General features: G+C 47.1%; 7 protein-coding genes across 8 annotated transcripts; 3 read left to right on the top strand and 4 right to left on the bottom strand.

The window, feature by feature from the left end:
• The first annotated feature begins 5,883 nt into the window (after positions 1-5,883).
• On the top strand, positions 5,884-11,999 carry EIF2B2 (eukaryotic translation initiation factor 2B subunit beta). Its single transcript, XM_054400349.1, has 8 exons — positions 5,884-6,046; positions 6,578-6,698; positions 7,244-7,392; positions 7,593-7,756; positions 8,272-8,367; positions 9,187-9,324; positions 9,992-10,058; positions 11,550-11,999. Exons 1-8 carry the CDS (start codon positions 5,884-5,886, stop codon positions 11,705-11,707), a joined length of 1,056 nt encoding a protein of 351 aa, XP_054256324.1. The 3' UTR covers positions 11,708-11,999.
• Positions 12,000-13,032: 1,033 nt separating this feature from the next.
• MLH3 (mutL homolog 3) lies at positions 13,033-32,644 on the bottom strand. Its single transcript, XM_054400211.1, has 12 exons — positions 30,949-32,644; positions 29,410-29,904; positions 24,817-24,887; positions 23,775-23,879; positions 21,733-21,805; positions 21,013-21,084; positions 19,882-19,990; positions 16,593-16,752; positions 15,570-15,593; positions 15,284-15,365; positions 14,046-14,197; positions 13,033-13,443 (listed from the first exon to the last, which is right to left on the bottom strand). The coding sequence occupies exons 1-12, from the start codon at positions 32,624-32,626 to the stop codon at positions 13,372-13,374; spliced, it is 3,093 nt and encodes a 1,030-aa protein (XP_054256186.1). The 5' UTR covers positions 32,627-32,644; the 3' UTR covers positions 13,033-13,371.
• A 1,320-nt stretch (positions 32,645-33,964) lies between these two features.
• On the bottom strand, positions 33,965-35,144 carry ACYP1 (acylphosphatase 1). Its single transcript, XM_054400335.1, has 2 exons — positions 35,038-35,144; positions 33,965-34,622 (listed from the first exon to the last, which is right to left on the bottom strand). The coding sequence occupies exons 1-2, from the start codon at positions 35,119-35,121 to the stop codon at positions 34,407-34,409; spliced, it is 300 nt and encodes a 99-aa protein (XP_054256310.1). The 5' UTR covers positions 35,122-35,144; the 3' UTR covers positions 33,965-34,406.
• Positions 35,145-36,106: 962 nt separating this feature from the next.
• On the top strand, positions 36,107-38,302 carry ZC2HC1C (zinc finger C2HC-type containing 1C). The gene is made up of 2 exons (XM_054400619.1): positions 36,107-37,378; positions 38,045-38,302. The coding sequence occupies exons 1-2, from the start codon at positions 36,164-36,166 to the stop codon at positions 38,300-38,302; spliced, it is 1,473 nt and encodes a 490-aa protein (XP_054256594.1). The 5' UTR covers positions 36,107-36,163.
• Positions 38,303-44,234: 5,932 nt separating this feature from the next.
• On the bottom strand, positions 44,235-66,415 carry NEK9 (NIMA related kinase 9). 2 transcript variants are annotated; one of them, XM_054380662.1, is made up of 23 exons: positions 66,227-66,415; positions 65,827-65,856; positions 64,394-64,571; positions 61,367-61,422; positions 60,767-60,837; positions 58,803-58,908; positions 56,609-56,740; positions 55,550-55,660; positions 54,940-55,004; positions 53,958-54,008; positions 52,688-52,880; positions 51,325-51,469; positions 50,894-51,094; positions 50,444-50,490; positions 48,737-48,892; positions 48,237-48,345; positions 47,533-47,694; positions 47,040-47,210; positions 46,758-46,817; positions 46,024-46,214; positions 45,616-45,780; positions 44,754-44,966; positions 44,235-44,358 (listed from the first exon to the last, which is right to left on the bottom strand). In XM_054380662.1, exons 1-23 carry the CDS (start codon positions 66,413-66,415, stop codon positions 44,236-44,238), a joined length of 2,925 nt encoding a protein of 974 aa, XP_054236637.1. In that variant the 3' UTR covers position 44,235. The 2 variants fall into 2 exon arrangements, with proteins under 2 accessions (XP_054236637.1, XP_054236638.1); XM_054380663.1 differs by lacking the exon at positions 65,827-65,856.
• A 5,234-nt stretch (positions 66,416-71,649) lies between these two features.
• TMED10 (transmembrane p24 trafficking protein 10) lies at positions 71,650-87,718 on the bottom strand. The gene is made up of 5 exons (XM_054400141.1): positions 87,497-87,718; positions 82,900-83,020; positions 78,338-78,411; positions 74,330-74,456; positions 71,650-73,850 (listed from the first exon to the last, which is right to left on the bottom strand). The coding sequence occupies exons 1-5, from the start codon at positions 87,716-87,718 to the stop codon at positions 73,729-73,731; spliced, it is 666 nt and encodes a 221-aa protein (XP_054256116.1). The 3' UTR covers positions 71,650-73,728.
• A 23,619-nt stretch (positions 87,719-111,337) lies between these two features.
• On the top strand, positions 111,338-114,031 carry FOS (Fos proto-oncogene, AP-1 transcription factor subunit). Its single transcript, XM_054400145.1, has 4 exons — positions 111,338-111,619; positions 112,070-112,315; positions 112,440-112,547; positions 112,671-114,031. The coding sequence occupies exons 1-4, from the start codon at positions 111,479-111,481 to the stop codon at positions 113,277-113,279; spliced, it is 1,104 nt and encodes a 367-aa protein (XP_054256120.1). The 5' UTR covers positions 111,338-111,478; the 3' UTR covers positions 113,280-114,031.
• The last annotated feature ends 58 nt before the right edge of the window (positions 114,032-114,089 follow it).

Below are 114,089 nucleotides of genomic sequence, written 5' to 3'. Positions count from 1 at the left end.
ACAATGAGCAAAGCAAGCCTGGGGCCAGCTGCAGCACTGGGAGTGCATCAGCAGAGGAACTGTGGGGAGCTGGCTGGTGACCAGGAAGCAGCCCAGACTGCTGGTGTCATGGACCCCTTGGTGACCACAAAGTGGCTTGTCTTGCTTTGTCTTGCCCCAAGGGCCTGTCTTCCTGCAGCTGTGCCAAGTTTGCTTAGGGGCTTCTCCAAAGCCAGCCTGAAGGGACAGGCCCCCATTATCACCTCTTCCCTGGCCCAGCCAGCCTGCCACACACCCTCTGAGTGGGGACAGAGCCAGAGCAACACCTGCGCAGTGTCACCAAGCTCTCTGAACTGCTTGTGCCTTTGGTGACACCATGCAGAGCCAGCACCTTTTCTGAACATGAAGGCTCAGCACACTCTTAGTGATGCTGGGGCCAGCACCTCCCACCCAGCCCCACACCAGGCTCTCCAGTCCCTTGCTGGGGCTTGTTTTTCTACACGACACACAGTAACTTCCGACACTTCCCTTGTCTCTTCCTGACCAGCCTGGCCTTTGAACTGGCTGCCTCCAGCTGCCTGCATCCCGACAGGAGACCTGGGGAACTGCCACAGATGAACGAGCTGACGAGTGAGGTTCCACATCCAGGAGAGGCATTTGGACAACAGCTTCCCATGCCTCTCCCAGGGGCCAGGAAGGGCGAGGGACAGCCCAGCCTGGGCTGCTTACATGAGCCCTAGAAAAAAAACCCTCACACTTCCCAGCCTCAGTCTCTATTTTTAAGGCTCCAGAAAGGAGCGAGGCAGAAATTATAAACTTGCTGGCAGGAGAGACGGACCCTGGGACGGATTCAGAACCGCCTACTCATTTCCCATAGGGACTACGGACTGCATCAGTACTGCAAGGGTCTGGCTACACGCTTGGCCTGCCCATGGGTGCTGTGCTGATGTGAGGATTAGCCAGCAAACGTTTTCCATGCAGAGGCAGGCACACATACATGTAGGCTGCTGACCAAGCTGCTGCATCAAAAACTTTGCTAACCCAAGGTGCTGAATCTGTTCTGTTGCTCCCCACAGCAAGCCCTGCGAGTTTCTGGTGAGGGGCTTTTTAGGATGTCAGGTAATGATAGGACTAGGGGGAATGGAACAGAACTAGAAATGGGTAGATTCAGATTGGATGTTAGGAAGAAATTCTTCACCAGGAGGGTGGTGAGACACTGGAACAGGTTGCCAGGGAGGTGGTTGAAGCCTCATCCCTGGAGGTTTTTAAGGCCAGACTGGATGTGGCTCTGAGCAACCTGAGGTGTCTCTACCCACGGCAGAGGGATTGGAACTAGATGATCCTTGAGGTCCCTTCCAAACCTAACAATTCTATGATTCTCCGTGGCTGCCCAGTGGTCACTGCAGCCATGGCTTCCCGAGGAAGATCAGCTGTTTTCAGGACATCTGTTTGCAGAGTCATCAGCACACACCAGCAGAACACGTGCTCTGCTACCTGCAACACCAGTTGTGAATTTCAAGCATGCTAAAACTGCCAATGACTCAGGCAGTGCCTGCGTGCGCCTCCACGCACATAGCTGAGATCTCCAGCTGTTCACATACCTGCTTTTGATCACAGACTTTGTTTGGCTCTTTTGGCTTCTCTCCCTGGAAGTTTTAAATGTGCATTCAGCACCCAGTTCAGCCCCTCATTTCCATCCCCTTCACTAACTAACTGACCTACTTCCTCCCCTGTAGCATGGAAAAAATACTGGTTTGGGGGTTCCTCAGCCCTTCAGTAGATTCACCCCTGCCTCCTTACTGCTCTGCCTCCACATCTAAGGCTGTGAGAGCTTTGGGCTTGAGCCACCCCCTTGGTTTTTATCTCAGGCCTTTGAGTGTGTACTTTCAAAGAGCAATGATGTGACACCAAGGATACCTTTGGTACAGCACAGAGCCACAAAAATGGCTCTTACGAGGAGAGACTGAGGGAGCTGGGGCTCTTTAGCTTGGAGGAGAGGAGACTGAGGGGTGACCTCATTTGTGTTTATAAATATGTAAAGAGTGAGTGCCAAGAGAATGGAGCCAGGCTCTGCTTGGTTATGCCCAATGACAGGACAAGGGGCAATGGGTGAAGCTGAGGCATAGGAAGTTCACAGAAACATGAGGAAAAATTATTCCATTGTGAGGGTGACAGAACATTGGAAGAGGCTGCCCAGGGGGGCTGTGGAGTCTCCCTCTCTAGAGATATTAATGACTTGCCTGGGTGTGCTCCTGTGTGATCTGGTACAGGTGATCCTGCTCTGGCAGGGGGGTTGGACTGGATGACCTTCCGAGGTCCCTTCCAGCCCCTAACATTCTGTGATCTTTCTCCTTAGACTGTGCTACTCCCACGCACCATGCCATGCTTAACTCCTCACTCATGCTCAGCTTAAGCACACAGTGATGATCCCGCACTGCTTCTTCCTGTGTCACCTATGCAGTCTTCACAGTCCATGCTGTGCTGATGGGTGTCCCTGTTGTTCCTTTGCTGGGCCATGGCTCTGCTGGTTGCTGCCTGCTGGCTCCTTCCCGTCGGCTGCGCTGAGAGCAGCTTTCTGCTTACCCGGCTGCTGCAGACGAGTCCAATTACTAGAGTTCAGCAAACTCCAATTCCCCTCCCTGGCATCTCACCCAGCCCACTTATCCGCCGAGAGTTTCTAATCCAAACAGCCTCCCAGTACACGATGTTCCGCTGATCCCAGGCTCTACCCAGCCTCTGTCCTGCCTTTTCCTCCCTCACACAAGCCCTGAAGGATCCCTAGGGGATGCAGAATTCACTGGGTGGAGGAGAAGCAGTGTCTCCAGCAGCCAGCCCTGATGGTACAGAACAGGACAGAGTCCTGGGCAGGCTGGTAGTTCTCCCAGGAGATGAGCCAGATTTCAGCTTCTCTGCAGGCCCAGAAAACGTGCTGCCTTGCTCGTCCAGCCAGTTCATCCCTAGCTCAGCTCTTCTACCTACAGCATCAACACTGTCTGCAGTCATGTCAGCCTCAGTGCTTGCTCACACAACAGCTAGAAAGCTATAGTGGCTAACTCTGCCCCAGGGGACCTGGATACACCCAGGAAGGGGAGTGTGCTTGTAGCAGGCAGCTGCCTGTGGCCATGGCAGGAGGGTGAAGTCCCACTCCGTAACACCTGGCAGCTGTGGACCACCAGGTCAAGCTCCTTCCAGCTGCCCAAAGACACACACGTGCTCCCCTCACCATGTTGTCTTGGTCACAATGGCTAGCACAGCCTGCAATGCAGTGAGGTTTTTACAGAATCAGCCAGGTTGGAAAAGACCTGAGAGATCATCAGGTCCAACCTATTACCTAATACCTAACACCATCTGACAACTAAACCATTGCTCCAAGTGCCACATCCAATCTTCTTTTGAACATCTCCAGGGATGGTGACTCCGCCACCTCCCTGGGCAGCCTATTCCACTGGCCAATTACTCTTTCTGTGAAGAACTTTCTCCCCACCTCGAGTCTAAATTTCCCCTGGTAAACCTTGAGATTGTGTCTTCTTGTTCTGTCACTGGTTTTAGCTGACTACCCCAGGACACCAATGTGACTTTCCAGCTGTTTTTCCCACTTGCCCCATGCTCCCTGTGCTGCCCTCACTGCCACTCCTCTTCCCCACTCTCTCCTTCTCAGTCTTCCTGGGAACTCTGCCTAATTCAATAGGTCCTGGCAGCAGCTGGAGGCTAATGACAGACATCTCATAACCATAGTGCTTCCAAGCAGCCAGAATGCAAGGTTTGCCTTTCAGCTCCCCAGAGAGGCAGGGTCTGGCTCAGCTCAGCTACACAGGGTTAACAGCTCCTGAAATCCCCATTCAGAGGCTTTCATTCATGAAATACAAGGCAGCAGACCAAGTGCAAGGACTCTGCCCCTCAAGGGACACCAGATTGCTGGCTGTCTTTGGCTGGCTGTGGCAGCAGTGCCCAACGGAAAGTGCTGTAGGGAACAGGGCAGGAACAGCACAAGCAGCAAAAACCTCTGCAGCCTGGCAAGGCAGTGAGAAGAAACCGTCGTGCAATAGTTAGTGGGACCAGAGCAGGGAATGTAAACAGTCCAGTATCCACAAGGAGGTCATAACCTCAGAGTCCAGTTTCCTTTCCTGTTCTCCCTCCTGCTTAATCTCCAAGAGCTGCTCTGTTTACTAGCGAGATAAGTAAATAAACAAAGGAAAGCTCCGAAGCAATGATAATTTTTTTTTGGCCAATTCACTGCATGCCCTGGTCCCAGGGTGCACACATGGGGAGCGATCTCTGCACGCCAAGGCAGCCAGCAGGCAGCCTGATGGGCATGGGTAGCCCTCCTCTTGCCTTGCCTGCAACACAGCTGTGGAGGGACAGAAGGGGGAACTGTGTTATCCTGCATGAATGCAGAGCTGAGCAGGCCTTGCTGCCAGGAACCTCCAATTACAAAGAATGAAAGAAAATAGACCCCTAAAGCTGATGAGGACAGAAGGCAGTGGGGAACAAGGACATCCCTGGTCAGCACAGCAGAGCCCAGCACACTGAAGCCAGCAGGGTAAAAACCCTGTTACCCTCCACTGACTTTCTGTAGGGACAAAAAGTGAGAGAAGTTCATCGGGGAGGGAAGCTCTGATTTCTAGCCAGGGCAACAGCATCCTGCAAAGCACATCCAGGAAAACCTAGACATGTGACCTTTTGCCAGGTGTTCAATGGATGCAGCGAGTTTCCTTCCCCAGGCTGGCAGGTGTTCTGATCTCCAGACACACAGAGCAGCAGGGAGAGAGAGGTGGAACAGCTCTCAGTCCAGCCCAGGCTTTGGGGAAGAAATCACCTGCAATACATCCTCAAGATGTGGCACACTAGCTGTTGGTATCTTGCTGGAAACCCAACAGCCCCTGGATAAAAGCTGGCTCTGTAGTGAGTCCTAAAAGAATGTGACAAGCACAACACACATTTGATGGAACAGTGAAGGTTGTACAGGCCCCTGCAGGAAGCACTAGCTAAAAGCTTCCAGTATAAACCAGTTTGCTTTTATTTCCTAATCTAAAACAACAGGACACAGAGCACAGATACAAAGTAAAGCAGTGCTGCAATGAGAATTACACCATGGCTCCTGCCTGCTCCCTGGACACAGAGCTCCAGGAACTAGACACAAAGGAGCTGCATTCCTGCCTTATCCAGGGCCGGTTCTGGCTCTGCCAGCAAGAACAATTGGACTGCCAGGAACTGTGCATTTCCCACCCCATTTGCTTTGGCTCTTTGCTCCTAGACCACCACACGGTCCAAAGTAAATCCCTGCATATGGGCTCTCCCTGCTGCTCGACACAGACCTGGCTCCCACCCTCCCGTCCAGCAGTACAGACGCTGTGTTCCCTCGCACAGGCCTTCCTGACACCGGCCCACGGCATTCCCTTCCACAGAGGCGTCAGCAGTGGTGTGCAGACCAGGTGCTTCCTCAGGCAAAGGTACTCTTAACTCTACATCCGCGCTAGCTCGACGGCCCCGGGCAGGTCACACCTCCCGAGCTGTGGCGGGGAGGGTTCACGCTAGGCCCGGTGCCACCTCAGGGCACATCCCCTGGGCAGGCCGCCTGCACGCCCGGTCTCCAGCACCCCCATCAGACTTCTTCGCCCGGCCCTGAGACGTGCAGCAACCCTTCCACCCCAGCCCCGCCCGCAGCCACGCCACAAGGCCCCGCGCGGCAGGCAGCGAGGTCAAGCGTCACCCCCCGCCCACACTCACGACAGAGACACCTCCCCTACACTCGCCAGCCCACGCCAGCCGCGCTTCTCATTTGCTATGCTCCTGCCGGGAGGCGGGAGCCCTTTGGCAGCCTCCGCCAATAGGTAAGCGGGTTGCGGCAGCGGAAGTGGCGCTTGCGGCCGTGTTGCCGATCCGGACCGGAGTGCTGCTGCTGTCATGCCGGGCGCCGCCGAGCGTGGCTCGGAGCTGTCGGAGCAGATCGAGGCCTTTGTGGCGCGGCTGCGGGGAGGCGGGGAACGGCAGCGCTCCGAGGACACGGCGCGGCAGACGCTGTCGCTGCTGCGGAAGATCATCGCACACGGGCGATGGAGCAAGGCCGGTGAGGGCCGGCTGCAGCAGGCAGAGCCCTTGTGGCGCCGGAAGCAAGGCGGCGGCGGGGCCTGGCGGCAGGGAGATCCGTTGGGAGGGCCATGAGGCGCAGAGGGAGCAGCAAGACTAGGGCAGAGTCGCGAAGCATTTGGGAACTCCGCCAGCAGCTGCCAGCGGATCTGAGTTTTCCGTACAGTTTACTGTACTCACCGCTGTCACAGTGTCAGGAGATGAACGGCTCGCTCCCGCTTCAGCCGTGCTCTTTCCTCAGTAGCATCGCTTGAAATGCTGATCGTTCCAGCAGAAAGCTGCTTACGGTCTTAAGTCTGTATTGCATCCAGGCCGTTCACCCTACAGAAACCCAGTGAAACACACTGCGAGTGACTTTCTTCTCACAGCTCCATCCTCTTGCTGGGTATTGCATTACTGGTGCTAGAGGCAGCTGCTGGCCATGGGGCTGCTGTGGAGTGGGTATGGTGATTTAATGCTTGAGTGGGTTCACGCTGGGCAGCAATAACTACAAGTCTCTCCCCTCTTTCAGGGGAGCTCATGGATCTGATCCGGACAGAGGGACAGAGGATGACAGCAGCCCAGCCGTCTGAGACAACTGTGGGCAACATGGTGCGGCGAGTGCTGAAGGTCATTCGGGAAGAGTATGGCAGGTGAAGCCATACTCTCTAGCTACCTGTACACCCTCTGGGAGCCCAGAACAGCCCTCCCATGCAGTGTGTTCTTCTGTGAGACCCCTTTAGTTTCCATCACTCTCTTTTCCCAGCTGTCTTATAGAGGGATTCAGCAAGTTTTAATATCAGAGGAAGAAACCTGTCATTTTCAACACAGATGATGGCATTCCCTCTAGTGAAACTCCATTTCATTTGTGTTGTGGTTGCATGAGGACAGGCAGTGCCCTGACTTTGGGCTGTTCTCTTGTTCCACCTCTTGGTCCCTCCCTCTGGAGAAGTAGCCTTGAGCCCACTTCTCAGCTGCAGTATTTACATGATTGATGAAGGCACATTCTGGCAGAGCTTTGAGTGTGTTTCTGCCAGAGGCAGCTAGGGAGGCTCTTCAGTATGGCATGGCATGCCTCTTGCATGGAGTTTTCCTTCCTCTCTGTTGATATCCAGGTGTGCTGTATGATAGGGATGGTGCTCAGGCTGGCCATGCCTCTGCACTCTCTCCCAAGATTAAGGGCTGCCTCTTTCTGCAGGCTTCATGGGCGCAGTGAGGAAAGCGACCAGCAAGAATCCCTGCACAAACTCCTGACTTCTGGAGGACTGAGTGAGGATTTCAACACCCCTTATCCTCTCCTCAGAGCTAATGTTATTGAAGCTATAAACGAGCTGCTAATAGAGCTAGGTATGGATTGGTCTGAACTACTGCCCTGTAAGTGGAGCTTCTTATGGGATGGGACTGATGCTTCCCTCTCCTCTTAGGTGGAAAGAATTTAGTCCTGCTCCTAGGACTTCTTTGGCTTAAGAGGGAGATGGGTGGAACAATGTGGGCTATTGGCCTGTGCTCTTGGCTGCTTTTCCACCCGTGGCTTCCTTCTGTTACAGAGGGTACCACTGATAACATTGCTATGCAGGCGCTGGAGCACATCCACTCCAACGAGGTGATCATGACCATTGGCTACTCGCGCACCGTTGAGGCCTTCCTAAAGGAAGCTGCCCGCAAGCGGAAGTTCCAGGTCATTGTGGCAGAGTGTGCACCTTTCTGCCAGGTGAGGCTTGGGCTGCCTGCCCTCTCCAGGCACTGTGTTGCCCAGGTGTTTTACTGAACTCCTCTCTGGAGGCAAGCTGAATGTTGCTTAAGTTTCTCTGCAGTGGCGAGATTGAATCATAGAATGGTCTGGGTTGGAAGGGACCTTCGAAGGTCATCTAGTCCAACTCCTTCTGCACTCAGCAGGGACATCCTCAAGTAGATCAGGCTGTCCAGAGCCCTGTCAAGCCTCACTCTGAATGCCTCCAGGGATGGGGCCCCAACCGCCTCCCTGGGCAACCTGTTCCAGTGTTGCACTACCCTCATGGTAAAGAACTTGTTCCTAACATCCAGTCTAAATCTACTCTTCTGTGCTTTGAAGACTGCTGTTACCCTGCTCTGTGTCCTTCAGTCGGGAGGCTGTATTTGCACTCCTGGTATTTTTGCAGTTCAGACAAGAATTGAGTGCTAATGTCTTCACAACTGCACTGCAGGAACTATGTCCTAGGGGACCCATTGGATTCTCCTTCTTTTTAGGGTCACGAAATGGCTGTCCGACTATCTAAAGAGAACATTGAAACGACTGTCATGAGTGATGCAGCTATTTTTGCTGTCATGTCTCGAGTCAACAAGGTAAGGAGGGCTTCATGGGATCAGGGAGTTCACAGCAGGTTGGGTGCTTAGGCCTCCCAAACCAGCTGCAGGTCCCAGTAGTGACAAATGTGTTCACTAAAGACTCAAAACCATTAATAGTCCCTATGTACAGCTGGGCAGAGATTCATTGTGGAACGCCAAGCCAGTGTGATGACTGACTGCATGGTGGTAGGTTTTTTCTGCCTTAATAGGTAAAATAGTTACAAGAAACCAAGCAAAGAGAACCTCAAAAGATTAACCTCAGTTTTAAAAGAAGATGGAACAAAAAGCTTAATTTTCAGAGGGGAGAAACTCACCTTGCCAGCAGCACAAGATTGGTGGTGAAGAGACTGACCAGGGTGTGTCTTTTCAAACAGATCTGTCCTGTCCTTCATAAAAAATGAAGACCTGGCACTCCAAAATAATAATAATTAAAAAAAAACAATTAAGAAAGATACTTGTAACAATAAAATGTAGCCACACCACTTCTTACCTGTATATTTGAAGCTGCTTTGCTTTATTCCCATTTCACAGAAAAGGAATTGTTGCAGACAGCAGTCAAGTTACGTGTACAAAGCTTACTTTGCAGGCTTGTAGAAAAACAGGCAACACAACCCAGTTTCTGTTTAGTGTTCCCTGCAGTAGAACATATATTTGTCCTCAAGTTCTCCAAGCTGGCCCCACCAACAGAGCCAGTGCCACATTAAACAGGTCAGGCATCCAGATTCTGGCTGTCTGTTCTGACAGCTCATCTGGCAGGGAGCAAGCTTCCCCAGTTTGCTGTGGAACCTGCTATCTGATGCTGATTTGCTTTTTAAGGTCATCATTGGTACAAAGACAATCCTGGCCAATGGTGCCTTGATTGCTGTGAGTGGGACTCACACTCTGGCGCTGGCAGCTAAACACCACTCCACTCCACTCATCGTGTGTGCCCCCATGTTCAAGCTTTCACCTCAGGTAAGTACAGCAGCTTTAGCACTGTACCTGCTCTGCACAGAAATGGGGAGGGGGTGTGTAATTTTATGCTTGTGGAAGGCACCATCTGTCCCATGGCAAGGTTGGTAAATGAGCTATATCCACCATTTAGTGCTCTTAACTTCAGACAGGAGATACTTACCCAAGTCTGGCACACCTCAGGATCTCCTTTGCCACATGTGCTGCAGAAGCAGATGTAAGAATGTTGAAGCAGTGCCTACTAGAGACTGGTATCATCATACCTATTTTTGTTTAACCACAGTGGATTTCAGTATATATCTTTAATGTTGAAACGCCCTGTGCACTGATAGAGAAGGTAGGTGGAGATTTCTAAACTGTTTCTTGCACTCAGTACTTTTTCAGTATTGTCAGATGCAGTTGCAGACTGAGGAAGTCATTTCTCTGTTCCAGTTCTCTAGGCTTTGCAGAAGGGCAGCCAGATCATACAAGACTCTAGAAACTCTGAGATAAAAAACCTTTTACTTGTTGATGTTAGAAGTTCTAGGCAGAAGCGCTAATAAACAGATGTAGTGTCACCAGCAAGTCTTCCTCCTCTGCTTTACTTCCTTTCAGCACTTAGGCTCTGTTTTCTCTAGGATAACGAGGCAGTCTTGTTTTTCCTGACCTTGCTGTGCTCTTTCTCATTCAGTTCCCTAATGAAGAAGATTCATTCCACAAGTTTGTGTCACCACAGGAAGTGCTGCCATTCACAGAAGGTACTGGTATACAGGCTGGTCAAGATGGTTCAGGCTATAATTTGTGAAGTATTTTTTCAACAGCTCATGTAAGACAGTCTTGTGTTTAAATTTTGTAAACAAAGACCTAAAATCCATTCCTGTTTTAAGGAGAAAAAAAAGTGCTGAAACCATCATGGTTTATATTTAAGTTTCTATTACACAAGTACAGAAAAAGGATTTCATTTGAACACTGTCTTTGCATTCTTGCTTCTCTCTGAACTAGTCAGTGTTTATTATAGGAATGTGCCAGGCAGGTGGCAGTTTCCTGTGGGACAGAGCAGATGCCCAACATTGAGGGCAGCTTCCTTTCCTTCCTGCACTTCATGTGAACTTCTTAAAACTTTGTTATGTGAACCACTTGGTGAAATCCATTATCTCTGCAATGGGCTTCCCACACAAGCACCATCTTTAGAAAAGTGTCAGCTCCCATGCCTATTTTCAGATAGCAAAGTGTCTTTCAGAGCCCAGTTTCTATGTGAAAAAGACTTCTGAAATGTAGAAGGGTTTGGGGGTTGGCCTTTGAAGCTTTTCTTCAAATAATTTTGGTATCATGATTCTTGTATTCTAATTACAAACTGGCAGGTTTTTTTGCCAATTATTAAATGTACATGAGAGGGGGATCTGGGAGTTTTATCATTAAAACCTGCCAAAAGAGAGTGCTGCCATTCATCCAGGATTGCAGTATATGTGTAATTCAGTGATACCAGCAAGGAAGCTGGAAAGCATTCAGGATGTTCCAATACTGAGTTCAGGGTTGCAGTGTGCCCAGGTGGCCAAGAGAGCCAATGGCATCCTGGCCTGTATCAGGCATAGTGTGGCCAGCAGGAGCAGGGAGGTCATTGTACCTCTGTACACAGCACTGGTTAGGCCACACCTTGAGTACTGTGTCCAGTTCTGGGCCCCTCAGTTTAGGAAAGATGTTGAATTGCTGGAGCATGTCCAGAGAAGGGCAACGAGGCTGGTGAGAGGCCACAAGCCCTGTGAGGAGAGGCTGAGGGAGCTGGGACTGTTTAGCCTGGAGAAGAGGAGGCTCAGGGGTGACCTCATTGCTGTCTACAGCTACCTGAAGGGAGGTTGTAGCCAGGAGGGGGTTGGTCTCTTCTCCCAGGCAACAGTGACAGAAGAAGAGGACACAGTCTCAAGCTGCGCCAGGGGAGGTTTGGGCTGGAGGTGAGGAGAAAGTTCTTCACAGAGAGAGTGGTTGGCCATTGGAATGGGCTGCCCAGGGAGGTGGTGGAGTCACCATCCCTGGAGGTGTTCAAGAGGGGATTGGAGGTGGCACTTGGTGCCATGGTTTAGATAGTCATGAGGTGTAGGGTGACAGGTTGGACTCGATGATCTTTGAGGTCTCTTCCAGCCTTCTTGATCCTTTGATTCTATGATTCTTTGTGCATAGCCAGCTTCTTCAGGGCCTCTGGAAGATGTGCAGATAGCTAAATGTGTGTAATGCTGCTGCTATTCACTTTGCAGGGGAGATCCTGGCAAAGATCAATGTCCACTGCCCGGTGTTTGACTATGTCCCTCCAGAGCTCATTACTCTCTTCATTTCGAACATCGGGGGTAATGCACCTTCCTACATCTACCGCCTCATGAGTGAGCTCTACCACCCAGATGACTATGAACTCTAATGCCATGAGGCACATCACTCTCCAGACACTTCCTGTCTTTCTCTAAGAGGTACAATAGCTAAGTGAAACATGCATTGCAAAGACTGGTTGCTGTGGGGAATCAGCAGGGAATTTTTCTCAGCAATGTCTTTCCTACCCAAAAATCAACAGAAGGCAGAGCTCTTGTACAGGCTTTGATCTCTGTGCTGTGTTACAAGCCACATGTTGCTGCTAACCCACTTTGGTTTTGAAATGGCAAGGCATACATGCAACTCTCTAGGACAGCTAGGCTGTTACTTCAAAGTGTGCTGCAATAAAGGTTGTTTACAATGATCTCACTGTTAAGCATGTTTTTCATACATGGTTGTTTCTTTCACTAGTGGGAGTTTTACCACTGTATTGAGTTGCCTGCACCAATGATTCAGTTGCAGTCTTTAAGATGTGCTTTCATATCTGAATGTGGCAATTATCTTCAAAATTGATACTTCGTGTAGAATTTTCTGGCAATTTTTGGCAAGTTGCTGAATACAAACCAGCTGGAATGGAAATTCCATTGGTGATGAAAAGCAGATCTTCAGAAGTCTCATCAGCTACCTCGTTCCCTTCATGAAAGAACATCAAGATCTTGCATTGCTTATTGGAGGCTGAGAGTCTTTCCTCTAGTACCTGAGTGACTGTGACTATTCTTCTTGTCTCATTGGTAGAGTTTCTGATTTTTTGTGAGGGGCAGCATGGAATGTCTTAGAAATCTCAGGCTCTTGCAGGTCAGTCAGATCACTTTGCCTTAGTCCACTTTATCGGTGTATGGCAATACACTACACCACAGTTCCAGCATCACATGAAAGCTGGTTCCACTCCTTGTTTTGTTTTTGATTCAGCAGATATCAACATCTCTCTGATTTGGTTTTAAGTTTGATGTCTGTGATTAAACAAAGATATCAGCTTCTTTTACCACTGTGAAATAAGCTCTACACTTCTACCTTAGATTGAGACACAAAATAGAACTAGAACCTGTGAGGGGAAAAAAAAAGTCTGAAAAATGCTGTTATTTCTGTGGGGGTAAGTTTCTGTGCCTTGAGAATGTGGGGCTAATGCTACAATTCATAAATCTCTCAAGAATGAAAACTGCAGGCAGCTAGAGTACAGTACATACACAGAGTATGTGCCTTTCATTGCCTAGTTAAATAAAAATACTGGGGTTTGATCCTATGTTTGCCTATATACTATAAAGCTGGACAGTCCATTCTAATCACTGCCATGAGCCCAAGGAAAGTTTAGTGATAATTTTATTAATAAATACCTCCCCCATTTTCAAACCACTACAGAATAGTGAAAAGTTTCCTCTCTATTACACAGAATCATACTATGCTTGCAGAGGAAAACCACTTTAGTAACTACAAGTGGCTGCAAGTTCCTGCCTCTGACAGTCAAGCACTGACAAGGCAGAGGCTTACAAGGCAGTTCCTCAATGTTGAAGATGCTTCTCCAGACTACAACAGTGGGCTCCTCCTACCATGTTCTCCTGGCTGGTCTCTGCTTCCTGGGTCAATACTTGGAGCGGAACTTCAGTGACCACACTGGCTTGGAAACTTGGCTCCACACAGCATATTGTTGTCTAGCAACTGGGGTACCTTGATCATACCAACACTTCCAGTGGTCACATCTCACAGTCTTAACATTTTTTACTAGGGTCTTTTCTTCCCAAACAGTTGCCATGCTCGCACCATCTTCCGTAGTCTAGCCAGGTTGGGTTTAGGCTGGAGGGAGCAAAGAAGCACTAAATCAGAACCGAGTAAAGGAGCTTCAGTCCTAATACAGTCATTCCCCAGTGTTTTTAATACCCAATTCAAAGTCCCACTGACTTTCAACACAATCCAATTTTATAACATAGCATAGTAATAGGAAAAGGGAAGGAGTAAATATTACTGTTTTTTAAAAAATTAAATGTTGCTATTTCTTTGTGCTTTCCCCCCCACCATTTTATAGCATCTTAAATTTTGGGGGAGTAGATGAATTAGTGTCTTTGCCACTAGTAGAGTATTAGAATTTACATGCTTTCCAAGTCTTTACACTTACAAACTGCAAACATTTAAAATATATGCTTAAGGACGTGTGTAGTGCATTCTAGTAATTGTGACCACTCATAAGAAATTTGGTAAGATCCTTGCCTAAACTGTTTGCAGGACAGAGGTTTAACATTCTAAAGTTTTACTTTATTGGTAACAGCTATGTAAAAAGTCAAGACACAGTGGTGTGGTTTCAAAGTGGCCCATTCTAGTTCTAACACATGCATATGTGACATGCCTCTGATAAACCAGAGTGTGGATTACTGGAGGTGTATCTGTGTTCCACACAGTACCTGCTTTTCCTGCTGTAGATGGTCTATGTCTGCAAGAGGCATCATGGAAGGTCTTCCATGAGCACACTGGAAGGGCAGCTGGCAAGATGACAAAGCTTCAATAAGCCTGCAGCTCTCCTCCAAAGTCAAGCACTCATTGAACTTAATAGCTCCTGAAAAAAAAACAAATAAGCTTTTTGCATGCGCTGCAGAAGGGAACTCAAACCACCCAGCAAGCTCCTCTCCACAGCTGCAGCTTTCACAGAAAACAAGGCAGCTCCCGAAGATTAGCTGTGAGGCTGCAGACTTGGGGCTTAGCTCAATTAACCAGCCTGCTACACAAGGCTCTGCTTTCCATCACCTCACCTAGGTCTGATGAATGGCAGGATTATTAGGGTTCTGATTCTTTAATGATGTAGGAAGAGGCAAATGGGCTTTTATTTTGATTTTGTGTGTGTTACAGCTGAAGGTGCAACCAGTTCACAAATCAAAAAAACATCAAACCAAGATGACAGCTAATCAGTTCCACAGGCTTCCATAGATGCACAAAACCCTCTGCAATCTGCCTTTCAGCCATGGGACATTTGTAGATATAAAAAGGATTATGTATTGTCTGCTGTTTGTAAAATGCAGTGATACTCCATGAAAATAGCTGCTTTAGGTTCATGATGACCCCTTCAGTGTAATCTTGTTAAAACTGTTTTATGGCACAAGAACTGCCCCAAGAGGACAGAGCTACTGCAGTCTACACCTGTAAGGTCTGCTTCATTTCCAAGTGCTGGAAAGCCATAATCTCATAGATGTAAATGTCAACTGAATTCCTTCTAAAAATACCTGAAAGGTCAGATGCACACCTAAACTTCACTGCTGATACTTAATACGAAACAAAAAATGTGTCCTATGTCTTTCCAGCTTGCTTTCAAGCAGGTTCCAGCACCTCCCTTGGCCCCTTCAACACAGAGCTGTTATTGGAATGGTTTAGAGCTCACATGAATGAGTACACCTCACAGCTGTATTCTGTCTCTGCTTCATGTGAGGGTTGGAAGGTACCCTGTGCCCACACATGAATAAATCAGTGCAGTATTGCTCACCCCTCACAGTGCCGTCCATGAAAAGATCATTCTCTCTTCTTCCCTGTGAAACACATGGTCTGTAATTCTGGCATTCCTGCAAATGCAGTCTGGCCCAGGAATGATGTTGAGACAGAAAGGTTAAAAAAACCCCACAAACGGAATGTAAAAAAAGTACAGTTTCCCTACCGTGACAGGCCTGGGAAGCCAGCACCTTCAGAAACGTCAGAGGCAGTGTTCCTCGTGCTCCTCCTCCTGTGGTCTGCACTAGCTAAAAGCAGTAAGGGAACATCATCTTACTTTGCATTTCATATGAGAAAAAGAAAGAACTGTAACACAAAGGAAACTAAAAATGAGGAGAAGATGGTGGATTCTCTAGTCCACCTTTCTCATTTGAGGTTTAACACGCTCCCTTTGGTACATGCAATAAGCCATGCATTATTACAGTCAATTTCAGAAGCAGACAGCAACTCACCTCAACTTGTTCTTGAATAAGCTCCTAGAAAGTAAAAGGTAATATCATCAGTTGCTATTTCTCCTTTTCATTGCCCATACCCTGCTTTATTCACAACTATGTATATTGTACTGTGTCACTGCCAGAACCAGGCAAAAATGCTGTTGCTAGTATGCTGTCCACAGTGTGAACGATCTAGGTGTAGGTCCTGACTTCTCAGAAGCATCTATCTGTAGAATGGGTATAATGGAATTTTTATACCTCACAGTGCAATGAATACATGTTATCTTTGAACAGCTGCCATTTTTTCTTTAGATAATAGTACATACAGATTTCATTTCTGATGTCTAAAACGCAATGAATTCATAACCAATCATGAATAGGTGCTACCAGGGCAAATTGAAAGAACTGCAGAACTCATCTGCCAAAATGTTCATGAGAAAAGAAAATTAAATCAGAGGAGTCATCTTCTCTCTTCATATCAAACTAGGGTGTAAGGGAAAATGGGGCTGATTCACAATGGCTCAGCCCAGTGGCTGAATATGGTACTCCAGGAGCAATTTCTAAGGAATCCTTGAAGCGGTTATGATTGTGGAGAATTTTTTTACAGTGGAAACTGCAAGTAATCATTTCAGCAATTTCTTCCTCAAACTGCAAAACAACCGGAACAGCAACCTTTAGAAAGCTGCACTGCCCATGTAGAAATTTAGTGAAAACAACTTCACATTCTAACAAATAGTATTTCTGTATCAGCAATATTAATCATTTTAATGTTCATTCAAGCATTCATGAGCAGAAAACTGTGGAAAAATCTGCTCTATATACTATTTTTCTTGCTTCTCTACTAATCCAAGTCTGAAACAGTCACTTATAATTTCTGTTAAGAGATTTCAGTTGTAGGACTATTTATCTATTAAAAGAGATGGAACCCACATTTGCCAAGGGTCTTCACTGACTCCTTCACAACAGAGATACTCTAATACCGTGGGCCACTGACAGACAGTAAGACCCAGAATCACAATTTCACTCATACCCACAGCTGACCTCCACAATACTTTTGGTGACAGGTTGTCTTTTCCGTCGTAATTCATTGGCTTCTCTTTCTATAAAACACAGTGGCACTTTCCTCACTAGAATTAAGGAACTGTTGTTCTCAGGGAATGATAATTCAAGACCTAAGTCCTCCAAGCTTCTGTAGCAGCATCTGAGAAAGAAAAAATACCAAGACATCAACCACAGCAGCTATGTCTCTACAGCATATGTAAATATTTCTGTAGTCCTCATACATGTTTTCTTCCTGCAACAGTTTCCAATCTCAGAGCCTACGCATCATGAGATTCCAGGTAATTTTGCTCTTTCAGCTACATTTCTTCACTCTAGTCAACCCTGGTAACTTCATGTTCCACAACCACAAGATCTAAGAGTTCCTGTGTTAAGTAGACAGAAGCTTTATGTCTAAATTTATAAATCAAATCTTTTCTAAAGATGTGCAAGCAAGGTGCTTGGTTCAACACACTCCGAATACTGAAATTACACAGCACAAGGACTTAAGTCTAACCTAAAAAGTTTAGGTTTCAATTGACACCTAATAGCAAATAGTTGAAGTGGGAAAAAAAATATTCTAAGAGATTTATGATAGTTTAATGAACTTTACATCCCATTAAGCACAGAGAACCCAGGAAAGAATAACCTCCAGTTAATCTAACATATGTCACACTGGATGGAAAAATACACACAAAAATGGGACTTCAGAGTCAGCTGAGATCTTGTCTTCAAAATGAAAACATCTGTAACAATGTATAGTTTATTAAAACAAAGGTGATGAAGGTCAATTGTAGGAAAGAGATTCCTAGAGCAAAAAAAGAAGCCAATCTATACTTACTAGAATCAGTCACAAGACTAATACAAGTAGCTTCCATATGTAGATGCTTTGTGTAATTGTACCCCAAAAAAGGAACCTTGTGTAGCCATCACCAAGAGCAGAGAAGACAGAAAAAGACTATTGTGGTGAAATGACAGAATCCAAGCAGCTATTGAGGTCAATCAACCTTGCCCTTTTTTTATAATTTTTTTAAGGGGAAAAAAAAAAAAAAAGAGGAAGTTCAAGAGAGTCAACTGAACAATGCATTACTACAATGCTTAGTAGACAAATAACAGATTCAAAGCTGCAGGTGAACCATAGGTCCAGCTGAACTATTAAATAGCAAGTGTAGATGAAGAGGAAGGTCTTCAGGGAAGTTAGTTTATTTCATTACATCAGACTTTACCACAGAATACAGTTATATTTTGCCAGCAACAAAAACAACAGAATTTGCATTTTTATGCAGTACTTCTAATTTGTAACTTGGTAGTAAGGACAGTTTCACGGAGTGACTGTAAAGAGATGAACTGCCAATACTGATAAAATAAAGAGCAACACAATAGAAGCACCAGCATATGCCAGCATCAGTAAGCTTCTTGAATCAGTTATCTTAAAGTGATAACTGAAAATCACAACTGGCATCCCACTGGGCTGAATAATTTAACAGGTGTCTTTAAAAGAAAACCATGCCACTCTGATTTACTTCATGTTACTGAGTTTTATAGCATGTTTGTGATTTAGCTGATGAAGAAAAGTAGCTCACACAATTTATTTGGTCTTTCAAAAAGCCTTCAATGCTGCTTCTTAAAAGTGGCTAGAAATGCAAAACATTGTCTTAGATAGAGAAGTATTATTTGTTATGAATTAAAGACTATGGAAAAAAAAGATTTGCTGGCAACAGATGGTCAGTGTTCAACAGAACAAGAGTCCCGATTTGTATCTTAATTGTTCATTAGTGATTTGGAAAAGAAGGGGCATGGTCAAGCAGAAACCCAAAATTATTTAGGTTAGCTGAGACTAAGATGATGTTGAAATCAATTAGAATTTAAATAGAAAAATGATGAATGAAATGAGTAGGATGAATGAAAAATGTATCATGAAATATGGACAGAAAAATTGAATTCACTGCTCCTAAGGACAAATAAATACAAATTATCAGGAATAGTTTATCATTTTGTGGGCCTTTACATAAATAGCAAAAATAAAAAACAAGAACCACAAAAAGCCAAACATCCACGACTCTGTGATTCATGGTCATGATCATTCAATAAATAGGCAGTTCAGGCAAGCAGCTGCAGCCAAAAAGCAGACAACATATCAAGTGTGGATATAATAGACAGAAAATACAAGCATAACTGCAATGGTACTGTACAAATGAATGGAATACCTTGAGTGTATTGTATTCAATTTTAACCATCTAGTCTCAAAAGTAAAGATCAGAAATGGAAAATATTCAAAGATGAATGCAAAAATAATTTGAAGTTGAAAAAGAGGCATTGCAAATATTGTGATGTTAGCAAGAACATCACTAAGAGATGGGAACAACAAAGGCATTCAAATATCACTGAACTGTGAACAGCAATGGTGATGTTCTCACATTTTTCCCTAAGGCAGGTGGAACGTAACAGTGCTTTACGTTTTCCTTTGAAATTTCTGGTATTGGCCATTGTCGCACAAAAGAGTTAGCAAACAGATACAACAGTGATGCTATGATGATTGGAATACACCCAAAAATGGCTTTACACCAAACAAGTGTATCCCTGTAACAGCAACAATCTTAACAAGGAGAGATGTTAAAATCTATCGAGTTTGCCACAGGCATCTCAAAAAAAAGAGCAGTTTGAGAATATTAAGATAGAACTTCACCTGGAAATGAAGAACAGTGCAGGGGTAAAAACCTACAAATACATGGGGCAGGTGACAGACAGGGATTTCCTGGGTAAAAGTTGTCCTAATACTAGTTAGGCCACCACTCTGAAACATTTGGGAAACAGTGTGCATGAGTTACTCTTGGCAGACACCTAGGATTATGGAACACGTTTTTGAAGGATTCACAATACAAGCTTTCCACATCCCATCCTGCTCTTCTCAAACAGTGCCTGTTAAATCAGTGACTAGATTGACACTGTGGGCACTGCACTCCACTGTGCACTGCCAAGTGCTGAGCTCCAGACGGCATGATCTGTTGGAGACTGCTTTGGCATTCTCCTGGCCCACACATGAAGGTTTACTTTTCCAGGGAAGCCAGAGCACATAGCAGAGGCACTGAGGTGGCACACCACAGAGCTTTGCCTTGAGACATTGTAACGATGTGCCTGAGAAGCACACCTGTTTTCCTCTGCACACCTATAACCACAACTGGTCTCGGCTCAGGAAAGAATCAACAGCTTCTTTATTAAGCTTCATGGTGGAGAGATCTTTCTGATCAACACAGCCCATCCAAAAAATTTAGGGTTATTGGCCATTACCAACCGTAGAAACCGTCTTTGTTCTTCTGTAACTTCAATCTCCAAAGGGGGAGAGATGGAGGAGGACAGTAATTTCTTCTTTCCACATGTTGCAGCTTCCTTCTCATAGGAATCTGTGAAAGAATCATTTAGAAGTATCCTCTCTTAGAATATTTACGCAAGCATTACCCTTAATGACCCTATGGCTTGGCATGTAATCCTCTATTTGGATTAAAAAGTGACCACAAAATGCCGTCTCTTGAAACTTGGGGTGGACTGGGAATGTCACAAACCAGATAACCTAGTCTCTGGGGAAGGGTTGGTTAATGCCATTTTGCTTTTTCCCACCAGTTCCAAAAAAGAGTCACTCTAAATAGAAATAAAAACCCCTACTCTACTGATATATTTAGTCCAACTCACAGAGAGCAATTTTTCCACAGAAAAGGCTGATATAAATGACATTAAAATACTATTCATTAAACATTTCTCCCTTCAGTCTTCTAACTTTTTGCAGTACCTGATCGAAAGGAGGAGAGTTCCTGGAACCCTCTCTGCAGGAACTGCAGTGTTTCTTGATGAAAGAGAAGGTCAGTGTTTTTTAAGTACTTGATGGATGGCTATTGTGCTTTTTAATGCTAAAACCAATGGCTAATGAGGTTACAGAGAGGACCATTATCCCTCTGCAAACAGTTGCAGATTGTGGAAATTTTAGGCTTTAAAGCATTGTATTCAGCTAAAAAGGAACCAAATTAACTACACTCTTTACTCTGAATCCCATTTCTTATTCTTAACAGCATAACCACATAATCTTATTGATGTTGCTCTATTTCCTCTTCATTGTTTTTCCTATCAGTCTTCCTGCTCTTTCATTATGTCAGGACTATTTTAGTTTGATAGTTCTGTGGGCAGGGAGTGTATCTTCTATTTTTGGAAAAGCTGTAACAATTTTCAGCTGCCCATACTATGACTGCTGCAGATACTGAATGTCTGCACTCTCCTAGGGATCAGGATCAAGATGACAAATTAATAACCTATTGGTTTCATACATCCCAGATTTATCTTCATGATAACTCAGCAAGTTTTCCCTTTCAGACAGCTCATTTATGCTTTCCTGTGCGCTCATTATCCTTCTTCCTAAGACCATCTAAATCCTCACCTGCAATAAGCTGCTCCAAGCGGATCCGTTCATGAGCTGCATGTTGGTCCACCAAAATCAAGAGGTTTCCATCTGAAAATGTACCACAAGAGATGAGAAATGGGCAACTTTACACCAGACACCTACACAGACTGGGAAAAATGACCACTCTCTAGAGGCCACATTTAAAAGATAAATATCAGCCAGTGTTACAGAAATAAAATGAGGAGGCGGCTGTGCTGGCAGAACATAAAGTCATCGCAGAACAGAGAGTTAGTGACACAAATTGGCATTTAAATTAGGGTAATTAGATTTAGTCAGAAACTCTTGTCTATTGACATCTTCAGCTAACTTCAGAATGAAAGCCGAAGTCACCCACAAACTCTTCTAATATGGTCTTTAAAAATGTTATGAAAACTACTGGTTTTGAATGCCTTTTTTGTACAGCTCCAGCAAGCTTCAACAATGAGTAAGTCCAGACACTGTGAACAGAGTCTGAAAGATGTTGGTAATTTGAGTAGAATCTATTTTTATAGCACTAATCTGAAGGCAGTTGGAACATTCAGCAATGTCCAAAATAAAGATAAAGAAGATCCAGGACATTTCAAGTGAAGACTAACATTTTCCTCCACTCACAATATCATTCCAAGGCAAGAAGATAATACAAACAGGACAGTGATCTTTCCTCAGTCTAACTGCACTTGACAGACACCTGAACTTCAGGTCAATAACCACTCTTACCTGCCTTTTTATCCATTTCATTCCTAGTGTTGATTAAACAAGCAATAAATTTATTGTCCACTTGCTGAAGAACCTGTAAGACACTCAGAAAAATCATTACCCAGTGGTAAAATTGTTTTTGAAAGGAAGGCAAACAAAAGAAGACAAAATGCACAACAAATAGATAGCAGGATGATTAGGGGGGTGGAAACCTCATCTTTTCTAATCTCAAAGTCTTAAGGAATTTGGCCTAGCAGAATTGAGACCTAGAAGGTATGTAATTACTCTTTATGAATACAGTGGGGGCTAAATGTGGAAAAGGCAGCAATTTTTGAAGTTAAGAGACAATACTGGCAAGAGGTCAAATGCCTGTAAATCAGTCATGAAACAGTTTAGTCTGGAACTAAGAGAAAGTTTCAAAATATCCAAGAAAATAATTCCAGATCAATTTTTTTTTCAAAGAGAGTCATACGGGCAAGAGCTCTAACTGTTCTAAGGTGGAGCTGGAAATTTACAGAATAGATTAAATACTCATGTAGAAGCCTCTAAGTAGGGAATTAACTCTTGAATATTTGATTTGCTGATACCACCAAAAGAGAATGCAAACAACCTTGTGCTAAACACCTGTAGAAGACAGGAAGCATTTTTTCCTCCCTCATTTTCTGATGAGGAATTTGCCTCCGTGACTTGATTCCACCTTCTCCTCAAGCACCAGAAATCAAACAGAGCTACAGGGGATACTGAGCAGAGATGCACAATGCTTTCAGTGTATTAATGTTAAACAAACAGATGTGGTGTTTGGGAGGAATTTACGTAGTTACACAGATAGAGCTTGCTCTGAATTCTCTCACAACATGTGCATTCTTCACCTCCTAGGTAAAAACAAATAGATGATCCTATTTCTTTGCAGAGATGTGAGACACAAATTATTCTTTTCCTGTGGCGTGATGCAACATTTGGTGCTTTTGGTCTTTTCCACAGAGATTCTCAAAATTACTACAGGGTACTAAAGGCAATGTTTAGCTTCTTCAGAAACGGGAAGTGGTTAATTTCTTCTAGCTTTACTTTCTTAAAAACATACAAAGGAAAACATAATGCAGGTAAACACAGAACCACTCTACAAGTTTTATTATGAGGAGTGAACAGAAAAATGGTACTTTCCATATTCTAGCTTTTCTCTCCTTTTGTAAACATAATCTTTTACTGTAATAACTTTTACTCCAGTTACTCTTGCACATGCATCATAAGTAAAGGAATCGTTTGGATTCTTGTCCCAAGTAAGTGAATCATTTGGATCCTTGTCCAGGGATCAGCATTAGCATGACCTGCACAGCCAGAACCTGCAGTGTCAAAGTCTGCAACTTGACTGCATGAGAATAATGCTAACTGGGCCTGTAAACTTTGGTCATGGGGATACAAGAGAGGGAGAGAATTCACTTTGACATTTCTATCCAGGAAAACCGTCAAAGAATTTGAGTTGAAGCTATACGTTTACATTGGCTTTTAAGCTAACATTCAGCAGATTTGATAAAGAGGCACTAAAATAGTTAACTTGATGCCGTGATGCCACTTTAAAGAATCACTTTTCAGAGCAGACGTAAATCTTGCAGTGAAATTTCAACTCTTTCCACAAAATCTAGGGTTTGGTTTCAAAATCACTGATGAAGAATTGCTTTTCCAACGTCAGTAAAAAGGAAAGATACAGGACACAGATTTCAGAGAAATATGAACTAAACAAACACCTACAATAAATATAAAAAGTGCCCATTGAAATATCATTTAGTTAACAGCACTTCTAAGCAGCAGTAACAGAGCTGCCTCTTAATTTGATTTAACACAGTCAAGGAGTTTTAGAGTTCCTTGTAGACAGCTGATTAACTTAACTGACATGATATACATGTCTTTTGGCATTGCACAACAACCAAGAATCCTGTTTGTGTTTGTGAAAATTACAGATGTAAACCATTTCCCTGGATGTCTCTTTTCCACCAAGCAGAAACATCAGTAAATCCCCAGCTAAGTGGGAATTTGGGGGTGAAAACTAGTGATAGATCATACTGTACCTGCATTGAGTGAACCATCTCTTTGGTGAAACGATAAGGATACAAGATATTGTGAATTTTCACAGCCAGATTGTCAGCCTGACTGCTGGTCACATCAACAGCAATCTGTAAAAACAGAATTGCAGATCAAACAGGCTATAAAGGATAAGACAAAACCCCCAAACATACAAAAACACACCCAACAAACTGGAAATAACTCTCTATTTTGACAAGCCAAACCTTCTACACAAGAGAAGCACTAGCTAAAGACGCCATCCAGCAATCTCCTTGCTTCCATCCTCATACATTTCCCATCTGGATATTACTTCCAAACTGCAACGCGTTCAGCTGAATCCAAGTAGCTATCAGAAAACCTAAAGTTAATTATCAGCCCAGGTGAGCTCTCAATGGATTGCATTACAAAAGGTCTATTACCTTGAAATGAGTCAGAGTACACATCACAGCAACAACTGAAGAGAACTGTTCCTTTTCATCAACTCACCAGCAGGTGGTTTGCTGCTCCATCCCTATTGTTTGCAGGGGGAAATGGGTACATGCGTGTGTTTACTCTCACACCACATGATGATTAAAGATAATGGGACCTCATGACAACAAAGGAAGTTTTTCTCAATGTTCCAACATTGTTTCCCCCTCACATGGTATAATCTTGCAAAGCTACAAAAACAACTATAGTAAAATACATGCCAGAGAACAAGGCTGGGTTATTGTAACTGTCCACAAAGAGGACAATATTACAATTTTGTCCTTTGACAACTTTTGAGATGACTGCCTTTGTAGAGGGAAAGACAGCTTACAATAATGATTTGCTTTTGAAATTACATAAGGCACAGGATTAGCCTAATATCTGCTTCTCTGACTTTGAATAAATCCACAACCATCATTTACATAAAAACAGTCTGAAAACGTGTAACTGCAAGGTCCATAGTCTAATATATCGCTGAATAATCTATATGCAATTGTTGCAACCTTTGCAACAATGTTAGAAAATAAGAGAAGGCTAAAATTATTCATATTTTGGTATAAGATGTGAGATAATACTTACCTCTGGGCAGGGAACAAAAACAGGATTGTCCCATTCTGAAAGCAACGACTGGAGAGACTGCCCTTCAGCATCTAAGAAAGAGCACACAGGTAACACAGGGACTACCACCATCTGTCAGCAGAAAGTGCATCAGGCACCCACTTCACACAAGTATTCATTTGCTCTTTCATAAAAAGGGGAGAATGCAGAAATAAAAAAATGGAACATGAGACTGGGCATCTCTATTGCCTTTTTTAACTAGGAAGGATACTGCGGAGCTTTCTGACCCCTAAACATGCTGCAGACCATTCAACAGGCCCTGGAAATGGGGCAGGGGAGGTGGGGAGGGAAAGAAAGACCTGTTTAGCTACCCACTTCCTCTGGACAAAGCCACATACCAAAAAGATGATTTCATCCTTTCTAACACAAAAAAAAAAAAAAAAAAAAAAGTGAGGATTGAAGCTATTTTTCACATTCCAAGGTTGGAATGAGTACAAAGAAGGGAGTAGGTAATTATTCTTTAAACTACTGACATAATTCAACAAAGAGCTGGGTATTTCATCCTGTAAATAAGTATCCCCTAACCTGCCTTCAACCCTAAAAGCTTTTTTTTTCCATTTCTAGATCTGAGATGACTCACATGGTCCCATTGTTAATAGACCTTGAGTAATTCTGGGTTCCTGTTGGGACATCTGGGAGAATTTTTTTTTTTTTTTTTTTCCCCCACCACAGAACACTGTGTCCTGGAAAGCTGGCCCTACCTCTCAGATCCTGGCTTGCTAGAGTCTTCTCTTTTCGAGGTCTAGGAAGGAAGGGTAGCACGATCTCACTTCTAAAGGGATGGCACCTGAACTGAATTCCTAAACACAATATGAATTTACTGCTGCAGATTCAACAGCACGCAAATTATTACATTCTCATAAATGAGCATGGGCTTAGCCCTGTACAAATTAAGAGCATCCCACAGATTTTGCAATCTGACATTGAGAAATAACAGCACATATGTAAAAAATTGCATATTATCACACACACTTGTATCAGAAAATATATTTTTAAAAAATATGACTGTGGCATTGCAAGCCTGTCCTTAAAAACTGGCTGCTGCTTTAACCACATAAGAATTATTTCCAGAATTAATGCAATCAGAAGTGCTATTCCCAAAGGAGAAAGGAGGCATACAGTAAAGTCTGTCAGGTATCAAAACACTTCTGACTAACCTCTGTTAACGTGTGGCAAAACTGTCAGTCTATCACCACTCTTATCAATACTTTATTAATACAGTTATCAGGACTCGTAAAACTGAAAATTACAAGTCAGTGAGACCACATGAGATATCAGAGTTAGCCTAACAACATGTTCCTAACCACCCAGAAGTGATTTAATGATATTACAAACATGCATTGTTACCAAGATTATTAAGAAAAGTAGCTCAGATTTCCAGCATAGTGGTAAACATTTCACCCTTCCTTTGGTACAATGCAGACTTCTATTCTTTGTGAAATAATAATGAACTAATAAAGTTCCTTTCTACTGAGAAATTAAGGGTGTGCATTCAGGGAAAGTGGCAGAGTTGTAATGCCAAAGAAAACCAGCTGCCTGCTGATAAACTCGGTGTGAAAAAAGCTCTCTGCGATCTGAGGCCAGTTCATAGACTCCTGACTGCTGGCTCCACTCCAGTAAAGACCAATGATATTTCTACCCTGGGGACAGAGAATCCTTTCAAGAATCCACACTGGCAGCCCAGCACAGGAAAGTAATTCAGCATCCCACTGTCACAAAACACAGAACAGACAACAAGATGGCCTGACATGGCCAGTAAACTGTGGTGAACTGAAGAATGCCAGACTTTGACAGAACTTTTATAGCTATTGCCATGGAAAGACATTATCTCTCAAGTTCACAGAAGGATCTATCATCTAGATGAACAAAAATCCAGTACTTTATACATGTAACAAACAAAGAGTCATCTCCCTCCTTCCTGTTGCAGGGAAGATCCTTGTTCAGGCTATTATTCATAAAGCTAGGATTTTCCTGCCTTAAAGGGCAGTGAGAATTCAGAGCTAGCAGAGATATTATTCATATGATTTTTCTGACAAGAAACATCAGAAAAGGTGCTGAAGATAATAATGTAATTACTTTATACAAGGAAACCACATACAATTACTGTATTCGAGTATTCATTTTCATTTGCCTCAACTGGATGATTAAAATATCCTAGTGTAATCACATATTAGTCAATACTGTTAATAAAAGTAACAAAAAATGCAAAGATAGCTGGCATAACAATGAAGAGAAAGTTGAACTGAGATGTTAACCTACTACAAATGGATAGCATTTGATTATTCAGAAAGGCATCTGATGGCAAAATGAAGCTTAATTAATCTCTCATAGTAATTAGTTCAATCAGTACAAAGATGCCTGAGTCTAACCTACAAAATCTAGCACTTCTGTTGAGCATATGGCTTGTGACTGGAAGAGATGGCAGGTGACCACTGTCATGGAAAAGAGGATGTGGATTATTCCTGCCTCCTTCTAGCTGTCACCAACCAGTGTAATGTCCCTAAATTTGTGTATGAAATGCTGTTATTAATAAATCATGGGGTTATGAAATGCTAAGTTGACACTACTGGGTTACTGACACTACTCTAGCAAGCAAAATGAAAGCACACACGGCAAGTATAGAATTTATTCCACTTCTGAGTCTTAACAGCAGTCCAAACAGTGTTCAACACCAAAAGACATGAATGCTGCATTAAGACACAGTTATGTTCATTCCTATGGCTAAAGAGAAAAACACATGAAGGCATATGTTTGTTGAACTTTGAAAATCTAAGTCTATAGGGTCTAGCCGCAGTTCAAACACCTTGAGAGGTCTGACTTCAACCTAGGAAACGCAAAAGTGCCGCAGTAGACATCTCACCAAAGAACACCACCACTGAGTTAAGAGTGAACTGTTGCTACAATGATAAAGCTAAGAAAGAACAATGCTACTGGAGGCAAAACGATACAACACAACCTATGTCTTCAAGACTACAGACGACAAAATCTGAAAGCATAAAGGTACATGAGGTACTCTCTTCATAAACATGAATGCACTATCCAAACATTTTGGACAGAGGGTCAAGCTCCACATCTCAGTGCTTTGGCTGGTTACTAAACAGCACTGTGGGCAACTGAAACTGGTAAACCACAGCAATCAAAAGTGTTAGTCAAGAAGCGTATGTTTGCTCTTGCAAGTAGTTTTACCTAACAAAAACAGAGATGTTCTTCTCCTGGTAATCAATTTACTTCAATGGAACACAATTAATATTAAGAACTCTTGGCATAAATTATTATACTTAAAAGGGAATAGCTTAATAACTGAAATGCCTACAGCACCAGTGTTTCTATGACTGGTGATAAAGAATGAAGCAACAGACAAAAATGGAACAAACCTGAGCCTATCATGATTGATTAGACAAATATTTCACAGGGGAACTATATAGTCTGTATGTGGAATGTCTGCACCTTCACTCATAAAATGAAGAACAGCTTTGAACAAAGATATATCTATGGATGGGAAAATTATCAAAGACAATTATTCTGCCAAGCCAGACCAGGTGGACACAGAAAGCCAAACCTGCCAGATCAATGAAGACTCATGAACAGGGTGAGTGCCAAGAGGATGGAGCCAGGCTCTGCTTGGTGATGCCCAATGACAGGACAAGAGGCAATGGGTGGAAGTTGAAGCATAGAAAGTCCATGGAAACAGGAGGAAAAATGTTTTCATTGTGAGGGTGACAGAACACTGGAACAGGCTGCCCAGGGGGATTGTGGAGTCTCCCTCTCTGGAGACATTCAAAACCTGCCAGCAAGTGTTCCTGTGTGATCTGGTATAGGTAATCCTGCTCTGGCAGGGGGGGTGGACTGGATCATCTTTCGAGGTCCCTTCCAACCCCTAACATTCTGTGATTCTGAGAACACCACACCCTGGAAAAACCAACACAAAGCGGTATCATGTCACCTGTGCAAAAGCTTCACCACTGAACCACCACCAATGCTGTACAACATCTCTTACAAAGCTAAGCATGAAAGAACAGCCTTCCAGAATGTGCAGAAAGGAGACTACACATTTGTGATGAAGACTGAGATTTTTGTTCCTTTTTCAAGAGCTGTTTTAAATTTTGAACACATATCATTTTAACACGGTAATAACACATTCTTAGAAACATAACCATTTAGGAGAAAATGGTTAAAAACCACAATATTTTTTTTTGTATGCTTACCCTGAAGTATGTTTCTCATTTTATATGCAGCAACAATTATACATAAGGGTAAATATATATATCACAGTAAATGTCATGATGCCCATGAAAACTAGGAAGTTATCTTTTAACTGACAATCTGCTGACATTTTTTACTGTTTATTAAAAATTATCTTTTAATATCTTGAATGCTAGTGTTTTACTGTCTCCTTAATTCCCAACTGTTTCCCGTTTTCCACGCAGCCATTACAAAAAAGGCAGTTGCTATCTCAGTATAAACTGTCAGCTGCTGTCAGCAAGGTATTTTATGCACCAAAGAGAAAAAAAATGGTTTTCCTCACCCCATTTCTACAACCACCACCTCTCTTACCGCTCTCTGAAACCACATTCACAGCCATTGTTGTTATATCCTGAATGCAGGCAGCTTGAAATCCTGCAGGAGGAGTGCCATAGGTGCTCAGTCCAGTTGCTTGGTTGATGTATATTGTCTTACCCGACGAAACATCAAAATCTTGCAGCCAGTCGGAACACAAATCATTCCTGGGATTACCTGTGCCTGTGTTATCTGCAGAGACTTCCCAGTTACTCAAGGTGGTATCTTTCAAATTCTGTTCTGAGGACTCATCTAAGGTACTTTTGTCTTTAGACATGGTGTTAACACAATCCTTTTCAGCAGGTAATGATAAAACACTGCTTGAAGAGACTATGTATTCCCCTTCTGCGTTGATGAGTGGTGATGGGTTGACAGTACTTTGCATGGACTCTGTTCTCATAGTGTCTGATTGCCAGCATGCATCCTCCTTAGAAAAGCTGTCATTACACTCACTCCTTTCTCCCACTAAGGATTTGTATGTTTCATAAGCATCTGACAAAGAATAATTTTTTGAAGATTCAAGATCACAAGAGTGGTCATCTTTTCTACATGAATCTGTTTGGAATTGCTCACCAACTTGTTCTGCTTCTTTGTGATCACTTTTCATTCTGGATAGTTTGGATGATAATGATCCTGGAGACCTTGTACAACTTGTAACTTTTTTACTAACTTGAGAGTAATCAGACAATGCCAAAGGACTCTGACAAAGGGCTCGTTTGTCCTGTGAAATTTCTCCCCTGCAGAACAAAGTATCTCCCGAAGAACCAAAAACTTGGCTACTATTATCAGAATCTGTACCTTCCACAGCTAGAATTTCACAAGTGCTCATGTTACTATGATTGTCATTCTCATTCTTTGAAAACTCACTCTGCTCTGATGATGGTTTTGGAGGCAAACACTTGACGCTCCCATAATATCTCCTGAACTTTTCTAATGAACCCAGCTGTATGGACCAGCTTGGCTTCTTAGAGCTCTGAGATCGTGGCACACTTATTTGTCTTCTAGTGCTTTTTAGAACCTTTCTGTGACGAATACCCAAAGAAGTTGCCAGTGGCAACCGAGTAAAATTCAGTGTCTCATGTCTTTTACTGGTGGCAACAGGCATAACTGTCTCCTCACTCACTTTCTTTGACAAAGTTTTGTTATTTAACCATTCGTTACGATCAGCCATGCATACTTCTCTGGTGTAAGGAGATGTATATTCTTTACTTGTGTTATTGGAAATATCCTTAGCATTTAAAGACCGAATAGGAAAATTTGCTTTGTGGCAAAATATACCCTTGGCACTGACAGGGCCAGGTCTACCCTGCATGTCACCATTTGTTTCTGTTTGTTCACATTCAGGCACGGCACTTTGCATAACATGTGTTGTGAGGCCTGCAGAGCCCAATTTTATTGGTGCTGTCCCTCTTCCAGCATCATCTATCACTTCAGCTGTTTCCTTGTCCTCTCTTCTTACATTACAAGGTCTCATCAATGAACTTCCAGAAACAGTTTCAGGTCCTGTTGTTGTTTCAGTAGGGTCTTCTCTCTCACATGGCAACTGAGTAGCATCACTATTTAAGGTAGGGACTGTGTTCTTTTTATGAGCTGCTTTGCCTTGCTGGTTTCCCACACCTTTTGTGTGAACATCTGCACAATGCTGCAGGTCAACACAACTGTCTGTTTTTCTCATTTCTGTCCTGGCCTCTCCACTGAAAGAGGAATGAAAATTTTGCGAAGGTTTCAGATGACTATCAAGCCCTTTTTGGGAAGCGTCAGTGTCTTTTGGCTCCTGCTCTGAGACGTTCGACATACTGAAACCAGAAACTGTGTCATCTTTGCTGGGCAGTGGAATGTCTGCTTTATTGTTTCTACGTGGATCAGATGGTTCAGTAATCTTCTGATTTGGGGCAGTTTCAATTTCCTGTAGGTTTTTATTTGACTCTGTAAGACCCAAAGACTTTTTTCCAGCAACACATTTCCTTTTGACATCTTTTGATTGCAAGCTACACATTTCATAGGAAGACACAATTTCACTGCATGCTTTCTTAAAACTGTCTTGGATGCCCTTCTCATCAAAGACTGAGGGCTTCAGAGCTGAAGCATTATGCAAACAAAAGTCATTATCTTCATTAAATTCTCTGATGTCCTCACTACACGGTTCAATAAATAAATGTTCTTGTTTCAAAAATACTTTCACTCCTTCCTCTAGGCAAGCTAGAAGGACATCCCAGTTCTGGAACTCGATTAGAGTCTTTGCAGGTTCCAGACACACATCATAGTCACTGTATGCACAGGTTACATTGAGGATAAAGATCCCATACAACTCTGGGCCACAACGATGGCGACCAGAGCTTGAACTAGCTTGTCTGCTCACAGGGCCACTTTTTGCCTTGCAAATGACACTTTCTTTTCTTAATAAAAAATCTATTAGTTTATGTAGTCTTGTCTTTAAAACAAGCCTTCTATTGACATACAAGAATTGCATATTCCTGTTGTAATGCCCTTCAGTACTGATATAACCACTGAGCTCAAATCCCCCAGACTTATGATTTATTTCTCGTAACTTCTGAGATCTGCTCAGTCCATAAAGCTGACAAAACCGAGAGTATACGTCTCTTGTCTTAGGGAGCTGAAGCACCATGGAACAAGAAACATCGTTCCTTAAAGAAAATGAAACAGAGGGATGCATCAGTGAAACAGCCTCTACCTTCTGCCTCACTCTCTCAAATTCCAACACAGGATCCATACACTTTCTCCTCACTGGTAACTGATAAAACAGATTACATACAGTGACTGTAGTTCCACCACTTGGTCTGCTCAATTCAGCTTCACAGACTTCCAGTGCTTGCCCATTGTGAAATAGTTTCACAAATGTTTTTGCTGTCTTGCTGGTCTTAGATGAAACTTCCACTAGAGTGGCCATGTTGGCTATGCTTGCCACAGCCTCCCCTCTAAAGCCATAGAACGTCAGGTTCTCCAAGTCTCGCACTGAGCTGCATTTGCTGGTGAAGTACCGTTTTCCCATCGCATTTAAGTCCTCTCTCTCCATCCCAAAGCCATTGTCCACCACCTGGATCTTAAAAGCTTCCAGATCCACCCTGATAGCTACACATGTTGCTTTGGCATCGATGCTATTGAGGACAAGCTCCTCAACACATTGCCCCAGTGAACTGATTGTCACTCCAGAACGCAGCCTGGCTCGAACATCTTCCACCAAACATTTGATCATGTCAAAATCAGACAGCTGAGAAACTCGAGAAACTGCAAGAATCTCACTTCTCCGTGTTCCTTAGAGCAACAACCTGAGAGAAAAAGATTTAAAAAAAAAAAAAAAAAAGGCTTGAAAATACTCATTTACTGCATTCACACGCACAAATATACCTTTGGTATTCAGAGGCTTTTTCAGTAACTGCTTTTCTGGTCAAGCTTTGAGCACACCTTGTTGGTGCCTTCAGGGTAAACTGAATCTGAATCTATGCTCCTTACTAACCATGTATGTGATTCTCAAACTTAACATACCTAAATCAAACTACAACCATGATAAAGTGAAACTCAAAGGATCAGCAAGCAAAAGGCTCCCTCTTCCACTTACATTAAAAAATATAAAGTAAGCATCACCAAACGCCAGGTAGAGAGGTGCTTTCCTCTCACTTTTACCTCAACGTCCTCACATAAATTTATGATGCCCCATTCCAGCCAAAGAGCATTTGCTGCAGTTTGTCTAAGAAAGGAATAAAGTGGGCTTGGGAACAGGTGTGGAATACCGAGTAAGGTGTTCATGTGCAACAGAACCCATTATTTTCCAGTCTTTGATGCCTACTGGTTCCTCAGCAGTATCTGAGGGGGCATGCAACTCTTCCTTGCACCAGCACTGCTCTCCGTGCAGCTTGCCAAGAGGTGCCCAGCTGTTATCACCAGTATCCAGAGGCTCTCTGGCCCCAAGCTCACATAAGGGCGCCGCGCCTCTGGCGCGGGCTCGCTCCCCTTGCCGTCCCCGCCGTGCGCAGGAGTGAGCACGCCCTGTCCTCGCCGCCGGGGCCGCCGCCTGCGACAGATAGCGCCCGGAGCCAGGAGACCGCAGCGCCGGGGCGCGGGCAGGAGAGGCGGCCCTGGCGTACCGGCAGCGCGGAGCGCCGTGCCCCCCCCCCCGCCTCAGCCTCACCTCCTCGCGCACCCGCCAGCCTGCGGCGGGGCGGGGCGGCCCCACAACGGCCACGGCGCGAGAGCAACCGTCGCCAGCCGCCGGGCCCAAGAGCGTCTTCCACGGGAGGGTAACGGTGAGCGACGGATTGGCCCCGGCGCACGCGCAGCTGCGGGCGACGGCAGGACGAGGAACTACCGCTCCCAGCAGGCCCGGCGGCCACGGGCAGCACCTGCTGGGAAGTTTAGTTCCCGTCCGTGCTGGGCCGCCACCAAGGAACGGCGCCGAGAGCACACCTTTCCCGGGCCGTTTCCCTCAAGGCGGTACCAGGGGCTGCCCTTCCGGGCCCGCGGTGACATGTACCGGCCACAGTCCTTTGGGTGCAGCTGTTCAAATCCGCGGACAACACACCTGGTCGCACAAGACGTGAGCTCCAATCAGTTTTATTCTAAAGGAAAAATAAAAGTTCTTCTGAAACAAAATTAATAGGTTTTGAAGCATTTACAGCACAGATGTTTTCAGCACTTTTTTTTTTTTGTATCAGCATTGATTCTGTGACTTCCTTTCACGTAAGCACGACACTACACAAATTGTGTGGGGTTTACTCACGTGCAACTACTCAAACCCACTCTGCAGAGGCATTCAGAAACAAAGAGTCTGTGTCCCTAAAAAGCCCCTGTAGTAACAGCAGCAGCACTCTACCTGCCACAGTTTTGTTAAAGTTAGATTAACAGTGCAAGAAACAAATAAATTAGAAATGTAATAAAGTTCTCTCTAGAGCTGCATTATCGGCTGACTGAACAAGCAAGGATGAGGGGAGACATGTTGTGAGGGCAGCTCCTGCTCTGGATTTTGCTTCTTCCCAAAGCTATTTCAAAATCTGGAAGTCCTTGTGCTCCAGCGCCGTGATCTCCTTCTCATTGCTGAAATCCGCCCGGCTGATGCGGGACTGGGGACTTCCTATCTTCCGAAGCCAGTCCTGCAGTTCCCGCACCCTGGCAGTTGGACCCTGAATTTGTCCTTGCACAGTGCCGTGGCTAGTATTTTGGACCCAACCAACGAGTCCTAGTCTCTTAGCCTCCCCCTGAGAAGACAACGTAAAGCAAAATGAGACGACAACCCCCTAATATTTACATTTGGAGAGTCAATTTTATAGGCAAGACAAAGACCTCCATGGTAGTCCCTGCGGCTCACGCTGCGGGAAAGCAGCAGAGAATTTACCCGATTGCTGTGTTTTTTTTCACACGAAAAACTGGGGCTGACACACTTTTCAATCGTGCTTACATAACGCAGTGCAAGCTGCCAGCAGCACTGAGACAAAAGCTCTCATTCAGAAGCAACTGCAACCCAGGCCGGTCACCGGCTCAGCGCCACAGGGGCGCCCTGGTAAAGCGGACGGCAATCACCTCGCACCCGCGGCAGCGACCCGACCCTGCGGAATGGGTGCACCGCGAGATGACGGCTCACCCCATCCCACCCCGCCTCACCCCGCCCCACACCTGGGTGTACTTGCGGAAGAAAACGCCCTGCACTTTGCCGAACACCTCGTAATCGACAGAGAGCAAACCCTCGCCCTCCTCCATGGCGGCGCCGCCCGCATTCACCTCCTGCCGTCGCCACTGCCGCACCAGTCGCTGCGCCTGCGCGGCGCGGCTTGCGCGGGGCCGGAGCCTCTCGCGCCCCTGTGACCAATGAAGAGTCAGGACCCGGGAGGGGCTGGTCCGCCGCTAACGCTTCAAGCACAGTGCGGTTTGGCCAACTCGGTGCGGGGTCGCTTCTGCCGGCCATAGAGCTGGGGTCGTCCAGAGAGCGGAGTGGAACGAGCGTGTTGCGGAGGAACCATTGAGAGACCACTCGCCGGGGAGAGCGGCGCGGGAACTGCCATGCGCGTGCCTGTCTCCAGGCAACCACTGTCAACACGGCGCCCCGGGGCGGGGGCGATGGGCAGAGCTCTGCGCCGCCCCGCAGCGAGGGTGCAGGTAGCAGCAGGAGGTATCGGGTTGCTCGGGCGATGGGAGACCGGCAAGTGAAACGGGTGGCGGAGCAGCTTAACAAGGAGGCCGGGTGGAGTGCTGGCTGCAGCCCCGCAGGTAACCCCTCTCGCAACCCCGCTCGCCCCGCGAGGCTGGCCTGAGGCGTGGGTACCTTCCGCGCTTCAGGGCATGCCGTAGAACGAGCCACGGGAAGATGGTACGGAGCTTACCAGGCGCCTGCATATCAGACCTCTCTGCCACACCGGCGGAGCTACAGTACCCAAGATTCTGTGATTCTGGAACATGTCATGGGAAGCACGCTAGGGTTGTCTAAAAATTCCTCTGGCAGTACGGCATGTTTCTGATACCACCATAATAAAACAGGACTCAGACAGAAAGAGAAATCAAAGCATATTTTATTTCTGGCTGCATAAGCGATTGGGACTGGAAGAGGCAGCACGGGAGCTTCCTAGATGGAAAGAATGTAAGGATTTACAGAACCCAGAAAAGTTACAGAACCTTTGCTAATATTTGTTACAGACTCTCCTTGTAGCCTCCAGGTGTAGACTGTTAGGAGAAAATTTGTCCAGTTTTGGATAAGATAGTCTGTAATGACTTCACTTCTGACCTCAGGCTCTTTCTCAGGCACTGAATGGCTTTGTTTCTACCAGCAGATTCTGTGGTGGCAACTGCTAAGCTTGTTCCCAGTTCCCAGCTGGAGCACCAGAGCAACTTTCATCATGAACTCATATCTGACAAAGAGGAAATTTTAAAAGATCTCTATGCTCAAAAGAGCCGAAGCTATTCCTATTCTCAATCTGCAGAAAGCAGTCAATACGGCTGCAGGCATGGAGTCTCCTGTTCAGATGGACTGCAGAGTAAGTATCTCACAAGCCAGACCAAGACTCTGCCAGTTAAATTAGTGGCCACACAGAAAGAAGGAGTGGACCGTGCTTATCCTCTGAAACCAATTCCTCACAAGGGTGTGAGTATTCTAGTGTTTAACACAGCACAGCTCAGAAGTTCCCCAGGTATGGAGGAAGTTCCAAATGGTACTCCTAGCTCAATGAGCAAAGGGAAGCCTCCAGCAGGGAGGTCTCAGCTAGATGCAGAGCTCTTTCCTTGGACAGCAGAGTCTAAAAAATCAGCCTCCAACCTGTACAGGAGAGAGCAGGCCTACATCCTAAAGTTGGAGGCAGATGGACGGAACCTGGAAGAGGAAATTCGAAAGAAAGAGGCCTTCCTCAGAGAGAGACTGAGGAAAACAAAGGAGGAGCTTAGGAGGATTCAAAGAGAGAAGGAGCTTGTCGAGGCAGAGGAAAGAAGAGACAGAGGGGCAGGGAGGACCCATGAGCAAAGGGCCACAAGGCACCCTGAAGAGAAAACGTTCAGAGCTGCAGTCACGCCCAGCAATGGGGCCTTTCCTGAGATACAGTCTGCAGAGGCCACTGTCCCCAAGCCTGGCACCACCCTCCAACCCCAAGAGCTGGCTATGGGGAAACTCAAGAAGGAGTGGCTGGTGGCCAGCAACAGCAAAATTCAAGACCACATACCTATGAAGCCTTTAGCCTCTTGTTCAAAGCTGGCCCCAAAATGTAGCCCTTCTCCCTCTGCCCTCTCAGACCAAGATCCTGGTGGCCACCCGTCTCCAGAGGTGCTGTACATGCAGCCTGCCAGCGCTGTGGAGCACAGGGACCTTGGACAATGCAGCTTTTGCAGACGTACGTTTCTCTGTGCCAGGCTTGAGAAGCACATGAGTATCTGCAGCAAGAGCCAAGGCTCCAGGAGGAAAGTGTTTGATTCCAGAAAGGCCAGAGCTAGGGGCACAGAACTGGAACAGTATCAGCAGAGCTCAGAGAGGTCTCAGGTAATGTGCAGTCCCTTTTCCTCCCTTGATCCACATCTACTGCTTGCATACCTTCTACTCCAACATCCAGTTCTGACTGAGATGTGTCACTTCTACACGGTGCTAAGGGGTGCAGTCCAGCTATTGCCTCTGAAAAGTTCTTCCCAAATGACTAAATAGATCCACTTAAAATCTAATAGATAGGGGGGCAGGAGTCCTAACTGAGTTGTCTTTGTAATATGTCAAGTGTGTACTCCTGGACTAAAATAGCTCCTTGCTGTAGTCAGGTTGCAGGTACAGGTTGGGTCTGCTGCAGTAGAGCTCTGTGACAGGGGTTGTGGGGACCTGACTGAAAATCCAGGAAATAACAGGCTGTTAAAACAAAAGCAGTGGAAACTGCTAGCTCTGTTCCTGCAAAGCAGCTATAGTAACCCTCTCTAGTTCCTTGGCTTTACTGTGTTTCTGGTTATTCTCAAGCTCTTTCAAAGCACTGATGTCTCCATCAGTGTTCCCTTCAAATCCTCCTTGTCATTGGTCTTTGTGGGATTCAGCTTCTCAGGGTGGGGGGGTGTTTACATCAACAGGGAACGTCTAGCACTGGGGGACCTGGGTTGGACCCTGAGTGTGACATTGAGAATGGAGACTGACAGTGGTGCCAGCTGCTCTGACTGCCTTTCCCTTCTGCAGAATGAACCATCTAGAAAGAATGACTGGAGACAGAAACATGAGATTTTCATCCAGACCTTGCGCCAGACCCGCCAGGTGCAACAAGTCCTCTCCAGGGGAGGAAAGGTGTCTGACCTGCCCCCGTTGCCTCCCATTGAAAATCCAGACTACGTTGCCTGTCCCTACTGCAGCCGCCAATTTGCTCCCCAAGCAGCTGAGAGACATATTCCCAAATGCAAAAACATCAAGAACAGGCCCCCACCACCCAGGAGGCGCTGAGGAGGTGGTGTCCAACTCTACCTGCTGCTGAGATTCCCTGTTTGCTGCCAACTTTCCAGCTGCCACACTCCTGCCTTCCCTAGTCCCAACACTGGCTGTGAGCATTGAGCTTGTACCTACAGCCAGCAAACAGCTTAGGACGCATAAGCAGAATACAACTTCCATACTTTGACCTGTGCCCTTGATTGCCCCATGCAGGGTGCCCCCTCCCCTGGCCTCTGGGGGGGCCACCTCACCCACCCAGTGAGCTCAGCAGGGAATTTCATGTAGGTGTCAGGCTGTCACTGTTCTATCAGGTGAGCAGAGAAGAAACACTGCTGCTACAGGCAGTCTAGGGGACAGTGAGGAGGAGCAAACCAGCCCTTAGAAAGGGGCTGTTCTTCAGAATCATATATTGCCCGTAGGTTAGGGAGGCTTTTTTACATTTTGGTGTTACTTTTTGTTTGTTTTGTTTTGGTTGGTTGGTTTGTTTTTGTGTTTTGGGTTTTTTTAATGAGTAGAGCCACTCTTCTTTAGCCTGTCAGTGGCTGCAACCTCCAGGTTTTTAACATCTTCAAACTCAAAGAGTAGTGCTGCTCATGAGAAGAGCAAACAGAGCACCTGCCTTTTGTTTGCTCTGCAGCTCAGTAGGTGCAGATGTTCACCCTTGCATGTGCTGACAATTACAGTGGCTCTATCTGGCATAGCATTTTTATTGTAGCTACCTCCAACTGGTTGGGATGTGAGGGGTTCTTCATTGTTTGCCACAAAAAGGACTCTACATTCTTCAGAACTATTTAGAGAAGGAATTTGGAAAAGGCAGACAGAGGGGAGAAATCTAAGAGTTCTGGAGCTGTATCTTGCCAGATGAAGATCTGTAACATTACCATTTAGAAATCCAGAATATTATTAAATGATTCCTCAACGCAAGAAACTGCCACAAGGACCTAGCACTAGCAAAGCACTTATGGTTGGAGTCCATATGTCAACTGATGTGCACAGAACAGCAGAGATACTCCATTCAGGCCCTTGAGGCAACAGAACAACCATCCCAATGTGTTATTTATCACATACAATAGCTGGGACTTAGAACCAGAAGGAAGGACTATTTAATTAAAGAAGATCAAAAATAGGTCATGAATAAGTACAGACTGGAAGCCAGGTTTCTAACCAGCAGATGAGTGAGATCATAGAAGAATCTTGCAAAGACATTAATAAGGAAAGGAACCTACATTGTTTCAAGGAGACATAGAGAAGATTGTAGAAGGGAACACACAGCAGGAGTTAGAAATTAAAAATGATTATATAAGAGCACTTGTTCCTATCTTCAGGCTTCTTGTCTAAATTGTGAGGAGCATATCTGTGACAGTTCCATGCCTCAGCGTATCGCTTGCAGGAGCTAGGAAGGAATTTCCTTCCCATGGCAACCTTCCCTTGATTCCTGATTTTTTTTTTTTAATACCCATCCAAAAATTATTAAAAACTGCTAGAATTTAAAAAACAGACCAAACACATCCTACCCCCAGACTGTACACTAAGGAACTTCACATCAGAAAACCCATTAGCCCTTTCACTCATGTTCAGGGTTGAAACAAGAAGAAGATTTAATATAAAACAATGGAGTTTTCCTGCAGGCTAAGTTGCTAGGGTCCTCTAAAATACAAAGCTTGCACCCTTCTTTGAGTTATCTACTTATTTTCATCTTACCTGCTGCAGTGGTAGGGAATTATGACAGAAATACTCCCCTTCTTTTGCTTTCTTTTTGAGATCTAAGGTAGTTCTTGGTGATTTTGGCCTCATACTAAAGGTCTTTGTCACACACTGTTAAAGGGTCTTTTGGGGAAACTGTGTCCTATAGACCCTTATAACTGATGGCAGTTCCTGCACATTTTTAAGTCAGTTATTTTTTCAGGTTCTGATTTTTAATATATTAAACTACTTTGTGTAAAAGTTGTTTTGAATGGTAACAGAGTGTTTTGTGTTCCTAAAGCAAGAATGACAACTTTGTATGAGAGAGTTGCAACAAGAAGCAAACAAGGAACAAAAAAAAAAACCCATCTGCTCCTTGTGGAAGTTTTTCAGTAATGTAGAATGAGCTCAGGGAAACCTAGAAAAAGTGACTAAATTAAACTGGAGTAGTCAGAAGCAGAATACATCCAGCCTGTGATGGATGAACCAAACTCCTGAAGGAAGTTGGAGAGCTTCTGACCCATAGATATGTGGGAAAAAATCTCAATCGCTTACCACACCCTAGAGTGTGAAGGTCCCACGAAGGGTCAGTGCTGCACTGTGCCAGCCAGTTGTGAGTGTACAAATCTAGAGAGAGAAAAACATGGAGAAAACTCAGAACAAAGGAAAATAATTTGCTATATCAAATTGATTGGAGAAGCAAGACCAATGATCACTTCAGACCTTTGAAATACACAACAGCAACAGGTGACAATAGGTAGGAAAGGGGTAAACTGGAAGCTTTATGCTAGCCTGCTTGAATTAGTAAAAGGTGTAACTGAATTTAACAAAGTAGTTAAGAAATTCAGTACTATTGCCTGTCCTGTAATATTAAGTCCATTTCCCTTGCACCATCTTTTACTGACTTTGTTTAGTGGACCCTAAAGGTCAGCAGAGTGCAAATGGTAATGGGACAGATACATACAGAAAAGCTTTTGATCCTGTAAAGCAAATCCAGCTGTTAGGGACTTCTCTTATATGGCAGGCAAACAGCTAAGGTGGTGACTGAAACTATAGATTAAGCAGGAGTTAGTGAAATTAAATCACCAGACTTCATTCGTTTGTTTCTGGGCTAACCACAGGCAGTTCACCCCTTTTTGTTGAGCCATTGTTTCAGATCAAGACAGGCAGCATTATCCAGAAAGTGTCTCATAACTAGTTTAAAATTTAGTAAGAGTTTAGCCAAAGCATCGGGCTCAGCACAGAGATTTGCCCTGCTGCATTTTGATCATGGTTAGTGTTACCCTGGCACTACTCAACCGATGTTATACCAGCTCAGCTTCCTCTTCTGCTACTGCAGTACAATCCCCCTCTTGGGAGACATGCTGCATTTTCAGTATCCAGATCTGTGGTGATTTTAAGTCTTTAACCCTCTTCAAGGCATTTTACAATTTACTAAAAACCCTGATACCAAGTTAGAAGTGACAGGCATTAAGTAGAGTGCACAGGAACGGTTGGCCAAGCAGGTGTTAGGCAGGTTCTCCCTTCTGTAGGCATTAATGCTCAGCAGAAGCTGTTCTGAGAGAAACACGTACAGCCTCTCTCTTCCCATTACTCATTTCCCACTTGGCACTCACACTGTTGAGATAAACACACACACAAAAGCCCCCTGACGTCACTTCGAGGAGATGCAGCAGCAAAGAGTTGTTGTTTGGGGTTTTTTGTTTATCTGTTTGTTTGTTTTAATGAAGGGATACAGAACCTGACAGGTTTTTTTTTTGTTGTTCCACATAGCAACGAACCTGCAAGTCCCTTAGCCTTCTTTCTGTAAGAAAAAAAATGGTGAAACAACAAATTGCCAAATATTCTTTTCCTCTCTTGAAAAAAAAAAAAAAAGACTGAAGACAGGAGAATGAGTTTAAACATTTATTTATACACTACATCCTTTAACCTTTCAAAAAAAAGATGACGACAAACTAGTTTTCAGCCAGAGTGTCAGAGTAAGGCATAAGTTGTGTTCCACTATAACAACTCAGTAGCAATACTAGCAGGAGACCAACACATACAGAGCTAGCACTGCAAGAAGGGGAGAAGTAAAAAGGGTCTGAAACTGCTCAAAAGCACTTCTGCCCACTTGCCCTTCCATTTTCAGCCCAAGACGAAGGTGCTGGCTTCAAACTCCTCTTTTTTTTTTTTGGTTGCATAACTGGCTGGTGTGAAATCTGTGGTCTGTTAACAGGCACAACCTGGATAGCGTGAATCCTCTAAGGCACACGTGAGATTGCGGAGCATCCTCTGTCAGGGATTCTAATCCTCCACTAGATCCAAGGGGAATCCAGTCTGTGCACCTAGCTTCCCAACTGCAGAGCATTGAGAAATGAGGACAGCAGTGCACTGCAGGAGAGCGACTCCCATCAGCTAGGTGCCTGCATGTTGGACATGGCTCAGGCTCAGCTCTTCACTCCTCAAAGGCACTTCCGCAATGTGACCAACTCAATCGTTTCTAACAGCAACAACAACCTTCAAGCCAGGACCCTAACCCAAGAACTGGCTCCAATACATATGGGGGAAAGGAGAGCAGAGTCACAAGGGCAACGAAACAATGTGGCCACATCAGGGCACCTGATGCTCACCACCTTCCAGGAAGGCTGTCCTTCAGTGACCATGGGTAGGCACACCAGTACAATCCTTATCCTGGACCCTGCACTGGAGAGACTGCACTTGATTCAGCTCCAAGACATTAGCAATAGGCACCAAAGAAGTATTTAAGGAGCATAAGTTGCAAGCAGAATGCTTTGGTATCCACCTTTAGAGACAAAATGAGGAACACTGGCTCCCCTAAACAGTCTCTCAAAAGAAGTCCAGGAGAGGTGATTGGATATCCAACTCCAACAAACTTAAGGCAATTCTAGTGACATGCCATTGATGGGGATGGTTTAAGCCTACTGAAATCACAATCCCAGTCTCACAGCAAAGGTGAGAGGGACTGAGGACTCCTTAGAGGCTTCATGTAAGGCAGGGGAGGCTAAGCTGCTCCCAGAGATCCTATCAATCCCAAAAGCTTAGTTCAAAGTTGGTTTGCTAATAAATTTAAGGCGAATAAAATTAACCTCATTCTCTAACAGGAAATGAGCATCAGACCATGCCTCTTCCCATCTCCAATTTCCTTGGGAAAGTCTCTCACTTCTAGAAAGAAGGTGAGTTCCAGAGACTTGATATTCATGGTCATTGGGGAAGGCTGCATCCTGTGACCACAGCACTAATGACCTATTCTGGGTAGGAAAATGCGTTCCAGCTTCATCAAAACACTGAGTGGAAAAACACTGATTATTCCCACACCCACACGGAGCGTGGGCATCATGGGCTGAACGGAACAGAAGCCAAGCAGGGAGCAGCTACAGGCTTCTGCCAGGAAGCTAGAAGCTCTGGCAAACAAGTTGAGCAGCTGGAGCAAGAAATGTGTGACTTAGCCTGAGGCCCAGATGCTTGTCATCTGGTTGGAAGCAGGTGTCTGAAACTGAGAATCAGAGATCCCATCTCAGACAAGCCCCCACTACCACTACTGGAAACGACACCTGATTCACTCATGTCGGTGCATTGCCTGGAAGTTGGAAAGCTCTAGGCACCCAGAATAAAGCCTTTAAACTCTGTCTATACAGGGCACTGGACACAGCCACAGGGCCAGAAGCTGTGCCCCAAGGCCAGGGACATGCTGTCTACCACTATCTCCCTAACAGGAAGATCTCCACTGCCTCCAGAATGAGACACTACCTGCTCTCTCTGCCCTGAGCAGAGGGGAGCAGCCTTACCCGCAGGGCCTTACCATGTGGTAGGGAGAGGATCCTAGTCCTTCACCCCTCTGAAGTAAAGGTGGTGAGTCTTAGGGTTCAGCCAACTTTAGTATGAAACATGTCTCCTCCTCTCATCTAGAGATGCAGTGATGAATACTGAGGTCCCAAAGGCAGCTCCTAAGAAGCAGTGAAACAATGAAAGGGCCACAAGCCTTACTGGAGCCATTGCCCTAATGGGGCCATTCTGCCTCAGGTGCAGAATTGACAGATAAGATACAAAGAGGAGCTGCTGCTGTTTCAATCACTGAGCTGGCCTAGAGCTCAAGGGCCCTTTCCCTCTCAAACTCACTCCTAGTTCATATCAAACGTCCATGGGTGCTGCTCCGGAGCCTCCGGCCTCGCTCCTTGTCTGCGAGTGCCCTGAAGCCAGGAAGCTGCTCTCTGCATTCGGTTAGTGTGCTGTGAAGTTAGATGGATCCTGGTGGGCTCAGGAGACTAGAGGCTGGAGCGGCACGAGTCCGTTCCCAGGAGACACCAGGAATCCGAATCCAAGTCAGGTTTCGGATCCACTTCCATCTCCTCTTTGGCTGTCTGTGTTCCTTTGGAATGAACCTCCACCTGCAAAACACAGAGCAGTTATCCAAACAGCTCTAGGACTATCTGCAAAGAAACGAGGAATGGCACATTTAGTATGAAACATTCCTATTCTCCAGTCATTTGGAACTCTCTGTGACATCTGACTGCCTATTCCTTCTCATCAGGCAAAGTAACAGGGAATCCCAGGTCCCTCAAAGACTGGGCTGTCCTCACAGGAAACTGTCTTCTTGGCTTCATTCCTACCAGAGCAGCTCAAAGAAGGACCGAGGCACCATGCTCAGTCTCCTCATTATGCTTTAAGAGAGACATCTATTAAGAGCTGCTTTCTTCTGCACAGCCTCCACAATCTACATGGGAGACCAGATCAGTGTAGCAAGTCCTGGGCATGGATGTGCACCCAGGTGATGAGTCCCCACCTGCGTCATTCCCTCTGTCCCTCTGCAGAACCGCTGGAGTTGGGCACTCAGACGAACGGTTTCCTGCTGCAGCCTCTTCTGATCCTCCAGACACTGTAAAACCAGGCCTCGGAGGTGCGTCACCTCCACCTGGAGAGCACTGCACATGCAGCCTGCCACAGGAGATGCAGCCTTCCCTTCACTGCATGGCACAGCTGGACTCAGGCAAGCAGGCTGCAGAGACATGGAGAAAGCCAGGCCAGGTTTGAGTGCAAGGCCAGGAGTTATATGTGCCACAAGAAGAAACCAGAAAGGGTCACCTTATTTTGTTTCCCAGCTTCCTAAACTTCTAGCAGCCAAGGTCAGCAAGCTACTAGTTGTTAATCTTCAGTACAAAGCCACTAACTTCCACCTTTTTCTGGGAGAGATATTCCTGTCCTATCATCAAAATCCATGTGGTTTACTTCCCCTTCCCTAAACCTGGGATCTGTAACTTCTCTTGGGACTGAACACTCTTGGAATAAGGTTCTCAGTGATTTCCTACTAGTTCATTTTCCTATCTCACAGCAATTTCTGCTTGCTAAATTTCTACCTTCCACTAGGCTTCTGGCTCCTAGGTTTCTCTTTTCAAACTGCATTAACTGCATTTTCCCATAGAACTGATCTCATTATTTTCAGTCTCACCAGGCCTCAGCTTTGTGTTCTAAATTCCTGTGAACTGTTCTCTTTGCAGCATCATGTCTGATTATCAATGGCCCTCTTTTCCTCACCCAGATGAATGAGGCCAATCCAATACCTTCTTATCAGCCCTCCCTGTAATTCAAACATTGCCATTTATGGTCCCCAAGAGCTTTTGGCCAACCATCCGTTTGGGTAACATTACCCAGGGCTCTGTTTTGGGCTTGTTTAATGCAACAGGTTCCTCAGTGGCGACTTTGAGTCCTTGAAGTTTCTGGTAAGGAAGAGTCTCTTTCTCAGGCTCTGAAGATGCCATGCTCAGAGGAAAAGGGCTGTCAGGCATGGGGATGAATTCAGCATTCTCCAGCTCCTGGATACACAAAAGCAGCACTGTCAGGCCTGCCTGCCTGCCTTCCGGCAGCTGACTTCATCTCAGTCAATGCACCAACACCCTCTTGTGGTAAAAAAGGCAGCAAGGCCTAAAGGGCTCCCAGTACAGCACCACAGCTCTGCGAACAGAAATGTTTGAGCAGCCCTTAAAGGTGGAAGAGGCCACTTGGCTTTTCCACAGCCCAGATCCCCGTACGAAGGCATTTCTGAGACACTACACTACCTTCCGCAGCCAGCCAGGGCAGGAGCTGCTCTCAGCGCTGTTGCCTCCCTTAGCCTCTGTGGTGCTGATCCAGCCTCCCAACTCACGATCTGCTTCTATGGTTCCCCGAAAGCCTCCACTGGGACTGGAGGTCTCTGCTTCCTGTTCATTATACTCTTCCTCTCCTCCTCCAGTTGTGGAGCTCTGAGCCACTAGCAAACAAGAGCAAAAACTTTGTAGTTTACCCACCTTTCATATTCCTGTTGCCAAACCACAGCAGGAGCAGAGAAGAGGCAGAAATTTGGGCTGAATGGCCATAGTGAGAGCACATGCTAGCAGCATCTCCCTCAACAGCTTGTCTTCTAGCACTGCTTCCAAAAAGGGTTTGTGTGCAGCAGTCTTTTGCAGCTTTATGGCTCCAGCCCTCCCACAGGTCCAAGAAACTGGACTCCATCTCTCCAGCAGCTGCCCCACAGCCTCCCTTTCCTTATCAGCTTCCTTCAGTGAATTCCTCTCAGCTTTTCCTTGTCAAATTGAGTTCCTCAACTATAAAGGCCTCGCTGCATCCATGCTCCTCCTCTACTACAGTTCCTCTTTCCCAGCTTTGGGCTATCCCTTCCTATGCATGGCATCAACTGGATTTCCTTCTAACTCTTCTGTGAGACCTTTCAAAGCGAAACCATGCTGCAGGATCAAACTGCACCCACCACACCGTGGAGGACTTAAACCACAGCTCCCCAGGGCAGGTTACTTACCAGTACCAATGGACAGGCCACTGCTGTTAGAACGGATTGTTTTAGAGTTCAACACCTTTTCTGCAAGAAGAGAAACATGCTTTCAGTCAGGGCGCTACATGGAGAGCAAAACAAATCCTACAACACCACACAATGAAGCCCGTGTTGCAGGCCTAGAGCTCACAGAATCTTGCTGCATTCCCCCACAGCAGCCTGGCCTGTTCCCAGGTGGATTTGTAGCCTAGATCCCAGCAAGCAATACTTCACCATAACCAAGATCCCGAAATTTCATCCTAAACTTACCAACAATGATGATGGTGTGCCAGCCACGGCACGACAGGTCTGGCACATGATGCAATGATCCAAATATTGGCCGAGGCCACGAGGTACAAATATCGGAGCCGTGAGCTCTCTCAGTTGATGTCATGGCCAGACGCCCATTCCCACCATTGCCCCAGGCAAAAATATGGTTGTCTGAGGAAAGAGAGATTCAGGAGCCTCAATTTCTCAGCCTGTAATTGCTGCAAGGATCACTCTCTGCTGTAACTGCTATCCCAAAGTATCTAATCCAACAAACCTCACAGGCAGCCATCAGGCTGGCACTCTGCAGTGCCACGGACAGCAAACGCTCAGTGCTGCACTGGGACAACTACCAGACTGCCTCAGCCTAGGAGGATTTCTTTAGCCCACTGCAGTGCTGCAAGGGTAGTCTAGGAAATGACCAGTGGGAGCCATTTAACCACCCTGCAGATCTAATTCCAAGAAACCCACCACAACTTTGCAAAGACCCACTCACCGTCAGTAGCAGCTATGGTGAATTCATCTCCACATGAAACCCTGATCACCTGCTTACCCCCCAAGGGGCCTCCCAGCAGGTTAATTCCCAGGTGCTTCTTATAGTCCCCAACACCAAGCTGTCCGCACTTGTTGGAGCCGAAGGTCAGCAGGCGGCCTCGCTCTGAGAGGGGGAATGAGGAGACAGTCACAGCAAGGGCCCAGCTGTGGAAGCAGCCATGCATGCACAGAACTAGCAGCAACAGCCCATGACCAGAAAGGACTCTGCTGAGAAGCCAGCCAGGCTGGGAGAGGACAGTGCCAGTCAAGAGGAATGCCTTTAGCCTGGAAACACCTCCCCACTTCCTTCTCCCAATGCTCCCCTTTTTTGATGCTGGGAGGTGGGACTCCCTCAGAGCCCTGTGAATATTGTCAGCTGGGCAGAGCTTAACTCAGTCAAACAATTCCTTTGCCATCCCAGACCGTGATTCTTTCCTAAATGTTTTTTTTTTCTTCCCCTTTAAAGAAAAGAGGAAAGCTGACCCAGAAGATGATGAGTGTCTGCTGACCAGGAAGCAATACTGCTGAAGGACAGAAATCCTGGGTTCCTGGAGCAGGCATGAGCCCTGCTACCAAGGGCACAACCCTCAATGTCAAGGGTCAGGCCAAAAGGTGATGTAAAATAACTCAGCAACCAGTATTCACTTCTTAACACACAGAACTCACCATCAATGGAAGCTGTGTGTGTCTTCCCTGGAGAAATGGTGCGGATCTTGTAGAAGGACAGTTGCTTGGCCAAAGTAAGCGAAGTGGCGTATGGCACCTCGCAGTATGTCTTGAGAAAAGACATGGGTAAGCACAGAGTGAAAAAACACACATTCATCAGCAAATATCTACACAAGCAGGTCTTGGCAGGCCACAACATCAACCCAGAAAGTCCCACCATGAGTATGTTAGAGAACTGCCAGAATCTGTGTCACTGCCTACGTCACCCTGGAGCAGCTCACGGTCTGCTTTGCTACCTCACATCTGACGTAAGACCACAGCACAGACAGGAAACTGAGGAACAAACTGCCTCTTCCCTTAATCCTAGTATCCATTCTCTTGGATTGGAACTAATAATCTGGTCGAAAGCTAATGAACACTTTTTCGCTGTCACAGGACCTTCATTTCCCCATATGCTACTGACTGCTGGGAGCTGGAGCCAGGGACCTAAATGCACTTACATCATGGTTGATTATCCCTGAGGTGCACTGATTCAGGCCCAGCTTGTTGAACTCGTTGAGTCCACATGCCAAAACTTTGCCTGTCTGGGTGAGCAGGAAAGTCCCATCACAGCCACAGTAAACAGATACAATGGTTAAGGTCTTCGGAACATCCACCTATATGGAATAAATTACAGAATCACTGAGGCTGGAAAAGACCTCTGAGATCATCAAGTCTGGCCCATGACCTAACACCACAACATCAGCTAAACCATGCCACCAAGTGCCACATCCAATCTTTTCTTACAGACCTCCACCACCAAGCTGAGCAGTCCATCCCAGTGCCTAATCAGCCCTTCTGTGAGGAAGTGCTTCCTCATATCTAACCTAAACTTCCCCTGGTGCAGCTTCATACCATGCCCTCTTGTTGTGTCACAAGTTGCCTGGGAGAAGACCCTGACCCCCACCTGACTACAACTTCCTCTTAGGTAGTTGCAGAGAGTGATAAGGTCCCCTCTAAGTCTCCTCTTCTCCAGGCTGAACAATCCCAGCTCCCTCAGCCTTTCCCTCCAGCCCCCTCACCAGTCTCGTTGCTCTCCTCTGGACCCACTCCAGCACCTCAATATGCTTCCTGAAGTGAGTGGCCCAGAACTGCACACAGTAATCGGGGTGAGGACTCACCAGTGCCAAGTAAAGGGGCAGAATTACATCCCTAGTCCTGCTGGCCACACTACTCCTGATACAGGCCAAGATGCCTTTGGCCTTCTGTGTCGCCTGGGCACATCGCTGGCTCATGTTCAGCCAGCTGTCAACCAGCACTCCCAGGTCCCTCTCAGCCAGGCTGCTCTCCAGCCACTCATTCCCCAGTCTGTAGCACTGCATGGGGTTATTATGGCCCAGGAAAATGAAAATCCCAATGCCTATTACATAGAAGTTGGCACATGGAAAAGATCTGGGGTTAGAGCAGTGATTCAGCCAGTTGGGGCACTGACAACAGCCAATGCAGTTGTTTTGAATGAAGGCTTAAGAATATCATAGAAGTCTGCAGCACACTGAACCTCCAGTCACAAGGCAGAAATTGAAAGCATTCCAAACCTTGTCTGCAGACAGCAGCAAGCCAGCACAGGAACCAGAAACATGGTGCACAGGCATCCTGGCCAGCTGGAGTCTACAAGCACCAGACCCAGCTAGCTGAGCAGGGCTGGTTCTAGGCTATGTGGGTGTAATACTGTGTGATCACAGGTATTTGGCTTCCAGGTACATCTTTCTCCTTCTTGTTTGTAACCTCCAATGGGTTAAATTACCTCAATTACACCTAGCACTGTATTTCAAGAGTTGTTCTACTTTCAACTCATCTTTAACTCATTATATCAAATTCAAAGACTCCCAGCCCTTTGCACTGTTCTGAGTTTCCTCTACAGACCTGAAGCAAGCAATTTGATATTTCCTACTATGTTTTCTACAACATTAAGTTGGGCATTTCCAGTTCTGGCATGGAGAACAGATCAATGGAACTGTAAGTCATTATGCTGGCTGGTTTAAAAGTGGCACATTCCTTTGCCACGATCTCTAAGGACATACGAAGCAAAATAAAGTGAGGAAGTTAAACCCCTTGCAAACTCTGTATGATACCTCAGAAAACCCACCTGAGCCTCAGTTAATATTTCCAAAGAGCAACTAATTTGGATCTATGCCTATGCAGATCTTCAGAAGCAGTCACAGCCCTACCTTCTGCGGGGTATAGTGATCTTCTTCAGAATCCAAGCCCAGGCGCCCTGCATGGGTGAACACACTGCAGTCAGAAATGTCCTCATGAGGTGCCCATCCCTAAGCAATGCTACTGCCTCTCTGTAGTCCCAAAGGAATCCCCCTGCACAACCAGAAACCTGCTCCCCTATGGGCACCACTCCCCACCAGTCCTCAAGATAATCCAATCCCACTCACAGAACAACTGCCCTCCCCAAGGAAGCCAAGCAGCACCCTAGAGCTTCCCAGAGTAGTCTCCAGGACTCAATCCACAGTTCCTCATTCTTACAAGGAAAGAGAGCCTCAATAAACGATGTTCTCTGCCCCCAGGATGTACCAGACAGCCCTCACACAGGCCTTGCATTACACACATGCATCCAGCCACTTTCTGGAGCAGCCATGTCCCTTTAGGTTCCAGGAGATGGTACCTACCATACTCTCCGCAGCCCCATGTGTACACTTCTCTGTTCCTGGTCAGCACTGCCACATGGTTATCTCCACATGAGACCTGCTCCACAGGGTTGGTAAGGAAGAAATCCAGCTGCAGGGGCTCAAGTACCTCAGAGCCATAAGCCTTGTCAACACCAATGCATCCATAATAGTCTGAGCCAAAGGCATACACCTGGCCCTCATCTGAAGGACACAAGGGAAGCTTGGTCAGCACACAGAGCTGTGTATTAACCTCTAAGGACATGGCCAGAGCAATTTCTTCTCTGTAACCATGGTTCTCTTTAGTGCAGAAAGGTCATCAGGAGAATATGGAGTCCTTCCTTGTTCACATTAAGGCAGATGATCTCACACCACAACCTGCAGCTATTTCAGGCCATCAATGTCAAAAAATCTTGGGTTGAACCTGCTCTCACCTGTAATGCACACTGTGAAATCATCTCCACAGGACACCTGGCGAATGGCTTTTCCCTGCAGCTTCTCAACATGCTTTGGCTGCCGGTAGGAGGCTCTGTCTCCATGTCCCAGCTGCCCATGCAGCTTGGTGCCCCCCTGCATGTTCTGCAAGACAGAAGCACCTGGTAAGGTTACGTATCCACAACTGCAGAGACAGCACCAATAAATACAATGCTTCAAATGAACAGAAGACAGCAAAGAACAAGAGAAAGTGTGGTAGCTACCTTAGGGAAGAGGCTGCTGCCTGCTATGTGGCACAACAGCAGGCAGCGTTCTAAATGGCAGTACAGGTGTTCAGGCAGCTATGCATGAACAAGGAGTAATCCAGTCTCAGGCCACCAGCTGGTGAGGAATCCCTGCTCTTTTCTCATCTGCCTGGCTACAGAACCTGATCCCTGCTGCAGGATTGAAATTCATCCTTCTTTTCTATGTTATAATGGCCGCAAAGAAACCCACAGCATGAAATAAATGTCACTGAAGTGGCCAGACTTATCAACTCTACAGGAAAAACAAAACAACTCTGAGTAATGTTGAAGCTAAAATTAAAATATTAATAGCCAGCTGAAAGTTTTCAGTGACTTTTCTTGCAGAACATCCAGTAAATGACTTCCACTTGCTCTCTTCACATCTGGATCTCCTTCTTCTCTCACCCTCTACCAGTATTTTCTCACCTGTTGTAACAGATTTCTGTATCATCAATACAAAGGCCTGTGGAAGCCTGGAGATGCAGAATACCTCCATGTCACTAACCACCTAAGCCTGAGAAGACTGGATTCAAATGTTTTGAAGGTATTATATGCTATCATTTTTTTTTATTGACCTTTAAACTACCAGAGAATTTCCACTCATCATAAAAAGCAGAGTTGTTTAGTATAAGACATCTCTGGTTTCACCTACAAGCTGCCTTAGTGATGACATCTGTATTACAGTGATGTTACTCATCCCACCCAGTCTAATCTTCGGGAACCTTCCTCAAGAATACATAAAGCAAACAGAGCATTACAAAGCCTCCAGTGCATCTGCAGTAGTCAAGAAGGGGAAGAAAAGATGTTTGACTCAGTGTCTGAGCCTGCAAGTCCACCACCTACAATCCTCAAGAGCACAGTCTCCAATACACTTCCTGTCATGACAGGAAAGCCTCTCCCAAACACACTCTTGACTGGGAAGAATTGGGTCAGTCCCAAAGCAAATGGCCTTACAGTGTCCACTGCAACCAGATTTGTCCTTTTCCAAGCTGCTTGTCCATCTAATTCTAAGCTTGTAAACAGTGAGCAATCTGCACTCTCCCACCCGCAGCCCCTTCCTGCAGTTTCTCTCACTTACCACCCACGTGTAGAGCTCCTTCTCCACTGTCACCACAGCAAAGTGAGTGTTACCAGCACACACCTGGCGTGCACTGCAGCCACTTTTGATGGCGTCCAGCTTCTGGGGGGTGGACTTCCCACCCCCCCAAACATACACCTCACTAGTGCGTGAAGTCACCACCGCAATAGGAGCCTCATTCATGGTACTTGACCTGCACAAGACCCCCCCCAAAACACACATGCTTTTAATAACGAGTTTGTGTTCACTGTAATCACTCAATTCCCTACAGTTATCAGTTTCTCCTTCAAAACCACTCATAGGGGTGTTGGCCTAGATGACCTATCCAGAGGTCCCCTCCAACCTTTACCTGCGACTCTTTGTGGAGGGGCTGCAAGGCCTCGGCTGCTAGAGAGAGACTCAGGACAAACCTCTTCTCAGAGCAGCAGAGAAAGTAGCCTCCAGGAAGCATTGGGAAAAGCTTACAACCCAATTTTAAAAGACCAGGGCTTTCACTGAATGGCCACGGAGCTGAAAAACAAAACCCTTACAAACGGTCGTGAAATCTTGCTCAAAATACAGAAGCATCCAAAAGCTTCTAACTTCCCTCTCTAAATTAAATTACAAGCTTCTGAGGGCAAAAAAAACCTGACTCCTTAATGCAGTTAAGAATCAATTCACAAGCAGACTGCAAAATGGAAGTTATAATCAAAGAAAACAGTTTGGGAGCAAGCCAGGAAGTGAAGAATTTCACATAAAGTGCTCAGATACTACTTCCAAGTTTATGAGGGAAAAAAGAGAAATCTGATAAATCAACAAAAAAACATCTCTGTGTGTCACAGAAGCTATCTGTTTCACGGAGCAACCCTGCTTACAGGCTTGCTGCAGACTGTGGAGAATCCCTGTATATAAGCAGTTTCATGAAAAGTATTTATATTTACTTAATATTCAACATTCAGACAGTCATATTCCTCCTGTTTCAAGGGAATCTCTGTCAAAAGTGGGATTTACTTTACATGCTCAGATATGCAGGCTGTAAAGTAGGACAGATGAGAGCTGTATGGGACTGCTGAGGAAAGGCTCCAGCCATACCTAAAAGCAGGATATTAAAAGGCAGAATAAAACATGGGACAGTAACTATGTAACAACTATGTCCATTTCCTGTCATTTAGGGATCTTCTAAACTATACTATTCCATTAAAATTGTCACAGGCTAACATTCTCTGCAAAGTTCCTCTCTGGACAGATCTTCTCTCCAGACTTCCTTTCAAACACATGCCTAAATAATTACCTTGGTCGCTTATTTGGCCCATTAAGCAGTGTAACTTTCTCTTCCATCTCCCTATGAAAGGAGAAAAAGCATTTTAGGAAACAGTAACTTTGCCCAGAGCAATTTACTGACAAGCTGCACACACAGACTGCTTTCCTTTCCAACCAAATGCTGCTCCCTCTTGGAGGAAACGTGGCAGCTGTTTACCAACTCACAGCAATACACAGTAAGTAGGGCAGAAGTAATGTACTGTGTAGCTCCAAGAGAGCTGAGGGCAACCAAACCACACATATACTAGAATGTGGCCAACCAATACCCATGTTGCAGAAGAAAAACCTTAAATGGCTAAATATCATCAAGATTTGGGCTTTTACCAGTGCATACAGCAAGACAAAGGTCCAATTTTGCTGACCACCAAGTAGAAGACTCTTGGTATAAACAACTAAGCCTGCTGTTCCCAAAGCAACCAATGTGGGATCCATAGAGTCCAGAACTATGGTATAGCTGTCATAAAAAGATAGCACATGCAGGCTGATGGTCAAAGAAAGCTAAAATGGGTCACTTTCAATGCAACTCTCACCAGAGGAGGGAGGCCACAAAGAGAGAAAGCAAGAGTCTCTGTTGCATGAGGTATATATGTTGGCACACTGTTTCAAATAACTATAGGAGGAGCTTTAGGACCCTTTGGTTCACAAGAGATTTGAAGAGCAGGCACCAGCATTCCTCAAAGGAGCCTCAAAATGAAATGCCTGAAAGTTCTCAATACAACAGCTTCTAAGAAGATGCAGAGACCTATCTCACCACACCCATGCACCATCAGAAGCCAAGACAGCAAGAATGCACTTTTTTCCTAGAAAGGATGATGTGTACTCCAACAACTGCCTCACATCAGGCCAAATTAACTTGAGGACTTTGCTACAAAAGCATAAAGCACCTTAGCTGGCAAAAACCCTCCTGTTCTCTCAGATACCTGTCCAGGTTTCAGGCAAGACCATATGATTACCTCCTGCGCTTACTGAGCAGTGGATGTTCAAGCAGCTCATCTGCAGTGGGTCTCTTCTCTGGATCCTGGAAGAAGCATCCAACACGTCATTCCCTGGGAAATGCTCACCACCTGCAACCACATCTTGAGCCAGAAAACCTAGTTCAAGCCTGCATGGACCTCCTTCCCAGACTCCCTTTAAGATTAATTTAAACACTGGGCATGAGTAGGGAGAAATGCCAGGAACTGCAGAAGGTACTTCCACGCTCTGAAGGTATCAATACTATGTTTGCTTCCAAGAAATTAATTCCCTACAGAAAGCCAGAAACTTAAGAGACCATACTGAAAAAACGCTCCCACCTCCACAGCACTGTATTAGAAAATAATTGCTTCTGCCAGCCCATTAAATGATTGTCATCAGAGAAAACCCAGCACCTCTCCAGAGCCTGCAGGACTGAGTATGTTGAGACAATGACTTCAGGGCACTAGAGGAAGCCCAGCCTTAGTAATGCCTCAGGCTTCACAAATTCCCCTGCATGTTGCAACAGGCAGGTCATCCCCTTCACTCCTGAATTATGTGGCTTAGGCAGCTGGGAATGGGTGTCTGAAAATGTGGAAATATTTCTCCAACCTGATCAAGGCAGGAATTCACCATCTGGATCAGTTCCCAGGAGTAGACAGTGGAATCGACCTCCATGGCACGATTTCCCTGTACGATCTTCACACAAAGGTTCAGGGGATTCTAAGCAGAAACCAGAAACCAGCTGTAAAGGAACTGAACTGGACAATGTGTCCAATGGAGAGAGATGCTACAGGTCATCATTATTTTCTGATTCCTTCTCTGATCAGGACATGTCCTTCTTTTTCCCTGCCTAGCAGATTCTCCAGAAACCTAGTAATAATTTCTGAAGAAACAGTACCTCTGATAGCTAGGACTTAGCAACGACACCCAGGTTTTCCCCAGATGCCCTAACAGTACAGGAAGGACAGGTTTTTCTGTGCATGGAATCACCTGTGCAGCATACTGCCACTGAAACACTGCACAGCAGCCAAGCTACTGGGGGCTCAGCAGCCATGGTGCGAGGAAGTCAGGCGAAGATGGAATTCTCACATTGGCTCTTGGAGGGTTACAAAATCTTGCACCATGGCAGCTAGCAGCTTTTCCCATCTCATAGCACAACCTGGTAAACGACAGATAACAGCCAGCAATGCCTCCCTTTCACCCTCCCCATGCCAACTTCACCACACTTCTCTTGCACCCAAACTGATAAAGTGCAACAGAATTAAATCCATGAAATCCAAAGGCTGGAAGTTTTCTCTACAAAATGCTGCACAGAAAATTCGCAGCTAGTAATGCTAGAAAAAAAAGCAAAAAGACTAGAGTCACAAACTTCCCTCTTGCAGAGAGAAGGGTGTTTCATTCACAGCTATGACACAAACTAGCACATGCATGCGGTAAACCCAAGGCTGCAGACAAGGGTGGGTTTGGTAGAAGCCAGAGAGGCATCTGAAATGCAGGGTAGGGGAAATCACATAGCCATTCTCTCAGCACTCCCAGGCCACTGCTTTCTTAATTAGTAGATTTAAACAACAATGAGAGAAATACAAGTTAAGAAAGTTATAAGCCAAGTGTGACTCTTAGGGTGATAAAAAATAAGGTTACTCAGTCCATCCTGGTTTGCAGACTTACAGTAGCATCAAAGGTCCTCTTCAGAGTAAGCAGCTCAAAGATGACACAGCCCACAGCCCAAATATCTGATTTGAAGTTGTATTTCACACCCTGGCAGAGTTCTGGGGACATGTAATATGGAGTTCCCACCAGCTAGGAAAAAAGAACATTTAAAAATCAGAAATGATTAAGCAGCCTTCAATTCAGGAGCTCTGCAGCCATCATGTTTATACAGGCCTGTGAGCATCAGAGCTAGACACAGCTCTGGCACAGCACTGAAGTGACATAGATAACACACCCCAGGACAGAAGGATGGGATAGGAACAACAGGCACTCTTCATCCACAAGCCTGTGCTTGAGTTTCTTACAAGACGCTAGATGCCTCTCTGCTCAGATCCTGATGGGGTACACACTTCTCAATACAGCAATTGTCATGACAACACAGCAAGGACTTGGCCTTCTCTTAAATATGGTACACTCAGAGGTAATAGGGGGCTTAAATACTGAGCAGGCATATGGAAACCCTCACAAGAAACTGAAGGAACAGGGCTCTAGCAAAGCCTCCAAACACAGATGCCAGCCCATAGCAATGGAGCCACTCTGTCTGATCACAAGGTACTGCCAGGATAAAGGCTATTTTGTCTCAAATGAAAGAGGGGTTCCTTTGGGGTCAAGAAAATAGAAGGCTTGCTTGAGTATCATCTGAAAGGCTTTCACTTCGGAAGTGGGTTCTCTTGAACAGCTAGTTTCAGGAAATAAACACCCTCCACCACACACAAAATCCCAAACCCCAGCACTTCAATATAGAAGCCCTCCTAGGTGCAACTGAAATTGTGCCAAACAAGACACAAACATTCTACAAAATTCATAACTTGGCTGCTACAATTACAAATACTGTCAATAACATGTTTTGCATGAAAAGGCTTCCAGACAGCCACTGGTCACTAGATCACAAACTGAGCACCTAGCCTAGAGCACAGCCAACCTATACAGAATGAAAGACAGCTGAAGGTATGTAGTTCAAATTTTTTCAGATGTTAAAAAGGAAAAGACCTTGCAGGTGTAGATGAACACAGGCAAAAACAAAGCTGCAAACTCCTAACACAGACTGCACCTTCTCTAAAAGCCAAAAGGGCGTGAAAATTTGACAAAACAGAAGTGATTTTGCTTAGAGAGGGCTTTATGCAGCAGCCTACTTACTGTGTAACTGCACAATAGCACTCCTGTTCTGGAAGGAGGCTGGCAAGTATTTAGCTGCACATCCTAACAGAACACCAACAGCTTGCATTAAATCTAATAACACAGCCTGGTAAGGGGAAGTACAAATTGGCTTGCATCCCAAACTATAATAAATGCTTTTAGGAGAAGAAGCTTGAGACAATGTCTTCCTTTCCAGAGAAACCGATGGAGCTGGGAAATCCAAGCTGAGCCTTTCAGATGTCCGCAATACAGTTTACCCTGTGTTGTAACTCTGGCTGCAAAAATGCTTTCTGGAAAGGTCTGGAACCAAGTCAAGCTTGACAGTCTTCTGGTAAAATTCATCTCTCCTATAAAATCCCTCCCCAACAGCATGACCAATAAACCACACGCTTTATTACCAAAAGAAGCACAATTGCATTTCTTGCTTCTCCATAAATTCATTTCAGAGCCTGAGTATTAAATAAACAGGAGACATATCTATGGCATGGTGCAATGTCAGGCAAGCACATACAAACTACCTTAGATGTAGCTGAGGCAAGTGCTCCTGTTAACCCAGCAGCATGACCAGATTAATCTCCTAAAATGGGCTTAACTACCTTAGAGGGAGAACACTGCACTAATGTGAAAACACTGCTGTCTATGGACCTTCAGACAGCACCCCCTTCAAATTACACAGATTCCATGCCCAGGTACCAGGGTAAGAACAGCAGTGCTCTCTATCACAGCTACACTGGCTTTGGCACAATTCCACGCCCACACTTGCACTTATCTTTGGTCTATTGCTGCTTTGCAGAGAGACAGAGCTCTTAAAGGTAACCTGGGAGCATGGATAACTGCAGGCTGCCACAGAACAGCAAATGTGCCAGTGTTAGTGATGTAACATTGAGGGAAAAGGGAAAGAAAAATCACAGAAAACAAGTAGCAAGAACATACAGCATCCCTGGTCTTCTGCAAGACATGCAGAGATGAAAGAAAAATACACCTCAGTTTGTACATAAAGACAGCAAATACTTACAGTCTCAGCCATTGAGTACTCAGAGTTCAGCTTCTTTGCCAGCCCATAGTCTCCCAATTTAATCAGGTTTGCCTTGGTTAGAAAGATATTTAATGTCTTTATATCTCTGAAAGAAGAAAAACAAATGCAAATACTCAAATGTATTTTTGGATTTCGCAGTCTTCCACACACTACTCTACCTCCCCCTCAAAATGCTTCTACCCTGCCAGTATTTGTCTCTCATGCACACAAAGAGCTCTCCAAAGGCAATTTACCTCAAGTCCTGGCATAGCAACTGCAGTTACCCATATTTTATCACATCCTCACATAAAACACAACACAGTCTAAAAAAACTCATGCTCCAGACACCTATGTAAAGGCCACAGATCAAAGACAGTTCTTTCTTCCTCTCAGTCTCTTCTCATATGAAAGTCATTGAGCAGGTCTTACTGTTCCTTGTTTTATAAACAGAACCCAAGGCAGGAGTCACTGAGCTCCCTAAAAGCATAAATGTATGCATGAATATGTATATATGGAAATATACAAGAGAAGGTGTGAAAGAGATACCACTCCAGAAATTGAGCACAACATCTCTCTGCCTTACACCTCAGAACCAACTCTTCCTAACAGAAATATGCTACGCTCAGAAGGTAAAGGCTGACGGCCACAAAAAAAAAAAAAAAGCTGCATTCCAAAACTCATTGGAAACATGGAGTCATTTAAATGCAGTTTCACAGATCAATACAAGAGGCTGCAAATACAGAGAGGAAGTCCCCACAGTATGATATGCTTCCCATGGCCGTAACACCCTTCGTAACTTCATAACACTCCCTTCTCCTAACATACCATCAACTACTTCCCAGTTGTGGATCAGGCAACATCAAGTAAAGCAGCACTTTGCACTCATCCACTTGGGGCATCGCAAAGTCCTGGGTCACTGACAATGTCTGCAGCAGGAGGAAATCACTGCAAACATTTAAATAACTGTTAAATTCATTATTAGGGAAGGATGTGGGGCCACACATGTTCCTCAACTGTGAACCCTGCTGTGAAAATGGGCAACAGAGATGGTAAGCAGGAAACTCCGCTGCAAAGAAGGACAGACATGACATCTGCTTTAGGTCAAAAACAGCACTACTTTGTTGAGCATAGGGTACCAATCCTTCATTAGCAAGGCTTCCCAAACAGCAAAGATTTAGGAAGGCAGCAACCAGGACGCTCTCTCACAGAAAATATCTTCACATAACTATGCTCATTAGTTGGAGAAGAACGTTGTGCAGCACAACCATGTTGGAAACAGCTGTTTACATGTGCAGTCCTCTTCAGAACATCATGGCCTTCCTGAGGCACATATGAGCCATGAAATTTACCTCTTCCAAATAGAAAAGGGCAACAGAAAGAGGTAATTAGCAACACACTGAGATCTCAGAGTCAGTGTCAAAATTACCATTACAAGCTAACAAGCTATGTTACTTCCTTAAATAACAGGCAAGAAATAAGATTGAGCCAAATACAGGACAAATCTTTGCACAGCAATGCACCAACACAAATTCTTCATCACTACTAGCCTCCAGGAATTACAGAAAGATGTGCATGTTGATTGGAAGATGTTAGGAGTGGTTAGGAAGCACCTTTGGCCTGTGGCAACTGCTCTTCCTACCCACTTTAGCAAACATTATTTCTTTGCTATGGCAATAAAGGGCCAATTTACTTCCTTTATACATGGATTAACTCTTTGTTCACAAAGCTGCAGCATCAAACCCAGCAGTTTAATTTTCATAGACAATTTATTGCACATTCATCACAAGATGGGTCCTAGCCCAATAAAAATTCTTTATGGAAATTATATTTAACATGTAGGCAGTTTAGCTGTGCTTTGGAGAGAAACTCAGTGCTTGCTTTAAACAAAGGCTACTCAAAGAAGTTCTGCACTCACTTCCATGAAGTGCACCAATTACTTTAGCTTTATTGCATGCCACACTTACCTGTGAAGAATTCCTGCTCGATGAATGCAGCTCACAGCTGATGCAATTTGAAAGAGATACCAAACCACCATCTGCAAAGGCAGGAATAAAAGTCCTGTGAGGCTTAAAAAAACTCCCAAACCTCTGGAATATGAACTGTGACCATTTAATACTCACAATCAGCCAGAAGGCCTTAGAAGTCATTATAAGCTAAATAAGTATAATCATTAACCACACCAGCGTAAGAGGGAAGCAGACAGCAGAAAATAACGTTTAAAAAACAAACAGAAAAGAAAAAGGAGTAAGAAAAAAATCTCTGGTGAAACAGATTTGAAGTTGTTACTCAGAGAAGAACCTACAAAATTATTAAGATGACAGAGATCTGAGTATCAACCAGGAAGAAATGGAGAAAGAGGCTTTAAAGTTACAAGTTAGCCAAGATGCTAAGGTGGCCAAAAAGGAAATGAAAAGGTTTCCCATAAGTGCTTGCAATAAGAGACAAAGGATGCCAGTCCCCAGATATACATAGAAAGTCCCCACCAGCACTCCAGGAAAAAGTGTATAAGTAGTCAGATAAGCATTAGGCCAGCCCCACTGCTCCCTCAAACCAGTCCACGTTACCTCTTCTTCAAACAACTTGTCTTTTTGCCGCAGAATCTTATCATAGAGGTTCCCTCCTGCAATTTTAAGTGAGCGAGAAAGACAGAGCTCTTAGTTATCTTAGCATCTTAGTTCATGGCAGCAGTTAATCTGTTCAGATACTCTTGGGAATATTCAAATCCCCTAAGAGATCTGATAAATCACTACAGCTGTCCCCTCAGCACTCTTCACTTAAACTGGTCAGGCACCCACAAAATTAAGTTGTCCCTCCATTTAAGAACGTCATTGACATATCTGAGCTGAAGCAGAGATTATTCTTTTTTAACACCACCATTTAATAAAGTGAATCAGTAAGAAGACAGGTTAGCCCTCCCTGCTTTTTAACCTGCAAGTGCTTCTTGAGATATATAACCATTTATAACCTGTAATCCAAATCATGTGAGACTGTCCTGCTCAGGATTATATATAAACAAATAATACATGAAAAAAGACAAGAAAAAGCAAGCAATTACAAGTTCAGAGCAGTCTCTGAAAGCACATTTCCCCACAAGCCTTTCCCCAGTTACTGCCCAGCCCTGACCTGCCCCTCTCCTTCATCTGTCCTGCCAAATACACTGATGCAGAATGCACAAAGCATTGACAACAGCAGCAGCAATAAAGCCTGCAATCAGCAGGCTCTTTAGACAACCTCAAAATTTCAAGACAGCAGACTGAAAATCAAGGAAAGCTAAAAGAATTGATGCTGCATGCTACATCTGACTCCCTGTCAGATTAGCATCACACCAGTAAATAGCAAATCTCTGATCACGTCCTGTTGCTATTTCATTTCCCTGTTACGTATTTTGCCCTAAGAGTAATGAAACACCATACCCACAGGTGTGGTGCAAGGCAGCTTTCTGCTGTGTGATTTCCAAGGCCCTGTTGAACTGGGGATGTTCAAAGAAGGCCGCAACGGCTCCTTTGTCTCCTTAAGGGATTTACTTCAGATGTCTATGTTAGGCAAATTTTTCTGGTATTCTAATTAAGATACCCTTTGCTTAACTTCTTCTCATTCAGCCTCTCAAGATTTCTTTTTTTCTGACTTATCGACACATTCATAAATTATCTACAAGTCACTCTTCACCATGTAACTGAAGTATTCACTTCTGCTTCCTTCCTAAAGATGTAAATTGTGCAGGCTTTTAGGGAATTCTGTTCCTCATCTCTGATATTTTGCCACCTATTTTGCAGCCTTTCTGAACCAAAGAGCAGCATGACAGCCAAAATCCTATACCAGGAGACCAGTTAGCTCTTAACTGATAAGCAATATTTCTATGCACATATACTAAAAACTAATTAGATCCTCCTTTGTTTCACCTAATCACATCTAACCTTCTGACACTCTCTTTTCCACAAATGTATTTCATAAAGTATTTCTTCCCAAATCTATTTCAGATGTATTCATTGATGTTATCCCATGATAAATCTAAGTGTTATGGTACCATGAGAAACATAGAGAACTACAGGCAAATAAATCAGCTTCCTCCACTGTAATATGGGAACAATATTTACTGAAATTTGAAAGCTCTTCCTTGATCTCCAGAAGATACGTGCCAATTACACACTGAAAACTTTTTATTCTGAGAAGTGTCTGATAGCAACTAGTGCAGTCTTACTTTAAAAATTACTCACAAATTATCTTGGACTTCTGGACTGCAAAGAAAGTCAGAGAAAAAACTATTAACACATTGGCAAAACCAACATCCCTAAGTCTAAACAAGACTCCCTCATTCTCATGTCTCTTGTTCTGCACCACTCAAGACATACTCAGACAGAGCAGGTTGTATATTCATCTCTTGGTTATTGTCCCTAAGTAAAACAGTTTAAAAACATTAACAAACATGTACAGACATCAGTACTACAGCTTCTCTCTATGCCCTCCACTGGATTTATAATGGCCCCAAGCATGCTAGCTTTTCAGGCAGCTAAATAACTCACACAGAACACTTCTAAAAGAAATGGTGCATCCAAGAGCTTACATTCCCCTACTCTGCCATTGGACTCCACCCTGCATAAGAATAAAAAGCAGAGAAGCAAATCCAGCTTTGGCCAACCTGCTAACCAGAGCATCTGACACCCTTCAAAAGTACTTTGCACAACTCTGTTGCCCTCTCCAACCTATCCTAGTGAAAATAATCTAAGATGATAACAACATGATAGCCTTTCCCATCAGAAAAAGAAGTTTCTGCTGATGACTCAAGGCTTAATGCAACCCCCAAACACACACAGCACACCAAGCCACAGGTGCTGTCCTACTCATCCAAAGAGGAACCACATTGCAGTTCAAGGTAAGCACCCTGTTCCAGCAGTATTAGTGGTATATGACCTCCTCTTCCAGCTGTCTTTGAGCAGCTGCAACTCAGATCCTCATATCAAATCCTTCCACCTCTCTCTCCATCCCAGCTGAGACTGTTTCCCCTGCAAACTCGAAATAATACCATCTCACCTACTCTTGGATGGAATTCTGAATATTTCTCCATCATCAAAAAGACCAGATTTAGTAGTAAAAAAACAGAAGTAGATAGCAAAGGGCAGAAAAAAATTCCTAATTGCAGCGTGCCAGTTGATTTTTAAACTTTGATTTATAACTACCAAATGGAAGGTTTTTAAGTGATGCTACTGAAGAACAGCCCCATTCTGTGCTGGCAGAGAGGCCCAAATAGCCTCACCTGACTTTTTTTTTTTTTCCTGTTCTCCTCAAAGAACATAGCAAGGCACATCAGAAGCATGCATTACCAATAATCCATTTTTTCATGGAACCAGCTACTCAGAAGACTCAAAAAAATCATTTACTGCCTCAACTAACTGCTGCTACTTTTTCCTTTGGCACCCAAGACACAAACCAACCAGAAGGGTTCTCAACCTTTCCTTCAGGAGCTAGGCAGCAAAATTCACATCCACTCCTCTGCTTCCCAGAGGTCACCCCAGGAATACCCCTTGCAAGTTCTGCAGGACAGCAGCTCAGCAAGGTGGCAGCCACTTGTTTGTAAGCGGGAGTAGGGACCTCACCATTACAGTACTCCAGCTCAATCAGCAGCGTGGTGTTATCCATGAAGTGGTTGTAGTATGCAATGATGTTCTCGTGCTGCAGCAGGGCAAGGATAACGATTTCGTTCAAAGCATCACGACGCTCCTTTTCTGACAGCCGAGTCAGGTCCACCTCCTTCCACACCACAAGTGAGTCATCCTGAAACAGAAAAACATCTTTTAATTAAAAACACACTACTACAAAGACAACAGTACATACCTTTATAGCAGGAAATTACAATTTCAGGAAAGGCATGAAGACTTTCCTGCCTCTTACAGATTTCAAAGATTCTTCACGACATTAAGTTTTGAGGCTTTCTGTTTATCACTAGGAACAGTGATGGCCTGAAACCAACTTTCTAGATGGCCAGCAGATGAAAAAATCCACGAAAAACCACACAACCTAAAAAAACTGTACTACATGGCTTCCAGGGAAAAACAGAGTTTTCTTTGTTTCAATGAAGACTAAACATACTCTAGTTCAATAAAGGGAGAATAGTGCATTTCCAATCCCAGAACCATAGGGTATTGTAGAAGAACATAAGCCATTACAAATATCCAGATATGCCTAAAAAAAAAAAAAAAATAATTCAAGGAAGCGAGAACAGATTTAGTTTGCCCTTGTTAAGCCCACCTGTGCTGGCAGACACAGAGTGACCTGTTAAGTGAACAGTGGTCATGCTTCCAGCTGCTCAGGCCATGATGCCTCGGGGTGCCCTTCCCCCAGAAAGGGGGCAGGCCTGAGGAAAAGGACTTGGGGATGGTGGTCGACAAGAAGCTGGACATGAGCAGACAGTGTGCACTTGCAGCCCAGAAGGCAAATCACATCCTGGGCTGCATCAAAAGAAGCGCTGCCAGCAGATGCAGAGAGGTGATTCTGCCACTTTACTAAGACCGCACCTGGAGTACTGCCTCCAGCTCTGAAGCCCTCAACAGAGGAAGGACACGGATCTGATGGAGCAGGTCCACGAAACCGATTAGGGGGTTGGAGCACCTCTCCTATGAGGACAGGCAGAGGGAGCTGGGGTTGTAAAGTCTGGAGAAAGCTCAGGGGAGACCTAATCACCACCTTCCAGTACCTGAAGGGGGCCTGCAAGAAGGCTGGAGAGGGACTTTTTAGAGAGGCCAGCAGTGATAGGACAAGGGGCAATGGTCTTACATTCCAGTAGATTTAGACTGGATGTTAGGAAGAAGTCCTTTACAATGAGCACCTGGAACAGGTTGCCCGGAGAGGTGGTTGAGGCCCCATCCCTGGAGATATTCAAGGTGAGGCTCAATGGGGCTCTGGGCAATTTGATCTAGTTGAGGATGTCCCTGCTTACTGCAGGGTGGTTGGCCTGGACCACCTTTATAGGTCCCTTCCAACCCAGGTGATTCTATGATTACGCTAAAATGCTTCGACACGAGACAGTTACCTGTATAAGAGGTCCCCGTGTCCTCTGTGACTGAAATAAAACATAGAAAAATGAGGAACCTATTAGCATCAGAAGACTCTCCATCTCCCTGTACAACTTTTGGGGACCAAGAGACTGGTGGTGCTCAAACGTGCTGAAGCCCAAACCCCGAGCCTCTCCACACCGAGGGCTGAGGTCATCGCTTCACAGCCCGGCTGTTCTGCGAAGCTCTGGTGCCGGGCGCTGTCACTCCCTGAAGCGAGCCCCTCTGCGGCTCTTAGGGCGCTGGGGCCTCCAGGCACCCAGCCTCTGGAAAGCGCCCCGCTCGTCCTGACAGCGGCCCCTGAGCAGGACCGTCCTCCTCGGGGAGGGGAAAAGGAGGAGAGGGGCCTCTCTCCCGCAGCCCAGCGGGACAGCCTACCTCGGTGCGGCGGTAGAGGGTGGCCTCGCCGAAGGCGCCGCGGCCCAGAGTGCGGATGGGGATGTAGTGCAGCTCCTCCTGCTCGCCAGGCAGACTGCCGCCGCCGCGGGAGCCGCCCCGGCCCGAAGACTCGCTGCCGAAATCGGAGCTGATGGAGTCGCAGTGCCGCTCGTACTCGCCCAGCGACATGGCGGCGGCGCGGCCCCACTGCGGCCCGGCTCTCCCTCAGCAACGCCCCGCAAGCCCGACAGGCTCCATGTTGGCTTCTGACGACGACCCGGAACCGCTTCCCGCCGCAGCCGCGGCGACCTCCGCCTTCCCGCCTCCCGCTACGGCCCGGCCCGGCCCCGCCTGCCGCCCCGGCCCAGCCGCCAAAACCGGATTCAACGCGTTAAAAGCCAGGCTTTAAGCGCTGTAACGTGTGCCGTGCCCCTGTCCGCAGCCGGCCGAAGATCACCGACACGGGAGAGGCAGCGCAGACCGCCGGAGCCATCTTCAGCCAACCATCGCCTTGCGCGTATAAACCGGGATGAACAGAATTGCCTCATCTCGTGATGGAGAAGTTATTTTACTGCTCACGAAGTCAAAAGTTGACGGTTGTTTTCCTAAAAAGCTTTGAAATTGTCGTTTGGTAATAAAGAACTGAAGTGGCTGATTTGTATGGAAAAAGTCATCCCTTATTCTTATCACACATATAATTTGTTTAACTGTACTACACATTATATACCTTAGTGGAAAATAATTGTTTACAAGGGAGAAAACACTGATAAACACCAAAACTCTATCCCAAGCTCCAAGATCTGTGAGGGGAAAGAAAAAAAAAAAAAAGCAGCTGTGTAGTCCCAAAACCAGAGTCCTTTACCTGGTGTGTAAAAACCCATGGACAGAGTTGAGAGAGTTGCTTTATTTTGATTCTCCAGAAATGGGTGCTAAGCAATAAAACACAAACCCAGCACACTGCTAGCCCAAACACCAGCAGTTTATATACAGTACAAATGGCAAAGAAACTAAGTATGATTGGTTATGTGATTGTACATCACATAAATCTGTGTACACGCTCCATCAATTACAGAATTTATTATATTATTACCTAATTCGTTATACTAAGGCAGTCCTATACTTACATTTAAATTCTCCTCCTAGAGATGTGGGGTTTGTTATTAAAATCACCACAGGTTAGGTAGAAGACACCTTGATGTTTTCATCTTTGTACAAATCTTGTCTCTGGTTTGTGTAAAGACAGAATTTTACTGTCTTTACAGAATCACAGAGGTTGGACGGGACCTCCAGAGATCATCAAGTCCAACCCTCTGCCAAAGCAGGATGAATTAGAGTAGCCTGCACAGGAATGCATCCAGATGGGTTTTGAATGTGTCCAGAGAAGGAGACTCCACAACCTCTCTGGGGAGCCTGTTCCAGTGCTTTGTGACCCTCACAGTGAAGAAGTTCCTCCTCCTGTTGAGGTGGAACCTCCTGTGCTGTAGTTTCTATCCATTACCCCTTGTCCTGTCACAGGGTGCAACTGAGCAGAGCCTGTCCCCTCTCTTGACACCCAGCCCTCAGATATTTCTAAACATTTATTAAATCCCCTCTCAGTGTTCTCCACTCCAGACTAAAAAGTCCCAGGGCTCTGAGCCTCTCCTCTTACGTAAGTGATTTATTTTCTTCATAGATAATGCACACCATCATCATTTAAATATTTTGTTTTTTAAAGCTCAGCAGGCACAACCAGAGACAGGAAAGGAGAACCGAACTATGGGGTTCAGAACAGGTGATCAGACGCTTACAGGAGACATTAGGAGCTGAAGCACAAATCCATAAAACCAGGTACAACAACACCCAGTTAGCTCTTACCCAGCTACCCCAGGAAGATGCTTTATTGCTCAAAGTGTGAAACAAGTGAGGTTCCCTTGCAATGCAGTGCTAACATGCACCTATCTTAAAAGTGAATAACTCTTCCATCCAAGTTTATTTGCTGTGCATTGGAAGTATTGCCATACAAAGGATGTCATCCCTCCAAGCAGCAGAGACAGCACGTCAGTTCTAGAATAAAAGACGCATGAACACGCAGGAGCATGTGAAAAAGCTCAGACATGGTCTGCTAAGGATCATTCACTTTCTCCACTGCAAGGGGGCTACCTGGCAAAATGTCATCCAGCAAATAATTACTATTATTTTAAAATCTAGATGGCAAAAATCTCACAGAAATGGGTTTAAAGAATCTGGAACAGCTGTGAAAAAAATCCACAGGACTAACATGAAATGTCAATCTTCATCTTCTCCAATTTGAAAAGCAGAGTTATTTTACCCATTATTAACTACAGTATCAAAGAAATTAATTCTTCCTTAAAACGATTACAGTAGTAGCTACAACTGGGTTTAGCCAACCCACAACATTGCCTTTACTATGCTTTAAGAAGTAGGGCAGGAATTCTCACAGCAAGACTCCCCTAAGGGAAGTAACAGTTACCACCCACTCAGGTTTATTGGCATATGACTAAAAAACATACACCCGACTTTACATGGAATTTTTTACTCAAGCATTTAAAGACATCACACAACCTAGAGGCAATGTGCCATTCTGCCTCTTCCTAAGTTGCTACTGAATGATGAATTTGGATAAGGGTAGGAACACTGCCATTTAAACCAAATCATAGCAAGTATCTGCCTTAGTTCAAAGACCTCATTCATGGTTCTCAGAATCAAGACAGTACATTGATTACGTTGCTAAGGCAATGAATAAGCAGCCCACACTCAGAAGGAAGAAATTACAATATGGTCAATTATACTTAAGAAGACACCACCATGAGATTCCAATTATGTATGTATAGCAAATATCTTACACCTGAGGGAAGATTATCCAAAGTATATTCAGAAGGAAATAAAAGACTGAGCAGCTGGTATGGGCAAGAAAACCCTAGAGTATAAAGCTCTGCAGCAGATCAGACCAGAGCTGCAAGGAATATAGCTGGAAAACACAAGCACACCTTCTCCTCTGCCTGCCTTGTCTCTGTGGTGGCTGTAGGAACAGCATCCTACATATAGCCAAGAAAAGAACCAAGTTAATCTCCTTGCAATTCCAACAGAACCTCCTGGTGTGGCTTATGCAAAGATCACATAATCAACAGATTCAAAAGCTCAGGGAAAAAAGTACCTCAGGAATATCAGCTATGAGAGGAAATTCAGTGAGAGGAAACTGCAGAAGTAAGACAGAGCAATAGGAGCATGGTTCTGTTGTTGCCTTTTTTGAGTCACATGCCCTCAACACGTACATGTTATTGCAAATACTGAAATACAAGAAGTCCTTCAGGACACAGCAGCTTTCTCCAAACACGAGCTAGGCAAATTATCCTCATAGGAAAGATCACCGAGATGGACACCTGGAGACCACAGCTTCACTGGCAGGCATTCCAGCAAGCTGGAAGTGCAGAAGCATTTAAGGTGACAAACACACAGACCTCTAGCAATGGAAGAGCAATCAGGCATCTGTAAGTGCCATTTTGCAGAAAGCTTAGGTCACTTCAGCTGCAGCTGAAACAGAGCAACTCCCAGCTCTGCCAGTGGAACAGATTTTCAATGCAAAGCAAACCAGGCTTCCTACAAACATTGCTGAGCAAATACAAGTATTAGTATTGCAGCAAAAGCTTTGACTTATCTGTTTCAGGTTTACAAAAGGGTCCCAGAAACAGGCAGTTTTTCCTAAATCTTCTGCTCTTTTCACCTTATGCAGAGAAAGGCTGGCCTGCCAGGGACACCACACCACCACCAGTGGTGGTCTGGAGGAGGAACAAGCACAAGCCAGGTAAATTTGTCAGGTGGAGAAGGGGCAGAAGACAAAACTAGCAACCCTGAACTCCTGCAGCCTTCACCAGATTGAACTTTTTTCTTTTTCTCCTGTGAAAGATGCATCCATTTCAGATTTGTGCACTCTCCTTCCCAGCAAGCCACCTTGAACATATAGGAATTCCATTTCCCAGAAACTTTGTTCAGTAAGGACAAGGCCACCTCAGGCCTACGAAAGACTAACACAGTGGAGGGACACAGCCAAAGCGGAGAGACAGAAATACATCACATGAACTGGCAGGGGGAAAGAGAGGCCATGCTAATTTTTCCAAACCTCTGCCACAGAAACCTGTGAAATGCACAGGCAGGAATCCCCTCATGATCTTGCCAACCAGTTGCCAAACTAGTTTGTCAAAAGTCCCTGATCTGCCAGTTAGGAACAAAGACAGGTGTTGTACACTTGGGGTTATTTCTCACATACCTGAGCAGCTTGTAAGAAATAAGCAATGGAGTGTGTAAAATACTCATCCCCTTACACGTGCATGCAGCCAGCAGCTGCAGCAGGCACTTTGTACAGGGTGCAGCCCACGTTGGCACAGCAGGAAGGGGAATACACGAAGATAAACCTTACTTAGGAATGCTCACGCACTGTGTTAAGTAGTGTGATAATTAAATCGTTAGTCACATTGACAAGTGGGTGGAAGAGGCTGGAAACCTGATGCAGTTCGCTACAGGCAATTACAGATTTACCAGCGATGCATCTGTCACACACAAAGATGGGCTCAGACCCAACTATCTGCAACAGCTCAACTTCAGCCCATTTCCCAGAAGCCAAATGGGACAAAGACATCAGCTCTGCATCCACAGTACTCTGGAACAGCCCAGGCTCATCACTAACCTACCACATGAGAACAGCTGTATGATTTCACACACTCAAAATATTCTTCCAGGCAAGACCTTGCAGAGGCTAATCCTATTCCAAAGATCTGGGAATTTCCCTTCTTGAAATCCTCCCTGATAACCCTAACTAGTTACATAGTGTTTATGTGCCCCTAGTCCTGTTCCATGGCTCATCTTTCTTGGCTACTGCATGACAAAAGCCTCGCAGGCTCAACAAGAGTTCTGACAGCAGTCTGGATTTACCTACCCCTCTTCAGTAAGCATCTGCCACTCACATAGGACTAACTCATCTTTGCAACAGTTTAGTACCTCCACTGAAGTGCAAACCTGAAATTAATTCCATTTCTCTTAATGAACTAAATTTCACATGGCAGGCAATGATGAAAAACTCGAGATCAGCAGCCCCGTTTCACTATCAGCCTCAAAATTCCTCCGCACAGAGCAGTAGAATTAGGAAGGAAGTGGGGGGTAAAGGGAATAAACGGTAGAGACGCTTTGCTCGCTATGCTGGTCCCACTCCACAGAGAAGCCTGTGCAAGCCAGTACTTTTCCCTGAGTCCTGAATTCTCAAATTCTTTAGAAATTAACTGCTGCTAAAGGAATCCACAGGTTTTCAGGGGGTCTGTGTACTTCCTACATCCTGTGACAGGTCAGCTTGCAGGAAACAGCAGTTGGTAGGAATGCAGGCAAAGAGGACAAGACTCACACAAACAACTGAGGTGGGTTTTTTTTCCCCAAAGAAATTTTATTGAGAAAGTTGACAAAAATCCCCCAATCAGTCATTACAGGTAAATCCATACCAGTCCCCCCAGCCTGCTCCTCAGTAATCAGACTAGTACAGTGGAGATCAAAAAGCAACACCAGAACAATGACAGTGTAACAGACACCTGGGGAACCTAAGGCCCTGAGACCATTTTTAAGATATCTGTATTCAAATAAGGATGGGGAGAGGATATCAAAACAGACAAGATGGAAAAGCCCCTTTCTTGTCCTCTCTTTTCAAGCTATGCAAAAACAAATGCAAAACCTTAACAGATCTACAGGCTTCAAACTGTAGGACCTAAAACTACCTTCAAATTACTCCTGTAATTCAGTCCTGTGGCATCACTGCTGTTCTGCACTGTAACAGCTTTCAAAAACATGCAAGGATAAAATGGATGCAAGGGCAGAGGAGTGGACTTGGGTTCTTAATATGGCCTTACCAAAAAAGAAACAAATTAAAAGCAATCTGAGCAATTGCCAATGGGACTAACAACTTCAGGAACTTGGCAATGGCAAAGAAGAGGCAAAGTACAAATGTAGTCAGGTGACAGATCATCCTTTCATCCTATTTCCCATTGCCTCACCCTGGAAAACCGTTTCCTTCCCAGCAACAGATCAGATTCAGGTCAGAAATTATAAAACCATACTTTTTTTCAAAACGGTAGTCCAGGCCCAGGGCCATGACAACTTCCTTAGCCATAAGTGTCTAGGCGTATGACACAAAAATGCTGTGCTGCTGAACCACTTGCTCTGAAGGAATGCAGAGAAGGTGAAAGAATTTTAATCACTGCCTAAAAACTGCCTGTTTTTTTCCCAGTCTGGCTTGTTTAACATCCTGTCATCTGGACAGCTGAGAAACAACGAGAAGCTGCCTGCGCTCTGCAGTACCACACAGAAGAATTCTGTTGAGAGCAGATGACTCTCCAGATTCCACCCAGACACAGGATTAGCCTACTGCTACCCTGTACTGCTTTTCTGAGTTCATCCACTTTCTTCCAGTAACTCCTCTGCCAACCTACAAAGCACACCTTAAACTGCCAGACCTCTAAGCAGGGCACAGGCCCTTGTGCTTCACATGAGCAGCAGCCCACCTGCTTTGAGGTCTCAGCAAAGGAGATTCAATCAGCTGCCCACTGGACAAACGCTAGGCTTTTAAGTGAGAAAAGTCTCCTGCTCAACCTAAGACCAATTTTTCAAGCATAACCTGATCTTATTTGTTCTGTGACTGTATCTAAGGCCTCCTGTCTGCACAAAAAGCTGTCCCTGGCCAAGGTTTTTAGGAAAACTGCTGCATCATTTCAGAACAACAGAGGCAAATCCATGACAAGCAAGTTGTAGCAAGGGTGGGACCAAGACTGGACAGCTTGTTTGAGCAAAGCAGGCTTCTTCTTTCCAAGCTCAAACATGTTGCCAGGCCTTCCATCCAAGGCTCCCCTTCCTCCAGGCTGAACCATCATATGCCCAAGTGCCCTGACCTGTCAGCACAAGACACCAGCTCCCACAGGGAGAAACACAGAGGTCCGCAACAGGAACCAAACCTTGGACCTCCCTCTATCCTCAGGCCCTGCTGGAATGATGAATCCTATTGCTTTGCACTCATCTCCATATGTATGAGTCTTAGCTCCCAGCAGGTCAGAACACGGAATACCCTGCTCTGCCCCGGTGCTAGCTACATGGCACCTGAAGAGCTCAGCCTGGTCAAGCAGCTCAGAGTAACACAACAGTCACAGACAGATGGGAGACATTATCAAGTCAAGATTGTAAAAGAACAGACAGCGCAAAAACTTGCTGCAGCTGTCATGGAAACATCTTTTTTTATTTAATTGCTGCCCCAGGAACCCCTAAACCCATCACAACCTCCCCCACCCTCAACATCCAACAGGATTTCACAAGTCCCCTATTGCCTCTGATGTTCAGGCTCCCCTCCCCATTTAGGGTCCAAGTTCCCAGAGAAAAGCCAGTGGGTATCATCTGTGAGACAGTTCCAGGGGGCCATGGCTGTGTCCCAGCGGTGTGCAGCTGGGTCTGAGAGAGGAGGGAGAGGAGGACTTGATCCATTACTCAATTAGTTTCTTGGCCTTGAAGAAGCGACGCAGGTAGAAAACCTGCCAGGTGGCCAGTCCGATGAGACAGCACATGGAGAAAATGCTGAAGTACAGAACTCGGGTGTTTGTTGACTCTGAAACAGAAAACAAACCATGGCATGGGAGTCCAACATCACAGATGCACCTCAAAAGGGCAAAGCTCCCAGGATTTTTCTCTCCCCATCCCCCTGAAACTTCAAAGGCAAGGTATCACACAGCATAAAGGCAAGGGCACTGAAGCACCAGCAGCACTTGAGAATAAAAGCAGAGGGAACAATGAGAAGGATAATGAGGGGGAACAAGGTGAAACTGTGGTTAATGGGCAACACTAAATGGCACAGAGTAATTCACATTAGGAATGGAGACAGAAAGAACTGATTTCTAGAGCTGGGACACATAACACTCACTGACTGCTTCAGTGGGAGAGATATATCAGCAGGTTTCCCTTACTAGGAACAGAACAGGCAGAGACCACTACAATTGCTTGATCTCCAAATGCTGTCCCTAATAACACATTCAGCAGAAGTAAGGGTCTCAGAGCTCCATTCCTCTGAAGGAGCACACCATCTCTTACCATTTGTGTCTCGCATCTCCTCTTCTCGTTTCTTCATATAGGCAAAGTCATTAACGATGGACTCTGAAAGATCTTCCAGCCGCCTCAATTCTACTTCCAGAGGCTTCAACTTCTCCACTTTAGCAATCTAGAAAACAGAAGAGTAAGGCAATCACTGAGCCAAGACCAAAAGCTCCCACGTGGAATTTTACTGCCAGTTTGAACCACTCCTCCTCACATACTATAGATCTGGGGCATCCTTCCCCTAGGGAAACGCCTCTACAAGCCAGAAACTACCATTGCATAAAACACTATCACTTCTCCCACCTGTTCTCCAAAACACTCTCCTGCTACTCCTACACAGCTGAGGAGCACAGTGTGCATAACAGCACATTTCTTCCTTATTCGGCCTAATGTTAGCTTATTCACAGTTGGCTTCTGAGGAGTGGGTAGAAGAGGGTGCCACATGACTAAACCTCCAGTGAATAGAACTCATACACTGTGATACAGCTGACTAACTTGCACACGACATCGTGCTATAGGCACATAGGATATTAGCACCAAGACTCATTTTGCTAACTGCTACCACATGCCCCAGAGAGCTCTGGCAGCCTGATTCCCAGTAGTAGTGGTTTGATTACACCCACAAGAGCTCAGGGCTTCTCACTTAGACTGACAACCCCCAGGGTGGTGTGCTCTCGGTAGGGCTAACGCAGCTACACAGTGCTGCATCTGTCTCACACCACCAGGGGCCGCTGCTGGAATGCTTAGGGGACGGGCGGGCTGCTTCTGAGCCCGCTGGAGAGAAAAAGTCACTTCCCTCCTGAAAGCTAGCTTTACTAGGACACCGTGTGCCGACCATACAGCCCCGAAGTCAGGGACTTGTATCCCGAAAGAAAAGTCCGTCAGACGTTCAATGGGAAAGCACAGGCCACAGCAGCAACTACTTAAAGTTGAACATGTAAGCACATGTTCCTGCCCTGATCCTGGTTGAAACCTGACTACACGTTCCGTAGAACCCACGACACAAGGACATTGCTGAAAGGAAGCCAACTGCAATTCCTGCCCCTGCTACAGCATAGGGTTTGGGTCACTCTGACTCTCGTGTAGTATTTGTCACTGTTACCCAGTGAATGACAGGCCCCCCTTTCATGAAGGCCAAACATTGCATCCCCAAGTAATTGCAGCAGAAGATAAGCTACAGAAAACACATACAGCACTTGGAGCTCTCCATCAGTCTTGCCACCACACAGGATTACTCAGACATAAGCCATAGGACAGCACCCTCAGCGGTCCAGGTGCTGAGAGGCAGGCAACAGGGTGCCCAAGGTGAAGACATCCCTGAAACTTCCAGAGGCAGCTGCCAGGACGTCACAGTCCATCTGAAGAGATGCTCGTGACCAAACCAGCACTAAGCTAATCACCCATTTCACTGAAGGGTCTGCACATGACACATGTACCCTGGCAAGCTGCAAGCCATCAAGCACTCATCTGAGGATTTTTATGCTGAGGTGAGCTGTATATTACAGCTCTGCCAGCACAGCAGTGTCAATTTTGGAGTGTGTTTCTAAGGAGAGGTAGGAAATAGGAGGTTAAACCCTTCCTGCTTTCTAGCCAGTAGGTTATACTCAGACAACCCAGCAGCCTGGGCACAATACCTGGCAGCAGCTTTGCTAGAAAATGGGCGCCATTGCTAAGTGTGCCTGTGACCCAAACTCTGCTAGCACAAGGTCTCAGGCAGCTTTACTGACAAGCTAACCCCATACTGACCATCTCTGTTATCTTCCTGGAGGGCACTTTTCCTCATTCACAGAAGGCTACCAAGATTCCACTGAGAAAAAAACATGGCTTGCCTGCTCCATCCTGCAGCCCTTCATCTGCTCTTAGTAGGTGTAAGCTAGAAACACTCAACAGCTACTTTTAGTCCTGCATGTACACCAAGATGCACATCCTGAAATCTATTTCATCCCAGTGAAGCCCACATGCACAGCTGCTCTGAGGGATTTTTGCAAAAAGCCCACGCAGGACCTGTGATGGTGGAACACCATCATCCTATAAGAATCATCTGGACCACCAGAACGACCAAGACAAGAGCTCCACTGAATATGTTCAGGGGCCAAAGATTTGTCAAAGTCTAACTCACTTCCTAGCATAGAAAGAGACATGCTATAGTGAAGAACTGGCAAGTAGCTGATCTGGAAAGGAACCTAGATCACCAGACTTTCCTGATTCCACTCTGAAAAGTCTTTTTACTTACCAAATGAAGAAAGTTATTCCTCCCTACCCCAGAGAACTAAGGTGTGACAGTACCATAGTTAGGTTTCATAACCCAGCTCACTCTCCCAGTTGCTTTGCTCCAAGAACATCTGGATCTAACAAAGCTTATGGAGCTAGGCTTGGACATCACCCCTTCTCTCCCTCCATATATCCCTGCACAAGTATCAGTGACTGTCACTCAACCCCCTGCATCAAGTCTTCTTGCAGCAATTCAAAAAGAACTGGGGAAAGACAGGTCACTGGCATCTTACAGCAGATGAACAAAAGGCTCAAAAAAGCAGCAATTCCAGGAGAAAAACCTGAACAACAGTCCTCTCCTCTAGGGCCTTATGGCAACCTGTCAAATCAACACCCACAAACACTACAGCCACCTGGGGAAAAAGGATGGAAAAAAAAAGAAAGCACACTGCAAAGCACTGTGGCTAAACATGCACAGCAGCTGTACAAAGAGCAAACCAGTTAAAGTCCTCTGCAGCCACACAACTCAACCAGGCGCGACACAGCCTACCACTCCAAGAGGTCCTCACAAATCACAGATGCTTGCAAGTCCTGCCAAGATCTGCATTTGCTTTCAGGTGGGATTGCAAATCTAAATCCTTCTTTTCCTCGTGTGTCCAGCAATGTAACAACACTGACAAGCATAATGGATACTTTTATTCCAAGACACTTGCATCAGTACAACCAGTGAGTACGTAGAGATAGGCAGACATAAGAGAAGCATTCGGCATTGGGACAATCCTTCCAGGTACCACTCAAGAGTGTGCTGCAGGGTTGTATTTAAAGAGATTATGTAAATGTAGTCACCATAATCCCTCCAGTTACACTCTCAGGGGTCATCCCATAAGACTTCAACATCTTGTAATCCTTCAGCAGCTGATTGCCAGACAGCTGGCCCAATGATTGGTTTACTCTTCCCTGACCTCAAATGCTTTATTACTCTCCATATAGAATGTGCTCTAGATTGACATCAGCAATGACTCCTCTGCTCCTCCCTGACCAGGGAAGCAGACACAGCAATCATTTGCAGGAATCCTTCTCCACCATGCTAGTGGCTAACTGACTCCAAATTCGAGTGAGCCAAAAGCATAGTAGCAGCCGTGAAAATTCAGAATTCAAACCACCCAGGCCCATCACAGCTACAAAGCAACTGCTATTCCACACAGCTGGCTCTTGGGTTTAAGAAAGCTATGTCCTGCTGAGATGGAAACATTTAGGCTTTATGCCTATTTACAATGTCACACCTTCAAAGCAAACACCCACTTCACACCAACTCCTACTCTGCTAAACACCCTTACATTGATATACTGCCAGTTCTTAGAAATGCACAAGCACCATTTCAGAGCTGTTGAGCCATTACATCTTACAGTCAGGAAGGCAAGAACAGTAACAACACAACTTGACCTTTAGGAGGATCTGGTATTAACCTAAAATGCCCTCTGCTGCAAGGGCTGGGGAAACTTCACATCTCAGTCTCTTGTTGCCTCCAATGCCTATGGCAAGAAGCTAGGTCATGCTGTCCTAGCAAAGAAATTCACACATTAAGCCCCAGTTCCCAGAGTACAGAATTAATTTTAGTTGACATCTTTTTTTCTTCTCCCCTAACACACAAAGCTTCACTGGAATTGTAAGCTGCAAACATGCTTTCATCACCACTGGGAAAACAGCTTCCCATCATGAGCCCCAGATCTACAAATGGCATCACGTGAGTGCTGGGAAAGGGGAGCCTGCAGCACAGGCAGCCAGGGGACATACCTCCTCGTAGTTCTTTGCTTCAACTCCATGCTTCATATCCAGAATCACGAGCTGGTCCGGCATCCTCCCTGTTCCTGGAAGCATAATGAAAGGATTCATTGTGCAAAACATTCAGCCTGCCAGGAAATCACCAGCTTTCCCCACCACTGAGGAAGAACTCACAACATCCCTCCCCTCATTCCATGTCTGCAGCTAACTGCGGAGGCAGCATAGTCCAGCCTAAAAATACAGAGTCGTCACAATAAATCCTGGTTGAAGGAGAGCCTCCCAAAGATAATGAGAGCAAGCTGTAACTAAAAGTGCTAACTGCATGTAGGATGCAAATCTGTAAAAACTGCAGAGGATGAGAAGATGAATAGCAGCTGCTATGTGACAGCCTGGCGAAAGACAAGTCACCAGAGGGACAAACATTTAACTGTGAAGCCCACGTCCCTGCTAGCGGGAAGTACATCGGCCACTTGTCAAGGTTACAGTCAAAGGAGCAGAAGGTAAAAACGTTCTGATTGAGGAATATGGCATACAGGGACTACTGACCCTTACATACTGCAGTTTCTGCAGGAACAAAGGCGATCCCTTTCCCAACATATCTTTTCAGGGAAAGAACAGCTCAGATGAGACCCACTCTGCTAATACAAGTCCCAAGACAGCAGAAGGCTTCTGGAGCTGGGAGAGCATCACTTCAGAGAATGACTAGCTGGAGCTGCATAAGGCTGTAGTCAACAGCAGAGTGGGTAGTTTTTAAGGCTGTAACCCGAAGGCAGGGACACCTGTGGCTGCTACAAACTGTCACATCTAAGAACATTCACAACAGGGAAAACAAACAAACAAACATATAGAACAGGCATAGAAGACACACTAAAGAATGCAGCATGTCAGCTGACTTCACATTCCACTATACCACCCACCAAGGTAATGTCTGTACATACACATGCCCAAATTCCAGCCCTGTGGGGCATGCAGTTGTCCTCAGCTGGCTGTATCAAAACGTAATGTCTGAATTCACTTACACTATGAATTTCAGCATCTTTATCCAGGAGCACATCCAATATTCACACTTTGCCTTAGGAAGTTGCCAGGTGGACATTCCAACAGTCCATAAACCAATTCAATGTACATGTTAGACCAGGTCACTCCAGTCAGAGCTAGGAAGATACTCCAGATACAATAGTCCCAAATTTTCTCACTACCCACTGAACAGCTCTTCAACACCAGAGCAGAATCACCTCCACCTACTTCTGGCAGAATATGGAATAACCTTCTGAAAAGGTTTATCAACTACAAACTGTTTCTTAAGGTTTTTGAGGGGTAGAGGAGCTCAAAATTCAAACCTGCTATTTAAGAATCCAACACATAAATCAGGATTAGGATTGATTTTTTTTTTGCTTGTTTTATAAAAGACCAGTTATTATAAAAACAAACTCCAGACCCAGCACTTTTTTAACAGAGACTGACAAGCCAGACAGCCAACAGTAGCTGCAGAAGAAAATTCAAAGCACACAGTTCAGTGAGAGGGTTTTTTTTAAACATTGTTTAAATTACAGCAACTTGGGTGGACAGCTGAAGCTTCCAGGAAAACATGGCAAAGATGAAAAGGGCAGCGAACAGGAGAACAGAACTGGAAGGATTAAATTTATCAGGCTGGAAGGGCAAGCTGCCAAGAGTCAGCAAGAAAGCAGAAAGCTTAGAGCTGCTGGGTGAAAAAGGATGGAAAGCAGACATTTTGCAAGAGGTTGATGTTGTCAGGGACCAGTATGGAAAAACTCAAGCTGCTCTTCTACAAGTTCAGTGAGCCCAAGGCACTAGGCAGCTCCCTTCACACTCGTCATATCCACAGTAACTCCCTGCTCCTCCTGCAACCAGGACTCACCACAGCAGCCTCAACAGCAAAGAGAAAAGCAGTCAAGTCCCAAAGATCTGGACAAGAGGACACAGTCTCAAACTGTGTAGGGGGAAGTTTAGGCTTGATCTTAGAAAGAAGTTCTTCCCAGAAAGAGAGATATTCCATTGTAATGGGCTGCCCAGGGAGGTGGTGGGGTCAATGTCCCTGGAGGTGTTTAAGAAAAGACTGAATGAGGCACTTAGTGCCATGGTCTAGTTGATTAGGTAGGGTTGGGTGATTAGTTAGACTTGATGATCTTGGAGGCCTGTTCCAAACTGGTTGATTCTGTGATAAACCAATACCTACACTCCCCAGAAGGTCTTGAAGAGATCATCTCACATGAGCACAGAACTATTCCTGGGAGATTAGTGCTGCTCCCAATTTGCAAAGTCACTGAGAAAACAGGATGTCTCAACAGGATGCAAAATACCTTTCCCACAGGAATTCCAGAAAAAAAATGAGCCATAGCACTCTTAAGAAACAAAGAGATAAAGATTAGCACACAGGATGTGCCTTACAGGGAAGCATGTAGTGCAGGCTGGGCTGTTCTCGGAGACTGACACAGAGTGCCATAAGTGTACCTGGGAGCAGAGCACGGGTAAGGAAGATTAGGACCCTTTCCACCATGGAGAAGGAAAAAAAAGCCTGCAAACACCCATAACTCCAAGGAGCACCCTAAGAACTCCTCCACTCAGATAAGGTAGACCTTCTAAACAGGATCTCCTTCTCACTTCCTCTTCCTCATTTCTGTGGTTATGGATTGTGAAATCTCAGTTGCTTAGACCCATCAGGACCCAACGGCTCTTCATTTCCTCTACCAACAGTTTTTCTCCTTCAGTGCTCCACCAACATCCTCCTTGGCTGCCACATTTGCTTGATGAGACCGTGGAAAAAAACAACAACCCTCTAAAGAGAGACACAGGGATAGAACAGCACTTGGTCAGTTCCCCCATTCCCATGCTGCCCTTAGAGAGGAAACAACACACTTCCTTGTGATGCGGTTACTTCTTCCACAGTACCTTAACGAAGCCCTGCAGATGATCAAGCCTCACAGTGACACCTCCCTTACTTTAATACTTGCTTAGTATGGGAAATCTGGAGACACTCATCATGCAAGGAATTTGGGTGTCTGGGTCCAAACCAGAAAACAGCAGCTCTGAGGCACCCAAAGACAAAGACTCCAAAAGAGAACTCAGTTGCGCAACTGAACAGCTCTAGATTTTGGCACCTCAATACCTCACAGGTCACCAGATAGAAGCTGCATTTTAAAATATTTTATCCTCATCAGTACTGAAAGCTTTAAACCAAACTTGCAACAACACAAGGGAACTAGGAAACAGACATTTGCTACCAGGAGGAGCTATAAGGGACTCAATCTAGGCAAGAAACCTCTGGTCACAAGCACTGAAATAGCAGGCTAGGAACAAGTAAAGAAAGGAGTCTTTCCCACCTCAGTGTGTGGTCACATGGAAGCTATGAAAGGACTTGTGGGTCTGTCTGGAGACATCCCAAATACCCAGGCGCTGTACAGTAAAGAGCCTGAGTGAGTCCCAGATGAGTCACTAAAGCCAGCATGTCTCAATGTGTTAAGCTGCATTTGGAAGCCCTACCTTTGGAGGGAAATAAAAGTATTTGAGGTCACTGTGTTTATCTGTAAAATACTACAAAAGAGGTGTTACAGGCCAAATTCCTCCCAAATCCAGCAAAGAAGATAGCCTTCTGTTTCTGGAAAGTTCTCTTCAACTTGCAAACTATATGTATATTATACATGGAGCAGAAAAGCAAACCATCATATCTCTCCATAAAGATGAGGAATGCTGCTAGCGATCACCCTGTGAAACGCTCTGGGATCTTTTAAGACCCAAGAGCCAGGTCCAGGGAGCAGTGACCATGAAAGAATGTGGCACCTGCAAACTTGCACGTGCTCACACCACCCCAAGTGAGACTAGAGCCCAAGCGTTGGCTGTTTTCAGCACGTTTTTCCTGCAGTTGAGCCCAGCCACTCAAGGCAGCACATGCGTCACACTCACAGGAAACCAGCCACAGCACTCCTTGGGCAACCATCTCTGCAGCACAAATGCAAGGCTGACGTTCAGCTCATTTCCCCTTCCCTTTATTGACTGCTTAGAGCGTAGTTGGGGATGCAAACCAAGGCCCCATTTCCTATGGAGACACACTCCCCAGCCTCACAACATGGTTGCTAAACTAATGCAGGATTGCTGCCAAGTACACATTGTAGAGAGATCACATTCCACCAAATGGTAAGACATAATCAGCTGGGTAGAAAGACAGGGTCCTGGCGATGATGGCATCCTGCTGTGTCCTAGCTTGACTGAAAGTGAGGAGAAACATGAAAAAGGGAAAGAGGGGTATGGTTTGCTCCCCAGTACAGCCACTCATTGCAAATAGGGTGACCTCTGCGGGAGGAACACAAAATTCCCTTTTCAGAGGAAACTGAACCACTCTACACAATAGCCACAGAGGATTACTTAACTTCAAATGCAGCACTGACAGCAGATATTCTGCAATGAAACTGTTCACAATCTCCTGAAGATCATCTTTAAAAAGTCAAACTGTCCTGTGGACCACACTCACAATCACTTTAATCATACCCCTAATTCACACATCTACATGAACTTGTTCAGAATCTAGAAGCAGCCAACAGACCTTTCATTTCACTTACCCACAGGAAGCTTGCTCTCAAAGCATGCCTCAAACATATCATAGTCTTCAGTGGTGAAGGCAAACTTGCCCTTAGTGGCATCCTCCTTGGCATACAGGATGTGCCCAGCTGAGTCAGTTATCTGTAAAAGAGACAACAAGGGTAAGAAACGTTGTGTTTTGCTGCCATAGGCTCATGCTGCCTGTGCTATTTAGGAAGAGTTCTTGCAGCAACCCATTTGGAGATGCTGCATTCTCTTTTCAACAGTTTCCCTTCTTTCTCATATCTATACAAATTCCCCTCTTCCTCATCCTCACACCAGAAAAGTCAGAGTGTCCGTAAGGTAATTATTGACTCTTAGATTAAACAAAAAAGAACTCCATCAAAAAACCAATCAACCAACCGAAAAACCCCAAAACCACACCAATTCCTCTTCCTCCTACAACCTCTGAATATAGTCTACATTTTAGGAACTCTAGCTGAACCAAACTGTTACACATTGCCTTTTTTTTTTTCAAGCAAAATTCATAAATTTCCATAGCAACAGAGAAATGGAGAAGCCTTATGGGAAGGGAATAAAAAAAAATAAAAAGACTACTCATTCCCTAGAAGATGGAATGGAGAAGAGCACAGCTATCTGCATGGCCCTGAGTTATACAAGGCTTAAGTGCCAGGATCCACTGAAGCAGCCGCTGCAAAGGACAACTCAGACTACACAGACAGACTAATGACTGCTTTGTGCTAAATCTATGATATAGTACTAAAAATAGGGAAAAAACACAGAAGATCTACAAAAGTGCTTAACCAGAGTTAAAAAAAAATGACACACATATCATAAAAGTGACTTGAGAATCATTGTGCTTGATTAAAGACTCCATTCAGTTGAAAGAATCTGACCCTGAAGAGGAGTGAAAAAAAAAAATGAAGGTGCAACAACACTGCATAAAAATCAACAGTGTGTGTTCCACTGGAACACTTCCCCATCTCTCTCAATGCTATCCTTCAACAGCTATGCCTGAAAAAGCATGACCTTGCTACAGTTACTAGAGGTCTTTAGAAGTCCTGAAGGTGAAGAGACTAAAATGCCTGGGCACAATTTTAAAGTTATGTAAAGACAGAAGCACACAAAACAATTTGTTATGTGGAGAAGGTTTAAGTCAGACATTGTCCTTTACTCAATCTTAAAGCAGAAAACCAGTGTCATTTCCCAGCAGGCCATGCAAAAGAGCTATGTACCCCAAAATAAGGCAAAGTAAGGCATCTTTTTTTTTTATTAGAAAACCTAATTAACTCCCTGCCATGGGACACTACTGATGCCAGCAACCTAATGGACTGAGAACAGGTATGAACCTTCACAAAAATAACAAAGGACACTGCCCTGGAGCACAAGCACTATGAGAAGCAGCTAAGGGAGCTGGGGTTGTTTAGCCTGGAGAAGAGGAGGCTCAGGGGAGACCTCATTGCCATCTACAACTACCTGAAGGGAGGATGCAGCCAGGTGGGGGTTGGTCTCTTCTCCCAGGCAACCAGCAACAGAACAAGAGGACACAATCTCAAGCTGTGCCAGGGGAGGTTTAGGCTGGATAGTAGGAAGAAATTCTTCACAGAAAGAGTGATTTGCCATTGGATTGGGCTGCCCAGGGAGGTGGTGGAGTCACCATCCCTGGAGGTGTTTAAAATAAGACTGAATGAGGAACTTAGTGCCATGGTTTAGTTGATTAGATGGTCTTAGATGATAGGCTGGACTTGATGATCTCAAAAGTTTTTTCCAACCTGGTTAATTCTGTGATTCTACCTTAGACAAAAAAAATAACAAAATATATAAATCCTTATGGCTCGGAATATCTGACATAACAGGCAAGACTTTAGGAACAAGCTTCCTCTGCACAAGAGGTTATTCTGTATTTTCTGTTACAGGATTTGTTGTGGCTACCCTTGCACCACATGGTATTTCTCAGCATCCAAGACCAAGGAGGAGCACCATTCTCCTTCTATGATGCAATTCCTGCTCAAAGCTCCACCTGTATTCAAGCAGCCAGCAGAAAAAAAGCACAGCTGCGCAGTCAGGCACAGGCAGCTGCTGTGCCATCCCTGTGCCACAAGCCACCAAGCTATTGGAAGCACGGAGTCAGCAGGCCCTGCTGGAGTACCAGATGTCTGCATCTGATCATGCAGACACGTGTTCTGGCCACCACGTAGGGCACACTACTCAATGGAGCGGTCCTGATTAACCAAGCTCCTAGCCTCATCAGGGTGGTATCATATAATCTGCACACCGAGTTCTCCATCCCAAGAAACAGTGACAGGAACACGGTATAGAAAGCTTTCCGATGTCCCTATTATTTTGAGTACTATTCCTTTAGGGCTGTGTAAACACCAGAGCTAATCTTTAGCTGGAGGACATTATGCAGCTTGATCCATTTTTGCTCTTTGCAGCTCTGGCAATAGCCTGCTCATGAACAGGATTCCGGGCAGTAAAAGCTCTGCTATCCGCTTTCATCGAAACTGAATAGCATTACCCAAACCAGCCCAATACACTGCCCATTCAGCTGGGCTGCGGGGGTGGCAGGAGCTGCTAATAGCCCAGGCAGAACACTTGTGGGGGAGTGGACCTGAAAGGGATTTTTTCATGCTATTCTAACGTTATTTACGGTAATGCAATCCCCTACAGACGGAGCATTGTTTGCCCTTGACGAAAGGCCGAACGGTTCCCCAAACCGCCTGCCCGAACAATGGGGCAGAGGCACGTGGCTGGGCCCAAGTGAGACCTCAGCCGCCCTGACACAGCCCCTTGGCAGCCAGCTGGCAGAGCCCACAGATTCCACCAAAACAGAGGGTGCCACTGTTAGCACTGGGGTATCACACACACAGAACTTAGCTCACCGGCAGGAACTGAACTGAGCCTGGCCAGAATTAACTGCCCACCTCATAGATTCAGTGGCCTGATCCAGGGGACCAAAGCAGACTGTACACTGCAAGCAGAGACCACCTGTAGATGTGATGTCCTGGTCCAACGTCTCCCACACAGGCACAAAGAGAATGTATGTATCTGGTAGATGAGTTATGGCACTTACACTAGATCCAGTATGTTGGGAGGCTACGACACACTTGAACAGTAAGGAAAGCAAGAATTGCATAAATTATTATTTCTTCTTTGTAGCTTTTCAAAATAGTACAGGACTTTCTTCTTTTATTAATTTTCATTTCACAGTTAGAATAAACTAAAACTTCCATGAGCAATCCTAGCTGGACACCAGCTTCAGCAACAAGCCAGACTAAGAACCAAGCAGGGGAGTCATTGCTTCACCACTTCCCTAGATGAGTCCTCTGTCACAGAACTGAGTTTTGAAAGAGATTGTGGAGCCAGTTTACCTAAGAGTGGGCAACCAGAGAACAAGGAGGCTTGATCACCAAGCCATAAGAAACAGCTGGGAACATGGTACTCAATACAAAATACATGCACCTTACCAAGCAGACACCACAGCACCATTTTAAAGTATTAAAGCTGCTTGGCTCTGTCTGTGCACAGACAAGTTTCCTCTTACAAATTATGTAAGAAGAGCAAAACTAGATTTTTAAAACAGCAAGACTCCAGAAACAGCTTTCTGTAGCCACAACCAAGCACACCTGCCAATAGGCCAAGGCTGTCTGGTGCCTGTAGGCAGATGCTGAAAGGGCAACCTGATTGCAGGAGATCTCCAATACTCACTCAATAGCACTAAGTTCAGACATTCCTGAGCAGACCATTCTGTCCCTGTTTGAGTGCTTATTTTTGAAGCTTGCGGGGAGCTTAGTCAGAAATAAAAAACAGACAGAAAGCTACTGTAAGCTGATTGCGTAGTAGTAGACCTTACTCAGCCAGGTGGGAAATTTGAAGAAAGCATAGAGAAGGCAGAATGGAGACAGAATTAAAGCAAAGCTAAGTTTTAATAGCTTCTTATGACATAGGTGCATTAGTCACATACACTCTGCTGAATACACACTCTAAAGGTCCTTTGAGATCATTTTCTTCCCTGGAGCAAACACCTGCCTCCTTAAAATCCACGAGAGCCATGATGGACCAAAACGGGAATAGCCATTTTGTGTACCAACACCTGGTTTCTAAACTCCCGGCTTCCCCTTTCCCTGCGGCCTGCTGCTCCATCCCGCCGTACCAGGCCCTGTGCGGGGAGGGAGCCCTTGGAAAGCCACGTCACCCTCTTTCCTCCTCACACTATCTCTTATCACAGCGGCCCGCCTTGCCTTCGGTGTACAGGTTACATGGCGGCTGGCGGGACAGGCCGCCGTGATGAGATCTTTGGGGGCAAAAAGCCTGTGTTTGGCTCCAGCCAAACCCCTGCCCCGCTCCCTCGGGAGCAGCCAGGCAGATGGCAGAGCCCTTGGCCGAGCTGGCGGCCCCTCGCACGCAGCGGGCCCCGCCCCATCGGTGCCCGCTGCGGCACGCGTAGGCGGCCAGGCCCGCTGCAGCCCCACGCGGGGATTGCTGTCACGCGTGGGAAACGTCACTCACACCCCGCCCCGCCCCCGCACGGCCGGGGAGGCGGGGTCACGCCGCCGGCACGGCCGACCCCTCCGCCCCCCAGCCCGGCCTGTCGCGGCGCCTCTGCCGCGGTCGCACCTTAAGGTTGGCCGAGGGTCCGGTGGAGGAACCCGGCGGGGCGCCGATCTCGTACTCGCCCGTGACCAGCGTGTCACGGTGGATCTCCTCCCGCAGGCACTTCCGCGCTTTGCCCGGCAGCTGGAAGGAGATGGGCCGCGCCAGGTCCACCAGCAGCAGCAGCAACAGCGCCAGAAGCGGGGCCTGCCCCAGGCGGGGGTGGCCGAGCAGCGGCAGACGCATGGCGGCGGCTCCTGGTGCGGCAGGCCGGGCCTCCGCCTCCCCCACACGTGACCAGCGCCGCCTGCGTCACGCCGGGGCGGGGCCGGGGCTGGGGCCGGGGCGGAGCTGCGGGGCAACGTCCCACGGCAGCGTCCCACGAGCACTTCTCTAGCCCTAGTTCAGCGCCTCATGTTCTTGTCATCGTCGTGGTACGGGGGTGTGCGGCTTGGCCCTTCGAGTGGGCTGTGTAACTGTAAAATAATGGTTAATGACATTAATTCGTGAATAATGGCCGGTAATGATTCATGGTAGCTCCTTCCATTAAAGTACTGAGAAATTAGAAAAAAGATCAAACCGTGCTGTGAGGCAGAGGAGCGTGCTGGGGATGGACAACGAGGTGTGAATTTCCTAGACACCTCCAGCCAGCTGAAGACTTTCACTGATAGGCATGTTTGCTCTTTATGTTTTGGAGTTTGTTTCTTTCTAATTTCTGAGTAATTTCTCCCTTGACTTCTTCAGACAAGTTTTATCAGACGCCTTGCTTCTTTACAACTACTGCACGACAGTGGCAGAGGTATGTAAGTGGGTTTGACAGCAAATAAAATCCTGATGATTTTTAAAGATATTCAGAAGACAGATATTTCTCTCCCTGACCAGCATACGCTTATGCCTACATTTCCTTTTTTAACTCTTGGGTCTATTTAGGAACACAGCATTAAATAACCACCCAACAAGCTTTGGACAACTGCTTCCTCTGGCACCATGCCATCAACCTCCCTGCCCCAGGGACACAGGGACCATCACTGCCAGGGAGAAGGTACATGACCGGCAGAAGCAGCTTTCCCTGCAGTGTAAGCTGCCTTTGCACAGGAGTACAGGGAGAAGTAAGACTTCCCATGTGTCTGGTTATGATCACCTCAGCTAGCTGCAAATATTCAAGTGTGCTGTGATGTAAAAAAAAAGCAGGAAGTAAGAAATAGGTAGTAACACCTCTAGAAAATAAAATAGCTCCTTTATTTCTATCAGCTTGAATTAAAAGAAAAAAAAAAGACACCTGTGTTTGGCTTTTATTTCTTACACATCACCAGTCCTCTCTCTCTGGATAAAACATGTCTTTAGTGCCAAGCAGTAACTAGGAATTAATTGCTACAAACTTCAATCTGAAGAGGCTTAAAGCAGCAAACATAGTTCCCAGATGTAGCCTCTCTTGATCTGCACATGAACATCATAGCCAGAGCACTTCAAGAACAGTTCTGTACTTTCACATCCTTGAGCTCATATTTACTGGGACAATATGATGAAGCCCTCCATACAAAGGAACAAAAGCTAAGCCAAACCATACAGCATTGAAGTGACCTCCTTGCTTAAAAGGAAATAAAGTGAGCCTCACAAAAACCACTCCCAGCACTAGACCCTTCATACAAATGGCACTTTAGGGAAATAACGATTTTCCTTAGCAGAGAATGTATCTTTTAAGTAAAGGTCAACTGTGCTCAAATATTCAATTTACTATTTTACTTTAAGCTCCAGTTTATTGTTTGAAATAGGGTTCGTGGTCACTTACTGCACATTTCAATATATCTTTATTATTTTGATTGTTTCACAAACCTTTCCTTACTTGGACAATTAAATTATTTGCTAACTTAACAAAAGAAACATTTAGCTCTCTCTGCAATATCTGAAAGTATATTTGCACAATGAAAAAATTCTTTCCATTGCAGCACTTAAGGCAGAAATAGATATTATTTCACAAGCTTTAAGAAACATAGATTACTAGAATCTGAAGATATGAAATGTCGTAATGTTGCACCACAAAATTCTTGATGAGGCATGCACAGGACAAAAATTCTCTCTGTGCAGAACATTCCTTGTACCAATGATACAGACCCAGCATTTTAGCACTTTTAAAACATTCAATTATGCCTTATTTTCTGGGGCAAATATCAAAGAAAGTGGCTCATTCGTGCTAAGATAGCCTCATTTTCTACAATCTAAGTGTGAAGTCAGCCATCAAAAAGCAAATATTTAACTGACTACAATCCCTCCCTATTGTGGCCATTTTGTCACAGTACATTTTTAGATGAGTTATATTTATGACCGACAAATTTATCCCCCAGTTTCTGTTGTAGCCTTCTCTCATGCGGATGCATTATACTAGAAGATGCTGTGCAGGCAAGTTCAGATCTAATTATAAAACACAATCAGAGATGCTTTAGTGTGTTGTGAAAGAAAATAGTACAGAGCTGCTGTGAGTCTCTTCACAATCTCCAGCTTTTAACTCTTTAAAGCACATGCAGCAGGACAATCTTCCTTGAGTGTGCAAAGTAACTTCTAGCAGAGGGAAAGAGTTTTAAGATCCTTCCAGCTGCAGGTTTAGAAATAAGTCTTGCAGGGACATGCCCTAATGTTTCCACATAGCAGAGGCTGGCAAAATGAAATGCTTCCTGTAATTCCAAAACACTTAACCAAGGAGAAGAAGAGATTGGTAACTTGTTACACAACTTTCCAGATGAAGTGATAACCTACATTAGCCTTATCTGCTGTGTTCAGCATTATGGGAGCTTGCCAATTAGCTTCATCAGGTATTCATTCTCGCTGCCACTAATCCATAGGCAGATGGGTGTACACCCAAAGTAAATATTACCCCGTTGTCTGCCAATCAGGATGCGTTGCCAAAATTTGTATCATTTCGTTTGTGTACACTTTTTGTATTTCCAAACATCCTAAGTCGGTTTCATTGCCGTCTTGAAAGCAACAAAGACAGACAGCAACAATTTGTTCAGCTTTCAGCCCTGGGTTAACAAAGGAGCACTGGAAACCTTTGGGTATCTCTATAGTTTGAGGCAGCAATGGCCCCTGAGGAAAATAGGCCCTTCCTTATTTCTTTCCCAGCTGACGGAGAGGTTTGCAGTGCTCAATTTTTGCCATACCAAAATGTATCTTTTAGCTACAGTTAATGGCATAAAACAACACTAACTTGCTATTTCCATGAAACAATGTGTATGAATGTGTGTGAATGATGTAATTAGCCTTCTTTTTTTCTTTTTTTTTTTTTACTGTTTGTGCGTCAGCTGCAGTGGCATTTCTGCATTTTCTTATTTTAGACAATAAACAGTTGAAAACATTTTCTTCCTAAAAAAATATTCTGGACCTTTATGCTCTAATTATTTTGCATTTTGCCTTACACCTGGCAATCCACTACAAGCTATTGAGAAACGTCTGTAAGAACTACATAGGCTTTGTGACCCTAACTGCTGTTTTGATTAACCATACAAAATTATTGAGTCTCTTCTTCTGGGAAGTGCAAGGTCTCTTCTTTCAAGGGGCTATATTTGAGCTCACTGCTGGGATATAACCATCACAGTCACCATTGTGATCACAATCCAGATAGGGAGGTTATTCATTCAATAAATGTGTGGCTAAACAGCCATAAAACAGCACTGTGCTGCTCTGCCTCCCCTGTAATGTGTTCCAGAGACCCCAGGTACTGAATGCTGGCCATATAGTTAAAATATCTACTTTTTGGATAAGAGGCATGGAACAAAATAATCTTTAGACATCAAGAAACACATTCCTTTAAGGAGACAAACTATTATTACAAGGTATTTATACGTTCCTGTTTCCATTTCACCCAGTGACGTTATTTCTACCTAAAGTAATTAAAACTCCTATGTAAATGTGAATTGATTTTGCTTGAAATCAGTTGTATGGGGCTTGATCTAAAATGTGAGTTCATTTAGGGAAATGAAACTCATTTTTTTCATCTCAGAATAGCCTTGGTGATTATTAATCAAAGACAGCTCTGGTTCAATCTCACAACAAACCACTTTGAGGAAGCAACCCTTCAATGACACTTCTTCTGGCTCTTCCCAGCATTTTGCCTGCTGACAGGCATGTTTTTGGCTTTCCAGCAGTAGGCTGGCAGGTTTATAAAGCTCCCTCCTAGCTTTTGGAGGAAATCTCCCACCAACTTTCACTTGCTGCCCCTCTGAAGCTCAAGGAGAGCCTATTCCCAACAGCCAGCTCCAGCCAAAGCCCTGCTCCTCTCATGGCCTCAGCAGCATGCGCTGTCAGCCTCTCCTGCTCAATAGCAGCTGTGTTGGGATGAACTGTCCCAGCAAACACCGATAAAGAGTCCACCTACAAATCTCCACCCTCTGCAAGAAGCAGAGGGCTTATTATCTTCTTTCAAACCCCTAGCCTGGGTCCTGTCCTCCACTGACCTCTATGACAAACACTTCTACTCAGGGAGGGCAAGAATCTGCTGTTTACATAGGCTTTCAAGAAGCTCAACAAAAGATTTCATACAATTTTGTTACCTAAGCCACGACTCTAGAAAAAATAAAAATAATAGAAGCTTGGGGTATTGTCATGTCTCAACAAGCAAACTCTCCAACAATAAGTCTTTCAGTTGTGAAACACAGTGCAGGCTCAGGGCAACACAAGAGAGATTGCATTTCTAGATTTGGAGCATAAATGTATAGTTGCTTTTCCTTAAAAGAATAGAACTAAGACCCATCTGATCGAATGCCCATCTCTGCATCTGATGGGGTGCTGGGGCTGCATGCACTTTCCAAGCAGTGGAGGTTATTCTAGAGAGAAAGTAATCTTGTCCTGAACCAGACATCTAAATCCAGTGTTTCTTCAGTTTCAGTTTCACCCAAGTTTCTTCAAAGTGAATTTATGCTAAAATGGATGCAGTTACATTGTAAAATGGATGCAGTTACATTGTATGTTGCTCCTCTATACATATCTCGCTGAGCAGTCTCACCACCCATGAAACAGAGAGATAAAGCTAAATTATAGTGAACAGCACTTTAAAAAGGAGGTGGATGGCCATGCTAGGTCCACCTCCCTGCAGATCAGGTGGAGTCCTCACTCACCTCATCACTGTCAACTGCTGGGGACCCTCAGACTAGGTCCCAGACCAGATCCCAGACCCACCAGGAGCTCCTCCGTTGTCCTCTCTCTGATAACAGCTAGTGATGAGCGTGACATGGGAAAATGGAAAAACTTACAGCAGAAAGACAGGACATACTTACTCCAACATCAGATCTTTACAGAGGACCTCAGAAGATTCAGTATCCTTTTAAAAACATACACTGACTTTAAAAAAATCTGGATGTTCCTACCAGCCATAGAAATTTCAATGCTTTTTAATATTGTTGAATTCTTGAATTAAATGCTTTCCAGACTCACTGTCCAATGTCAGTGAAAGTATTTCCTTACACCAATTTCAGTTTTTCATAACTGAAAGCTTATCTGTCACAAAACTTGTTGTCCAATTGTATCTGATGGGAACACAGCCAAGACCACTCTCAAGAAAGATGACTCTTGAAGCTGTGAGGAGACAGTGACCAAGAGAAGAGTGTGAGTAGGTATGAGGAAAGGCTCTTACATGAGCGTGTTTAACTGCAACTGTTCCAAACGATCCCCAGTTGAGTTGTGATTTCAGTTGCATTTTTAAAAGAAAAGTTCTGAAGTAAATTCTTACCTGTGTAGAGAGACCTTCACCTGTCAAAAGTAATGGAAAAAATACCCAGAAATTTTAAAAAGGAAATATTCTTATGTAGGCTTTGTACATGACAGCAGTAAGCTTTTACTGTGTAGGAAGCTTGAAGTGTTCTTATTCTTCTACTCTGGTGATGATTAAATTTCAGAAAGGTTTGTTACTGGAGGCTGTATTTCTTCAAAGTCTATTTTTAATTATTTTTAACTTCTCAGCTATTTATCATTTGTATCTGTCTGTTCTCAGATCTTTCCTTCTTATACATAGCAAGTAAGCATGAGGATACTGGAGAGGGAACACCAGGACAGGAGAGAGCTTGAATCCCTATTTTAAACACAAAATTAATATCAGATGGAGCCACTTTTTCTGAATCCTATTATCCTCATACCATCTGGTAATAATAAACAGAGGACATTTATGCACAGGGATGTTATATATTTCAAAGATACCTTCATACTAGATGCAATGTAGAGTACAAAGCCAGGTTCTCTTATGAAGACAACCCTCAATGAATTCTTCCAGGTTGATATGATTTTTTTCATCTCAGAATAGCCTTGGTAATTATTTGAAGAAGCACTTTCCTTCATGCAACTTGTCTGAGTGGTCAGCACCTAACGAACTACAGCTTAATGAATATTACCTCATATATATCAACAACAGTGCAGTTGAAAGCTACTCAAGTCGCCAACTCTTGGGAGGAGGCTTGGCAGCAAAGGCAGCAGCTAGATGGGATGTTTATTGGATGTCTTCCACCAGCTGCACTGTGTGGTGGCTTGAGTGTTAGATTATAAATATTTCCCCTTGTGAAAAGGGGAAGTTGGCTGGATGAACACTGATTCAGCAGGACATATTCATAGCCTCGGCAGAGATTGGTGTGTAAGAAAGAAGGAATGGGAAGCATTGAATTAGGCTTGGGAAGTCCCCTCTCTCCACAAGCACATGAGGGGAGCACTTATCCCGGGAAGCTAGTCAGCATGGCACGTGGGCAACAGGAATATTAATAACTCCTCTATGGCAAGACTTCTGCAGGGCAGGATGGCTCACCCAAACCGCAGCCTCCATGGCCACTTGGTGCAGAAGGGCAACTTCTGCATTGCAGAGTTCCTTCTGCAAGGGAAAACTGATCTGCAGGGTTGGGTCAGGGTGCAGGAGGCACCCCAAACCCCAGGGAAGAGGTACCTCAGGGATAGTGGTTTTCTCACTGCTGGCCACAGGCAAGAAGTCACTCCTAAGCACCATACCAAAGACTGGTGTGCCTTGCAAGCCGTGCAGGTGCACCAAAGGCATGGCTGACCCAATGGTCATGCATGCAGCGTCTGAGATGGAGAGTGTTAGTAGAGAAGTCTTTTGGCAAGCAGAACAAGAAAGGCCTTCTAGCTGGAAGGAACACAAAATCAGGGATAGCACGTGCAGTTGCAGGTTCCCTTCTGTCCTACAGCACAGCTAGGAAATGCTGATAAAGGTCAAGTGGCAAGAGCAATGTAAAAATTACCATTGCCTTACAGAAGTCCTCCCAAGAGGAGCAGATCATAGGAGAGGTGTCAGAGTGGTGGGATAGCTCTGGAGTTTGTCTTGGTGCTGGCTTTGTGCAAGTGGCTCTGACTCACCAGGGCAATTCTGGACATGGGGGGTTTCCAGGAGGCAAGGGGCTAAAATCCCCAGGGATGTCAGTCTAGACAGGGTGCTCTTCCCTTTGACCTCATTGAGGGCCTCAGCTTCCTCTTTATGCAAGCAACACCAGCTGCCAGGACAGGTTATTTTCAGCTACAGAACAGTTATGAAAGAGCAATATGCTGAGGGTTTGAGGAAAAAGATGCTCCTGTTGTAAGTATCCTTTTCAGAGCACAGTTGTGTCAGACTGCTCCTTGCTACTGTTCACAGGAAACAATTTTTATTCCTGACATCTTCTAAGAGACTCAGTCTGAGAATGGCTCCTTGCCTGATGCTGAGTGAGAGCTTGTAAAATGAGTTCTAATTCCCCCAGGATAACCAGAAGGAAATCCCAGTCATTAAATGTTCCGTCAAGTGACGTAAGAGAAATTGTAAATTAATCCCGCTCCCCATTCATCTCATCCCAGCAGATATCCCAATAGTAAAAACCAGTTCTCCAACAAGTCCAGGGGAATCCCACAGTCTATTCTAGTGCTTTCCTGCCCTTATCTGAAACTAATACAACTGGCATTCAGTGTTCATGTGCTACTTCTCCCATCCTTTGAGCTAGTGTGCAGGAGAGAGCATGGAATAGGTGTGAGTGCAGTGGAAGCACCAAAGGCTTCCTATATTCCGTGCTGTTGATCTGCATGACCCTCCCTTTGCTTTTCCAGCAGCTGGTCTATGCCTTTGGTGCCTCATAACTCTTCAACAACAGCCAGTACAATGTGAGGAAAGCTGATTTCTAGCTTTGGGGAAATTACATTTTTTGAGGGCCCTTCTGGCCTGTCCCATCCTTTCTTCTATCTCTTCCACTTCTGTCTTCTCTGCTCTCTCAGAGTCCTTCTGCTACTAAAAAAGTATAGTGAATTGAGCAAAATTAAGGGACCTGGTAATATGGACAATCATAGGACGAATGACTGCTGGCCCAACCAGCTAACAGCACCAGGAGCTTTGCCTGTGTGTAGAGTCAGTGGTGTGGGCAGCATCAGGCAGAGACCTGCTCAGAAAAGCATTGCAGGGGTGCAAGGATCTGCTGGGTCATATGGATGCAGATGCAGCTGTTTGTGGCCAGGAGGAGTCATATGGACTTTGGTACCAACCCAGAAAGCTTGGTTTTGCTGTGGAGTCACATGAAGCCCTTTGATTCTCAAACATCCTTCCTAAACTGCCTCACTGAATATGCAGAACTAGCTTGTGCCACTTCAGGTGCTCCTGCATGCTGTACACACACTCAGACATCTTGCAGCGTTGTCATGTCATGGGCCAAAGAAGAAGGTAACAGAGGACACAGGGACATGCTGGTTGTTCTGCATGGTATGGCTGACATTTGGATTGCAGGGTAATTCCTCAGAAATCAGCGAGATAAGATAACAGCCTGAGGGCACAACTGAATGAGGAGGCACCCTGTGGTGTGACACAGGTATCCCTCCTCTTGTCTGGCCACTTCTGCCCTGTTGAGCTATTCAGTTCCAGGAAATCATGAGGGAGATGAACAGATTTTATCTGAACTGTGTGGCCTTTTTTTTTTTTTTTTCAAGCCCAGCATGAGGAGCTGCTGCTGTGGCTGCCTAGCTCACCTCTTGCCATGCTGCTTTATAGATTTGTGATTCTTGCCTCCAGGAACTGGCTGGGGTCAGCCACTTCTCTAAGAACAGAGGTATCCAGAACTGTTGCTTGACAGAGTTGGAGTGGGAAGGTGGCAGAGCTCCAGGGATCAGGGTGCAAATAACCTTCATGAGTGTGCATGGCACTCAGACCAGGAAAGCAGTTTGAAACCTTTTGTCTTGTTTGTTTGTGGTTTTTTGTTGTTGTTGTTGTTTCTTTCCTTTTCTGTTTGGTTGGTTTTGGGGTTTTGGGTTTTTTTTTTGGTGGGGTTTTGTGTGTGTGTGTGTGTTTTGTTTTGTTTTGTTTATAATTTGGTTTGGTTTGTTTTTTTTTCCTTTTCCATAAATAAAGATTCATGTTGGCATTTTCTCCAGGGCTTTCGTCATCTTCAGGGTTTGACAAATATTACCTCGCTCACCTTCCCATATCCTTACCCTGTCAGCTGAATGAGGATGGAGAATGTTAGCTTTAGAGAAGAAGATGGGACACCGAAGTACCCACACAGACATGGAAACATCAGCAAAAGATGTGTTTAAAGTCACAGATGGGGGCAATGTGACAGCATAGTGAATAACCGCACTCCTGGTTCTGTTTTCTCTGTTAAGACCAATAAACCAGACAATAAATCAATGCATCTAAAAGAGAAAGCTGAAGTTGGACCTTCATCTGTGTGTGCTTTGAATAATGACACTGTTATTTTCACCTAGCATTCAGAAGCTTTGAGCAATTGTGCTTCTCGTGTCATCAGGGAAAGGCTTGGACCTTACCTGGGTGTCTATACAGGGATGTAGGTGAATTTTTCATCTTTTAGTCTAGCCAAGCTTTTTTTGTGGCTCTTTTTTTTTTTTTTCCCCTGTTAATTTTTCACTTAAAGGACTCTGAGTCTTCTGAATCAGCTTTTCAACACCCTCCAGTACTACATAGCCTGGTGCTCCACCAGGTTGCAAAGTCAGCAGAGATGGATCAGGACTGGCCAGTTCTGTGGGTCACCTCCCAGGGGACAGCAGCAGCTCTGGCTCCAAGCCCGCGGAGGCATGTTTGCTTAAAAGGTTTGGCAGAAGTCTTCCTGATCCGGCACTCCCCTGCTCCTGGGCTCAGCCTTCTGAGACACGTCTTCAAGGAAGCCCTGCTCCGATCCCTGTGGTACCTGCACCGGGGAGGCGAGGCTCAGCGCAGTGCAGAAGCCCAGCTGGCGTGTGAGCACTCTGCGTTCCCAAAAGACAGCAGTGAGGCGTGGAGTGGTCCCCAGGTGCCTCAGTGAGCCGTACCGCCCCCTGGGCCGCGCTGCCTCCTTCTCTTCCACACATCAATCCCCTGCGGTCTCACACCAGCCTCGCTGACGGATTTTACTTGAAAGCTCTGGCAGGCTGTGCTGCTAATGGCAGAGCCCTGAGCCAGCTCCCTCCGTCTCCCTGGAGTCCCTGCGCAGACGTAGGTGCACGTCACCGCCTGCTCTAATTTTATCTGTGTTTGATGGAAGAGACGAACTGAGCAGCAGGGAGGCAGCTATTTTGGTTTTCTCTGTGGCTGTGGGTTATATAAAGCATCCTGCCATGACCTGCATCACTCGGGAGCTGCTACGCTTTTCCCACCTCAGCTGCCACAAGCCAGTGGCTCAGATGCTCGCTCCCAGCAGCCGAGCCCTCCACATGCGTGGTGGCTGCATGGGCCAGGTATGCCATACATGGTGAGTACGGAGAGAGTATGGGCCAACCAGATTCAGGGGAGACCATCTATAGGGAGAGAACAGGGCTTCTCCTTGCCAGGTGTTGGGACATGCAAGTCCAGGGTTCATAGCATCATAGGATCATAGGATGTTAGGGGTTGGAAGGGACCCCTCAATATCATCAAGACCAACCCCCCTGCCAGAGCAGGACCACAGAATCTAGCACAGATCACACAGGAACGCATCCAAATGGGTCTTGAAAGTCTCCAGAGAAGAAGACTCCACAACCTCTCTGGGGAGCCTGTTCCAGTGCTTTGTGACCCTCACAGTGAAGAAGCTCCTCTCATGTTGAGGTGGAACCTCCTGTGCTGGAGTTTCTATCCATTACCCCTTGTTCTATCACAGGGAGCAATGGAGAAGAGCCTGTCCCCTCCCTTTTGACACTCAGCCCTCAGATATTTAGAAACATTTATTAAATCCCCTCTCAGTCTTCTCTTCTCCAGACTTAAAATCCCCAGGGCTCTCAGCCTCTCCTCATAGGGCACATGTTCCAGTCCCTTAATCATCCTGGTAGCTCTCCGTTGGACTCTCTCCAGCACAACCTTGTCCCCCTTGAACTGGGGGACCCAAACTGGACACAATATTCCAGGTGAGGTCTCACCAGGGCAGAGTAGAGGGGGGTTCCATCTGCTCCAGCGCCTGCCTGTCACACATGCTCCCTGCTAGCATAGACCTGGACACAGCCAGACAGCAGGCTGCCCAAAGCGTACCAGCTGTGACCCGCCCCTGCAGGGCACTGCTGCTTTCATCTCACCTTGGCGACTGGAGTGGCTCCGTTAGGTGGCAGCAGCAGCAGCAGCCACAGCAGGAGTAGCAGTGGCAGCAGGAGGTTGCTCTGCCCATGGGACCTCTGTAGGGGCACAGGAGGCCAGTGGGGCCATGGAGGAGCCTGGTAGGGCCAGCCCTGAGAGCCACAGGGTGGAGGGGATGCGGGGTGTTCCTGCCCTTGTTGCCTATGCTTTCTGGTGGTTTGGGGTACTCAGTCTAGTACTGGCCAAGTCCCTGTGAGGTTCCACAGACTGCTCTCTGGGTTGATGCAATCCTGCCCTGTGCTAGCTGGCTGCAGCACCCAGGCTCCACACAGCAACTATTCGACTATTTCCCAGCTGTGGGGAGCAGAGGCATTAGGAAGGGCTCCTCACCCTGCAGTTTCTCTGTGCCTGGTCCTACCAGGAGGTGGCTTTGTCAGCGGTGCTATGGTGCCCAGTCCCAGATTGGTGAGGCAGGACAGCAAGCCTAGGGCTTGTCGTTTTGGGAATTTTTGCCAGGAGAGGGTGTGACCAGGACTCCTTCCGCTGCCTGACAGGCAGAGTCTGACAACATTTGGGTTAGGCACAGTAGTCCACTGCTTGCAAGGGGTTTTGGGGAATGCCTCTTGCTTTTGTTTCTCATGAAAGCAATCAAACTTAATAGCACAATGTGGATTTAGGAGCTCCAGTAATTAGGATGTGTCACAATGCTGACTGGGAGCTCCCTAGCCCTCCACTCTCCTAGTCCTGCTTACCCTGTGCCCAGATCTGATGCTGACTCACTTCAAAGCTGCCTTCTCCCTAATGACTAGGGGTCAGGCCAGGGCCCAACCCGCTCCGTGGCTCTCATCCCTCCCACACAGTTCCCGCTGGGCCTCCTGCAGCACCACCAGCAGGACGCACCCACTTCCTAAAGAGTCACCTCCTGGGAACACTGCCGAACCTCCATGGCGGCCATGGCATCTGACATCCTTCCCCCGGGCATGTGCCCGCTTGAAAGTCTGAGCCTGCAACCCGGCTGCTCCAGAGAAGGCACTGCTGGGTGCAGGATAACCTGAAGTGCAAGGGAGCTGTGGTCCATGTACAACCACCAACCACTGGCCAGCTAGGGGGGAGAGCTGCCGTTTCAGGGTCTTCCTGGCAGGACCCATACATGCATCCCCCATCGATGCTGGGAGCCCTGGCCTCTCCAGCACTCCACTGCATTCCCTTCACCAGTAAAGTCCTCAGGGCAGGTCCCTGGGAAATCGGCAGGCACAGAAGGCATAGCAGAGGAGGGACGGAGGTGTACATGCAGGAGCGTGCATATGCACACGTCAGGGAGAAGGAAACAAGGCTGCGAGAGCTGGAGGCGTTGTGAGCACCAGGCTCAGGCTCACAGGCCAGGGCTGCTGCTCTGGTAGGAAGTTCAACTGTTTCACAATAGCTGGGATAGCAGAGAGACTCACTCCAGAGCAATCCTGGTTGCTGGGGAAGGAGAGGACAATCAGGACCAAGAGGATGAACATAGCCCAGCCTGGGATATGGCAGAGTGTCCCAAAAATTATGTGAGTGGATTTCATGTGTGTGGAAGGAGAGGATTCACACGGAGAGTACGACTGCTCTGTAAGCCGCTGTAGTGCTGGCCAGACAGCTTACACCAAAGGAACAGGAGAAGAGTGATGCTTTTACACAGGCCCCTGCAATGCTGCTTCAGGAAGGAGAGACCACTAAAACCAGCAGAACTGACACCAGAGCAACCAAGAAATGCACAAATAAACTAAAATGCTTCGGGGAGTGAAAATGTTACAGACTTGGGATAAACTGGAATGCAAGAGCAGCCAACCACACCCCCCCTTCAATTCTGCAGTGAAGTGCAAATGCACCCTGCCCACCCTCCTCCAGTCCCTCCTGCTAGAGTTCAGTTCCAGAACTCATTAAAGCCGTAAAGTGAGGCAATTCAGTGAAGACTTGTTCCCCACTTGCATTCACAAAGGCTATGCAGATAACTGGAGTCCTATTAGCTCGGGATTGTCTGTGTGGCCATGGTTACACTTTCTAGTGCCAGGGCTTTTTTGGTGCCAGGGCTGTTTGAAGTGGCCTAAGGAATCCCAGCTCCTTGGTACTTGCTCACATCTTCTCTGTTGTGCCAGTGCAATGCTATATGGAGCTGCTAGGCAAACCAGATCCAAGAGCTGATCTGGTAGAAAGCCATAGTCTTTTGTTTTCCAAGGGTTAGTCTGCCACCGTAAAGCTCTAGAGCAACACCATGCACCATGGCTAGGCTCAGGAGGGGCCAGCTGTTCCCCACAAATTTGGATCAGCTGATACGGAAGTTGGACAGCTGCCAGCACTGCATCCTGCACCATGCCAGTACTGTAGGGTGGCCTTTCCCACTCCTCACAGCACAGGAACCAGCCTTCCCTCTGCACTGTTTGCTGACTCCTGACTTTGCTCCCAGCCATTCCACCCCACTAAAACAGTGGAAGGCTGATTGACAAAATACAGCAAAGGGAGTTTTGCCAGGCTACCACAAGATGGTCTTGTCCCATGGCTGAGAGCTAGACCCAGCAAGGAGCAGAATGGGGCCCTCCAGTGGGGGGGGGACCATGGCAGCAGTTCAGCCCACAGTAAGCCAGAGCAGCAAGTGGCCCAACCTGACCTCCAATCTGCTGAAATAATGAAGTGCTCCATTTTCAGCCAGGTCACCTCTCTGAAGTGGCTTGCCACATGGCTGTGTGCCCCTGTGGCCAGTGCAAGAGAAAGAAATACACAGCTCAGGAAGGAGGGGACCAGGAGTGACCCAGGGCTCCATGGCTGTCCCCTCACACCCTAAATTTCCAGCTGCTTGTTCTTGCCCCACTTCACTGCTCAGTTGGGCCCATGCACTGTGGGGCAGGGCTGGTTTGGGAAGGAGAAGCTGGGGAAGGGCTGGGTGGAGGTGGCTTAAACTGATGCTGCAAGTTGAACTCTGCCCTCTGCCCTGCTGCTCCTTCCCCATGGGTGAGGTCCTGCAGCACATGGGAGGGCAGCCCAGTCCCAGTGGGGTCACTGACTGGCAGGATGGGGCACCAGGGCTGCCTAGCTGACTGAGAGGAGGCAGGAACTAATAAGGAAGAGGATACAGGGCTAATTTGCCTCTGTGATTCTCTGCAGCCAAGGAGCTGTGAGTTCCCATGCTGGCATTGCCTGCATCGCAGGATGGGAAGGGGTCAGACGGCAGACAGCCTGTGCTGGGGAGCAGTGGGGCTAACTAGTGACATTCTTCCTTTCTCACTTCAGCGTGAAACATGGAGGAGAAACCACTCACCCCTTGTGATGGGTACCAGCCACCTGGAGAAGAGGAATCTCAGATGGCGATGTGTGCCAGGCATTAGTAGCAGGCACTGCCTGGGGTAAGGGCTGTGGGAGGATACACATCCCAGTGGGACATCCCTCAAACTGGCTTCAGTTGCCCTAGCAAGAGATTTTGCACACAATCTGCATTGTAGCTGGGCAGACCCCAGGCATGATCCCTGCATTTGACTATCTACCCATACTTTCCCATGCGGCCAGCAGTCCGTGGGTGCAGGTGACTGGGCACCCGCGGCATGTGGGGAGCTAGCGTGACCATGCAAGAAGGCCTTTTCTCACGCCCAGCGATTACCTTCCAAACACTGGCACTTCAGGCTTGCCCTTGAGAAGCAAACACTAATTTCAGCCGCACCCTTTCCTGCCCCCAGGCTGCAGGGCGAGAGTATCCTCAATGCACACCGTGTTCACCAAGGAGGGGTGTGGGACAGGAACCAGCCCTCGTAAAATCACCCAGATTGAACTTGCTGCCCTCAGCCTGCCAAACCAAACAGAGCTGATGTAAAGCAAACGGCAATGACAACAGCCTGGCTGCTAGTGAGGGTTGGGCAAGCAGCTGGTCTCCAGTTTGCTGGCCTCAGCAGATGGCAACGGGAGTTCCCACCCTGAAGGCACCCAGTGAGGCAGCCAAGGCCAGGGCGGCCCCAAGGATCCCTCCTCTCCCGTCTGCCAGTAGAGCTTGTGCAACCACCGAGGTAAAGACAGCCTTTGAGGTTTCAGGGGAGCCCCCCCAACCAGTGTGACCCACCCACCTCGCCCTGGGGAAATGCTGGTGGGTGGGTCCTCCCACCAGCCAGCTAGCATTACACCTAAGAGAGCTTTGGCTGCCATGCACTGTAGGGGAAGAAGCTGATGTCAGAAGACACCCGAAGCACACCCAAAGGCTGGCAGCAGGGGTGGAAGCAGGGCACTGAAAGTGGGGCTCTGTGGAGCAGTCTGTGCCACCCTGACAGGGAGGAGCATTTGGTCTGTCTGGCCTCCACTGGGCACTGCCACTGCCAGCTGTGGGAGCATGTGCTGGCACTGTGCAGTCTGCCAGGCGCTTTTGGCACAGCAGGCTTTGCAGAAGATGCTGCCAGGAGGGGAGAGGATGGACCCAGTTGCTCCTCAAGAGGTGGACCAGCAAACGCTGCAACATCTGCAGTTCACTTTTTGGTTTCTTTCCGTTTCAAGACCACATTTCTGAGGTTTTGTGGACACAGTTCACACACACATCACCAGCACCCCAGATCATGAGCACAGTGGATCCACTGCATGTGTGCTGCCCCTGCTCAGCCCACACCTGCAGTGAGGCAAGATCTTATGCCTGCTCCTCTCAGAGCAGTGCCTGAAGTGTGGGCTCTACAGCCACCCATTCATCCATCCATCCATCTGTCCATCCATCTGTCCCAGGCTCGTGCTCTTCCTCCAGCTGGGCTATTAGCACGGCCAGTCAGGTTCCCTAATGCAGCAACCCGCTGAGTCGGGCTGAAAATAAATACTCCTTTTCAGAGGGATTATTTTTAACCTTGGGCCCGTTTCCCTACTCGGGTTTCCAAGCCCTGCCCTCCTGGCGTGCCGGGCAGGGGTGCCCTGCAGCCACCAGCGCTTGAGGGGCGGTCACTTCACCAGGGGCTGTTGGCTGAAGGGGCCTCTGCTATCCCACGCCTTAGTCTGCTGCTTTCTGCCCGTGGGGCATCCTCGCGGCCGGACGCGCGGGCTAAGGGCCTCCCCCGGCCAGGCGGGCAGCGGGGGCAGCGGCGGCAGGGTAGGCTGGGCAGGGGTAACCTGCCGGCAAGGCCGGGACGTGCAAAGCGCCCGCGTGGGCAAGACGCCGACGGGGGCCGGGGCCGCCGTGGACTCCCGTCCGGCCTCACCGCAACCGCCTCCCAAACAAACAACAGCCGCTCCCGCCGCCATGGCGACCGAACCCCACCCTCCGCGGCTGCCATGGCGACAGGGCTCCGCCCCTCCCGCCGCGGCTGACGCCGCCGCCTGCGTCGCCCGCGAGCTCTGGCAGGGAGAGGAGGGGGAGGGGGGGAGCGATGACGTTGCCGGGTCGTTTCTACGGAAACCACGCACCGACGTCACCGAGTTTGTGTGTTTTCAACCTTCCGCCGTCTCCCGAGCAACGTCAGGCGGCCGGCCCGGCCCCAGCAACAGCGCCGGGATTGGCCGGGAGGGGAGCGGGCGGGGCGCGCGCGGCGCCGAGCACTCCCCGTCCTCGCGGCAGGTTCGGGCGCGCGCGCGGGCACGGCTCTGTCCGGGTCCTGCGGCTGTCCGACGCCGACAAGCACGAGGGCTGCCGGGGCGTGAGTTGCCTGCACCTCGAGCGTGGCCTGCGGCGGCACCGTCAAACACCCGGCCGAGGGGTGCTACGTTCCTGGGTGGCCGCCGGCACCCCGGTCCCCTTGCTGCCCCACCCCAGTGGGCGAGCGGCAACTTTGCTCAGGGCGTTGGGCTGAGGGCAGAAACACTGACCCCAACAGGGACCCCAAAGCTCCACTGGCCAGTGCAGGTGGGCTGGACGGACTCTGGGGACCTGGAGGGGTCCTGGTCAGCCCCGCTCCTGGATAGGAGGGAGGCGGTAGGTCCCGAGGGGGCTGCATGTGCTGTGGTATGCGCGTTGTCCCCGTGCCTGTTTTCTGGTCATTGTTTCAGCTGCCTGAGCCCAAATCCACAGTTCCTTCCCTTGCCTCCTCACCAGGGCTGGGCCAGTCTCCCAAGGCTATTTTCCGCCCCCTGGGAGATAAAAGGTTTGCCTGAGGAAGGCTGGAGGGAATCCCTGTTTACGGGAATAGGGTGTGGGCAGCTCTCCCCACCGGATGACTGGGGCTTTGTGCTGGAGCACAGGGCGCCTTTTCTCCACCCCAGTGCCTGTCCACACCCTCACTGGCATGCTGGGTACTTGGGGAGGCCCTCACAGTTCGGGGGGGTATCTCACATAGGCAAGAGGAGCTAGTTTTGCAGCGTGCTGAACTGTGTTGAGATCGTAAAGCAAGCAGGGAAAAGGCAAGTTAACCTGTCCCCACTCCAGCAGCCACGTTCTCAGGAGGGGACTGCAGAGGACAGGCCTTTTGTGTACAATCGCCAGTCAAACTCAGTGCTGCTTCTGTGGTGCCAGATACTTTCAGTTTACAAGCCTCTACTCTCTGGCCTCTTTGTGTCTACGTGTTTTCTGAGTGCGATCGATGGGGAAGGAAATGGCAGCCCTCTTCAGGTGCTGGTATGGACTGGGGTACTGGGAAGTGCTTTCCTCAACTTGGAACATGCTGCTGGCTGGTAGCAGTGAGCCCACTACCGTGCAGAGATGAAGCAAGGCACCCCAGATGATCTGCAAACCTCATACTCCTCCCAGGTCCCTCTACGCAAACATATGCTGAGCTCTTTTTGCAGTTGCGCAGATACTTAGGGATGAGTTAACACGAAAGATGTTCACCCTCCCAGCATATCCCCCCCAGCCAAACCAAATTTCTTGGCAAATCTGGGTCTTTGGGGAGGATCAAAGCCCCAAGGCTGAGCTGGCAGTGTTCCATACTATTTACATGTATGTATATTCATGGCACTGTTAACCATTTAATAATACTGAATTTTGTATTTATTACATTTCTTAAATTCCATTTAAGGAATCTCAGTTTCCTGAGGTATTCCCAATGTTTATTCCTAGGGCAGAGATGGCTTCCTTCGTCTCTACCTGATGTGCAGTCTGATTGTCCAGCCTGAGGTACAGCTCAGACAGAGCAGGGAGCAAACAGCTTGCTTTCAAATCTCACTGTGTCCCTTCTGTAGTAGCAAGTGAATGTGACCCTCTCCAAGCCACGGTGGGCTGAGTCTCTGTGCATCCCTGCAACAGCCCAATCACTATGAGAGCTGAGAACTCAAAAAAAAGATCTTGCTTGTGTCAATGGCTGTTCTCTGGGGCAGCCTCCCCACTGTGCTGATGTCTGACACCAAATGGCATGGGAGGAAGGTGATCTGGGGACTACCTGCAGTGATGCAGGGCTGTTTCTCTAGGCAGCAGCAAAACTTCAGGCTCTCCCACTCCCTCCTGGACCATCTTCAGTTTGTGATGCTTTATTTTTCCTAGAGTGACTTCACAGTCACAACAGAGGGTTCCTTTCTGTCCTTAGCCAAACAAGCTTCAATATCCTGTCCCTTCACTTCGGCGGCTTTGTTCACTTAAAACAAAATCTCCTTAGCTCAGCACAGCAGCTTTTTCCTCCTTCATCTCAGCACTTCCTCATTTGCTACCCTTGGCCCATTTTCTTCAAGAGTCACCACACTGAGGGAGGAGCAGGATCCCTTCAGCCCTTTTTACCCAGGCCCCAGCCCACAGCATAAGCATCACTGCAGGTGTCCAGCCCCATGGGGGAAGAGGCATCTTGAGCAATGGGATTGCCTAGCCACCACTTCCAGAAAGCTCTCGGACACAATGAGAAGCCCAAGTTTTCTCTCAGTTGTTCAGGGTTTTATTGCAGGTTCCTTGCAGGGTTCCAGCAGGGAAAGAGCAGCAGTGCTTGCCTTGTTTGTATCATGTGATTATCAGAAAAGACGTGCATCAGCCTGTCTGTCACTGTGTTTCAACGTGTTGCCTCTCACCGAGCACAAGCTTAATGCCTTTAATTTCTGTGACTTCACTTGTAAATATCAAGCAGTTCCACAAGTGTGCGTGTTGTTCTGTTTCAGGTATTCTCCTCTCCTCCTGCCTGGTTGGTGCCATGGGATTATAACTGTGAGCATGTACAATGCCCTGGGACAGGCCTATGGCATTGGAGACGACTGGCAGATAAGAGGCCAGCTTGGCTGTGGCACTCTGGTCTTGTCGCACCGCCGTGGCGCATGAAGGGATGGCGCCAGCAGTAGCAGGAACTGCGGCTGGAGAACTTTGTACTTAAATTGCTCTGGGTTATGAACCCTTGCTTGTGGAATGACGGCTGCCAGCCTGGCCCTGGGGCAATGGGATGCGGAGGAGGTGCCGTGCTGGGCGAAGCTGCCTTTCGAACCTGCTGGCTGTGAGTTGCATGTGGTATCACCAGTGTGCAGAGCAAGGTCCAGCCATGGTGAGCTAGCACCCACCATGGTTCAGGTGAAAGCAGCATCAGGGTGAGAATGGGTGGGAGGGTTGGATGGTGCCATCCACAGTAATTATTGTAGTGTGGCATGTGGCCGCGCGACCACGAGATGCCAGGATGTCTCTGCTCACAGTGTTTGTTCTTTAGGATGTCCCTGTCACACACCCAGCTGCTGTGATTATTAATTACTATTTATACTTTACTGTGGATATGGACTGCATTTTAAAGACCAGCAGAGGTGGGAACCCTGCCCTCCTAGAGGCTCCCAGGCTGGGTGGGAGGGCGGGAGGGCAGTAGCAGCAGTGTGTCTTGTGGGGAGCTCAGGCTGCCCTCGATAATGTGCTGAGGACCCTTCTTCCACCCCCTGCTCCCAGCCTCATCAAGGGAGGAGGTTGGCCTCCACCACTGATTTATCAGCCTGCTTTCCTGCCTTTCCATGTCATTTGCTCCTGAGCGCTCACTGGCTCCACAAGTCTCCGCAGGGGTAGATACAGGGAGTCCCTTGTGCTGCCATAGGAGTTCGTGCATCAAGGGACACTGGAAACAGTGGCCGCAGGGGTGTGTGCAAGGGGAATTGCACTAATATCTCTGGATCCTGCCCCTGAAGTCTATTTCACAACAGGTGTTAGGCTGTTGTGTGGATTCTCTGATAGTATGGTCAGGGTGCTTGGCCAGGCAGCGATGGCTTCTCAGTGCAGAGGTGTATTTTACAGTAATGAGCTTTTTTTTTTCCTTTGGTGCCCACGGCAGTGTCTGCTGTGTGCCAGCTCTGTTGCTGGATTCTGGCCCCCAAGTCTCCTTCCTCCCAACCCCAACAGCCCCTCGTTAACTGGAGGCAGGCATCCATCACAGTGTGAGCCTAGAGACTGAATGTGGAGGCACACTAGTTTGTGCTACTGACAGAGGGTGGGCTGGAGCTGTCACATGGCTGCCAAAGTGCCACGCTACTGGCATGAATTTGCCCTTGGTGAGCAGCCAAATTTAGGCACAGCCACCTCCTGCCCCTGAAGCAAGTTTTGGCTATGCAGGTTGCACCAACCTACACACCTCAGGCAGGCACTTCTCTGTTGTCATTTTCCAAGCCAGGCTCAGCAACAATCTCAGCTGAAGGTGGGGTGTGAAAGCAGGACCAAGTTCCCATGTTGCTCTCTGGGGCCAGGAAGTGCACTGCTCCTTTGTAAGCTTTCCCACCTCCCTGCTTGGAAGGAGGAAAAGCAGGACCAAGCAAGTAGCGTCCTGTTGGTAGCCTAGACAAGATCCTCATTGGATAGGTGCTCTCATTCTGCCCTGCCAGTACCATTGTGATGCCCAAGAGACAGTGGCTATGGCCTCTTCCATTTGGCCAGGCATCCGGGAGGAGCCATTTCCCTGCCGGTGACGGTCAGCAGTCACCTCGTCCTCACCAGCATAGTGCCTATCCATGCCATGGCCTTGTCTGGAGCAGGGAGAAAGGGTCATGCTGGGATGGGGGACCCATACTCCTGGGCTGAGGAGAATCCCAGTCCCAACAGTGGTGAAACTCTAGAGCTGAGGCCCAGCCAAGCACCACTGGAACCCAGCAAAATCCTGCTGGCCCTGGTTGTACAGGTTTAATAATGTTGTAGTGCTTGATGGACTCATGATCCGTTCCTCAGATCATGCTATTCTGGAAGGGCTGAAAGCCTCAGCTTGTTCCTGGTGGTGAGGGTGGTAAGGAGCCTTCATCAAGCCCTAGTGGCATGCTGGTGAGGGCAACCCCATCACCTAGGCAGGAGGTTTCACACTCTGATTCTATTTTGTCCCTGCGGTACTGCTTGTTTCCTCTTTCTCTTTTTTAAATTTTTTTTTTCCCCTCACACATGCTGTGGTAAAACTGTGTGCACCCCACGTTTGGGGCAAGCAACAAACCTACGTCATGTGTTTTCACTTTCTCTCTTTCCTTGCCTCCACATGTTAGAAATGTGCAGCATCCGTGCACTTTCCGTTGCGTACAAACAGAACGTACTTGGTCGCCAGCAGAGATGGCAACGGACAGTTTGTATGGGTGCCACAAAAATATTTTGTTTTTTGGTGAAACGTGTCTCCCTCCCTGATTTCCAGACGCTTCTTTTGGTGGTGCAGTTTGGCTGGAGGAACCCCGGAGCAGTTTCTAGACAGCAACAGGGATAAGGAGGGATTTTCTGAAATGTGCCTGGGACTTGAAAATGTGTTGGAGGGTCTTGCCTATGCTGGGCACCAGCACGTCAGCCCAGGCCCTGCTGGGGACATGGCCACAAAGGTTTGGCAGGGACAGCAGGGTTGTGGCTTTGCTAATTTGCCGGCACGTCCCTCCTTCGAACAATATTGAGGAGGGACCTCCTCGCCACAGCCTGGGGCTGCTGAGGAGACCATGCTCCCACCACTGCTTTGGCAGCTGAAATGGGGCAGTGCTGGCCAGGGCGAAGAGCTCCCGGCAGCACAGGAACCCGGGGTGGCTGACGCCTGCCCTGAGAGGGGCAAGCCCACGGGCCGGCGCTGAGCTGGTGAGAAGCAGCGCTGGTCGCCGCAGGTCCCTCCCAAGGAGCGGTGCGGGCCGTGAGCTGCAGCAGTCCTTGGCTGTCCCCTCCACTCTGACGGGCAGCTCAGAAATAGCATCTGGCCCAGTTCTCCCGCCCCCGTGGCCCAGATCTCTAAGAACGGAGGTTGCTCGCACAGCAACAGCAACAGCAGCAGCAGCATCAGGCACTGCATTTAGCCCATGAGCTCAAACAGCGGGAGAAGCTGCCAGCAGGATCCCAGCCTGGCTGGGTGACGCTCCTGCTTGGAGACTGCGCTGCAGGCTCTGTTTGTTGCTGTAAACACGCTCGCTGCTGCAGCTTCCCTGTTACTATCTATAGCCGCGATCTCTTGGCTCCCGTGCAAGGCGAGTCTGCGGTCTGGCTCCCAGCTCAGCCTGACCTGAGCCAGGGCTGCCTGACATCCCCGTCGTGGGTGGGTGTCTCCGGGCTTCGCTGCAACAAGGATCAAAACAAAACCCAAACTAGAGGAAAGGACGAACCTCACCCCTCACTCGTCGCCGGTGGTTTCCCGGTGGCCCCCTTCCCGTGCCATTGGCGGGTGTCGCAGCATTCCCGGGCATTGATCCCAAGTACTCCCAACCTTCCTGGGGGGCTGCACCCCACCACGCTTCCCTGGTAGGGCTTCCTGGCACTTTCTGCCATCACCCTCGACCCCCTGCTTCACTCTCGACCATTACTCTGCACATGTAATAGACAAGTAAACGGTGCCACATAATGCGTCCCTCGCTGCAGGGCTGGGGGTCTGTCAGGCTTTGTGTCCCATGCCCAGATACAGGCAGACCCCTCTCTGTTCTGCTGAGGGGTTTTGACTTGCGAATGCGAAGTGCATCCCTGACGGGCCAGCCCGCTGCGGGGCCCGCCTCCGGCCCTGCTTTGCCGCCTCTCTTGGAGAAACTTCTTGGCGGCTGGGCCACACGGGGCCCCCACCGGACCGTGGGAAGGGGCTCACCTGCGGCGGGACGGCGCCTGTGAAGGCAACGTTGGTGCACCAGGGCCTCAGCAGGGACAAGTGCTTTGCGGGGGGGGATGGGTGGGAGGGAGGGGGACGCCGCGTTCCGTCCCGTCCCGTCGCGTCGCGCCCCGTCCGCGCCACCCGCCGCACTTGGCTGCAGCCTGGAGCGCTTCCCGTCAGTCACGCCCCCTCGCACAGGATGTATCCCATATAAGGATATCTGCGTCAGTGGGTTCCCGAGCCCGGCCGTACCACTCTGCAAGGGGGGGGGAACCCCGCCGCCGCGCCCCCCCTTGCCACCCTTGGGGCTCCCCCCGCCCTGGCGGCCACTTCCCGCCCCTCGCCGTGTCTGTTTTCCGCGGGAGGCGGTGGCGGGCGGTGCGCGGGGCCGCCCCGGGGATGGTGAGGGGCGGGCGCGGGGCGGGCGGTTCCCCCGCGGGCACGGGTGCCGCGTCCCCAGTGACGTCGGCGGGAGGGTATAAAAGGGAGGCGCCGCGCGGTACTCCAGCGGCAGAGGTAGCCCCGGCGGCGGAGCAGCGAAGCGATCTGGACCGCATCGAACAGAGGGACGCACACAGCCGGCCCCCTACTCGCCTGCTTCCCAAGGGCGCTCCGCTAACACCACCACCGCATCACCTCGCACTGCCGACTTGCGCGCACTGAGCTGACATGATGTACCAGGGCTTCACCGGAGAGTACGAGACACCCTCCTCCCGCTGCAGCAGCGCTTCCCCGGCCGGGGACAGCCTCACCTACTACCCCTCCCCGGCAGACTCCTTCTCCAGCATGGGCTCGCCTGTCAACCCGCAGGTGAGTTGCCAAGCATGCCGGCTGTGACCTCGCTGTGGGGTGGGGAACACACGGGAGGAGACGGGACGGGACCGCGGGACGGGAGCAGGCGGCGCAGGTCTCGGCCGTGCCTACGGAGGAGGGCAGGCCGCGATGAACTGCCCTTGGGTCGGGCAATGGCGGGGGGGGGACGGTCCCGATGCCGCGGTGAGGCGGGCGGGGGGAGCCGTGGCCCCAGCCGCGCTCTGCGGCGGGTGTGTAAAGCGGCTTCATTGATAAAACGCGAGTTCATTGAGGAGACTCCGGAGCAGTGTCTGCGTCAGCACGGACGTCAGAGATATTTATAACAGGCCGCTCTCGTGTGGAGCCGGCTCTGGCAGCGCGGCGCCGCGGCCGGCTCGGCCCCGGGGGCGGCGGGGAGCAGTCCGGGCGCCCCGCTGACGGCAGTCCCCTCCTTCTTCTGTCCCGCAGGACTTCTGCGCCGACCTGGCTGTCTCCAGTGCTAGCTTCGTGCCCACCGTGACGGCCATCTCCACTAGTCCCGACCTGCAGTGGCTGGTGCAGCCCACCCTTATCTCCTCGGTGGCCCCCTCCCAGAGCCGCGGGCACCCCTATGGCGTGTCGGCGCCTGCCCCCTCCGCCTACTCCCGCCCTGCAGTGCTGAAGGCGCCGGGCGGCCGCGGGCAGAGCATCGGCCGCAGGGGCAAAGTCGAGCAGGTGAGAAGGGACTGGGGTTATTGGGGAGTATATGGGGGTGAATGGGGAGGTGTGGCCGGCAGGCTGCCCCGAGCGGGTGACACCAGGCTGGCGGCGGTCCTGAGCGGCCTCTCTCTGTCCGCAGCTGTCCCCAGAGGAGGAGGAGAAGAGAAGAATCCGCCGGGAGAGGAACAAGATGGCAGCGGCCAAGTGCCGCAACCGGCGGCGAGAGCTCACGGACACGCTGCAGGCGGTAAGTGCTGCCCGGGAGGCGAGCGGGGTGTGGGTGTGTACTCGGGGACTGGGGTGGCAAGAGGAGGAGGAATCTAGCCGGGGGCGATGCCGGTCTGGTCTGACAGCCCTGCTGTCTTTGTAGGAGACTGATCAGCTGGAGGAGGAGAAGTCTGCGCTGCAGGCAGAGATAGCTAACCTGCTGAAGGAGAAAGAGAAGCTGGAGTTCATCCTGGCAGCCCACCGACCCGCCTGCAAGATGCCAGAGGAGCTGCGCTTCTCCGAGGAGCTGGCAGCTGCCAGTGTGCTGGACCTCGGCACTCCCAGCCCACCCGTGGCCGAGGAGGCTGCATTTGCCCTGCCGCTGATGGCTGAGGCACCGTCGGCCGTGCAGCCCAAGGAGACCAGTGGTGGCGGGCTGGAGCTCAAGGCCGAGCCCTTCGACGAGCTGCTTTTCTCCACGGGGCCACGGGAGGCTTCCCGCTCCGTGCCTGACATGGACCTGCCTGGGACCTCCTCTTTCTACGCGTCGGACTGGGAGTCGCTGGGTGCTGGGACCAGCAGTGAGCTGGAGCCCCTCTGCACCCCTGTGGTGACCTGCACCCCGTGCCCCAGCACCTACACCTCCACCTTCGTCTTCACCTACCCAGAGGCAGACGCCTTCCCCAGCTGTGCTGCCGCGCACCGGAAGGGCAGCAGCAGCAATGAGCCCTCGTCCGACTCCCTCAGCTCCCCTACCCTCCTGGCCTTGTGAGGGGCTCTAGCACTGACTGACTTGCCGGGCCCCCTCCCCTGCCCGTGCACCCCCACGGACTTGCCGCTGTGCCCCATGGGGCTCCCCAGGCCTGGGGAGTGCCCCACCACCGCCACCCCCCCTGTCTGGCCTGGTGCCCCGGGGCCTGGCAGAGTGCCCTGCAGTGAGGCCTCATACCTCTTCCAGAGATGTAGCAAATCGCATGGAGTTTGTCTCGTCCCCAACGACCCATCCATGAGAGCTGGTAGTCTGTAGCATGTCCCACATGGCTGGGTAGGTGACTCCCTCCCCTCCTTAGTATCACTAGCATTAACTAATTAATCTCTTGGTTTTAAATGATTGGAATTTAACCTGGTGCTGGGTATCTCCAACTCGTATCTAGTGCAGCTGATTAACAATAACTACTGTGTTCCTGGCAATATTGTGTTCTGATGACTTAGCAATGACCCATCTTACGTGGGGGGAAAGAGACTTTATTTTATTTTCTAGTAGATAGATAAATAGCTATATCCATGTACTGTAGTTCCACATCAATGTTCATTGTAACTTTACTGATCATGCATTGTTGAGGTGGTCTGAATGTTCTGACATAAGTTTTCCATGAAAACGTTTTTATTGTGTTTTTAATTTATTTATTAAGATGGATTCGCAGATATTTATATTTTTATTTTATTTTTTTCTACCTTGAGGTCTTTTTTGACATGTGGAAAGTGAATTTGGATGAAACTTAAGCATTGTTTGCTTATTATTGTTCAGAGACATTGTCAATAAAAACATTTAAGTTGACTGCTGGAGCTATCCTTGTGTTAC

Source organism: Indicator indicator, chromosome 4 (genome assembly GCF_027791375.1).
Source record: "Indicator indicator isolate 239-I01 chromosome 4, UM_Iind_1.1, whole genome shotgun sequence".
In the NCBI taxonomy this organism is placed as follows: domain Eukaryota; kingdom Metazoa; phylum Chordata; class Aves; order Piciformes; family Indicatoridae; genus Indicator; species Indicator indicator.
The sequence above is the reverse complement of the archived record's forward strand: the minus strand, read 5'-3'. Positions and strand labels throughout refer to the sequence as shown.

Bases quoted from the DNA above. Each gene is read 5' to 3' on its own strand.
- TMED10 (XM_054400141.1), bottom strand. From the start codon at position 87,718: ATGCGTCTGCCGCTGCTCGGCCACCCCCGCCTGGGGCAGGCCCCGCTT. The intron at 78,412-82,899 runs GTAAGTGAAATG...TTATGCTTCCAG, and splicing joins TGAGAGCAAGCTTCCTGTGG to GAACAGGGAGGATGCCGGAC. The intron at 73,851-74,329 runs GTAAGAGATGGT...TTTCTGTTTCAG, and splicing joins GGAGATGCGAGACACAAATG to AGTCAACAAACACCCGAGTT.
- EIF2B2 (XM_054400349.1), top strand. From the start codon at position 5,884: ATGCCGGGCGCCGCCGAGCGTGGCTCGGAGCTGTCGGAGCAGATCGAG. The intron at 6,699-7,243 runs GTGAAGCCATAC...CTCTTTCTGCAG, and splicing joins ATTCGGGAAGAGTATGGCAG to GCTTCATGGGCGCAGTGAGG. The intron at 7,757-8,271 runs GTGAGGCTTGGG...CCTTCTTTTTAG, and splicing joins AGTGTGCACCTTTCTGCCAG to GGTCACGAAATGGCTGTCCG.
- ZC2HC1C (XM_054400619.1), top strand. From the start codon at position 36,164: ATGGCTTTGTTTCTACCAGCAGATTCTGTGGTGGCAACTGCTAAGCTT. The intron at 37,379-38,044 runs GTAATGTGCAGT...TCCCTTCTGCAG, and splicing joins AGAGCTCAGAGAGGTCTCAG to AATGAACCATCTAGAAAGAA.
- ACYP1 (XM_054400335.1), bottom strand. From the start codon at position 35,121: ATGGAGGAGGGCGAGGGTTTGCTCTCTGTCGATTACGAGGTGTTCGGC. The intron at 34,623-35,037 runs GTGTGGGGCGGG...TTGTCTTCTCAG, and splicing joins TCTTCCGCAAGTACACCCAG to GGGGAGGCTAAGAGACTAGG.
- FOS (XM_054400145.1), top strand. From the start codon at position 111,479: ATGATGTACCAGGGCTTCACCGGAGAGTACGAGACACCCTCCTCCCGC. The intron at 111,620-112,069 runs GTGAGTTGCCAA...TCTGTCCCGCAG, and splicing joins GCTCGCCTGTCAACCCGCAG to GACTTCTGCGCCGACCTGGC. The intron at 112,316-112,439 runs GTGAGAAGGGAC...CTCTGTCCGCAG, and splicing joins GCAGGGGCAAAGTCGAGCAG to CTGTCCCCAGAGGAGGAGGA.
- MLH3 (XM_054400211.1), bottom strand. From the start codon at position 32,626: ATGATCAAATGTTTGGTGGAAGATGTTCGAGCCAGGCTGCGTTCTGGA. The intron at 29,905-30,948 runs GTGAGAGAGAAG...ATTCTTTGTCAG, and splicing joins TGATGCTACTCAGTTGCCAT to ATGCTTATGAAACATACAAA. The intron at 16,753-19,881 runs GTTGGTAATGGC...TTTCTTTCTCAG, and splicing joins GAACAAAGACGGTTTCTACG to ATGCTGCTACAGAAGCTTGG.
- NEK9 (XM_054380662.1), bottom strand. From the start codon at position 66,415: ATGTCGCTGGGCGAGTACGAGCGGCACTGCGACTCCATCAGCTCCGAT. The intron at 64,572-65,826 runs GTAACTGTCTCG...TTTCTGTTTCAG, and splicing joins CACGGGGACCTCTTATACAG to GATGACTCACTTGTGGTGTG. The intron at 46,215-46,757 runs GTAAGTAACCTG...CTTGTTTGCTAG, and splicing joins TGGCCTGTCCATTGGTACTG to TGGCTCAGAGCTCCACAACT.